Source organism: Nilaparvata lugens, chromosome 1 (genome assembly GCF_014356525.2).
Source record: "Nilaparvata lugens isolate BPH chromosome 1, ASM1435652v1, whole genome shotgun sequence".
NCBI lineage: Eukaryota > Metazoa > Arthropoda > Insecta > Hemiptera > Delphacidae > Nilaparvata > Nilaparvata lugens.
Genome location: NC_052504.1, coordinates 59,867,357 through 60,011,535, shown reverse-complemented (window position 1 = coordinate 60,011,535; position 144,179 = coordinate 59,867,357). Strand labels below are relative to the sequence as shown.

Genomic DNA, 144,179 nt, shown 5'->3' with positions numbered 1-144,179 from the left:
AATAAATGAAATTATTTTTTCAATTGTCAAACGTACTCAGAAGAACGTATATTGGACTTTCAGGAGTTTCAAAGTCAAGGATAGCGGCTGAATGGTGTGCCACCATATGCTATCAATAGCTGGGATCAACAAAAACAAAATACAGAACGATTGAAAAATTCAGCAACTGCAAGCAACATGATTATGAATAGTGAAAATTACAACCTCGCCTCGAATAATCCAAGCAGTGTTTCATTACAGCCTTTCTAGAGGCAATCAGCTGCTTACGTTTGAAATAATTCAGTCAACTATCTCGTGAACTGCCAGCTTTTAGCATATAATTTGGTACACAATGCATACCATGCAGTCGCTCTCCTAACTTTAAAATTCATTGGAGACCAAAATACGATCTTCCGACTACTTTTGACAATATTGAAAAAATAATTTCAATTATTTCTGAGAAACTTTCTCGCTTTCACCACCTACTTATCTTTTGAAACAAAAAAGTTTCCTGCATTTCGAGAATTTCATGTTTTCTGCTTGAAATGTCTAAACATTGACGAACATAATCATTAATTAAAAGATAACTTACTATTGGACGGATAAAAATTATCCGGACACCAATAGAAAGGAGACATTCTCCCCGTTAATTTGATATAAAATTATTACGCATTACGACGCCCCATGATTCTGAGAGAAGTGATATTCAAAAGAAAAACAAATTTTCTCGATGTATCCAATTTTATCATAAAAGTTAAATTTCCTTTTAATCCTTCAAACCTGGATCTTTTCTAGCACTACTAGGATATCGGGGATGATATTCTACATCCAATTCTGACGTTGAATTGGAAATTTGAGAAAGTTGCAATTTTACACGAATTGGCAACCATGGATGGCAACCTTCGGATGGAGGGCAAAGTCACAACTTATTTCACACAAACTATAATTCAGCTTTCAATTATTTATTTTGACTGTATATGAGAATAATAAATACATTTATAAATTAAATTTTTATTTTTTATAATAGTTTTATCTAGTACGCATTAATATGCTGCATCGACAAAAACATTCAAATGCAGTTGTGAAGAAATAATTATTCTAGGTCACAGCTACTAATAACTACATTTGCTGAGCTTTTTTATTAAGAAATCTAAAGCTATTTCTCGGAACTTGAACAATGACCGTTTTGCCAAAATACACTTCACCATTAAATAATGTCTATCAGGGAAATGCGGAATTTATTTCAGATTTAAAAAAATTGACTGTGCAGCACAAAGCACCGCTCTATAAATTAACTCTTGAAACATCACAAGTTTCACATAAACTTCATTATTGTTTGCAATAATAAAACTGCAATATGTGAATCATAAAACTGACAACTGTCGTCTTGTTTCAAACCAGTGTTGACTAAATGAGGGTAGACTAGATACCACCTATAGTGAGATTCTCGTTATAAAGTCAACGTTGAAATTAACATTGGTTTGCTATCATTGTCTGTCATTAGACAAAGCAGATAGCTCTATCCTTAGCTCCAAATTGTTTTTAGACTATGTAGAAAAAAATTATAATGCGTACCAAAACATTTAATAACGATAATTGAGATATTATTATCATCATCATCACATATTCCGGAATGACTAGAATCATGCTACCTGTCTACTGAAGAACGCGGTGGAAATATGAAAATTGGCAACTCTGTCGTCAATAATTTTCACTGACTTTATAGGATAAATCTCACTAAAGCCTGATATATTATATATTATATCTATTTTAGCCGTCAACTGTTATATCATTTTCGGACTAGTATAACGCATAAAGTCTCTAGTTTTGCAGTAGTCTGTGGAAATGAGAGTAGACCTACTTACCAGCATTATTGTAAGGCGGCTGTGGTTGCTGTTGGTCGGGAAGGCCTGGATTGGGCTGTGAGGGATGCATAACAGGAGCCGATGACATCTGATTCCTGTATGACATTCCCATTGCATTACCGCTAACAGAAGGATCCGGAATATATTTACTTCTTCCTGTCAATAAACAAATAGAATAGAAAACATGTTTATTGAATAAATAAGCTACCTTAAGCGAACTTTTAAGAGGCTGCTTGACAAGGTACCAAATAGAAAACATAAATTCATATATATATATATTTTTTTATATATTAGTGAACGTTATTTTTACAAACGTAATTTATTCAACTGTTAATATAATATTGATATTAACTAATTAATTGCAGGCTCAGCTCTCAAAAACTCAAAAGTGTTATCATATATAGTCAACCTGAACTTACGTACAAAAAAGTAGAACGAAATGGCTTACAACAAAACAATACATTAGTCATGAATTTCATGATGCTACATCTGGAGTGTTATAATTATTCAACCAAATTTTTAAATTTCTTTTCAGTAAGCGCATATCAACAAACTGAGCACAATGAACTGGTAAATCACTGCAAGTTTTGGTACGATCCATATTATATCAATCTATATTATAGATAAAGGTGTTCTGGCTAAATTATTCCAAGTGAATGGTACAACATACATCTCATTCCTTAAATCATACTGATTAACTTTCATACCTAATTATCTAGAATTAAAGTAAACAGAAATATTTCTTTTAGATCCACAACCTTGCATCTATTCAAAAGGTTTTTCAAATGGAATATCTCCTTGAGAATTGCTGACCAAACGCAAATCTTCCTCTCCCAAGAAGATATTCTCCCAAGATAAACATTGCTAGCAAATCCCCAACCATGCAATCCTTATCACATAAAGGACTCTCCCACGAGTAATTCATTACGAATATTTGCTTAACAACTTACTTAAACTTGAAACGATTCAAAAGTCCTTTTGATATTGACTGAATATATCTGAAATACCTGTGGTAAAAGTGCAATAGTCATCTACAAGAATCATCTATGTATTATTGAATTGAGAGAGAATTATGGAAACCGTAATTGAAACAGAAATTTCAATTACAGACAACTAAATGAACTCAGACTCACCAAGACTGGGCGCCGGACTTGGACTGTTTCTGACGGTGGGCGGCGGTCCAGTGGGAGGCATCGGGGGCGGCGCGGCTTGCTGCAGCTGGGGAGTGAAGAGAGAGGGCTGCTGCGGCGAGTAGGGATCAGTGGAGGCGGCGGCTGGAATGAGTGGAGGCGGCGCCATCTGGTCGTAAGCGGCCGGGTTGTAGAGTGACGGCGGCTGAACGACGGGGGCAGCAGGGGCCGTATTGCGTTGTTGCATATTGAACAAGGGTGGCTGCTGCGAACTGACAGCCGCTGGCTGAGGCTTGGCCTGATTGAGCAGCGGCGTGTTCGGCTGTCCCGACCACGAGCTCGTCGACTGGTTGCTGTAGCGCCGTATTCTTGATGTCTGCTGTTGCAAACCGTAGCCGGGAAGCTGGTTTTGCTACAAGAAATACGTGAATAAATAATCATTTTATTTGCTCACGGACAAGCCATACAAATACAAAACAAAATAATATGTATTGACACTGAGGTTGCGTACATAAAGAGAACAATTTACTAATATGAAATTTAACTAGAAAATGTTTGTTTTTCGATTTTTCAGTGCATTAAAATAGAGAAATTCTGTTTTGTTTTGATTATACTCTGAATGCTTAAGAAGATAACATATTACATTATGTGATCATTTTAATTTAAATTATGTAATAATCATATTTTATCTTGATTTTGTATTTTATACCGTATATGATGGAAAATAAAATTTATTTATATCAACGCAAAGCAAGAGTTGCTCTTTCACAAGTTGTATATCTTGGAATAAATTTTAATGGAATTTTTGAAGGTAAAAAAACTTGTACATTGTGAAGTGATAGCAACATAACTAGGAAACGTAGAAACTGGAGTTAATCCAGTTCGCGTTGCATTGCTATCACAGCTGTTATCTATTATCTATATGTATTTCTCTCCAGAATATAGATAAAAAACACAGTACAGAAATATGTTAGATTCACTTTCCATGTTTTCATAAATTGATTAAACATTTCTAATAAATTGTTGAAGTGAATAGAACTCAAAAATCTGATACATTAGTACATGATTGTCACAAAATTGATGTCTAATTAAAAGCACATTCAACTTTGATATACAACATTTCCATGGCAAGTTTCCATACATGTTAAATTAGATAAAAACCCTTACGAAAATTCAGTTCAAAATTGAAAATCCGAGAATCGTAGAAATGATTTTTACCTGTTGATAAGGATAACTTGACGATTGATTCTGAGCATAAATGGTCTTCTGTCCAAGAGCACACGCTAATCTGTCGTACAGCTCAGCTGGCTTTTCCTGAAACGAAATAAATAATTTGTAACAGATTTTCAGATTAACAGGTCACAAGCTTCATATTTCATTACTGAAATTACAAGTATTTCATAGCTGATCGTTGTTATAACAGATTTTCATAAAAAAAACTTTCTTGTATGAAAGACTAGGCCGATCATTTTTTTTTTATTTTACAAATTATATTGCAATATTACAACATGAAAATTGTGATGTTACATAAGGTCCAATTCACAGTGAAGTGTCGTGTGCTAGGCTAGCATGACACTGACTTTTTGCCACTTCCACGCCACTCCTTTATAAACATACTAGCTTACCCAGCGAACTTCGTACCGCCAAAAAGTCAATATATCTCATGTCACACTTGACTTTATTTGGTGAATCATGAAATTTATCTGACAATCAATATTTTCATTTACATCTCAATACGAACTTCCTATGTGCTTAGTCATGCAGCATTTATTATTTTGAAAACATATTCTTCTCAATAAATTGGTAGTAATATCTATCAGTAAAGTGTTGAATTAAAAAAATAGATAGGTTAAATCAGTGTTTCAAAGAGGAATTTAATGTTTTCATAGTTGTTGATTGTCAATAGATGGGCCAGGAAAAGGTGCGTACAGACTTTCGCTCTGCTCCGCAACCGAACGTCACTCCAGCCACTACCTCCGTAAACAAAGCCGTAGTGCGTTCGTGTGACGTCAGCACAGGTAGGGCTCCTAGACCAATAGGAACTCTAGCTGATATAGATCAGCTGAAATCAACGAATTTTTATTGGTGTAGGAGCCCTACCTGTGCTGACGTCACACGAATGCATTACGGCTTTGTTTACGGAGGTAGTGCTCCAGCAGAGCGATTGATGATCGACCGGGGAGCATGATGATATGATTTTATAATTTTTTCGATTAAATGTAGAAAATTAGATAATTTCATGTCTTACTTTGATGTGAAATCGTTCAATAATATTTTTAATTCCATTTTTAAAACATTAGACCTGATCCCTTGCTTCCTGAAGACCTTCATCATCCTTGTCTTTCTATACATTTCATCATGAGAAGTTTATACATCACCTGAGCCTGTTTATAATCCTTACTATAATTTCAAAAAAGCCAATTTCCTTCAGCTGTACCAAACACTTTTAAATTCAGATTGGGACAGATTATATGAATTTCAAGACGTTGATAATGCTGTTGATTATTTCTATGAGATAATATACAGAGCTTTCTCTATGCATGTTCCCAAGTGAAAGAATTATTAAATCCAAGTACCCTATCTGGTTTACTGGGGATATCATTCAAATGATCAAACAGAAAAAGAAATGTGCACGAAAAATGGCATACTCTAGGTACTATCGTTATAAATTTATTAATCTGAGATCAATTATAAAGTTAAAAATTGCTGAATGTTACAAAGATTACATAGCAGAATAATTTGAATTCGAACATAAAACATTTTTGGAATTATATTTATAGTAAACGAGAATTTAGAGTGATGAATGATTGTTTTGAATTAAATGGTTGTAAATACACTGGCTCAGATGTATCTCAGGCATTTGCAGATTACTTTCATCGATCTATGCTAGTATAAAAAGGGACAGTGATTTCTCCGGGAATGACCTACCTCACCTTGATACCAACAGACCCACTTATAACATTGATACGCTGTTTATCCCTTCTATTTCAGATGATTGGGTCAGCTCTGCGGTTGATAAGCTAAAAGCAACTCGCTCAGCTGGTCGTGATGGTGTCCCTGCCTATATTATTAAGGGTTGTAAGGATATTCTATTAAAACCTTTAAAATATTTTCAATCTCTCTTTGAAAACCAATAAATATCCTACTAAATGGAAAAATGACCGTATAATGCCCATTCATAAATCTGGTAAACCTAATTTAATATCTAATTTTCGACCTATTTCTATATTGTATGCACCTGACAAAGTATTTGAATCTATTTTATATAATATAGTATTCAATCATGTAAAACACGTCACATCACCTTTCCAACATGGTTTCATGCCCCGAAGGTCTACTGTAAGTAATCTGTTAACATTTACTCAATTTGTCTCTTCTAAATTAGATAGTCAGGATCGGGTAGACGTTATTTATCTCGATTTCAGTGAAGCTTTCGATTCAGTTAATTTTGAAGTTTTATTGGAAAAGTTAGTTACATATGGGTTTTCAACTGATATGGTCAAATTTTTCCGCAGCTACCTATTTGATAGATTTTCACACATACATTTCAATAGCTACAAATCTGCTGACTATGCAAACACATCAGGGGTCCCTCAGGGATCGAATCTTTTGTTTTACTCTTAATAAACGATCTTCCCGATTGCATTATTGGATCAAGATCCTAGAGTTTGCAGATGATGTAAAATTGTATAAATTAATAAGGAGTGTTGAAGATTGTGCTCAGTTACAACAGGATCTTGATAGAGTCCATCTATGGTGTCGTAGAAATAAACTCAAATTGAATATCTCAAAAACCAAGTTTATGGTTTACACGAGACAGAGGATTATGATCGTTACGCTTACTCATTAGCAGGCATCAATCTAGAGTATGTCAATAGCATTCGAGATCTTGGAGTGTTGATCGACTCGACTCTTGATTTCAAAGAACAATTTAATCACGTTCTTAGCAGTGCTAATAGGCTACTTGGTTTTATATTTCGTAATTCAAAACCTTTTACTAGTTGTGATGTAAGTATAAAACTGTTTAATGCAATGGTCCAGAGTAAACTTGAGTATGCATGTATGGTGTGGGGTCCTGCTAATGTAACTGATAGCTACGAAATTGAGAAGATTAAAAATAGATTTCTAAGACACCTTTTCATCAAGAAATTCCGTATCTTCTGTCCATTCAATTTTCCAACTAGTGAATTGAGATCCTTATTTAATAACCGGTCATTGTAGGTGCGGAGATCATTAAATGCCCTATTGTTGTTATAAAATATTTTAAATCATCACGTCCATTTACCATATTTTATCAGCCTAATTAATTTCAGTGTACCATATGCAAGACCTAGAAGGAATATATTGTTGAAATTCCCTTTGCTAAACCAACCATCATTACAACTGTGCCGGGCACTCTCTTTAATTCAGGCCTTTTCCCAAGTTATAATAGTAAATTTAATACGCAATAGACTAGAACCATTATTGTAAGTGAGTTAGCGAAATAAATTATTTTCTCTCTCTATTATGAACGGCCATGACTTCGAGTTTCCCATGATAGATATTTAAAAATTGTGGCTCCGAGTCGTCGAGGAATGTAGATTATGGAATTATCTCTAAAACTTAGCCTTCTTGTCGCGACATAAAGTGCGATAAGTTGGAAAACAGCAAGCATTGAAATTATAACAAACTACCGATTTTGCAGTTACTATTTGGTCCAAAGGCTCTAGAAGCCACGCGACGATTGGTCAAATTGATTCCATTCGCCCAATAGGAGACCTGTTTCTAAATACAGTAGTGGGGATTCCCCAGTCGAGAGACCAGATTACGTTCCGGAGGACACTTTGCTAGGAGCACTACGAGAGTAAAGATGTAGTCACTATGTTTCCCCCTTTTTGGGCAGGTTTATAAGTTTATTTCAGTAGTAAATGTAGGAGCTAGTTTTATTTTTTATTAATGTTTAAATTTACTAGTAGTGCCATGTCCTGAAAGGTTTAATTGTATTTCTTCATCATGTACGAATAATTGTTTCTTCAAATAACCGCTAAGGTACGTAAAATAAGGTTAAAATATAATTTAGGGAATTTAATTGATTGAAACTTCCATAAGAGTATTGAATTAATTAAGCCTGTTATTATTCAAGTTAATAATATTGATTGAGAATAATCCTTTTGATTTTATTAGTGATGGCAGATACTTATAATTTTTTTTTTACAGAAGTATAGAAAGTTTTCAGTTACGTTACATTTGAGTTATTGTTTCTGGAGATATATTATCGTAGAGTATTGCTGAAAGTCAGGAAGATAGCCTTTAAATTGGAATGAAACTTTTAAGATTATGTTCATATTGAGTTTATGACATTTTTTAATTTATATTTTTCAGACTCTGTTTTCTTATGTCATTAAGGCTTTTGAATGATTTAGTAAATTTTTTATGATAGAAATCTTAATAGATGAAGAAGAAAGTTTTTCTTCTCCAGGAAATTAATATTAATGAATGTTCAAATTTTAATACAATTTAAATTATTTTCTATGTGTCTACTAATTTTATTTAATTAAAGGTAAAAACTATCCACAAGATGAATCTTATAAGGCAAACATTATCTTTCCTTAAAGTGAAATTTTCAATATTTTTTTCTTTTATTGTGTTATAAAGTGTCTTGTTTTATTAGGTGATAAATTCATAATTTCAGTTGATACTAGTTTTTGGACTTGTATTTGTAGGTAAATCAAATCATAAACTCTGGAATGTTCATTTTTAATTAAGGTTCTGAGCAGTTTTGGGCGAATGCCCGTTATTTACACTTGGATTGCGTCCTATAGTTCATAAATAATAAATAAAATAAATGTTGGCTGGCGCACAAGTTTCCAACAATACTAGCCGAGCTACTATATGAAAAATTATATTTGATTTCGCAAACCAAACGAAAAATATCATATAAGTTAGCATCATTTCAATTTGAATTATTTGTGAAGAAAGATCCATTAATTCTGATAAAAAGAATCAGTAGTTTAAAGATAAAAATCTATATAAAATGAGGATTCAAATAGAATGAGAGAATTTAATTAATTGTAATCAATAGATAACTCCTGTTTTAGCTTTTGATGAATTGTAGGAAGAGTTAGAAATTAATGCTGTAATACATTTATTTACAGCGGTTCATGTGTGTCCCCAAACCAACTTCTTGTACTACCACCCCTTTGGTTCCGCAACTTTATGTAACACCGCTTCAAGACACCCGTTCAGACGACAGGTCTAGGAACGTAAGAGGACGTCGCCGTCAAGCCAGATTCAACCGGTAAAAGCTCACCGCCAAAAACAAGGTACTGTAACCCCGACGATAAAGCAACGTACAGACACCAACGAAAGTGCAGTGTAGTGAAACAAAGGTTCATTCGAGAATGTCAATCAAAAGTGGGGATTCAAAATTATTATGAAATGGGTTATATGGGTTACTATCGACGAAACTTGGGTTCAACGGGCTTTTCTTTCTTGAGTAATTTTATGTTGAAGTTAATTATTTGTTATTTGATGACTGATATTGTTTGGTTTTGTGACGTATTGCTATCTAAACGGGGATAGTAATGCGCCCCCGAATCAGATGAAGAATGTCAACAAAGTAACATGAAATTGTTGTTTCTGTTGTTCGATTTTAGTTGCCAATGTTTATTGAAGCTGTTTGTATTTTTCAATTATTTCAAATTGTAGTGTTTTTCTATAGTATAAACCTATTAAATCAGGCATGGCAAGATTAATTGAAGTTTTCTTGACTCTAGCCCGTTCACCTGCATGAATTAGGTATAGACTCAGGTATTTTCTAGATGTGTCGGCCTATTTCTAAATTCTAAATTTTATTCAAAATTATCTTATCTATTATCTTTTAAAAAGTGCAGGCACACAACTGCGCCACTCTGCTGTCTAGAGATATTTAAATCTCTGGAATTCTAATTTTCTAAAAAATTAAATTTTTCATAACTTACTCTAATAATACTAGATCAATTTTTCTGAGTCTATACTTAATAATTCATTCTGTGAACGTGTTAACTGTCAATATTTCAGGTTTGGAGTTGAATGAATAATTTATAGTTGCTACTCCAATTTTTCTGAAGTTTAAATAATTGTAGATGAAACAGGAAAGTTATTCAGTTATGTTAAATCCATTAAAATGAAAATCTTTTGAAGTGCTTAAAGATAAAGTTAGGTATCATTGATGCTTAAGTTGAAAGTATTCTAAAACTTAATATTGAAATTGATCATTGAGAAATTAAAGGTTTAACGGTAGAATAAAGATTAGTAGAAGAAACTAGCATAGGTGAAAAACAACTGATTCTAAGTGCGGAATGAATTTTTTGCATTCTGTAATTCCGTGAATGATGATAGAAATTATTGTAATGTCAACGTACGTATTCTGGTCTCACGTCTGGTAGTTGAATATCATTATAGTAGTAGTGAAAGTGAATATTGAGATTTTAAAGGTCAACCCAAGTAAATTAGGAAAATTCGGAAATTATTATGGGAGAATGTTTGAGGAAAATAGAATTTTTTTTGATAAGTTTAAGTAAATCGAAGGTAATCAGTGAATAAATAGGAAACTGTTTTATTAGTTATTGTTGATATGTAGTTTTGAAAAGTTGATGAGTAGTTTTGGCCTTGAGATGTTTAAACTAAATATTAATATATTGTAGATTAAAGTTGAAACGATAATCAAATCCTTGGGAATTTGTATAAAAATAAGTTGATTGAGATGAGGTTGTTAAGTCCCTTTATCAGTAATGTTTATTCCCGAAAAGGTGAATCAGTTTATTATTGGAGATATTTTTTTTTAGGTGTGATTTTTGCGGTAGGCATGCGTAGCGATAGTGTAAAGATCCGTTGTGTTAGTGACGTTTCCTGTCGGCTGTGGGGATTTTTTTTTGTTTGTTTAGTTGAGACTCAAGATTTAGAGGAGGACAAGGGGATGTCCTGCCTGTGTGTGTTGTTGTTGAATTTAGGTAATCGGCGCGAGTGTAGGCCCGTGTCCAGAGAGAACGGAGCACTGCCCGAAAGTTGTCCATGTAACAAATCAAGGAATTTAGCTGCGACTAACCTTGCAAATTTGTACGGTGGAATTGTATAATTTTAGCGAAAGGCACCGAAGATGGTGTGAGCTAAGATTTTTTGTATCTAGTAAACGGTCTGGTTCATTCGAGAGTTATGGGGCTCGTCAGTAGAATAACGTAAACCGAAATCTAGAATATTTAGTGAGTCTTCGTAGTGATTGTAAGGAAAACAATCAGCGTAATGCAGTTTAGGGAAGCCCAGTCAAAAGGTTCGTTAATGTTTGGTAGGAAAGTCAGCCGCAAAAACACAAGTAAAAATTGGTAAAAAAAGGGGTATTATTGAGTTTAAAGTTGCTTAGAAATTTGGTATGGTAACGAAAATTGAAGGTTTTAGACAATGAATATTTAAAGTGATTAGTTAAGGTATACAAATAAAATAACAGAGAAACTTTTTCGAGTACCTAGGTAATGTTAAAATGGTTATCAGTGAAAGTAGAAATAAATATTGGAACACTAATGAACGGGTTAAATTAAAATAAAATTAACAGTGAAATTCTTCTAGTTGAATTTGAAATGAAAAGGGAAAAATCTCTTGAGTTAAGCATGAGTTTAAATTATTCTGTAGTTGAGAGTTGAAAGGTTGATTAAAAATTTAAATGGGGATATAAGGTAGAAATATGTAGGAAAATTCGTGTCAAAAAGGAAATAGAATTTTTGTTGGGAAAATTAAATTGAGGTAATTAACAGTAGTAGGACCCTTTAGAGATAAGTAGTCAAAAAGAATTAATAAATAAAAAAAATAGGAAAATCTTTAATGAAATGATAAATTTTTTAATGATGAATAGTAAAATTGCAATCAAGTTTTCCATGTGAATAAGTTGAGATATTTTGAGATCTAGTAGAGTAATTGAAACTAGTTGGATATGAAATTTATTGTTGAGAAATAATTATGTGAGGCTCCAGTAAGGTTGAAAATGTCAGTGAACTTGAGAATCAGTAATAGTGTATTAGTAGCCTATTAATGTGTTAATGTGTTGGTAAATTCAATAATGTTGGTAATCAGAAGGCAAGCAGTAGCAGTCCAACAATGCTAAGTTAGAGCTGAACTTTCATATTATTAAATCATGCGATGAAAAGTATGCTTCCAGTGTTTAGAGAAAATGTCACGTACTCTAGTGAGAAGCGAAATACAGAATTATTATTGTCGATTAAAGCCTGGCACTTGATCATAGTTCTGTTTTGACTAGCGTTCTGTCGTGAAGGTTTCCTACTGGAATATTATAATGCAAAATCACGCTTGAGTCATGTTGAAAAATATCCGAAACAGATCAGAAAAAAAAATAGGAAACAGATCAGTCTATTGAAGACAAGATTTTTTGTCGTGAGTTATAATTGGATAAGTTTTTGTGAGTATGGCGCCACTCTGTAGCCTTGTCCCTATACACTCAACGAGATGATTCCTAATGAATGAGAAGGAGAAAGGAGAAAAAGAGTTATGATAAAGATATTTACCGTATTTGTTAGAAGGATTCATTACGGGTTCATGAAGGGTTTATTAGTCAAAGATTTTGTTACGTGACAATATAATGTATATAGAAGAAATTCCGGAATGTAAATAACTTGCGCAAATAGATTAGTCATTAAATTATGTTATTAACTTCGTAATATTAAATATATTTAGGTAGGTGAATTAGGTTTAATTTTATTTCATGCACGGCTGCATACTCGCGGTAAATGAAATGGTTGTACAGTTTTCCCACGGTAGTAGATAATTGATTGTTTGGCAAATCGGGTGATGATCAATTTTTGAAGTTATCAACAGTCATAATATCCTATGTAGCAATGTATGTATGTGATGTCTCTAATAATCATAAGTTATTTAGCATAAGACGATTTATCATAATATTCTATACTATACCCATTTTCAATAGCTTAATACTCATCCATTCATAGTTAAGAATTATACATTCACATAGTTAGGAGTTAGTACATATAGATAGAATATATTCTCATTCATAAAATAATAAGAATAATGTCTAAGGCCTCATATTTTATATTCTATTCGCTTTATATTTCATATTATTTGTTGATATCCCTATTCTTTATTAGTTTACCTTCCGTGATTAATATAATTATAATCTTATCATAGGTTTATTCTGTTCAACTGATTCCGTTTTAGTTCACTTTAATACAATTCAGTGATAGAGATTTCCTGCTGGAATACAATAATGGATAGAAAATTTTCATAGCTACGGAATGCACATCAAGCGTGTGTCATTGCTCTCCGATGACTCGCTAGCGTTGCAGTTTCAACCATTATTATCTTTGAATCGTAGTCGATGTAGAATAGTATTGCCTAATGAATTGCTTTATATTGTTGAAAATATGTTGCACTCTCAACTCTATAGTAATGATAGTTGGATTTCAATACATTCAGCAGAGTGAAAAGGTTTCATCCTTTACTATTATAATCAACGTACTCCATATTTTACAACAGCAGAGTAACATAGGACCAATTAAAATTATGATGTCTTTTAAACGTTTTCCCTTGTTAGAATTTGCCAAGAAAATAACCAGGGACTCAATAAAGTGATTGAAGTATTCAAGATTATTATACTCGGTCCGTCTTTAGTACCTACTTAAAAAGTGGACACGCCCATATTGTTTTGTCCTGACTCTTGCCACAGTTTTAAAGACTCTTGCCACAAATCTCTATTAGTTATACATTTTGCTGAATTTCGGAATGATTAAAGAGATTTCTTTTGAAGAGGGCCCGCTTCAAATTGGATCCTACTATCAATCCAGAAATTCGACTCTCCAAATCATACAGAATGCCTCTATGGTAACATATCCTGATTAGATTTCTTTTTGCGTGTTTCACACCGTGAGGAGGGGGAGTGTGCCGGGCACTCTCTTTAATTCAGGCCTTTTCCCAAGTTATAATAGTAAATTTAATACGCAATAGACTAGAGCCATTATTGTAAGTGAGTTAGCGAAATAAATTATTTTCTCTCTCTATTATGAACGGCCATGACTTCGAGTTTCCCATGATAGATATTTAAAAATTGTGGCTCCGAGTCGTCGAGGAATGTAGATTATGGAATTATCTCTAAAACTTAGCCTTCTTGTTGCGACATAAAGTGCGATAAGTTGGAAAACAGCAAGCATTGAAATTATAACAAACTACCGATTTTGCAGTTACTATTTGGTCCAAAGGCTCTAGAAGCCACGCGACGATTGGTCAAATTGATTCCATTCGCCCAATAGGAGACCTGTTTATAAATACAGTAGTGGGGATTCCCCAGTCGAGAGACCAGATTACGTTCCGGAGGACACTTTGCTAGGAGCACTACGAGAGTAAAGATGTAGTCACTATGTTTCCCCCTTTTTGGGCAGGTTTATAAGTTTATTTCAGTAGTAAATGTAGGAGCTAGTTTTATTTTTTATTAATGTTTAAATTTACTAGTAGTGCCATGTCCTGAAAGGTTTAATTGTATTTCTTCATCATGTACGAATAATTGTTTCTTCAAATAACCGCTAAGGTACGTAAAATAAGGTTAAAATATAATTTAGGGAATTTAATTGATTGAAACTTCCATAAGAGTATTGAATTAATTAAGCCTGTTATTATTCAAGTTAATAATATTGATTGAGAATAATCCTTTTGATTTTATTAGTGATGGCAGATACTTATAATTTTTTTTTACAGAAGTATAGAAAGTTTTCAGTTACGTTACATTTGAGTTATTGTTTCTGGAGATATATTATCGTAGAGTATTGCTGAAAGTCAGGAAGATAGCCTTTAAATTGGAATGAAACTTTTAAGATTATGTTCATATTGAGTTTATGACATTTTTTAATTTATATTTTTCAGACTCTGTTTTCTTATGTCATTAAGGCTTTTGAATGATTTAGTAAATTTTTTATGATAGAAATCTTAATAGATGAAGAAGAAAGTTTTTCTTCTCCAGGAAATTAATATTAATGAATGTTCAAATTTTAATACAATTTAAATTATTTTCTATGTGTCTACTAATTTTATTTAATTAAAGGTAAAAACTATCCACAAGATGAATCTTATAAGGCAAACATTATCTTTCCTTAAAGTGAAATTTTCAATATTTTTTTCTTTTATTGTGTTATAAAGTGTCTTGTTTTATTAGGTGATAAATTCATAATTTCAGTTGATACTAGTTTTTGGACTTGTATTTGTAGGTAAATCAAATCATAAACTCTGGAATGTTCATTTTTAATTAAGGTTCTGAGCAGTTTTGGGCGAATGCCCGTTATTTACACTTGGATTGCGTCCTATAGTTCATAAATAATAAATAAAATAAATGTTGGCTGGCGCACAAGTTTCCAACAATACTAGCCGAGCTACTATATGAAAAATTATATTTGATTTCGCAAACCAAACGAAAAATATCATATAAGTTAGCATCATTTCAATTTGAATTATTTGTGAAGAAAGATCCATTAATTCTGATAAAAAGAATCAGTAGTTTAAAGATAAAAATCTATATAAAATGAGGATTCAAATAGAATGAGAGAATTTAATTAATTGTAATCAATAGATAACTCCTGTTTTAGCTTTTGATGAATTGTAGGAAGAGTTAGAAATTAATGCTGTAATACATTTATTTACAGCGGTTCATGTGTGTCCCCAAACCAACTTCTTGTACTACCACCCCTTTGGTTCCGCAACTTTATGTAACACCGCTTCAAGACACCCGTTCAGACGACAGGTCTAGGAACGTAAGAGGACGTCGCCGTCAAGCCAGATTCAACCGGTAAAAGCTCACCGCCAAAAACAAGGTACTGTAACCCCGACGATAAAGCAACGTACAGACACCAACGAAAGTGCAGTGTAGTGAAACAAAGGTTCATTCGAGAATGTCAATCAAAAGTGGGGATTCAAAATTATTATGAAATGGGTTATATGGGTTACTATCGACGAAACTTGGGTTCAACGGGCTTTTCTTTCTTGAGTAATTTTATGTTGAAGTTAATTATTTGTTATTTGATGACTGATATTGTTTGGTTTTGTGACGTATTGCTATCTAAACGGGGATAGTAATGCGCCCCCGAATCAGATGAAGAATGTCAACAAAGTAACATGAAATTGTTGTTTCTGTTGTTCGATTTTAGTTGCCAATGTTTATTGAAGCTGTTTGTATTTTTCAATTATTTCAAATTGTAGTGTTTTTCTATAGTATAAACCTATTAAATCAGGCATGGCAAGATTAATTGAAGTTTTCTTGACTCTAGCCCGTTCACCTGCATGAATTAGGTATAGACTCAGGTATTTTCTAGATGTGTCGGCCTATTTCTAAATTCTAAATTTTATTCAAAATTATCTTATCTATTATCTTTTAAAAAGTGCAGGCACACAACTCATTTCTTTATAAAACCTTACGACTGTTTAATAGCTTGAATGAATACATTGATCCTTTTTCGAACTCATTCAATGAATATAAGAAACATTGTGAACTGAATCTATCATAAGACGCTCGTTTTTGAGATGAATTGTTTTGTAAACTCTGGCTGGAACTCTCCTAGTTTAAGACTTTTCTTTTTCTGTTAACTTAGCTTTTTTTAATTAGTTGTTATTTTTTCCTGTAATCTTTAAATCGTTTTTTTTTAATTGTATTTTCCTCTAGAATCTTTGGAAAGGATTGTTTTACCTTCTCTCTTTTCACATTTTTCTTTATAATAATGAAATTAATTTGATTATTCTGAGTAAATGCTTTTTGCTTTCTTTTCACATTTTTCTTTATATGAATGTAATTAATTTGATTATTTCAACTGTGTAAATGCTTTTTGCTTTATTTTCTTTATTTACTATATTTCAAAATGTATATAAGTTAAATTGTTGTTTCATTTAATTGTGTAAATAAGGCTCTTTATGGATCTCTGTGAGCCTTTGTATGTAAAGAAAATGAATAAATAAATAAATCTTCCATTTTAGGATGAATATAAGCTAAGCTAAATTCATAAAAATTGTAAATTATCCTGTCATTCTTCAATAATTATTAATGAATGCAATATGAAAAACTCTCTTTCATGAGGAAAATAATTTTTTTCCAACATTTTCCAGTTTCTCAATGATAGGGGAGTGATAATTTTATGTGTATAGGTATTCTAAGGAACCATTATCTACAGCTGGTACCAATCAACTACACTTCAACTCCAAACTACCGTTTTGATACCAGTATACACTTTATCACAGGGTGTTCATTACAGCTGGTAACCTTAGATGCTAAATCATATTATCACAATATGATCTTGAATCATGATAATCTTTCCGTTCTTCGGTAGCCGCTCGGTCGAAAATTTCGAAAACATGGGTCTGTAAAATGAATTAATAATTATTAGCCCCCCCTATTAAAATTTCTGGTCAGAAACCATCCTCAATATTCACACAACATATCCCCAAAGTTTCATGCCGTTCTGACAAGTAGTTTTCGAGTCTATAGGGAACAAACAAACTAAGACACAAACAGACATTCATTTTTATATAAATAGAAGATGGACAAATCCAAACTGGAGTGGCATTTCGCCACGCCTCTTCTGTTTGCATTGAACCACATGTTTATAAGGAAGTTCTAAATGTCAGCTCCACGCTTGGCGTCCGTGCCACGTCACTTCAGTGTTACAAGGCTTTGCAACGGTAGATTTCAATAGATTCAGTATAAGAGTTGAGAAGATCGAATATTTTGTTTCTATCTTTTAACATCTACTAATGATTGAAAAAGAGTTGTATTTACCAAATGAGAACCGTGGACATAATTGAGAGCAGTGGAGAGGTCGCCCTGTGAAGCCAACAATTCGGCATAATGAGTGAGGAGACCGGCAGCTCCAGTGTCGTCGCTACTGACGCCACGCTGCATCACCACTATCATTTCAACCAGCTCCTTCACACAATAATACATTCATTCAATAACAAAAACACATACATAAGAGCATCACCGTATACAATAATTCCGATATTTTTCTAGAGATCGAATAGTTTCTGAATATTAGAGAAGACGAATAAGTTTCCAGAGAAATACTTGAAAGAGACTATAGGCCGCATTCAGAGACCACTACTTCCATAAGTAAGATTGAGCTAAATCGGTATTCAAATACAAATTAAAACTGTACTTACTAAAGTGGAAATGGAAGTAATCTTGAAACCTTATTTGAAAATATCCCGCTAATTTTCAAATAGCTTTTATTTACAATATTTATAATCATTTCAGGAAAAATTGAATGAATTTTTATGAAAGATGAAATGAGAACAATAATAAAAGTCAGCTCAAACAATGTACTCATTTTAGAATTATTGTAGTTATTAAAACGTCTACCAAGAGTGTTGTAGGTATGTCACGCAACCTAACCTCGACAACATTTTGATTGCTTTTATATGATCGCCAATTTTTTCATTTTTTCATTTTTCTATTTTATTATTTTTTGAATTTCATCTTTGGGAGTTGGAAGTTAGATGTGGAAGTAATTATCGACGTAATTGGTAAAGCGATTTAATTTCAAGCGATAAAAGTTAGTAACCTGTTGTTTAGTAATTATTATCATTTGTTATCATAACGTAATCGTTGAATAAATTGTTTAGTTTGCCTCTTTTAACGTTGTCATCAATCACACTCAACAATATATTTGTTCTATAAAGTAAACATTCAAAATTTATCAAAAATAATTCAATATGACATTAGAAATTTATGTTGATTATGAGAGTGTAATGCTCTACAATAGTCATCTACAAACTATTTCAAGTGATGCATTTTGAAATCAGCGCGTGAGATTGCCATTCCTAATGACGTATGTTCAAGTCAAGTCAAATTTCAAGTGAGTTCTTCAAATACCAAAATTTTCGGCAACATAGCAATGTATAAGAAATGATTTTACCTGCAGTTTATCAGTGGGGAGATGGACATTTTTCCTAGTTCTTAGTTTAATCAGTCGTGATAGATTGTTTGCAGCGATGTAGCATATTTCTGCACTCACAAGTTTCTCCTCACCACCCTCATTTTCAAGCCGATTGCCAAGAGTTTCTATAAAAAAAATACAAATTTGAAAGATTGTTTTAGACAAAAATTATGATTGTTCACTTATTCGAGAGTCCCAAAATATATCTAAAATAATACCATCAATATAATTTATTTCATGATAAGAGTGTTTGATTTTCCAAACAAGAAAATAGTAGTTTATCATACTGAAAAAGTCAGTGGATTTCAGAGATTCTTTTAAAATAAATATTTGTATTGAGCAAGAAATATGTATGATGACATGTATAAAGGTAAAGAATGTATATTACCGCATAGACCGGGTAGTTGTTCGTTTTTGCTGTGAGTCAGCACCGCTGCTAATGCTTCTTTCCAGCTGTCCAGATTACAGTTTGTAACCACTTGCGTCCAATCTTCAGTCACTACAGCACCAATAAGCTCACAAAGTTGTCCTTTGCTTTGCTGTAATTAAATATGAAAAAATCGTATTCACCTCTCCAGACAAAGTAGATATACTATGTAATAGAATAATCTAAGCAGTTTATTACTTATTACTCCTAAAGAAACTTTATGCCATCACTTACCAAATAACATAGGCTACTTAATAAATGAGAAAATCAGTTTTCCTTACTTCGAATACAAGAAAATATTTTCACTTCACAATCTCCTCCAAATCAATTTATAACGAATATAACGGAAGAGGAATGAAATCGTTTAAATGGATCAATCAACCTGAAATAACATGAAAGTGAAGACTTTTGCTATAAAAATTAACTATACAATGATAAAATGTCTAACAAGAATTTATTGTTTCACTCATCAAATGAGTACAATTGCAAAGAATGTTCGTACTTTCCACAATCATATAACAATGTAATATTTTTCAACTGATGATTGATAATACTGGAGAATTAGAAGAAATGTAATACGTTGTTGGTTATCAATCTTGTTTTCACTAATATTATCACCATTGTATTTTGATAATTTTAAAGTGAAAAAACACTCACATTCTTTTGGTGTGGCGACTACCGTTTCGTGCTGGTATTGCACATTCTCAAGAGTTTCTGTTTGGCTCAAGTTATCAAAATACAAAAGAAATGTAATAACTAAACCGTAACCGGTTTGAATTATGTTTTTGCAATCTATATAACAAGCAATATGTAATATCTCGGGTAGATTTAGTATGATTAACTGCTTTTACCAAAGGGTAGACGTGGTTAAAGAAAGCTAAATTTTTTTACTCTATGAAAGTTTGTTATAATTAAACATTTTCTCTACCATTATTTACAACAATTTCGACTCTACTCTGGCTGCCTAGCCTAATACAAAAAACATTGAAAGAGATTTGGAATGGTACAATAAACCAAAAAAAAACCTATCGTTTTGCAAATAAAGTTCGATCGCCCCTTGTCATTTGAGTAGGATTAATTTTGGGACTCACCCATAATGAAGACGTTGAAGAAATCCATTAAATGATGATTTGGGTGATCCACACTCCCGAAAAGAATTGGTGTCTGAGCGCGCTCCGTTCGCTTCAACGGTTAAAAGAAGAGTGCCCAGAAAGAATGCAATTTTTGTCTCAGGTCCGACTCTTCCTAGGCCTACACGTGGAAAACTAGACTACGGCAGGGGGGAAGAAGAGCCGGAAACTGTTGATGGGACGAGTGGATGGGAACTATCTTTCCCAGGCTGGGATGCTAGCTAGGCAGTTCCCAATCCTGAGAAAGATCCTCACCCCGTCCATCGGTTGAAAAAAATGCAAGCTTTCTGTAGCCTATGCTAGGCAGCCAGCAAATAAAATACTACGTTCTAATTTTAATAACACTACTTCCAATTGCTTCCATTACAAATAAATTGGCTATTCAAACCATACCCGTTTTGAATTATGTTTGTGCAATCTATGACGAGCAATAATTTGGTTTGAAATTTGAATAATATAATAATAATGACTGATCTGCAGTTGGTTTCTGGATCCGAGATAAAATGTAGACATGCGTGTGTGAAAGTAGATCTACGAGCAGCAAGACCTATTCACAGCTGCATAACATATTTGACAGACCATTGCCGCATCTAGAGAGTAGCAAATTAATATTGTACTGAATAATAAGAGTGCATGATTCAGTGTAAATGAACGTATTGCGAACTAATGAGTTTTATAATAGAGCTGCCTAACCATATATGTGATTGAATACGATTTCATGAAGAGATAGTGGATCTACTCAACTCGAGTTGATGTGTTATTGTTTATCTCAATTGTTCAGTTTATTATGTTTTTAACCTACAATCGTTGACCAATCCTCTGTCCATAATGTTGGATGTTCCAGGATATGATTAAAACTAACCAACTGAATAAATCACAGTGCGTGATTCATATGTTTACCTGGAAATAGCGAGCTTGCGTTTTCAAAAGCAAGTCTGTTCCAGCAGTCATGGCAAGCACGAGAGCATCTGCCATTCTATTCTCTTGCAAACACAAGTCGACTGCCACGTCTATGCTACCGACCAGCAGCGCTTTGCAGATTGAGCCATCGACATCTGTAATAAATCAACGATTTAATAGCAAATTAAATTAACTAACGGCTAAAGAAGCTAGAAAATTACAACTTTATATGTATAAGTCGATTAAAGCATGAATAATCAACTCAATAAAATAACTAACTAAAGAGACTTATTCTCTCAATTTCAAATATCAGATAAAAGAAACTGAGAATTGAGATTAAAAAAACTGTGATTCATCTAATAAGAGAAAGGACAGTTGTACGAAAAAAACAGTGAAAAGGAAACGCTCACTCCATCACCAGGTACTGTTTTTATACCAGGGAAGTCATCGTGGCTGCCAAATTTTGCATTTTGGTTGCTGGTTGGATACCAAGCCCGACGACCACTACGTCTAGAGGTAACCAATACGTGGATGTCTTAAAAGAATGCCCGGTGACGGACTGAGTGACTGCCTGCCCGGCTGACTGTGTGACCTGGTTGCCTGGCTGGCTGCTTAGTCTAATATGGGCCCAAGGTATTTTTTGAAAAACTATCGAATTTTCCCTTTCCATTGGTATAACGATTATTCATTTAGATTAAGTACTTTGTTAATTATGAATTTATTGAATCCGATAAATCTTTTACAGTAATCCTGTATTATAATAATATGATTGTTTGCGGACATTAAGAACATTGAAATTGAAACGTTTCTGTGTGATTGAAACTTCTTTTCCATCAAATCGAGGAATTAGTTGAAAGTGAATACCGTCAATTTCAATTAGCCGGTACTCATTTCAAAAATTCCTAAATTAATTATTGCACATTTTTCTTTGTTTTTCATCATGATAATATTTATATTGTATCAATGCAATGATTAATAAGGTACGATTTGATTTGATAGCCTTTGGTGTCTAGAAGATGCATGATTGTGGATTATTAATGGAATATAATAATATAAGATTATCGCCTAAGAATATGTATAAGGAGAATCTCACCATCACTAGTTGGAAGAGTAAACGACTTTTTCACAGCAAAACTATTTCCCAAATTACCGTCCAGATTGAGAACGGAGTTTGAAAGGAAATTCTCTGAGTTGGGATCCTGTGGGAACAATAGATGAGTTATAGCACTGAATGAGTTACAATTACGTTTTTTCGGTAATTTTATGTATTAAGAGGAACTATCTGTGGAAATGATATAGTTAATGATAGAATAATAATAGTATGGTACTTTATTTTGAACCAACAATTAGTGGAATTATCGAGTGTTCCTGTAGATTATTTTTTGACAATACTAAATGAAATAAGAATGAAATCTAAAATGTAATATTTCATCAACGTATTCATATGGTGAAATGAATACAAAGACAAGAATTGAAAGAGAAGGCAAATGGAGATTTAAAGTTCATAGAGTTCAACAGAGACTTGGCGATTAATAAGTACATAAATGTAGTCATGTTGATTAAATTCAAAAAGGAATATTATTAATAATTTTAACTTTTAGTTTTTAATTTTTATTACAATTACTAAAATTAATTTATAATTAAAAATAAATATATAATGCTGCGCGCACCGATGATGTTCAAGACTCTAATGTTGAATATGCTATACTGTTGTGTTATACTGAAATATATACTGTTAAATATGAAGATATGTACAGTCTTATTGTTCGGATACAGGTAAAAACATTTTACAGAAATATAATTTATTCAGAAACATAATAATGTGATTTATCATCTTTCATGATGTTATGGATTTAAGAGATAGGATCGCCTAATCTATGTTGCAAAGCATAGGATAATACAATTTCTCTACCAAATTACTGAAAAAGTGGTGAAGGAACGAGATCAATAACTTGATAAAATTGTTGATGTTTTTATTTCGGATTTACCGAAATCAGAGCATTGTATTTGTTGAAGTTTTTGAACTATTATAAAGAATCCATAAAAGCACTGTTATGAATTTATTATGTTTTGTGGTTTAATCTCTTGCTCATACTGAAAGCTTCACCAACATGAAGTTCACAATAATCAAGTTTTGTGACCTTAGCACGACAATGAAGGAATACGCAGTCAACAGGTTTGAAATAAGACATGGATTAAGGACGCACACCGCTTAAAAACTCATATAAAATAGAATCGATAAGACATTACAATGACTACGCCGATAGCAAATATAATCATCAGAGAAATAGTACCTTAAACATAAACAGCAATGAAATTACATAGAGATTATGACTTGAAGCAGAATGAACCAAATCTGTTATCTACAATAATGCTAAGTTGACAGGTATTTCAAGTACATCTCACACATGTAATATTATTAAGATATTGTAACTTACGTAATAATAATTATAATCATGCTGTGGAGGAATAAAGTGTGGATTGGAGAGCCCAATCTGTGAAATTTAAAAGTTATTGAAATTATTCATAAAAATATTCTTCTAGTTGAAATTACCGTATATAAAATGAAGTAGTAATGAGAGATTACATAGTAATATGAAGAAATTAACTATTGCTAGTGATGAAGAATTTAACAAAAACATTTCCAAAATATTGTTACATGGAAATTATAAAAAATATTGATGTTTGATGATAAATGAATAAATTAAAGTAATCAATTAATTGATGAATGAATAAATAGTAGCATTGAAGCAATGAGCTTAATTTTCTCTGATTATTGGTTAAAAAATCCTTCAACTTTGTTAATACAGAAAACCATGCAAAAATGTATCCCATGTTAGAATGAGTTAAGAAAAAGGAAAGATATTTATAAAAATGAACATTTGACTAACCTGATTCAAACTACCAATACCATCAGTGATCCTATCCATATCGCCTTGCAGTCCACAGCTTACTGGCTCTCCATCAAATTTATTAAACTGAAAAAATAATTCGTAAGAAATTGATAAATAAACAATAAATCAGAGAACTTTGAATGGTTTGAACATTTAATTGTACATAAATTTACTGTTCCAAGTATCAAAATATCACAATAATCTCAATCCATTCTCTCACTCAATAAATATTCTAATTTCAAATTGGATTTCTTTGTAGCCCATATCAATTGTTTTATTTCATGAGAGAAGGTTAAGCTCTTAAAGGTTGAACTATGAAGGGGGAACGAAGGAGAAGCGCATGCTAATGTTCTGTCAAGCTGTCACAAGGGAAAATCAATGGGGTGCAAAGGAGGAGCGCACTGAAATGAGGCGCTCCTCCTTCGCACCTCTACGTTTCGAGTTTGACATGGGCTTGACAAGGTTCAAAATTCAGGCTGAGTATAATTATGAAGCTTGAAACGTAAGTCTCCACATTTACTTGTAATTTATAATAACTATGTATCTTAAGATGTGATGAAATGTTTTCAAAATTCCCAATTCTATTAAAACTTGGAAATGATTGTGTACGTCTACAGTATGAGCAGAATATCCTCGCAAAAATATCCTTTTCTATTAGGCGCCAGCTAATAGAAAATAATTTATTACAATTATTATTATAGGTGGTAGGCTAGTAACCGCAGCGCAATTCCAGAATAGAATCTATTGATGTAAGTCAATGACAAAAATAGACAATGAGGTAACCAAAGATATGGCTCAGAATAACTGGGTAAAACCAGATAAGGGGTGGGTTGAAGTAACTAGGAATTCACACGAAATCCCAAGGTAGAGACATCTTTGATTGTTGGATGAAACAATTTAGTCTAATGTCATTAGCTCATTTAAGTTGTACAAGTGGGAGCAAGTATGGCAAACGTATGATTCTTCTTAGGTCTAAGAGGATCGGAACAGTGTTTTTTTGAAGGATTCACTTATACAAAAAAGTGCCGGCCCAAGGCAGACAATTCGATGGGTACGCCACCATTCCAAACTATTGAAGTGTGGTACTCCAGTAACTAACAGTTGAGATGAATCAAAGTTCACTGCAATTCATATCAATAAATTCTGCTCACTAATCACTTCAACTCACCTAAAGAACACTAACAAGAATCGACAATACTGATATTTTTGACAAAAATGTTATGACCAACCTTCAGCCAGGTAGAATGCGCTCTACCTTCGTACTTTCATAATTTATTTTGTGAACGTGTTCACAACAACTCACAAATCATTATATTGTGTTCTTGATGTAAGACGTCTGTCTATACACGATCAGATTCAATCTTTACTATCTTCTTTCATAAAACTTAAAAGTGAAAAACACTAACATTCTTTGATGTGGCGACGTCCGTTTCGTGCTGGTATTGCACATTTTCAAGCCAAACAGAAACTGAAGTATTAAAGTTATGAGGGTGAAATTTGGTCAGAGTGGGGGTGGAGGGGAGTTTTGGCGGTTAATGGAGGAGCATTTAAATGAGTTTGTCAAACAGGTGTGGGAGGAAAAGTTGATTTGGTCATTTAGAAAATTGATTGGCTGTTGTTTGGTGTACTTGTATATTTTAAACTGTTCAATCTTTAGCTTACACTTTAAAAAAATTTAAGCTGGGTTGCAAAAACCAGGATCAACGATATCTAATGACACCATAGAATAACTAAACAGAAAGTTTGAGACCATGTTATGAAGTGATGCCAGAATTTTGAGCCACCGCTAGCGATGAACTTATTAAAGCAACATTGATTATGATTGAACTCTAAATTTAAATAATACATTAGATAACTGATAGTAATAATAGAAGTCAACAAGCCAATATACGACCTGGAACATCAAGGAGCGTGAGGTCGCTGAAGAAATAAAACTTACAAATTTATTTTTAAAATGATCAAGAATAAAAGAGGAGTATATTAACACAACTATTGGTGACTTCGTAGAACTTCTTGGACTCACGCTTGAAATATGTATAGGCTGTAACGAATCAAATTCTGATGGGTAAATAAAAATCCCTACTTGAAAGAAATTTATAGGTCTAAGTGGAATAATAGGCTAATATCGCCAAATGCGATAACGTTTTTAAAGATTAGATAATATCAGGTATCATGGCTAAATTTATAACGGCCGAATAGAAATGGAAATAATTTGCTACTTATATAATATTATATAAAGTATTGAAAATTTGAGGTTAGGCGAAAAATATCTATTGATCGGCGACATAATGATCGATTGAGTCGCATAACGTAAAATCTAGCCAGACACCTTGGCAGAAATTTAATGTAACTAAATGGTATGCAACTAGAGGAACCAAAAATGCACATGGCTAATTGTTGTAAAGTGAGAAACAACCTATAATCATTATAAAATTATATTGCATGTAAAAAATGTACTAAAAACCCAGATAAAAATAATTTAATGTATTAAGGAAGTAGGAGGTTCGTAGGCGCATGTATACTATAACAAATTTGCATGAACCAATCAAATGGTAACAATTGATGGGCGGTAATAGTGAGCCGATTCAAATATATTTGTATATATTTCTATAAATGATAAGAGTTTATGAATTATTGTTGTTCAGTTTATGTATTGGATATGGCCCGAATACCGATAAAATGTCAGATGGGTGACATAAGTAATAATTTGATAGATTGGCACGAACTATTTGAGCCTTGAATGGCGTAGTAACGAATTATTTAAATTTTATGCAAATTTGCAAGTCGGAAATGAAAATTGTGAAAAAGAAAGTAGAACCTGCCCACTTGCCTGCCAACCACTACCATGGAATGTCACCAAAATTTGTAGAGCACAATATCTTTTACTGTACCTTTTTAATGACTTAGTTAAATCAAATTATTAATTTTTCATAAGATTTTGTGATGCTTAGTAAAGCAAAAGTCATTTAAATATTTTTTAATCCCTTGGAAGAGACGACTTCGGCCACCAAATATCCAGGACTACCAGGAATTCGGATCGCCATCAGCAACTTATAGAAAATCCAGCACGTGAGTGAAAAATAGTTGAAATAATAATAGGGCGCCCTCAGTGCTTCGAATGAAATAAGAAATAAAAGCTAGCTCGTCGAAAAGGTTTTAAAAATTAAGAAATTAATAAAAATACTTGCGCAAGTCTTAAAAATGGTATAAGAAATATTTTATTGAATAGGAAAGAGTCAATTTATATATCAAAGGATACACCAATTGAAAGAATATTAAGTTCTAAGCTAATAATACAAATGTTCACATGATCATTGATTTTATAATGTAATTTGTAATAATATAATGTAGCTCTGGTTCATTAGATAAATCGATCTAACTATTTCCATCAGGTGCCGAATCTTGCACCCTGATATATATATATATATATATATATATATATATTTATTAGAAACTGTAGAAATTAATATATATTTAATTATTGATTTGTCAATTTATCATGCTCTGATTTGGGAAGTTAATATATATAAGTAGGATCGTCCAAATCGACAAGCAACAGCAAGTTGATGTCAAAGCTACATGCAGATAAATGCATATGATCAATGAAGTGAAAGCACATGGTAAAGTTTCGTGCTATAGAACTAAAAAATAGTACTGATCTGTGATATTTTATTTGATTTCGTTTCTTGTTTCATTATATATTTTGTTGCTCTATATATTTTTTCTTTGATCTAATTTTGAGATTATTTGTTTAATATATGTATCAAATTTTTCATGGTGTACCATTCATTTTATTCCTCAATACCATAGGATATAAATTATATTTATATATATATATTTTTTTATAAATTATCAGTATTATATTATTGCGAAAGCTCCTGTCTGAGCCTATTAAGATTTTAGTGAGATTATTTATCAAGCTAACTCTCATGCTCTACCGATTGACGCCAAGCAAGAGGCTAAGCGTTATTCCATCAAAAATAACGTGACAAGGCCTATGTTGGAATGGCGAGGCTCTAGTGCCACAAAGCATGAAGTGAAAGAGCTACGTGGACGATTGGCTTGTAGAAGTGGAATATGGCAAGGCGTGCACAATCCCATGAGAAATCTATTAGTATTACCTTTTTTGTTAGGGCTACTCTTAAATATCAAGAAATAAAAATCTAAGTACACTTTTTTTAAATAGTTTAATTACATGTTTCGATATTTATGTCATTGATTTAAACAAGAAGCCAGTAATAGTATTTATTGAATGTTATTTATTTATTTTATTCATTTACTTCATGATGTCATAAATGTCGGAACATGTCGTAATTAAAAAAAATTAAAATAGGGTACTTTTATTTTTTATTTCTTTATATCTATATTATTATATCTTTATTTCTATTTCTTTATATTTTTTTGTTTCTAGATATCTATCAGTATCTATATTGTTTTCTCTAGGACGATACCTACTTAGTACCTTTACCGGATCAAGATTGATTTGGCTTGGTTCAACCCAACGTATTTCTTCAATCAATTATGAACAAGTTCGATGAACTAACAAAAATGATGAGTTTGATAATCTTTAGAGATGTTTGTTGTTACCTTTTGAGGAGGCTGGAATCCCAGAAGCCGTTTCATGGCTGCTTTGGGACATGGCTCCAAAGTGGCTGATATGTAAGGCCAGATCGGATCATCTCGTTTGGAACAAATCGAGCCATAGTCGCCTGTAGTGAGAGCCGACTGCAGCTCGGATGACCGCTCCACCATCCAAGGCTCACTGATCACTTGGCTGATCACTACACTATGTGCATCACTACTGAAAGTCACCAGCTTTCCACCAAACTGTGAACATTAACCACAAATCAGCAGCAATAAATAGTTATTGTAAAATTACTTCATGAAAATGAAACTAGAGGTTTATAAACTTAATTTATTTACCAAGAAGAAAAAAACAAGAAAAACAAATATAACCATAATTACTTATTACCATTATTATTTATTTCGAAATTGAGTGGTAGAAAGGACTTAGAATTCCTAACTGTAACTCCTAAGAATTTTTATATTTTTAGAACGTTTCATTTTCATAACAACTAGATATGAAAAATGTGGAGATATGTTTGATTATGCATCAATTGTGGTTATGGAACTTTTGCGATAACCTACTAAAGCATCATTATTGATGTTTTTTTTTTTAATGAAGAATCGCTGAACAAATATAAAAACGTGAAAATTGAAGAAACTAAAAAAAAATAATAAGTCATAGATTCACTTATAACATTCAACTTTATTCAATGAAAACGACATGGTATTGTCAAAACCACAAATTTATCATAACAATTTGAGATGCTATTTTCTGGCTGTTATAAAAATATCAATCTCTAGTAAACTCCTATGTTTATTAGATCAGATACTCCTAAGGGCCGGTTTCCGAGCTCGGGATTTAGCTAAGTTCTAAATTTTAACTTGCTTTAAACTGTGGAATCAGAAGATTGGCTTTCCAAGTCAGAGCGTCGAGAGTTGTTAACGTAGTCGAGGACTCAAATAGACCCTGGAGTTAAGATATCAAGTTAGACACTGGAGTTTATTATTTCGCTTACTGTGTGAAGGGCTTATAAGTCCAGGACTTGAATTTTATCCTCGCCTCTTTCCGAGTCAAGGATTTATCAAAAATCGATAAGTCCAGAACTAAAAACAGCGTGATTTTTGAACCCTCGACTGAGGTAGATTTTAAAATCAAGGTCTGGACTTAAACTGAGCAAACACATCTCAGTTATTGTTTTATATAGAGTAGATGGATGACCAAATAAATGTCTTGGAATACGTAAATTATTTGGATTAGTACATTTAAATTCATAATTTATAGTTTGCAATATCTTTAAAATAAAGATCTATCAGAATTATGCGTAAAAAAACACCCCATTTTACGACTAAGACATAACCTAACAATTTTAAAGAAAAATAATACAAGGATTGCCTTGGAATTTTATCTTCCAATGTGAATGCTATTAATCAATGTCATATTCAACATATTAATAATAATAATATAGCAATAATAAATTACCATTCCAGTTTTTCTCAAAACGAATACGGTACGTTTTCCAACTCAATAGCCTACTTAAATGTTTATTCCAAAATCACTAGCAAGGATCAATGATCAATAATAGCATAACGTGGAATGAAATGTTTATTCATTCATGTTTCAAAAGGTTAGATTTTGCTTTGAATAGGCCTACAAATAAATCGAGACGTATTTTCACAAAATAGTTTTATTTGATGAGCATGCTCATTTGAATAAGCCCGCTTCAATCAGCTGTCTCCCATTGGTAAATTAATAATATAATATTGTGAATTTCCCTCATGTTTACAGCGTTAAAGTCCTGGACTCCAATAAGTCATGAACTTTATAGACCCCGGAGTTTAGGAGATAAACCCGTGACTCAGAAGGTCGATTTAGACCCGAATGCTTATTTTAGTCCTGGACTCTGGAAATCCAGAACTTATAGATCCCGAGCTCGGAAACCGGCCCTAAGTTTACTCATCAGTAAAGGCTAGTGATTGATAATGATGTAGCAACCGGAACTAGTATCTCAAATTGTTAGTTTTGTAGTTAACGAATTAATAGTTTTGACAATATTAAGTAGTTTTCATTGAATGTGGATATTTATCACATCATCTTCACAGCATTACAGAAAATTCAACTGTAGCTGTCACCTGCAAAATCGAGCTAAATACAAGTTTGCAACGCTGATTTTAGTTCACCAAAAGTTGGAAATTGCATATCAGTCTCACCCCAAATGATACGCCACTGGTTTTCTTCAACCATTTGGGTGCTTTGCGCAATTCAGCAGCGGACTGCATTTGATTATGCATTTGGGTGTGAACTGGCGGGCTTTCGGCATACTCCATTCCAGGAAAAGAATCTGCTATCTGCAAAATGTTAGAGTTATTAAAATATATTTTAATAATATATTAAACAATCAATCGTACATAACTGATTATGACTATCTAAATTGAACAGGTAAAAAAATTATATATAGAAATAAAAATTATAAGTACAAAATTATAAAATAGGTTTTAAAACCATTCGGAAATGTTATTGGTTGAAAAATATACCTTTTTTGAAGTTTGGACATGCTGTTGTCCTCCAGTTAACGAGTAGATACTAGCGTGACCATCAAAGCTGCAGCTGGCTATCAGAGAGGGATTCCTAGGACACCAGGCCACTTCGAAATTCCATTGATAAGTCGTCATCATCTCACAAACTACTTCCCCTCCCTGAAAAAAATTATATTAAAAAAAGATTTTACTGGACTTGAAAGAATACTTTCTGTTGCTCATTTACTGCTACTAATGAAAATTTAAAACGCATAATTATGTTATATATGATTTTGAAAGATCCTCAGGCTGAAGTTAGACTGAACGAGTATAGAACTAGAACACGAATTTTGGAGCATAAAAACATAGAAACCGACATATGAGAAGCATGATAAAATTCTCTCCAAAAGTGTATGAATCCACTCTAAGCTCTCATGGATTCACTGTTCTTAACCAGATAATAGATATTAGGTAATATCTGTTCAGAACAAGCATTCGTTTGGTGTAGCGATTTTTTAAATAAAACCCTCTATTTAGAATCTACAAATGTACAAACCCGATTAAAGACACAATTCTGGTCTAATAAATTGTTCTAACGCTGAAATAAAAGAAAACAACATTATAAAAGTACACTCATGAAATAATTGGCTGACACATTTGATTTTTGCAATGACTGAAATCGATTGGAGAATGAAACGATTAGTTCAACGTTCTCGACTGAAAACCCCATTTCAGCATTAAAAAATTGACAAGTTGGAATTATAAGCTGATCCAAAAGAACATCAAATGGAGCTCCAGAATAATTAATAAATACAATATAAAACTTGTAGTACTCTTTTATTGAAACATTTTAGTGACTAGTTTCGACCTACTTTAGCAATTTTTCAAGTTGAAAAAATTAACTTAAAATTAAATTAGTTTTTATTAATTTGAAAAAGTAGCCCATATAAGTGAAGTGGTTTCATCTCCAAAATAGAACAAAATCTTGAATCCTGTCATTTTTTAAAATTATTATGCATAGTTTATTTTATTTTAAATAAATTTTTGTTGAGAATTAATGAACTTGATTGGCACATTACAAAATCAATAAAATATGCCTAGGTAAGATGCCTATAAGAATTATGAAAACATCATACGTTACTGAGTCACGTTTGAAAATGTTAAATCGTGTAATATTTCATTTTCTAAAGGTTAATGTTTCATATTTTTTTGTTACAATCATGATTGACTCAATTTATAAAATAGCCTATAATTATAATAAATACATAGGTTACTATATGAGTCATGAATATACCAACGTACTGGGTCATTAGTATTCGGATTCCAACAGTATATCGTACTGTCTTTGCCAGAGCTCATCAGAAGGTCGGGATCCTTCGGACACCAGGCTAATGAAAGTACTCCCCTGAAAAGAGCGTTCTATTACTTCACAAACTCTACAAATTAGACAGTCTACTGATTTGTCATCAATAGAAGAAATTACAAAGAAATTGCTATTTTTCTGAGGACATTAATTTTCATTATTTCTATAATTGGAAATAGTGGAAATAATTGGAATCAATTACTGGCCCATATGAACAAAACCAGAGCGAATGCTCATGAGCAAGAGCCTGGAACATAAGGTTTTGCTCATGAGCATTAGGTAGAAGCATAAGTATTTGCTCATTTTTATATGAATTAGCTTTACCTTATACTCTTACCTTATGCTCCTGAACTCTGGAGCGAATGCTCACGTATTTTAAAGATTTTTCATCAGCTGAATGGCCTTTGAGCTCTTACTTTTTTTCTATATCTCAAGTAAGTGCTAAATGTGCAAGTAGGAGACACCGCTTGTGTTTGCGTCGTCTGCTCTGTTTTCTATTTATGAATTAAGTTTTAGGTTAGTTGAGTTTAGAGTTTTGGAAAAATAGCGTGAAGGAATGTCATCTCTACAATAATCTTCAGCATAATCTTATAATATAAATAGCCTTCTTATAATCGTCTACACTCTCATCTTCTTAAATGCCTATTTCCTATTTTGTGATGGCTATCTTTATATCAGATAGCTATCTTTTGTAGGAATAATAGTGATGTATATCATGGATGAATCTAAAAAGAGTTTTATAGTTCTCAACTATTGGTTGTGATCGTATCTGGTATAGTTTCCTCTTCCTAATTCATACTAAAATTACGAATTAGTTGAGCCATTTTATTATGAGCAAAAGGTGAAAAGCTGCTGTAGACTAGACTCACCTTTTTTGAAGCTTTTGCTTCAAAAGTTAAGCAAATGCTCTACTTTATTCACACAATTTTGAGTATAAGCTTTTACTTTTGAGCAAATTCTCAAACTATTTTTTTGATAAGCATGATCAAAATGTTTTGCTCACGTTTATTCATAGAAAATGAATCAAATGCTCCATATTTTAAAAGTATAAGCAAATGCTCAACTTTCTTCATATGACCCATTGTATTGAGTAGATGAAACGATGCAACAAATTGTATAATCGTTTCCAAATAGCATAATAGAGACATACGTTTTTGACCACTATATTTGGTCAAAAAATAAAAGAAAACTAGAGAACTAAAAATAGAAGACACATTTACACAGCCTAAAATTCCAGGATTTAGGATTAGACTATATCAAGTTGGAGCAGACAAAATTAGGATCTTAGGAATGTTCTTCAATTCATTACTACATACATTAAGACTATGGATAATTGTTACTAGTACAAAACAGATGAGCCGTCTATTTTAAAACCAGATAACTTACTTTTTTTCGAAAATTGTAATGAGTCATTATGAATTCTACAATATCTACATAGGTTGAATAAGTTTAATCACTGAACTGAAATTATGTATCTTGAGGGCAAAACTGTGACTGTGAAGAAATAAATTGCCAACAAGTTGAATGCACTTTACAACTTAAAACAACATATAATTAATAGCGCTTTAATATAATTGTTTTACGATCCCTGAGGAATTTTAATTTTGTGATATATCTGATTTTGCTCAAAGTCAGATACACAAACCTGGTTGTAAATAGAACAAGAAAAGAAGACAAAATAGACGACTCAGATAAATTTGTTCGTTTATATCTGGACATTGTTTTGATATGAGCTTAGCAGATAGTTGTAACATTGAGATGATTTAGCCTACTTAGTATGCCTCTCCATGGTCTTGATTGGTGTGCTGGCAAATCGCAGATCCCACAGCTGAACGACTGGGTTGGAGTCATCCTCCGATGCCAGGCACAGTTGCGTCGCGATGTCTGGGTGCCATTCCAGAACTTTCCAGCGTACCTAAACCAAAATCATGATATTTAAAATACAGTATATACATTACATCTATTTCTACCTTCAAGACTGATATTTAATGTTGCTTAACTGAATAGACACATTTATACACAATTTTACCTAACAGCTTAAAGAAACTCACAGCGTAAGTAGCAATAAAAAAGTACTTACTTCTTACTCAATTCTTTTAGGGCCGGGTTTTGAGCTCGAGATTTAGCTAAGTTTTAGACTTTGAACAGCTGGAGTCAGAAAATAGGCTTTCCGAAACGGGGCGTAGTCATAGTCAAAATCACGTTTAAATTACATTTCGAAAAACTGGAAAATTGAACACAAAATAAAATAAAGAGAGAATAGTGTAAAGTTTCAGCTATTTTGAATTTCTATATATATAAAAGAGAAATGGCACTGACTGACTGACTGACTGACTGACTCACTCGCAGAACTAAAAATCTACCGGACCAAAAACGTTCAAATTTGGTAGGTATGATCAGTTGGCCTTTAGAGGCACACTAAGAAATTTGGAAAAATTTCCAAAGATACGCCCAAAATCTGCGTTTTTTAGCGTTTTTTCAGCCTTATCGAGAACAAATGAACAGAAAATGTTAAAATTTAGTACAGAAGCTCAGCTAGGGTGTAATAATGTTGTGTTAGAAGGAATTTGAAATAACGCCAAAGATACGCCCAAAATCAGCGTTTTTCCAACGTTTTCTCAGTACTTTGACTTTCTGATGGAATGAAGCATGCTCAAATGAAAAATGCAGGCGAGCGAAGCGAGTCCGCTGATCTCATTTTTGGACGATCCGGTCGGGAGTCCAGGGGGGCGGAGTCCCCTGGCTAGACAGATATGGCGAGCGAAGCGAACCTGACGGCTAGTTCAGGAATATTTCATTTCGTCAAGGAAAAACGTTTCCAATTATAGAAATGAAAAAATAAAGATTCATTTTGCTGCAACTATTTACTGCGACTATGCCCAGTTTTGGAAAGCCAAATTTCTGACTCCAGCTGTTCAAAGTCTAGAACTTACGTAAATCCCGAGCTCGGAAACTGACCCATAGATGAATAGAAAGAGCGATCGAGATGAACTTTGTTACAATTACAGAATTGTGATGAAATACGTTATTGGAATGCAAGCTGTTTTGTAAATAGAACGAGAAAAGTAGACAAACAAAATAGAACATCTAAATGATAAGGGTAATTGTGATTATTGTTAGTTGAATACGTTAAATTTGAGAGAAAGTCTGTTTTTTGAAGAAAATAATAAACAATGTTTAAAGTCTACATCGGTAAATGTACATCTACATTGGTAGATGTAGGCTAAAACTAGGTACATTCTCTGGTTGCCTGTAAAGTCGGTATACGGGCGAAAGTTTTACGTGACAACGACTTTGAGTGGTAAAATAATTTTAATGTGAATATTCATTCGTATAGTAGGAAGTACTGAACGTGGCGCAGTCACAGGAGATTGCTTGCGGCGCCTGCGCAGGTTGACTGCTCCGTTTCACTCTCTCTCCAGGTGAATTCCTTCGGGCTGCTGGGTTGCTGCTGCGTTGCTCACCACTGCTCCTATTCGTGCTCTTTCCAGACGACCGTGAACCGAAACAAACGCTCTCACTCGCTCTCATTGTGAGCGCGTAACGCAGTTTCTTGAAGTGTCACCCGGCAAACCAATTTATAAGACGTTGTCACGTCTTATAACCTTTGTAAAAATAACAAAGAGAGAACAAAAACTTTTTTATGATTTTTTCCTATGAAACTGACTCCAACATTACAACACGTGAACTATTTTCCATTAAAAATGTTGGGTTTTATTAAAATGAACTGTAACTTACTCTTGAATTGCTGTCGCTCAACTTCATAATCGGTTCATTTTTGCGAAGATCCCAGACCACGCACCGGGTGGCAAATGCTGAAGCGAGTATATGTTGCACTGCAAATAGTCAAAATATTGAACATTATTAAAAATGCACAGTACACATAATGGTGACAACACAGTACGTTCCACCAAAGTTTTGTAAAATAAATCGAAATTCAAAACTGTATTACTGAGAAGAATATAGGTTATTATTACTATTTGAAAAAAATTATTGATATAAGAAGGCTAAGAACCACTTGGAGAATATTTGTATGATCCTGGATGGTGATCATCGTGAGGTTAACAAACAAAAATTCCAAGGCAATTGCATGAGTGCTTTCCGAAGTAAAGTGAAGATTTTGATTTGCTTAAAAAATACCTGAATATAATAATTATCATGTCATGTAGTATTCTCTGTGGCCTAATGATAGGCCTACCTGTTTTGTGCTCTCAATAACTCTTATTATCTGTCCCAGCCTAAACATAGGCCTACATTGAATATTAGAAGGTTAAAAATAAATTAGTTAATTTTTTAAAATTTTTATTCTAAAATTATCATGAATCATTAACATCAATTGGAAGTATTGTGGATATAGTCCATATGAATAATCATTGTCCATTGATTAAATAAAATTGATATACTGTATTCAACGAAATTCAAAATATCCTCCATTATTCTCTCTGCACCTTCTACTACGTTGCAAGATACTCCCACTTGCCCGTCTGACTTCGTTGGGCCTCGTTCTGACGTCATCGAATGCTAATTGGATTCTTTGTATCAACTCCTCTCTACTATTCACAGGTTCACAATAGACTTTGTTCTTTATTACTCCCCAAAAGTAATAATCCATAGGTGTGAGGTCGGGTGATCGCGGTGGCCAACTCACTGGTCCACCTCTGCCAATCCACCGCCCAGGGAAATTATTATCCAACCACCCCCGTACATTTCTTCCGAAATGGGACGGTCAGCCATCCAGTTGCAGCCACATAATCCGCCTCAAATCAAGAGGCACGTCTTCGAGCAGCTCGTGAAGCTCATTCATAAGAAAGTTATGGAAAATTTCTGAATTTAACCTTCTTGGAAAAAAATGAGGTCCAATGACATACTCGCCAACAATACCAGCCCAAACATTCACTGAGAATTGTTTCTGGAAACGATGAGGTCGTGGTGTAAGTGGATTTTCAACTGACCACGTATGCATATTATGGAAATTCACAGCACCACTTCTTGTGAATGAGCTTTCATCCGACCATAAAATTTCCGGAATACGTTCAGCAAGGATCCAGTCACAAAATCTTATTCTCGCTTCAAAATCAGCATTACTCAAGTCCTGTACTGAAGTGTCATGAAACGGCCTTAGATTATTTTTTTCAGTACTCTTTGTATTGTAGTCTTCGAAGCATCTAGTATTCCAGCCGCCCGCCGAATGCTGGAACGTGGATTTTCCTCAAAATATTGTACAACACGATCATTTGAAGCTTCAATCATTGGAGCAGGTTTTTCGCGTCTATCAGCTACCCCAACACCCCTTCCATTCCTAGATCTTTGCATCAATCTTGAAAAGGTGATGTAAGAAGGATGTTGTCGATGAGGGAAGCGTCTTCTGTAAAGTCTCTCCGCCTCTTTTGAGTCGTATGCACATTCTGCATATACCAATAGCATGTCTGTATACTCAATTGTGGAGAATTTCATGTTGATAACGATAATAAACACGGACACTTGATAACTTATTGAACTTGAGTAAAAAAAGACTTATCATACTAATAAACTAAAAAAAAACTCAAACAAACTACACTCGAAAACAATACTTTAACTAAAATATAAACTTGGAAACAGAAAACAACAAAACTGAAATAGTGAATTGGAAAAATCAAACACTCATGAAAAAACTAGACTTAATAACTCAGGAACACAAACGAACGAACTGGGAAAACTTGACTATTGACTGGAAAGACATCATTATTGACCGACTGGAAGCACGTTACTTTTCATACAATGATTGCGAGAATTGTCTCTATTGTTGGGTGAGCATTAGAAAAACTTTTTATTCTATCAGAGCAGCTGATTAATGAACAGATTGATTTTTTCTTCTCACTCAATTGAATCTCAATGGTATGAATTTAAAACAACGAAAAGATGACTTTAGGGTGCTCTTCTTGAAAATTTTAATTTTTTTACACTCTAGTTTTGAAATTTTCCTGGAAAATTTATACTCATTCGATAGTTTATAAAATGGCAAAGTTTTTTCATTATTGGAAAAATATTGTTACCGTGGAAAAAAATCAAGAAAAATGTGTCTGAAGTTTTCAAAAAAACTTCAAAAATCACTCTTTTTCAACTTTGACCACTAAAAAATACTACTCAATAATCGACTTTGGCATGTTTTATACTTCAAATCAATGTGAAATTTTGTCCTCTTTTCAACGATGTCCTTAAAATTCACTTAAGACCAATGGTTCTTGAGATATTGACGATTTAATGACTGGAAGTACGCCTACTTGAAAAATATCGAAAAATCGATATATCTCGAAAACGAAGGTCATTAGGAGAAAATTTTACTGAACATTTTTTGTTGCAAATTGCATGTAGAATCTATTGTAGCCGGGGTTTACACCTTATCTGTGACACCCTGTATATGAATGCCTTAGGTGGGCCGTCCACTAGAATCTTTTTCGTCCGAACTAGCATCGGCCGAAAACTACCGAACGCGACCTAACGACCCAGCCGATAACGTACACAGCCGTCTCCGGCCGATCAATTTTTCGATCCGAATTGAATGAGATTTTCCGGCTCTATCCGGCAGAGGTAACTAGTCGAGCTGAGACAACAAAGTGTTCCTAACCTAAAATTGTTTCACAGTTTCGCTTGTTTTTGTTTTTTGAAGTTGTTCTGTTTTATAAAGTTGTAACTATGGACAATGAAAAGTTGATAAGTTTGGTTCAAGAGCATGTTTCATTGTTGAATACGGTTCCAGTGGACGATTACCCTAAGACTTAGTTTTATATATAATTGATATTTACAATACAGTATTTTTAGCTTAAAAATATATTTATATTCGTAGAAAGATTTTTACTCAATAAAACCTTCAAAGTTTCAATGAGAAGCCGTGGAGAAGGATACATTATAAGAAAGTCTTAGTCTCATCTAATACCAACAGCATATTTACACATGCCGTCGGAAATATTGTTGTAATGTCAAAGGTATAAATTAATCACTGCTAAACTTTAAATAAACTGCTATACGAGTTCAATAATAAACAATGATGAGAAGTATCACCTTGTTTGTTCCATGCAAGCCACAGAACGTCATCATTGGGTTGTGATTTAGCACCAGGTGTCATAGGTGTGTTAGTATTATTCAAGTCCCAAATAAATATTTCACTTTCGGATGCTCCGGAAGCTAGCAAATTCGTCTGAAACAAATCAAAATTCACATTTGAAAACCTGGATATAAATATTAGCGGTTGGATTTGTAGCATAAATAAGCTATAACCTTAAACCAGTAGAAGGTTATAGCTTAATTACTCTAAGATTCATACATGAGTAATTATGGAATAATTTATTATATTAATCAATAACAAATAAAGCTGAAACGCTTGACAACTCAGTATATTAGGAAGGGTTATAGTTTGTGTAAAATAAGTTGAGACTTGACCCTCCATCCCAAGAAATTACATGGTCGCCAAATCTTGTAAAATTGCAACTTTCTCAAATTTCCAATTCAACGTCAGAATTGGATGTAGAATATCATCCCCGATATCCTAGTAGTGCTAGAAAAGTTTCAGGATTGAAGGATCAAAAGGAAACTCAACTTTTGATATAATTGGAAAAATTTTTTTCTTCAGAATATCACTTCTCAGAATCATGGGGCGTCGTAATGCGTAATAATTTCATATCAAATTAACGGGGGAATGTCTCCTTTCTATTGGTGTCTGGATAATTTTTATCCGACCTATAGTTACTTTTTAATTAATGATTATGTTCGTCAATGTCGAGACATTACGAGCAGAAAACATGATATTTTCGACATGCTAGAAACTTTTTTGTTTCAAAAGATAGAAGTAGGTGGTGAAAGCGAGAAAGTTTCTCAGAAATAATTGAAATTATTTTTCCAATGGTCAAACGTACTCGGAACAACGTATTTTGGCCTCTCAGGAGTTTCAAAGTCAAGGATAGCGGCTGAATAGTGTGCCACCATAGGCTATCAATAGCTGGGATCAACAAAAACAAAATACAGAACGATTGAAAAATTCATAAACTGCAAGCCACATGATTATAAATAGTGAAAATGACAACCTCGCTTCGAATAAACCAAGCAGTGTTTCATTACAGCCTTTCTAGAGGCAATCAGCTGCTTACGTTTCAAATAATATTCAGTCAAATATCTCGTAAATGTCCAGCTTTTAGCATACAATTTGGTACACAATGCATACCATGCAGCCGCTCTCTGAACTTTAAAATTCATTGGAGACCAAAATACGATCTTCCGACTACGACTTGACAATTGAAAAAATAGTTTCAAGTATTTCTGAGAAACTTTCTCGCTTTCACCACCCACTTATCTTTTGAAAAAAAAAAACGTTTCCAGCATGTCGAGAATTTCATGTTTTCTGCTTGAAATGTCTCAACATTGACGAACATAATCATTAATTAAAAGATAACTATTGGACGGATAAAAATTATCCGGACACCAATAGAAAGGAGACATTCTCTCCGTTAATATGATATAAAATTATTTTGCATTACGACGCCCCATGATTCTGAGAGAAGTGATATTCAAAAGAAAAACAAATTTTTGCGATGTTTCCAATTTTATCATAAAAGTTAAATTTCCTTTTAATCCTTCAAATCTGGATCTTTTCTAGCACTACTAGGATATCGGGGATGATATTCTACATCCAATTCTGACGTTGAATTGGAAATTTGAGAAAGTAGCAATTTTACACGAATTGGCAACCATGTAATTTCTTCGGATGGAGGGCCAAGTCTCAACTTATTTTACACAAAGTATGGGATGAATTATGCTATAGTGAGATGCACGTTATAATGGTATTTGATTAGTATTTGTGTTACTATATTTGTCTGTTATTCGACAAAGCAAATAGCGTTATCGGCAGCCAGATCGTTTTTCAACAATGTAGAATATTTGTGCAACTAGTGCGCAAGTGACAGTTTGCTGCACCGAAAGAAACGTCGCCGAGCCGTAGGCGAGGGCGGAATGGCTTCTTGAGTGCAGCAGAGGAACTGTGCTCACGTATTTCACATTAAATTTGTCCTACAGTTACTATTGAATATGAGAAGTGGTTGATTATGGGTAAAATGATTGCTGAAATCCATCAAATGTTTGTCTGTATAATCTTGTTATTAATAACAACTTTTATTTATTTTATTTAAACTTGATAACCCTATTGAAAATTAATAATCGATAATTTATTCAAATTAAAAATGAAATTGATTTGAAAATTTGAATAATTTTGAGTAAATCTTAATTTCTAAATAATTTTTCAACCAATCAATTTATGAATGAAAAAAATATCATTTTAAATAATGAATAATCAAAAATATTCATAATGTATAATTTAATGAGTTCTCATTTTTATTTATTTGAAAATCAGAAAAAATATAGATAGAACAAATTCGCATTCAAAATACACGCCAACAATGTCAACAGCTGATTGGGATGGCTGCAAGATAATGCGCTAAGTATTAAGAGTACGCAAAGTAATACTTTGCGCACTAGAGCGGAAAAGTGATTCTTTGCGTTCTGTAATCAGTGCAGGAATGGTCACTTTTCAAGGTAACTGTAGGAAAATATAATTAATTAACAAAATATTTTATCTCAATTGTGAAAATTTATCATTTAATCATTGAGAAATATTTCTTATTGACGAATAAAATATAATTTCTAATATTTGAAACAAGATGAACAGTTCATACTACATCAGATATACCGGTATCAGCTATCCTCCATAGAAAGCAGTGGCAAGGCAACGCTGTTCTCCTATCTTACTCCACTGTCATTATAACGTGGACCTCAGTATGATAAATAATGTTTTCATCTTCCAACAATTATTACGGACCTGTGTTCCGCAAGGGTCATTTTAACTTGAAAAGGTTTATGAAAACTTGACAAACTGAAACCTTGACGTAATAAAATTTTGAAGAATTGACAGTTGGCCTATAACCAACCATCCTCAGTCAATTAAGAATCTACATGCAGAATTCAAGTTAATCAGTCCAGTAGTTCAGTCGTGTTGATGCGTCAAGCATTATTCTCCTTTCCCGTACGTGTATAAGCCAGTTCTTTACTTTATTATAGTATAGACTAGCAGGTAACCCAAGGGACCATTTTGAAACTTGACAAACTGAAAACTTGACTGAGTGGAATATTGTAGAGTTTGAAGTTGGCATAGAACCATCCTCAGTTAATTAAGAAACTGTATGCAAAATTTAAAGTTGAATTCAGTCCAGTAGTTTAGACGTGATGATGCGTCAAACATAATTTTCATATCCCGTATGTGTATAAGCCAGTTCTTTCCTTTATTATAGTAAAGATAAATTCTTGATACTAACACATCATAACTTGATACTAACATAATAACAAAAGTGATATAACTCAAATCTTGTTCAGAAACCTTCCTCAACTTGATGTCAACCTGACAAAATTGGACTGACTATTGATTTAGTTACCAATTTTAACCATCTGTTTCGAAGAGGTAGTTTCTCTAGATCAATGTACCTAGAATACGTATTCTAGGTACCTTGCTCTAGGTTATAGTTCTATATTAACATAGTTATGAATTCATGTCCCATGAATTGAATTTTAACATTAATTCTGAAAAATCTGGGAGCAAAATTAAAATTCGGGCTTCAAGGTGCACGAGATTGATATTTTTAGAATCTATGTGCACAATTTGAATATCTAAATCATTCCCGTTATGCAATCCCGGTATGCAATCCACAAGTTGACATGTTTTGATGGGAACAAACACAACCCTACTCTCTCTTATTATATAGATTAGGCTTAGCACCTATTAAATCTTCTTTTTTCAACAAGTTTACGATATAAAAATAACAATGTTAACTTAGGCAATTACTCAACAGAATTGATAATTGAAAATAGTGTAGTAGAGAGGGTTTTTTCTGAATTGAACTACAAAATCATCCTTATTCACACATTTATTGAAATCAAATCACTTTTTATTCTCCGAAATGAACTTTATAATCAATTTTAATCGTATTAATATAACAAGAATACCCCTAGAAGACTATCAAGAAATAAACATAAACATAAAAATATAAATCTTATTACACTTTTTTAAAATGTTTACTTGTAAACATGTTTCAACATTGTCATTTTCAAGCGAGTATGAAAATGACATCATGTTGAAGCATGATGTGAATAAAAATTAAAAACGGGTACTTGGATTTCTATTTTTACTTCTTGGTAATTAAGAGCAGCCCAAACAGAAAAATTAATTTGTAGGCGGATCAACCCTATAAGACTTTACGCCTGTGTGTAGGAGTATTAGAATGATGATGACACACGTAAAGATAAAGGTTTAAATAAGAGATTAAAACCTAGTAGGCCTACCTAATAGAAATTATCAACTGTTAACGGTTACATCAAGTTCAGGATGCACTTGAGCCCACACGGCCGAGTATCTGGAGTGCTGCTGGAAAAACGAAAACAAGGTATTCAGGGTGTTAAGACACATAACACCGCATCGTTGTTCCGTTCTCGCCGCAGCACGGGGATGGATTGCCAAGCTTCATACGTCAAAGTGAAGGTTTGTATGTTGAAAGAATCATCGAGGCCTACCTGATATGAATTGAAATCGAGCCCTCTGACGGGGCCTGTGTGCGTGTCTCGCACGGCCAGCAGGGATTCCTCGCCAGCGAGCAGTTTGGCCGCATTGTAGATCTGCAGTCGGCCTCCATCGCAGCCTCCCACGATCACACCCCCTGCCCCGCCATCACCTCGCCAGTTCCAGCCACCCCACACTATCCGATGGAACCTGCATCAACAACCAAAACTCATCAATATAAAAATGTGCAACACTACTCATGAGTTGCAGCAAGCGAGAACAAATATAATTTGGGATTAATTTATTCCCTCATAGAATTACAAGTTTGTACAAAATAATTCAGTTACAATAAGATAATAAACATGAAGATTGATTACATTAGACTACTAGTTTTGTCTAAATTGAAAAGTGAAATCCATCAAGAAGAATGCAGCTTAAATGGACTCTTTGCTTTTTCTTACAAAAAGTTATTTTATTGACAGTGACAGCATTTCAAGCAGTTACTTGTAACATTTCAACAGTTTGAGTTGAATAAGCTCAGTGATATCTAAATGAGACATTGTGTTGGAGAGTTCATAATCGATGTTCTATTTCTTATTGTTCCTATCTCGTTCTAATCTACTTGTTCATTTGTTTATGTTTCTAAATTTGCGTTTGTTTGTAGTTTAAATTATTTAGAATGTTATTTCAAAGCTTCACAAAAAATTGAATTTACAGTACAAGCCTAAACAATGACCATTGTCTATGCCTTCCAGGTTAAATCGAGTTAAACTGAGTACCTAGCTTGACTTGCTGTAGTGGCTTTCAATTCCAAATCGAGGCCAGGCTCTGATAGGTTCAGTCCATATAATTCCAATGATGCGGAAGTACTGAAAGAGGCATCAAGTTGTTGAGCGGCGGTGCCTGTAGCTAGAAGTACAGGATGTTGTTCTTTAGGTGACCATGCTAAAGTTACTGTTCGATCCAACTCCTTGACTTTCATCTTGATCTAAAACCAATAGTTAAGTTATACGATCAATATTTTTTGCACGAATATACTAGCACCACTGCATATTAAAGATTTGATCATATATTTTATGAGAGATGTGTCGAAATATATATGATCTAATGAATGACTATGTAATGGGAATTATAGGTTAGGTGCTACTTCAGTCAAGAAATCTTGAGACATCTCCATCGACATAAAAAATAGGAATTTCATTAATAAAACATACTTATTACAAAATAAAAATAACTAATGTTATGGTAACTTAGATACAAGTTGAGATATTTCATATAGGTAATCTGTTGTGTTTGTGTCGTATAATAACGAGGACCCGGCAAAACTACGATATTACTTTCAAGCAATATAAAAAGTGCAATATCCAATTTTTAGTGCTGGGTGCAATTTTTAGAGTGAAAACTCCATTTTTAACGATCAAAAATGAATTTTCAATATAAAAATGTGTTTTTCTTCATTCTTTAATTTTGTATGTGACATACCTAACCTATAATTTTTAGAATGATAGGTACCGTAATATAATAGGCCTATACTACCCAGCAATACATTACATTCCATCTACTTAATTTATTCATAAATAATTTATTTGAGTTAAAGTTCTTATAATTAAGTGTCTTTGATATGTACTTTACGCATGATCTATAAAAACCTTATTGAAAATTGTGGAACGTACGTTATGATTGAAGTGAATTTGTAACTAAAAGCTAAGTAACAAATCTTATCACAAATATTTAATCAAATAGACACAAGAGTTTTCAATGATTTTCAATTTAAAGCGATATTAAAATACATAAATATTATTTACCAGTTATTCTTTTAACTCGATTAAACTCTATTTTAATTGTTCCAACAGCAACATCACCGAAACACCTAACCGAACTACAAAATACAACGTGGCGTCAGCAGCTGAACTGCTTTGAGTCAGCTGTTTTTGACACCCGGTCACTAATCACAAACGTCAACAAAAAATATACCTTACAATAATTGTTATTAACAACTGCAATCAGAATATAATTTCAATTTCATATCCAGTAAGACTTGAAAGATTCATACATTTACTTGATTATCTCCGAAGTATCGAGAGATGGATATGAATAATATAATATACTGAAGTCAGTGTTGCCATAATAGTTCTTACTGTCTATTGGCACAGAATAAGTACTATTGGTGAATGGCTTTTGGCGGCAATATTATTAGGAATTTGAATTATTGACAGACAAAAAATATATTTAAAAAAAAAATGTACTCAACAAAGTAATAATCTTATATACTCATTTTCAATAAAAAACAACAACAAAGAATAAAAACAACCTCATGAATACACTAAGCCTTAATATTTAGAAAATGGGCTGCATGAGAAAAAATACCTGTGCGCAAACCAGAGTTGCATAATTATTATAAGTTTAGAATTTTTTTCTTAGAATCTATTTATTTATTCAAGTAAGTTACAATATATTCTGGTTCATACACGAATTTACAATAAATTACAGTATAGCAGCTAATTATGCAACAAATTTCACATATTATGAAAACTTAATTACAATGAAGATTGAATGCAATATTAGAATATTAATAATATAGTATTGTAATGTAACTACATAAATCGGCGTTGTTTCAACAATGAATAAATTATAATTCCAATGAATAAAAAATATACACCACACTATGAATTATATGTGTTGGGGTATAAGTAATTAGTTGCTTATTGCGTGTTATAATTAAGTTACTATTTACAAACTTCATTCACTGATATCGGATTAAAGTTTTTTATAATAAAATTAGTGAAAATTCATAATACAAACAAAATTATGGAATTAGTAGATAAATATTAATGTTCTATTAAGGATAATAATAAGAGAGTTGATTTTAAGAAAAAATGAAAAACAGTAAAGAAAAGAATGAAGAATAAATAGTTTCTATATTCACAGTCCAACTAAATTTTCACAATTTTCCACTCCAATATCAACCAACCAGGAAAATAAACTTTTCTTGAACCTGTGTCTATTGAATAAATTCTTCCCTAATGTAACTTGGTATTGAATTGTAAATTTTTGGTCCCAAATATATGTAGTTTCTTTGTCCAAATGTAGTGTTCATCCTTGGTACTATAAAATTCGTGTTTCTCTGCCTTGTTCGATGGTTATGATCTGCCAGTCTTATGTGTTCGTTGTTTCTCATCATTCGCGTGATGGTAGCCTGTCTTACACTCAGTACATTACTGTCCTTGAAAAGAATGTTCGTGGGGAATTGATTCTCCTTGAAGCCTATTATTTTTAGTATTCGTTTTTGAAGTTTATAGAGAGGTTCAACATGTATAAAATTCGTAGCTCCCCAGATAGTTATGACGTATCTTATTAAAATTGATTGCACTAAAGAAAAATAAACAGTTTTTAATGTCTCATAGTTGAGGATTTTACGGAGTTGATAGAATTTGTAGAGAAGCTTCCTGATCCGGGTAATTGATAGATTAATGTGCTTGTCCCATTTGAATTTGTTGTCCACTATTGTTCCTAAATATTTTATTTTATTGACTTTTTGAATTGAAGGGCAATCACAAGGGTTGTTGGTGCTTCCACAGTGATGCAGGATTATTGAAGAATCCGGTGGTCTCGTCCGTTCTGTCAGAGAAAAGGCTAAAAATTTCGTTTTTGTCGCATTTACAGTAAGCAAATTCTCTCTCAACCATTTATCGACTTTCATCAATTCTTCCTGTGCCAGATTAAAAATTTCTCCCAGGTGTTTCCTTCAAATAGTACACACGTATCATCAGCAAAAGCTATTACTCTTCCTCTTATCTTAATTGAACATAGCTCATTTGCATATGCCAAATACAGAATTGGTCCAAGAACTGTTCCTTGGGGAATCCCAAACTTCATCGTTTCCTCTGAACTGGGATGTTCTTCAACCTTGACTTTCTGATCTCAGAGGTATGATCTAAACCATTCTAGAGGAACTCCTCTAATTCCCATGGCTTCTAATTTCTTCAGCAGCAAACTGTGATTAACAGTGTCAAAAGCTTTTGCTAGGTCCAGGATCACTGCTGCACATTTTTTGTTATTTTCTAGCTTATCTGTGACAAAATTTGACAATTCTAATACCGCATCTTCTGTACTCCTCCCCTCACAAAAGCCAAATTGATTCCTAGATAGTAAGTTGTTTTTTCCATGTAATTCACAAGACGTTTCTTTACCAGTTTTTCCAAAATCTTGGACATATTGCTTATAAGTGAAATAGGCCTGTAATTGGTGGCATTTGTTTTGTCGCCTTCTTTATGTAATGGTCTAACACATGTCTCTTTCATAGCTTTTGGAAAAATTCCTTCCGACAGACTTAAATTAAATATGTGAATTAATGGTTTTACAATTACATTTTTTATCGACTTCAATGTTCTATTATTGATTCCATCAAGTCCTGGAGCACTGTCATTTCGCAAACTACTAATAGCTTTAAGAAGCTCATCTCCAGTTACTGGGTGAAAGTAGATGGAGTGTAGATTTATTGTAACAGGTTTATATTGGGATATGATTTGGTCAAGTGGTTTTCTCAAGGAATCTATTATTGTCTCCGCCATTTCTTCACCTACATTTGTGAAAAAGTTATTCATGTGGTTGAGCACAGTTTCTGGATTTTCCTTTAGATTGAAAATTGCTTGATAGAGAGAAAGGAAACACTAATTTTGATGCATTCAGAATCTTATTTTATATAATTATTACATACAGTAAATTATTGGATGGATCAAAAAAAGGTTAATCAGTGTAATGGTGCATACAGATTTCAAGAACAGTAGATAAGTGCAAGTGAGAAACAAAAATCTTGAAAGAGCAATAGGAATACTCAAACTAAACGCAACCTGCAAGTGCACGCTTTGAACGGAGGTTGCGTTCAGTGTGAGCAGCTACATGCAAGTAACAATGTGTTTCAATGAGACTTTTCAGATTTTGTTTTTCGCCTCATGCAGGATTCAAGATTAAACAAGCACTTTCTCATATACGCATATAATGACTGTAATCACACCCTTATTATCATGAAATGAATATTCTAATTCTAAAATTTCAAAGTAGCACTACACATACAGAAGTTTTGTGGAATTTCTCAATACCTTGATCATTCATCAACTTAACATTTTACTTCATTCATGAATAAAGATTTATACAAATTTTGAGAAAAAGTTTTTCTTTACAGTTAAAGAATAAAAACTAATACGCCCATCATCATAGGTATTTAATTTTTTTTCAAGTCTCACTGTTGTAAGCTCATTATAAACTTAATAAGAATTTCTTGATTTTTTTGGGGATAGTATTGAGATTATTCAATACCGTACCTATATGTATTGAGAAAAAATACTTTAAGTAATTGAGAAACAATCCCTATGCGCTTATTATTCTATGGTAACCTTGTTTGCTGGAGCTTAATTACTTAAATAACTACATATAAGAATAAGTGATAGATCATTCGTTCAATCAAGTCAGTTTAGCCAACTTATTCAGAAGTAGCCTTATAAAGTTACCTAGGCGGCCTTTACGAATACAAATTGAGTGAAATATTTATCCTGGCGGCTTTCAAATAAGTAAACTCATTGATTATTTCAGACGCCTTCCTATATATTAGCACACTAGTTACACCATTTATTATATCCTTTACCAGTGAAATAGAACTCACAGACAACCTAGGTACCGTATTTAAAAACAGTCTATTACTAATGAACAGTTAGCTTATACTTTGATATTGATGGTATTTATTCATACTCTGTATTCGATATTCCTTTGAAGTTATACAATTATTCAGGCTTCCATTCAATTTCTACATTCTAATGATTTTCAGTAAGTAGAATTATTATTCTAATGTTTCTCTTTAAAGGGTGGAAAACTTGAAGTAGGTATGAGTTTTTCATACCAATAAAAATAACTTCCTTTTTCATTCTACACACTTGGACCTATACATTTGTTTATTATTTTTATCATGTAATATGTTCATTTCTAAATGATTTTTTTTTTCAAGAACTCGAATGATCTATTCCTGCTTTTGTAGTTAATTTAACTTTATGTTAAATTGTTATTGTTGTGCAAAATCTCAAGGTGATGCCAATGTAATTAGCTATGATTATGCTTTTCTGAAAAAATAAAGAGCATTGTTTTATCTATAATTTGAGTAATGGATTACAGTAGCTGAATGAAGAGAACGGTTTATCCAAAATTAAGTCAAGTGAGATGTCCGAAGTATGATCATGTTCACATTACATCAATCTTCACTTCAAAGTGCATAATAATCGGTTATCAGGCGTGCCTGGTAATCTATAGCAGGTGATAAAGCGTTCTAGTTCTACCTGGTCTCAGGTTATATACATCAGAATTTCACCCACAGGGATTTTGAATTAGGCCTCTACATTTAAATTGTGGCAATCGGTAGATATTGTTGATCAAAAACTAAAATTAATCAAAATTAATTTTTTCTTAAAATTTCACTCATTTTTTGAAAAAATCAGCACTCATTGAAGATAGAGAGCTCCGAATGCTTTCAGTTTATTTGAAATTTTCCAAAAGTTGACTCTAAACGTTTCTGAAAGTTATCTTAAAAAGGTAAAAGTGAGGTTTTCTGTCCGATGTTTGGATTTTGCGGTACCGTAGTTAGCATATATAGCTGAAAATTGGAAAATAATGAACTGAAAATACGAGGTATTTGGGCCACTCTGTAGCACAAGGAAATTTTGTATTAAAAAAAAAAAACATTGGGTCTAGGCTTTTCTTATATATCCAAACAGTATTATATTAGAAAATCTGAATCAAAATATATTTTTCAAGCACCAATTCGTAAGCCTATATTATACCGTACTTAGTAACTTGATTATATAGCAGGCCTGTCACTCCTAATGACAAATATTGATACTTTGGACTGGATACAAGTTAATTATTCGATTTTTTTAATATTGACTTCATTCGATTTCATCAATCGTTTTATGAAATCCTATATTCTCTATCTAATTCTTGGAATTCTTGGAATTATAAATAGTTTTTGTATTTATGTTTCTTGTCTCACATCATTTTTCTGTATTATTAAGTCTCAGCAATGTTTTCAGCAGTAACTATGTTATGGGGGAAATGGCAAATTTCACAAAACACATATTTATTGGAAATATAAATTATATAATCATTAACTATTTTGGTGAAGGCTACTCGTATTTATGTGGAAATTAAAAAAAATGAAGTCCCTTTTTAAAACTTTATTTTATTACTCACGACATGATCCGACACGTAAATGCCATTTTCAAGTGAGTATGAATCCTACTTTAGTATTGGAAAATTAATTATTGAGTGTGCTTTATAAACCATATATTTCTTCATTCACAAAATAATAGTAAATTTTTACTGGACTATATTCATTTTATAATTTATAAATTAATCAGTGCTATCATCGGTACAATTACTGGGCTTTAAGTAAATGTAATCATCAGTATCTTACTTCAAGTGATGAGCAGGAAATATTTCTCTGCTCATACTGTATACTAAAATAACTGGGAAATTGTTTTTACGAATATTGACTAATTTATAGTTTAATGGTGGCCCTATTTGGGTACTGTACCAGAAAGACGAGTCTTACTGTAAAAATTTATTGAATCTCATTGGAAATTAGCGCTGAAATATCAAAAAACTGAGTTGAATTTTGTAACTATAGTAGGCACGTCTTTCACTGCGATTCCTATTTTCGACAAAATATGTAGCAAAAGACTTGTAATTTGAGACACCACTTGAAGGTTTCATTTTTTTGCTTAGTGTTGAGTCCACATAATTTTCAGGCTTATGCATGGGTAATTGGAAGGATGATGGTGAGAGATGATTGGACCTACATCTTCAGGTGGATTCTGAATCACCGGGATGCGTCTTTCAAACCCATGAATGGTAGCCTATTTAGCGCTGAGTCAACTTTTCAAAAGTGGTCACCTGTGAAATTACAACACATCAGGCATGAACACTGCTGTTGGCTCCCGCTAAACTAATAATAATGTGAGATTCACGTCATATAAGGTCAGCACCTGATTAACATTGGTTTGCTATTATTTTTTGTCATTTGACAAATCAGATAGCTCCATCATTTGTCTTTTCTAGCTCCGCACCGGTGTCATTTTTTTGCAGGCTATTCACACATTTAATGGGTTAAGAGAATATTTTATCTTAATATGAAAATTCACTTTTTTGGTGAATATAATATACGAGAATCAACTATTAATATTACATCGGGTATAAAGGATGACCACGAGAAGCATTTAAATTTTAGAAATTAAAAAACAATATTAATTTTCCAAGATACTATTCATTCAACTTGAGTAAGATAGTTGTGAGTATATGCCATTTACTTTATGCAAAAGAGAATTATGTCAGGGAGGTGACGTCCTTCTTCCCTGAGGCAATTTTCTATTCTGTCCAGGAATCTCTCTGATTTCAAAATTTTTGGAGATGTGCACTGCCCTCCTCGATCTTTACCTTTACAAGTGTGATTTTTATTTGTGGGGAAATTTGAAAGAGCAAGTTTATCAACATAATCCTCATACTTTAGACGAATTGAAAGCGGCGATACGTACTGGTGTGTTGATACACTGGAACGAGTGCAGGAGAGCTTCCTGGTCAGAATAGACAATTGCCTCAGGGAAGAAAGACGTCACCTTCCTCACATAATTCTCTTTTGCATAAAGTAAATGACATATACTCACAACTATCTTACTCAACTATTCAACTCAAGTTGAATGAATAGTATTTGGAAAAATTAACATTGTTTTTATATTTTTTAAATGTAAATGTTTCTCGTGGTCACTCTGTATTTGGGATGATTTCAATCACTCTATTTACTAAAGAAGGGGGTGGGAAAAATTGGCAACCATGCCGTCCAATTATTTCCACTAACATATTTATATAAAATAGAGTGAAACTTACTATACAGATTTGATTATTCATCGATGCCATTATTGTTCTGACAAACTATTCATTTTTATATTATCAGCTCAATAATGTCATATGGCTTTGATCAGTGCTTCTCAACCTTTTTCCACGTGAAGGTGAAGGAAGGTGATGAGCCAAAACTCTTTGCACACAAAAGACAAAGATATATACTATGGCGACCACTTGTAGTGACATGGTACTAGCTACCAGTAGTGACATCTCGCAAGGAATAATTTACATTGAAAATATATTAATATATTTTGAAATTGACTGACAAGTCAGTTGATCATATTTTTTGATCAATAAGTTAACAGACTTTGATATTGGAATTGAATGAAGACATCATGTTTTTATCAGTAGGCCTAGTGGTAGCCTATTGGAGAGGAAACTTGGACGTGTCCAAATAAAAACTGTTCTGATAATTTTTATTACATTTCTTCGCATCTTACTTCCAACAATATTATCCAATACAGTGATATATGGCTTAATAATTTTTATTGATATGAGAAAATAAAAATAAAAAGATAAAATTATAGTAACAATAATCTTATACTAATAAAATATCTTGTTCGGCGGCGCATGAAAAAAATTTCCCTAGTGCAAAGCACGGGTTACCTGCTGGTCCACTATAATTTCAACGTGTATGGAGGCAGAATCAGAGCCTCTGCAACCACCGGGCCATCACCGAGCAGCCATTTGCTCACCCTTCTCTTGTAGACGGCAACGGCTACATCCCCCAGTTGCAAGAATTTGAACCGAGAAATTCCGGTATAGACAGTGGTAGTAGGATGATATTGAATTTTCATGGTAGTGGGGGGGGGGATTTAGATTTTATTATGCAACCTGTCTCTGGCGGGATAAGTCAAGTTCAATTACTGTAAAGAATATTTTTCTCTAATAAAGAATAGAATATTTTTAAGGCTGTGCAAAGGCTAAAAATAAGCTTTCTACTGGTGATATTTTTCACAGTTTTTCGTTTCGTATACTATCAAGCTATCAAAATTAAAAAGTTTTTTCAGGAAAAAACTACCCAAATGCATAGTTCAGTCTCTGCCTAAGGTACTGTATACTAGCCACTCATTCTATGAATGAATAAATTCATAAATAAATACCCAAACTGGTTGTTGGAAATAGCTAGCTTTATTGCTATTGATGTTGTTTGTAAATAATCAACTTGACAGTGTATGACCTGCAAGTTGAGCACAGAATCAACGAGAAGGCAGCCCGTAAGCAATAACCTGTCTATTCCCCGATTTCGTCCCACCCTGAACCTGACCAGAACACCTAATAAAGGCTTCGAAGGGCAAGTAGTCAAGATTGGAATAAATTTGGTAAGTTTTTGCTCTTTTTTTATTGTTCATTAATGCAGAGTTTAACTGTACAAATAACCTGGCTCAAATTGAAGATTAAATTTTGCCCCTTGTTTGTATTTGATTATTTAAATAGTAAATTACAGTCCTCTGGTAGCTCTAGCCTGAGCTTTGTTCAGAACATTTTATGGTCCTCCAGGCTGGATGAATTTAAATTTGTAATTTGTTGATTAATTCACACACATTGGATTTAAGCAGTTTTGTATTTCGTCCAATAAAATCAGAATCAAAGGCAGGTTGTATTGCGATTTTGGATGGGTTTTGCAGTTCAATCAATGCATTGAAGAGATTGCAACTCACTGATTTGTCAGACTCGATATTCCTCTATCATGGCTTGAGATTGCTGGATCCAAGTTCTCGTAGAAATTTTGAATCGGCCGTCCGTGACAAGGCTATGCCAACTTATACCAATTATGTCAAATTCATTGAAAAGCAAATTAAGACTCTTCCTTCTGATGAGAAACAGACTGAATCGTTTAATATGGAGCACTAAAAGGATAATAAATCAAAGGTGTTTGTGGTTCAATCTAATGATTCATCTAACAATGCATCTAGTAAAAATCCCAATTGTCTGAAGTGCTCAAAACTGGGTCATCGGTTAGTAGATTGTGCAAGTTTCTTGAAAATGACTCCTTGGGATCGTTATTGTTTAATTAAAGGAAAGTTTTGTTGTTTTCGTTGTCTTGATGTGGATCATTTGAGTAGAAATTGTCGTAGTAAAACTCAGTGTGCTCAATGTCGAGAATCTCATCATTCTTTATTGCACTTTTCCAGATCAAGTTCCAATGAAGGTGTTGCATCCTCGTCGAACTCCAAGGCAGGTGGCACATCACCTATTAGTTGTTGTTCTACATCCAACGATGTAGAAAATTCGACCGGTGTGTTGTCGACCGTCACTGCACATGCTCGAGATTGTAATGATCAGCTTTGTGATGTTCATTTCTTGGTTGACACCGGGAGTCAGTGTCATTTTGTTACAGCCAAATTGTGTCGGCGTTTGAGACTACCATTCCAGCCCATGAAAACTGTTGTTCGTGGATTCGGTGGTGGTACTAGTGAAGTTCGAGGTCGTACTTGTGTGTCGATTCAGTCAAAGTTGGATCCTACCATCAAGTTTTCGATGGATGCCACAGTGGTAGATAAAATCATCAACAAGTTGCCTTCTTGTGAAATCGACAGATCCAAACTTCATCATCTTGAAAATCTCACACTGGCTGATGAGAAATTCTACCTTCCCAGTAGAATAGATGGCATCATTGGTGCGGAGTTAGTTCCTCACTTGCTATGTGGGAGTCCTAGTACAGGTGAATCGCACGAATTGATGATTGTTAATAGTGTCTTTGTTCACATTCTGATGGGGAGAGTGCCGATTCTCACTTCAACAACGAATGTGTCGAATTGTTTTACAGCCATCTGTAGTCAATTCGTTAGTAGTCCATCGTTGGATAGTTTTGTGGAACGTTTTTGGGAGTTGGAATCGTGCCCTGCACTAAGCTGTCAACTGAAACCGGAAGAGTTGGAGTGTGAGGTAAATTTTCGGAAGTCTGTACATCGTGTGAATTCTGGTCGTTTTGTTGTTGCCTTGTCATTTGCGGAGCCGCCCAGCAGCTTGGGAGATTCGTATGCTGTCGCCGAACGCAGACTGCTGACTTTGGAGAGACGACTAGAGCTTGACAGCAATACTCGTATTTCATATCATGAAATATTGATTGATTACCTACGTCAGGGTCACATGTCGTTTGTAGCAGATCAGACAGACCGAGGTGGTTACTACATACCACATCACACCATCGTGAAAGCAAGCAGCACTACCACGCCCATCCGAATTGTATTTGATGCTGGTTCCAGAACATCATCTGGTTTGTCATTGAACCAGGTTCTTCATGCTGGTCCCAAATTGCAGACTAACATTTTTGTTTTGTTAGTTAATTTTCGTTTGTTCCCAATCGCACTAACTGTCGACATTAAACAAATGTATCGACAGATATTAGTGGAGGATTCCTGCCGTCGTTATCAGTGTGTATTGTGGAGATTTTCGCCAGAGGATCCAATCGAAATTTATCAGCTCAATTGTGTTGTTTTTGGTGTTTCAAGCTCTCCATATTTGGCGCTTTGCACCGTCCACCAGCTTGTAGAGGAGTATGGAAATCGTTTTCCAGCAGCCAAGGCGAGAATACCAAGATACATGTTCATGGACGACTTAGTCACATCTGTCGCCACAGAGTCAGAGGCCGCAGAGCTGTATCGTCAGTCCAAGCAGCTGTTTGAGGGAGGAGGTTTCTCGCTCACAAACTGGACTTCAAATTCATCATCAATGTTGGAGAAATTCTCGGAGGAAGAGAAATCGTTTTCATACAAGGATTTCAAAGCAGACAACTCCTTGGCTATCGTGGGATTGAATTGGCAACCTAGTACTGATCTGTTTCAGTTTTCAGTCAAGAAAGGTGAGGTCGTTGCTACTAAGCATTCTATTCTGTCAGTGATGGCTCGTATCTATGATCCACTTGGTCTCTTGTCACCGTTTACATTATTTCTAAAGTGTCTTGTCCAGAAACTGTGGAAATTAGGAGTGGATTGGGACAAGAAGCCGCCTGAGTCTATATGCACTCTTTGGGAGAATTGTCAAAAAGAGTTGCCTCTATTGTTGAAATTTGCTGTTCCACGTCACGTTGGTTTGTTTCAGGATTCTCACATCAGTTTGATTGGTTTTTGTGATGCATCATTGTCTGGTTATGGTGCAGTTATCTATGTGGAGTCGCAGAATGAGAGCGAGGAGCCAAGAGTTGTATTATTGTGTTCAAAGTCCAAGGTAGCACCATCTAAAGTTGTTTCAATACCTCGTTTGGAGTTGTGTGCGGCACTCTTGTTGGCAGAACTCATGAATTCAGTAGTCACTATTATTAGTGAATGTTGTCATGTGTCTCGTATTGTCACACTCTCTGATTCTACAGTCACCTTGTGTTGGATTAATGCTCCATCCGCGAAATGGCAAACTTTTGTTGGTAATTGCGTCACAAAAATACAGGATTCTTGTATACAGAGGTGGATGCATGTTGCTGGAATTGAAAATCCCGCTGACTGTTTGTCTAGAGGTTTATCACCAGTTGAGCTTGTGAACTTTCCGTTGTGGCTCTCAGGTCCATCATGGATAGCAGAGGACGAATGCAATTGGCCCGTTCGAACTCAAATGGAAGAGATAGTGGATCCACCAGAGGCGAAAAAACCGTCAGTGTTGACAGTCACAAAATCTCCTGATTGTAACAGCAATGCAATATATTCATTGATTGGTCATTGTTCGGATTATGGTCGTCTTTTGAGAATTGTAATTCTTGTTCTCAAATTCTTACGAATCTTACCCCAATCAGAAGAATCAGATTTCGATGTTGCTGAGAGGTATCTATGTAAAGTGGTACAGAAGATACATTTTTCATCTGAATTTGTGCAATTAGAGAAGGGAGAAGATTGTTGTATGCGCCTACGTCGCCTGTCTCCATTCATTGATGGAGGTGTGATTCTCGTCGGCAGTCGTTTGTCTCATGCTGGACTTGAATTTGAGACTTGTCATCAGATGATCTTATCAAAATCTGACACTTTCGTATTGATGTTAATTGATTATCATCACAAGAAGAAATGTCATGCTGGACCTTCGTTATTGTTGTCCTTGATCAGACAGAAATTCTGGATACTGTCTGCTCACTCTATTATTTGTATTTGTGTCTTTAAGTGTAATCATTGTTTCCGTGTTCGCCTAGTAATAATGCAATTATTCCGAAAATGGGTGACCTGCCTGCTTGTCGAGTGTCAAAATGCAAACCATTTGAAAATTGTGGTGTGGATTACGCTGGTCCTCTGCATATTACGATGACGAGACGTCGTAACCCTTGTGTTTTGAAAGCCTACATTTGTCTGTTTGTGTGTATGGCAACAAAGGCGGTACATATTGAGTTGGTATCGGATCTATCAACACCCATGTTTTTAGCTGCGTTTCATCGTTTTTTGTCATGTCGTGGACCCTGTCATGTGATGTATTCCGATTGTGGTACTAATTTTGTAGCTGCCAAGGAACAGTTGCGAAAAATATCTCAACTTTTGAACTCGTCCGAGTTTCAAACCACATTGACTAGTCAACTCACCGAACACAAAATTGATTGGAAATTCATTCCCCCTGGTTCGCCGCATTTTGGAGATCTGTGGGAGGCAAATGTCAAATCTGTAAAGTTGCATCTGTTCTGAGTAATTGGCAATCAACTTCTCACCTATGAGGAACTGAACACTGTATTGGTGCAGATTGAAGGTGTCCTTAATTCCCGCCTGCTGTGTGTACTGAGTGAGGATCCGTGTGAACCGCTGGCTTTAACACCAGCACACTTTTTGACTCTAACACCATTGAAATTGTTTCCCATGCAGGACGTGGACAGTGTCCCTGTGAATCGTCTCACCAGGTATGAATTGATCGGTCATCTTATTCAATAGTTCTGGAACTGATGGAGAAGAGAGTACCTGCATGAACTTCAAAGTTGCAAAAAATGGTTGAAATCACCCACTTCTATCGGTGTGGGAACGGTTGTGGTAGTTGACCGACCAAACACACCTCCATTGCAGTGGCCACTGGGTGTCATTGAACAAGTGTTTCCGGGAAGTGACGGCGAGGTTCGAGTGGCGAGTGTTCGCCTAAAAACTGGTATTTATAAAAGACCAGTAACAAAATTATATCCACTCCTAACTTGATTCAACTCAATGGTTGTTGTGATTGTTACATTTTTTCTTTTGTGTTGTTTTTTGGGTTGGTGTTTTGTTTTTTTTGGCATGTCTGGATTTTTCCTTCCCGTGGTTTTTTTCAGTTTTGTAACTTGGCTGGAAAATAGTTTTTCAGAGGCGGTGGTATGTTCTGGCCAGAGAATTCGAATTGTAGCGCCAGAATGCCAGACTGTGGTTCAGCGAATAGCAGGCTTGTGTTTGCGCCGGCGCAAACCATCCTGCTTGCTTGGCATTCTGGATGTTTTTTGTGAGTCGTCCTAGTTTTGTCTTTCTTGTCTCGTCAGCCCGTTTTGCAAGACCAAATTTGTGTTTGTCATGTAATTTCGATCAGAAATTTCTTGTAAATTGTTTGAGTGTTGTGTGTGTGAATTATGAATATAACAGCATGAATAGTATTGAATTGAATTAATTTAAATCAGATTTGAATTTTATAAAGAATCCAGTTTGAGCTTTGTTCGAAACACAGTGTATGACCTGCAAGTTGAGCACAGAATCAACGAGAAGGCAGCCCATAAGCAATAACCTGTCTATTCCCCGATTTCGTCCCACCCTGAACCTGACCAGAACACCTAATAAAGGCTTCGAAGGGCAAGTAGTCAAGATTGGAATAAATTTTGTGAGTTTTTGTTCTTTTTTTATTGTTCATTAATGCAGAGTTTAACTGTACAAATAACCTGGCTCAAATTGAAGATTAAATTTTGCCCCTTGTTTGTATTTGATTATTTAAATAGTGAATTACAGTCCTCTGGTAGCTCTAGCCTGAGCTTTGTTCAGAACATCTATTTTAGTTGGAGTAATTATAAGAGATATTGGTCGAGAAGGAAAATGTTTTTTTTATACTAGGAGATTTGATGCCAGATTCAAAAAATGGAATTTTCTTGGTAATGTTTTCTTAGTTTTGACATTGAGAATTTCACTGAGGTCCATAATATGATGGAGTGGGATGAACAACTCAAGCACATTCACCTTTAGCAGTTCAGTAGAAATAGAATTGCAATCTTTTTTCGTGAGGAGAAGGAAATCTGCTCACAGATTCGACACACAGTGATTCGCGCTGTGTGGGGATGGAGGACACAGTGAAGCTGTACCGCTGACCCACTAAAACCTAAACCCTGCTTCATCAACAGAAGAGGAGCACGAGCTTTAGCTTTCGCATTCAATGTTCCTCTTCTGGAAATGGATCTTCAGCAACAGAGCATTCCTCTTTGCCATTTGATGTATAGGGAGGGAGCCTGCCATGTTTATCTCCATGCTTACTATAAGCGGACACGTGACATGCTCCCTGCACACCACTACTCAGGGGAGTAGTTACACTGTGTTCCTACTCTTTATCATTATAGTGAGGTCCACGTTATAATGGCTGTGGAGAAAAGTAGGAGAACAGTGTAGCCGATTCTCGGGCTTGCCACTGCCTTCCACAATAGAGAAACGGAACTATATCATTAAACAGAACTACTATAAGATTTACTTTCATCTCCGCTTCCACAGAAGATAACTGATATCGGTTTACTTACACACTCCTTGGCGCTACAGCTGATTCAGAGTCATAACCTCCTTCAAAAAACCTCTCCATTCATCTCCATCGGCAGCCTTACGTCTCCATCCCCTGACACCCAGCTTCCAATCCAGGGGTGCCCACAAGGGAGGGGCATGGCGCAATTTGCGCCATCAACATTTTTGGGGGGGCATGATTTTTTAATATTTTATGTCAGCATTTTGAATCATGGCTAAAAAATCAAGGTACCTATTAAATAGAGATATCCTAATGTAGTTGATTTTAATACTTTTTCCCACCTTTGCAATGTTATATTTTGCCAAGTGTAACTCAATATAAAGCATAAAAAATACAATTGATAATATTCTGTATGCAGGAATTTTAGTAATTTTAGCCTATGAGTTTGAAGGTAAATCTTTGACGAAAATAAATTATAACTTCATCATCCACTATTATTCTGATTTCCTTTGCTTAATTTTAATTTTTAATGGTCTTGTGTTTCAGTTTCCTTGCTGTTGCAACCTAATTTTCTTAAAAGCACAATGATAAGTTAAATTATTGTAATGTACATTTTAATCTAATAATTATTTTAATTTTGAATGCGTTTCATGATGATATTAATTTCTCTGAAATGGGAATGCAATTATAAACAACATCGCAAACTCTATGAATTTGACAGAAGAAAAAACTTCTCTTGTCAAAAATTTGTCAAATATCTTATCAAATGAAGCCAATTTCAATCTTCCAAATTTACACCCTATTTACCACACAGTAATCAAGTAATTATTGTAATGCTTCATTACTTTTTCTGTTTTGTATAGTCCAGTCAAATGGTCGTTTTTCAGGAGACAGCCCGAAAGAATTTTTCGCGACGGTTCTATATGTATTTTGGGGCACTGAATTCTAATCTGAAATTCGCTGACACGCCAGAGGGCGGCTTAACCCCAAAACTCCCAAAAACCCCAAAATTTCGTACTTTTTCAAGTTTTTCATTTAATCTTGAGAACCTTTAACTTTTCGAGAAAAAGCATTCTCTAAAATATTAGAGATAATAAAATTTCCAATAAATTGAGTGGTCGCGCAGGACTGTACGTTTTTTGATTCCGGAGCTTAAAGTTTTCAAAAAAGGGGTATTTTTAAGGGGTTTTAAAAATTATGCAAACCTACCACTTCTACCCTATTAATACAACTACGATCTTTTTTCAGTAATGATAGAAAGTCACACATCACATGAATTAACAATATTAATTCTGAACATGATTCCTTAGGTACCTATTTTTGAATTTAGTGGTGGTGGGAGGGAAATACACCCAAAAATGGAAAATCATTTCCTTTAGCCAAAATTCAAATTCTCATTATAATACCTTTTCATGGCATTCCTAACAAAAAAGAAACATTTCGGCTGTAATCACCTTACGAGGGTTATGTTCTATGAGAATCACTCGTTAGATTTCAGTATTTCCTAGTAGGAGGCACACATAAGGATACGTCCAGGATCAAAACTTTAATCACTTATAACTTTTGACTGAATGATCTCCTCGTACTACAGCTCGTTCATATCAGCTCGTCAAGGCGGTTGAAAATCATGTATCATATCACTAAAATTTGTTAAAAAAATGAAAAATTCCTCCTTTAGTGTACCTATTTTAGCCCATATTTCAATTCATAGAAAAATTACCGATTTCTATATTCAAAACTGTGTGTCTCGGTAACTCAAAATGATACTAGGTCTTGATTTGAAGAAAAGAATCTCCTCTTTTATGTGAGGTGAATGAATTTTGTAAAAATATAATCGTGGAGTAAGATACGTTTGTTTCAAAAAGTCAAGAAATTTGCTATATTTTTCTTATTTTCACAGTTTCGACAGTTTTTCGATATAAACAGTAATGCAAGATCAATTTATGGCAACTCAGCTTATAGAGCATGAAATTTTCTCTCATTTAAGACCAATCGCAAGTTTCTATCATGTATTTTACTCATTTTAGAGACTCTTTAATCAGTAAAATCGCAAGAAAAATGAGAAAATAAAGATCATCATTCAATTTTCTGTAACTTTTGAACGGTATTGAAAACAGAAGTATAATTCATGGGAGTGAAAAGAAGAGAAAATTCATCACAACCTCGACTAATTTTTGGATTTTTTATCTGAAGTGTTCCACAAGATACGCAACGTTACATATGCGAGAATGTGAAAATGGGGGAAATATCACAAATTTCTCGGACATTCAAAGTTGCGTAACTTGTGGAACACTTCAGATAAAAAATCCAAAAAGTAGTCCTGCGCGACCACTCAATTCATTGGAAATTTTATCATCTTTAATATTATATAGAGAATGCTTTTACCTGAATAATTCTGGAGATTAAATGGAAAACTTAAAAAAATTCCAAGATTTTGGGGGTGAAGTCGCCCTCTGGCGTGTCAGCAAATTTCAGATTAGAATTCAGCGCCCCAAAATACACATAGAACCATCGAAAAAAATTATTTCGGGACTGTTTCCTGAAAAACGACCATTTGACTGGACTATAAGTTGTTATCCTATTATATTAAGCGAGCAATCTCTGTATTATCTGTTTATATTTTTTTTCATATCTGGTTATATGGTTATTTATGTTCAACGGATCTCGGAAACTGCTCTAACGATTTTTACGAAATTCGGAATATAGTAGGTTTATGATATCAAAATTCGATTGCACTAGGTCTCATCCCTGAGAAACTCACTGAAGGACATGAAAAGGATCATTCATCCTTGGAAAAACAGATGATGATTTCGTCGTCTGTCGATAACAGAAGATGCGTGTGACAGTGTGGGAGATCAGCTGTGTAATCAATTAGCTTATCGTATCTCGCGAGAAATCTAGAAATGTTAATTGACTCGATCAAAATACAGTAATCTGATTTGTTGACATGAGATGGTATCAAAGTTAATCATTATTTTACAGTTCTAAGTGATTAGTGAGTGTTATTTTGTCATTCAATTTGGTATGAGTAGGGGTAAAGTGAGAATACTGCCCCAAAGCTGCCCCAAAGCTGCCCCAAAGCTGCCCCCAAATCTGCCCCAAATCTGATTCTTGGTTCTAACCTTGCCCAACCCAATGTAATCCGATCTAACCTAACCTAGCCATACCCCTAATCTCACAATAAACCTCAAATGAAGATTTCCCACTTTTTTGGAAAAAAAAAATAGATCCAGTTTTTTTTATTTCTTGAATAACTAAGAAACCGTTAATTTTACAAAAAATCTACAAGAGTAACTTTTTCCAGTAAATCTAATAACGAATCCATTGACACCCCATTTGTCAAGATTGAACAAAAAATAAGGATCTCATGGGAAAACTAGATCCAGTTTTTTTTATTTCTTGAATAACTAAGAAACCGTTAATTTTACAAAAAATCTACAAGAGTAACTTTTTCCAGTAAATCTAATAACAAATCCATTGACACCCCATTTGTCAAGATTGAACAGAAAATAAGGATCTCATGGAAAAACTAGATCCAGTTTCTTGAATAACTAAGAAACCGTTAATTTTACAAAAAATCTACAAGAGTAACTTTTTCCAGTAAATCTAATAACAAATCCATTGACACCCCATTTGTCAAGATTGAACAAAAAATAAGGATCTCATAGATCCAGTTTTTTTTATTTCTTGAATAACTAAGAAACCGTTAATTTTACAAAAAAATCTACAAGAGTGACTTTTTCCAGTAAATCTAATAACGAATCCATTGACACCCCATTTGTCAAGATTGAACAAAAAATAAGGATCTCATGGAAAAACTAGATCCAATTTCTTGAATAACTAAGAAACCGTTAATTTTACAAAAAATCCACAAGAGTAACTTTTTCCAGTAAATCTAATAACGAATCCATTGACACCCCATTTGTCAAGATTGAACAAAAAATAAGGATCTCATGGGAAAACTAAATCCAATAACTAAGAAACCAAGAATAACTTTTTCCATTTATCAAGATTGAACAGAAAATAAGGAAAAATTAGATCCAATTTCTTGAATAACTAAGAATAATTTTTTTCAGTAAGTCCATTATTTGTCAAGGGATCCTAACTCTGAAACTGAGCAACAAGCATTTTTATGTTGAGACCCTCTCTTAAGCAAACCTCAGCACTAACCCCCCCCCCACAAGGGGGGGTTGGGGGGTCTTGACCCTCTGCCTTTAACCTGAACTACTTGAAAACTCACCTCAGGTTGTATTAAAAATATATAATAAAAATGTATAAGAAAGAAGTCAAGTCGGATATATTACTTGTTGATCAGAGTGTACATCTTGATGAGAGTATAACCAAATATGAGTATATCACTCACACACCATATATTCAACAGACATTTAATTACAATGATGAAATTCGAATTAGTTTAAAACAAGAAGATATTTATACACTTCCAAGTAGAAGTTTTCTCATTATTGAAGGCGAAATCAAAGTGAAAGATAAGAATGATGTTGAAACCAAGGACTTTTCACTTATCAATAATGGAGTTGCATACCTATTTGATGAAATCAGATATGAATTGGGAGGGATTGAAGTTGATCGCACACGTAATGTAGGATTGACAACAACCATGAAAAACTATCTACGTCAATCAAAACTCAATGAAAAAATTATGGAGAATGCAGGATGGAAGTTGACTGGATGGAAAAGTTTAGATAAATTCTGCTTTTGCATTCCTCTGGATATGTGGTTAGGTGTAATGGAAGACTATAGAAAAGTTCTATTAAATGTTCGTCAGGAAATTGTTCTATTAAGATCATCATCAGACTTAAATTGTATTGAATCAGAGACAGCAAAATCGGTGAAAATTGATATTACAAAACTACAATGGAAAGTACCCTATATACATGCTTCTGACACTGTTTGTCTTGATCTGCTGAGTTTAACACATAGTGATATACCAATTACCATTCCATTCAGATCATGGGAATTGCATGAATTTCCACAATTACCTGAAACTACCAATCTTCAATGGACAGTTAAGACAACTTCAAACATATTGAAACCTAGATTCATTATTCTTGGATTTCAAAAGAATAGGAAAAATGTTATAACTGCTAACAGGTCACATTTCGATTTCTGTAATCTGAACAATGTTAATCTCTATTTGAATGCTCAATCATTCCCCTATGAAAATATTGTTGGTAATAAACATTTATTGTATCACATGTTCTCTGAATTCCAAAATGAATACTATCCTTATAACAGCAGTACATCAATTGAGTATAAAACATTTGATGAATATGCACCATTGGTTGTTATAGATTGTAGTAAGCAAAATGAACTATTGAAATCTGGTGCAATAGACATAAAGTTGACATTGGAAACAACAAATAATTTCTCAGAAAAAACCAGTGCCTACTGTTTAATCCTCTATGATAATGAGTTTGAATATACACCACTGAGTGGAACAGTAAAAAGAGTATTATAAATCTTCTATAAAATAACAAAGAACTAGACAATATTTGAATCAAAAGTATTATCTACAAATGTATCAATATTTTACCTTCAGTATCATCCCATTGATTTGTAGAATTGTTCTTGTCTTGATCTCAACCATTTTCTTCAAATTTAATTTTAGAGCATTTTATATTATTATTCAATTTATCAGCTTCTTTCAAAGCAAAATACTGACTGTGATGATATAGTGCTATCTATATGAGCTTAGATTTTTCATTAAAGTTGAATAATGTTCTTGGTCTGGGTAACCAAACCTACATTTTTTTCTGGGTGTACTCACCTACATCTACAATTTCTTTCTGGGTGTACTCACCTAAACCTAAGATTTTTCACCTATATTTATTACATTTTTTTCATACCATTCTTTAAAAGAGATTCCAGAAGAAAGTGAGAATTGTTGGATTAAGTTTGGATCAGTCATATACTTCCATTCTTTTTCATTATTGAGATTGATGTTTGGTATGAAAGTTGCAGCTAATGGTATACATTGTAAAAAATGGAAAAAATTCTGAATCAAATTTTTGATATCAACATTAATATCACTATTATTATCTTTATCATACAAATATCGACCAAATTTATCAACACTCATGATCTATTTTTATAAATAAATGTTTAATACAACCTGAGGTGAGTTTTCAAGTAGTTCAAGCTTAGCTGGTTAAAGGCAGAGGGTCAAGCCCCCCCCCAACCCCCCTTGTGGGGGGGGGGTTAGTGCTGAGGTTTGCTTGAGAAAGGGTCTCAACATAAAAATGCTTGTTGCTCAGTTTCAGAGTTAGGATCCCCCTTGACAAATAATGGATTTACTGAAAAAAATTATTCTTAGTTATTCAAGAAATTGGATCCACTTTTTCCTTATTTCCTGTTCAATCTTGACGAATGGATTCGTTATTAGATTTACTGGAAAAAGTTATTCTTGTAATTTTTTTTGTAAAATTAATGGTTTCTTAGTTATTAAAGAAATTGAAAAAAGCTGGATCTAGTTTTCCCATGAGATCCTTATTTTTTGTTCAATCTTGACAAATGGGGTGTCAATGGATTCGTTATTAGATTTACTGGAAAAAGTTACTCTTGTAGATTTTTGTAAAATTAACGGTTTCTTAGTTATTCAAGAAATAAAAAAAAGCTGGATCTAGTTTTTTTTTTCCAAAAAAGTGGGAAATCTTCATTTGAGGTTTATTGTGAGATTAGGGGTATGGCTAGGTTAGGTTAGATCAGATTACATTGGATTGGGCAAGGTTAGAACCAAGAATCAGATTTGGGGCAGATTTGGGGGCAGCTTTGGGGCAGCTTTGGGGCAGCTTTGGGGCAGTATTCTCACTTTACCCCTACTGGTATGTATACAATCTAAATTAGATTGTGTTTTAAGTTTTATGTTTTCAAATATTTGGACTGAAAATTTCTCTTGAATTCAAGTATATGAAACATAACCTACTTTTTGGAATATTAAATATTCCAACTATAAATTGTATAGTGTATAAATCAAAATTCGGGGGAGAAAAGTTTTGGGCTGTGCCTGTTAGTACTTCTCCAATCATTTTAAAGAATTCAGTTCTGTTTATCAATGAATAAATAACGAGCAAAGCTCGTTGCCCCGATATCTGGTATTAATGGATAGAATTTTACAAAATGTACTTGTTCAGATGATATCTTTATTCCAAAAACCAAACCATTTAAAGATACATTTTGTTCGACTTGTGTTATTACTCAACTTTTTATAAGTATTAAATAACCTTAACATTTAAAATCGATGCCTCCCTTACTTATATTTCAATATCCTATTAAAATATTTGTCATGTAATTTTTCCTGATGTAATGTAGTACTTTCTAGTCCTCCCGAACAAGAACGGGTGCACTGCTAATATCAAAAAGATACTTTATTTATATTTTAAAAGAGATAAGAAACGATGGTATATATTTTTACAATATTATGAAAACAGAAAGAAATCCTCACAAGACCAAAGGTAAATAATGTCCTTTGGAAGATTAGAATGTAAGATGTGAATTTTATTGTAATACACTGACTAATGTTAAAAACTAAAGGGTTGGGAATTGGGGTACTTTGGGGGGGGGGCATTACACTTGGATTGGGGGGGCATGCGCCATTGCCATTGGGGGGGCTGGGCACCCCTGTTCCAATCCTCCCTGTCCTCCACATCCTCCAGCCAATGATACCGGTGTATCGATGTAATATTGACTGTTCATTTTTGTTTGAAATAATTATATTTTATTCGTCTAAAATATTTTTCAATGATCTAATAATAACTTTTCATAAGAAAGAGTAATATTATGTTAATTTGTTGGAAACAAATTTGATTAATTTTAGATCATTTTGTTGAGAATGGATTTGGCAACGTAGTTAAGCTAGAGAATGATAGCGCTATTTGATTTGGCGAATGATAGACAAGGATAGCAATACCAAGGCTGTGTAAAGGCTAAAAAAAACTTTCTACTGGTAATATTTTTCGATTTGTATACTATTGAGTTATCAAAATGAAATTCTTAGGTCAAATTCTTCATGGTACCTATTGTTGATTGACTACAACAAAATTTTCTTAAAAATATGAATTTTACTCATGAAAGTTACTCAATTTACTATAAATTACCAAAAATAAAACAACTAAATGTTATTTTTGGTAATTTTCAGTAGATAGAATAATTTTCTTAAATATTGATATTTCTAACAAATTTTTGTTTTATTCAATCAACAATACCATGAAGAATTTGTCCTTAGAACTTCATGAATTTATTTCTTACCGAATCTGAAATGATCTGTCCCAAGAATTCAAACTTTATGTGCTCATATCTCACAAATTAATAATCGAGAAAGAATTGCCTGAGAAAACGTTTTCATTTTGATAGCTTGATAGGCCTATACAAATCGAAAAACTGAACTTAACTTAAACTAAACTGAACAAAAAATATAACCAGTAGAAAGTTTTTTTAACCTTTGCACAGCCTCAATCAAATAAATTACTGCTATTATTAACATGGATCTCAATATATAGGTACCTAGGCTAGTCAAACCTATGAGAAATGGCCTGCAATGCAACAATATCCACTTGAGCATTCTCGCTGATGCCTATGCTGTCTCCTGCACTCCTCAATAGCCTTATGTGAGTAGTATTACATGGTTGTGGTCATCTTGTCCTCAGTACTCCATGAAGATTGGCTGTACCATTTTTCTCACAATTGAGTTAGGAGTTTGTGGTCCAATCTCTCTCTTCAGCTCTTTGGATCTCTAAATGCTCTTTGCTCTCTTTGGGGTCTCTCCAGTTGCAACATGGTCACTTCTTATATAGCCTACTATTGGCAACTACTGACTATTATACTCTCATACTGGCTACTACATAGCCTACAACAGATCTTGGAATTATTGGTAGTTTATAATAATCTCTAGGTTTATTATAAACATATAATTTATCAACATATAAATAATGTAACTAATAATAAGCTTTATAATCTTATAAACTTGAACATTAAAAAAATGTTTAGATTTTAAAATTTTGTAAGTTTGTATATTATAAAATGAAATAAACAAATATTCTTTTTTTTAAACTCAAAGGTTTCAAAAATAGAATGCAAAAGAGAAATAAATACTTGGATTTACAAAAAATCGTGTAGAGTGCATCAGATAAATTCATTTATTTGAAAATACTAGTCAAGGCGGTTCAAAATCTTGTTTCAAAAGTTTTCAAAAATTCATTATCAACTATTAAGTGGTTTTAACCCATAGCCTACTATAGTTAGAGTAAGCCATGACAGAACACAATTCTCTCAAATGATCGTGTTTATATTTACAGCTGGCTACACGTCAGCTTATGAATTTCAGGAATGCAATATTTTGATTTTTCACAGGATCACTCGCTCACTTTTTACTATAAACAGACGACGAAAGTCTCAGCTGTTTCAGCCAAGGATTAATTATCCTTTTAATGTCGTTCAGTGAGTTTTCCCAAGGATGAGACCTAGTGCAATCGAATTTTTATATCATAAACCTACTATGTTCCAAATTTCGTGAAAAATCGTTAGAGCCTTTTAGAGATCCGTTGAACATAAATAACCAGATATAAATATAAATAAATAACCAGATATAAATATAAATGAATAACCAGATATAAAAATACAGAAATTGCTCGCTTAATATAATAGGATAATAGTTTAACACATTCAGAAATCAGACGACAGTAGCACTACATAACTGATGCAGACTGCAGCCGCTCGACTGTCGCACGGATATTGTGTGCTCTCCTACCACCATCACCGTGTCGCGGCAATACGGTAGCCTACCAATTATTACTATAAGTAATAGTAGGTATTGGCTTAGCTCGGCTGTACGCCGCAAAGTAGACCCACGCTAATCCAGGAAAAGCAACCTACGCCGTGGGACGTTTGGTGAACAATTGCTATGGAATTATTCATAATCAATCAGCTGACAAGTGGATTACTATCAACGCAAAATGAACCCACGGTAGCGTGGAACATTGCTACCTCGACGAAAGCAGAGTATAGCCGAAAAAAACCTGACAAAAGACGACAGAGTAATATAGTTAGTAGGTATAAAATAATTTATCCTATTATATGGAGTGAGCAATTTCTGTATATATTTTTATATCTGGTAGGCTATCTGGCTATTTATATGGTTATTTATGTTCAACGGATCTCGAAAACAGCTCTAACCATTTTCACGAAATTTGGAACTTAGTACGTTTATGATATAAGAAATCGATTGCACTAGGTCTCATCCCTGGGAAAACTCGCTGAAGGACATAAAGAGGATAACAATTATTCATCATTGGAGAAACAGATGATAATTTCTTCGTCTGTCGAAACTGAAGATGCGTGTGTGGGATAGAAACAGAATTATTTCCAGCTGTGTTGTGAATCAGCGAGAAATGTTATCTAGAAATTTTAATCGTCTTGATCAAAATAATCTGATTTGTTGACATGACATGATAATCATTCTAAACTAGAGTACCGTGTATCATAATTGTCAAAGTTAATCATTATTTGACAATTTTAATTGATTAGTAAGTGTTATTTTGTTATTCAATTTGGTTTGTAAATAATCTAAATTAGAACTTTTTGTTTTTAAATGTTTGGACTGAAAATTGAACCTGAATAATCCAAGTGTATGGAACGTAACGTACTTTCTGGACTATGTATAGTGTATAAATCAAAATTCGGGAAAGAAACAGTTTTGGGCTGTGCCTGTTAGTCCTTCCCCAATCATTTTAAAGAATATTGTGAGTTTAATGATCCTTAATTATTAATGCAACTTTTATGTCGATGTAGAATTTATACCTAAAAACACTTAACTCAAATGGGCTACTTTTTAAAAATTTAATAAAAGCAATATAAAAATCTTGTAGTACCCTTTATTTCTCAAAAACTTTAAGATAGTTCAACTATTGATCTATCTTAAAGTTTTTTAAAAAAAGGGTACTACAAGATTTTTTTATTGTTTTTATTAATTAGATTTATACTTATACTAAATAGAGAAAAAATTACGTTGTCTAGTTGTTGTTATATGAATTTCTTGATTTCTTTTCTAAATGACTGACATTACATTATTTTTCTTGTTGTTACTGGAAGTGAATTGTCTCAACTCATATTGACTGGCCCTCCAACCGAAGTAATTGCGAAAAAAATTGTGTTGACAAAAAATTAAGGAAATAAAGAAATAGCATCGCCAAAAATGTTTCTCTTATAAATATTACTTCCCTTAGAATTAAGGGATGTCGTAATGAGTGAGAATGTTATTTACCATAGAATGCTATTACCATAGGTAAGGAAAGTATTGCTTTCCAAAAACAATTAAGGTACCCTAGTTTCAGGTTTTCTAAAGTTTCATTACTTTCCTTGCCCTATTACCATAGGTAAAGAAAGTATTGCTTTCCGAAAAAAATTAAGGTACCCAAATTTCTATACGTTTCAAGGTCCCCTGAGTCCAAAAAAGTGGTTTTTGGGTATTGGTCTGTATGTGTGTGTGTGTGTGTGTGTGTGTGTATGTGTATGAGCGTCTGTTTACACGATATCACATCTCCCAATTAACGGAATGACTTGAAATTTGGAACTTAAGGTCCTTACACTATAAGGATCCGACACGAACATTTTCTATCAAATGCAATTCAAGATGGCGGCTAAAATGGCGAAAATGTTGTCAAAAACAGGGTTTTTCGCGATTTCCTCGAAAACGGCTCCAACGATTTTGATCAAATTCATACTTAGAAAAGTCATTGATAAGCTCTATCAACTGACACAAGTCTCATATCTGTAAACATTTCAGGGCACTGCACCATCTATGCAAAGTTTGGTTTTAGATTCCCAATTATCAGGCTTCAGATTCAATTTAAACAAAATGTCGAGTGGAAAAGATTGAGCATAAAAATCTCTACAATTAATGTTCAGTATCATTTTCACCTAAAATTGAAAATAAGCTCGAAATTCCAGAAAATAAGATTAGTCAATTGCAAACTGTTGGCAACTGTTGATTCTATAAAATCATTCACTATGAAGAGATAGCAGATCTCGTGTATATCTAGCGTTATTGTCCTGTCACCAGCTGGCTCAGATCTTAGAAAAGTAGACTTGAGATGCGCGGGAACACTAGCGTCAGTTGATAAATTTACATAACGGCAAGGAAAGTTTTGTGAGTGCACCACACCAGATTTTATCAAAATAACGTGGAAAATGTCTTCTTACTATTGGCGTCTGAATAATTTTTATCCGACCCATAATTATTTTTTAATTAATGATTATGTTCATCAATGTCGAAACATTTCGAGCAGAAAACATGTAGGCTTGCGCAGTACAACGAACGAGTGACCCACGTTCCACGAAAACTGTGAACAAATCACAAACCGATCCACGCTTAGAAATCAATTTCGTGAAAAATTCTCGGCTGGGTGCAGTTTGCGGCGCGCCATTGCTAGCAATTCTTTCACAAAACTTTCCATAAAAAAATCTCTTATATCAAAATCTCTCTATACAGATGTCTAGAGAAGCCTAGCACTGGTTTACAAAACGTGAGTTGCTTTTCGTGGATTAGCGTGGGTCTACTTTGCGGTGGGCCTGATGAACAATTTTTTCCCAATATAATATTGGGTTAAAATGTCTCAAAAAATTGAAAGCTGGTGGGCAAACAAGAATAACACCAAGTCCAATAATCAACGATCATGAATATTACACTCAGCGTCTTCCACTTCGGGAGCTCGAAGGCTAATAAAAATAGTAATTTTTCTATTTTATTTTTCTTTATTTAAATTTTTCTCATATTACATATATATGACAGTTTCTACAAATTGAAGGAATCATTATACAATAACACTTTATCGTAACACATGTCGTAAGAATCTATTTAGATTTCACATTATAATTACGTGACTATATAGTATTACATAATAATATTTTATATATTATTTATATAAATAATAATATTTTACATATTTAATGCACAGTTCAACCCTGAGATCTCAGTAACCACTGGACCAATCTTTAAGTTTAATTCGTCAAATTAAAGCGGATGATGACTCAGCTCACAGAGATGCATTAAAATTTATGTTTTTTCCAAGATCCAATTATTATAAAAATTGCTCCGCTTACCATAATAAATGAAGCAAGGAAAAACGATAGAATAATATATTGGAGCATCTAGGGTTATTAAACTAGGTTACGCGCGCTTTGAAAAATTAAGACGAAGAAGATGACAAGAGGATTAAGGAGGGAAAGAAGAAGAAAAAGATGATGAAGGAGGAGGATAAGAGAAAGAAAAAGAAGTGAAAGAATAAAGAAAAGAAGAAGGAGAAAAAAGAAGAAAAAGAAGAAGAGGAAGAAAATGATGAAGAAGGGGAAAAAGTAGATGAAGAAGAAGAAGAAGTAGGAGGAGGAAGAGAGGGAGGAGGAGGAGGAGGAGAGGAGAGGGAGGAGGAGGAGAAGAAGAAGAAGGAGACAAAAGGAAAGAGAGGAAGAAAATGATGATGAAGAAGAAAAAGTGGAAGAAGAAGAAGAAGAAGAAAAAGAAGAAGAAGAAGAAGAAGGAGGAGGAGACGGAGATGAAGAAGAAGAAGGAGGAGGAGGAGGAGGAGGAGTAGGAGGAGAAGAAGAAGAGCAAGAAGGAGGAGGAGGAGAAGAAGAAGAAGAAGAAGAAGAAGAGGAAGGAGAAGAAGGAGAAGTAGGAGGAGGAGGAGGAGGAGGAGAGGGAGGAGGAGGAGGAGTTGGAGGAGAGGGAGGAGGAGGAGTGGGAGGAGGAGAAGAAGAAGAAGAAGAAGGAGAAGAAGAAGAAGAAGAAGAAGAAGAAGAAGAAGAAGAAGAAGAAGAAGAAGAAGACGAAGAAGAAGAAGAAGAAGAAGAAGGGGATGAAGAAGAAGGAGAAGAAGAAGAAGAGGAAGAAGAAGAAAAGGTAGTGTAAGAGTAAAGAGAAGATGAAGAGGAGGAAGAAGAAAAAAAGAAGAAGTATAAGTAAAAGGAGAAGGAAAGGGGAAGAAGGAGCAGTCGGAGAAGTGTAAGAAGAAAAAGAAGAAGAGTAAGATGACCCAGAAGTTGGAAAAGAAGAAGAGAAAGAGAGAAAAGATAAAGAAGTAGAAGAATAAGGATAAAAAGAAGAAGAAGATGAAGAGGAACAAAAAGTAAAAAATAGTTTAATGAAGTCGCATATTCGTGCGACCCGGTATACCTAGTAATAATAAAAAAATAATATTTTATTAATAACAGTAATAATAATGAGATAGGTAGACTAGTTCTGACCAGGGCAACTAGGGCCTACTTCCTTCAGTAACTAATCCGAATCAACACATGTTGAGAGATTAAGATAATAATGTATAAATAAATACAATATCAAGAATCAAGAATATTATAGATACACAAACACGTTTAAAGTTGCACACCATCAATGAATTTTCTCTTTCTCTAGGGAATATTCCATAATTAACGTATTTGCCAAGACCTTAATTCAATTCAGTTCAACTCTATTCGTTTATTTTCCACATGGCATACAATACATATACATAATTATATTTGATATTTAACAAAATAAGAATTACATTTTTACAAAAACAGTATAAAAAAATAATTCAGTTACTTTTAGGCCTCACCTTCTTTATAATATGTAACTCGTACGACTCTTGATTATTATAGGTATGCTTTGTAACTCTTTCGATTAAAAAATAAGCTAGTTCAGACAGCTCTTCGAATTTGAAGATTCTACTCAGACCTTTTTTGTCCAAGTCTCCATACTCATCTAATGCATGAGAATCGAACAAATAATAATAAGAAGAAGGGGGGGGGCCTTGCCAAATGGACAGAGCCATTGAAACTCCCATAAAGACGATACTTTTTCCAGGATAAAGTTTTTTAAGTTCTTCCAAATTTGTATGCAATTTATTAACTTTTTCATGAAACTCATTGACATTGCTAGGGAAATCTCCTCGCAATGTTTTAAAGAATATACTATAAAAATCAGATTCGAGTTGAAGAGTACTACCTGTTACTTCATTCATACTATGGTATTTGTAGTATATGTAATTATGTTCCAGTTTTTCCCTGGTTTTTGAGTAATGGGCGTCTCCAGCGTTAATTATTTTATCTATAACTTCAGTGGTCGGAATATCATTGGGATTAATCTGGACATATGCGGACATTGCCACGGCAATGGACAGACATTGAGTATTCCTATTATCTCCAAATCTTTCGTTATTTTGTGAGTAGCTCCCAGAGCATTGAAGAGTTGCTCTTCTTCTCTCCGTGTTAGAAGGCATGTGCAATGACGGCTTCACTTAATTCGATTCACACAGCTACTTGGATTATCTCTGAAAAAAATGAATTATCTTCAACACGATAGGTACTTTTCAAACTCTATACTATACTGGCAAAATAATACTCACTGAGAAATGAGACAGTATTATTATTGCATGCAATTGATAATCCAGCTGACAGCTCATTTGCGATTTATAATGATACTAGCAGGTAACCCGTGGTTCGCAAGGGTCTTTCTTAAAACTTGACGTAATGAAATCTAGAAGAATTCAAAATAGGCCTATAAGAATCCTCGGTTGATTAAGAATTTATATGCTGCATTTAAAATAAATTAGTATGACCACCTTTCAATTAGAAAAAAAAGTTGGATTCAAAATGGCGGAAAAAATTTGTGTGTGATGGAAAACCTGTTTTTATCATTCTAAAAGGATCCCCAATCCCACCTATCTTTAAATTTCCTCTTAAGAGAAATCTTCTGCTGCTTCCATACAAACTGGAAGCATGACAAATAATTGAAAACTTGACAAACTGAAAACTTGATGTAATCAAATCTTGAAGAATTTAAAATTGGTCTATAACCACACTCGGTTAAGCAAGAATCCATATGCAAAATTTCGAGTTAATCAGTCCAGTTGTTCTGACGTGATAATACGTCAAACATAATTTCCCTATATTTTACACCTGTATAGGCTACGTTTATAATCCAGTTCTTTCCTTTATTATAGTATAGAAGATGATACATGGATGGATGATCATTGTTATTTTACTAAAAGATACAATAAGTTGAATAGTTTCCCTTTCAGAGGGAGTTTTGACAACCCACAAAACTCATTTTTCATTTGAAGATAAATCGAAAAGGTGCATATGACCTTTTTTTTTGCTCAGCTTGCCAAAATAGGAGAGGCTACTGAGAAATGCACATCATCTTCTAGATAATATTTAGAATGATTTAATCAACCTAGAAGTAGCTGAAATAGCAGTTAATTTTCATGGCATCCTTTCCGTTATCAGCAATAAGTAATCAAGTGATGCCATAATCGATTTAGTTCCTGAATGAGTTCCTGACTATTAAATAAATTCGATGCTGCTATCAAAGTGAATAATGACTTGAAGTTAGGTCTCAATAATATGTATGAAGAAAATCTGTTGCTGATAAAGTCATTGGAAACAGAAAAAACTAACCGTAAAATGGATTTTGAAAATCCATTACAATGTGAGGAAATAGCAGAAGACGAGATAAAAATCTTGAGAATGGAGACACAGAAATTAAAACGAAGTAAAAACTCCCAAAATATAGATTCAGACAAAAGTATATCGAAGCAGTTGGATTGTTTCATGGAAAAACATACTCAAACCGAATTTGACGACTCTTCAACTATTAACACTCTTTATCGATTATGCACAAAAAATCCATTGAATTTTTCAAGATGAATAATGACAGGCTTCAAAAGGAAATAGTTGAACTTCAAGAAGACATCTCAAACCACCGTGAACAGCTTTGCAGTGCTGAGGAGATTAACCGATCTCTTCAACAGAGCGCTCGGGAAATGTCAAATCAAATATCTCTTTTCAAAGATAGAGAGTCAGCAACTTCACCACAGTCAAATAGGCCTACATCTGCAAATCCTGGAGCTTCTAAAAAACGGCCAATGAAGATCAGACTGTATGCAGACAGCCAAGGAAGGGATAACTACAAGAGCTTCAATGACAATAGCCATACGTTCTCCAGTAGGGTTGATTAAACCTGGAGCTCGCTTCAAGGATGTAGCAGAAGAGAGCAGTCAACTGGACGACAACGATGTACTTGTGTTCTTAGCCGGTACCAATGATATCGCCTGTAATGAAAGGAAGCAATTCAACTCTTCTCTTCGTGATAAACTACGAGATCTACAGAACCGTCGTGCGCGTAATGTGATAGTTTTCTCGGTGCCTCACAGATATGACTTACCAGACTGGTCCGCTATAAATAAAGAAATAAAGTATTGTAATAGAGAGACCTATAATATTTATGTAAACATTTTAGAAATGTCTCCTTTGTAAATATCACGAACGTAGGAAGAAGATTTCGTACTTGCAATGGTCTACATCTTAATTCCTTGGGAAAAAATATGTTTGCAATAAAATCTTAGAATTTGTTCAAAAAATAGCTTGTGAGAACGAAAATTCATCTCTAATTAACAATTCAACTATAATTTCACAAACTGTAAGCCCACAAGAGAGACTGCCTGTCTTGATAATATATTTACGGATTTAAATAGAAATGTGATTTGTTATGATGTGACACCCTTTGCATTTTCTGATCATGATTCGGTTTGGTTGAAGATTGATGTGTCATGCTCGGAGTTATCAAATCAAAATAATAAAGGGCCTAAGGTGGTATTCACGAGACCGATAACGCAGAATAAATTTCAGAATTTCGAAAATGCACTCAATAACTTCAATTGGGAAAGGCTGCTCAGCCGGCTGCTGAGCCGTTTGGGTAATGTAAAAATTTCTAGGTTTTTTTTGTCAGCAAACTTTCATGGGAGCCTCACATTAAATATATTACTTCCAAACTATCCAGAGTGGTATACTTGCTGAGAAATTTGATAGGCTGTGTCCCCACGTCTTATGTCAGATCAGCATACTTTGCTTTTTTCCAGAGTATAATCGCGTATGGGCTTTTACTCTGGGGGAATAGTCCACATGTTCAAGATATATTGATGATTCAAAAAAAAATTATAAGAATAATCACAAATTCTGAAACATTGGCTCATTGAAAACCGTTATTCGCTCAAATAGGAATACTGACAGTAATAAACCTGTATATTTTTACTAATCTCCTATATACGAAAAATAACTTGCCTAATAATCAGCTAAGGAGAACAACACTAGGAGTAACGGAAATACCTTCCTGTAGGCTGACTAAATCTCAGGATAGCTATGAAGTTGTTGGAATGAAAATGTTTAATAAATTACCACATGAGTGGATAGAAGCTCCATTCCAATAATTGAGAAATAGGCTACATTGCTGGTTAATTAAAAATCCTTTTTATAGTGTGAAAGAGTTTTTCGAATTTCAACAAATTATTCTTTAAGATGAACTATTTTATACTATTATTATTCTAGTTTTCATATTTCTTCTATGCAATATTTTACGTGTATGTTATTTTGACTGGTGTTTCTCACATTAACCCTCCATGTTATAATATAGATTGACTATGTTTGCAAAACAATAATTTCTGACGATGTCCATAACTATTGTACTGTTGAGCGGCAATAAAATTATATTTATTATTTATTTATTAATACCCCTCATTCCAATATCAAAATTTTCGACTGACTGTACAGTGAGTCAGTCATTCTATCAGGGCTCGAATAATTTTGAAATTTTAATTAAATAAAAATGGAAGAATATAATTTCTTCATGTAAATAACAACACCTTCATTCAAAGACATATTAACTGCATGCGTTTTCATATTGCCGATACAGCATTGATGGAACTGTAGACGTTTTTTTAGCACTTTGTCTCAAAAATTGTTCTAGCTGAAAAATTAATAATCCATGCCACGCGTAAGCCTAAAAACGAAGAAACATCAGAAAAACGAAGTTTCAAAACTATGTTTTCAGGTAGAAAGCAATATAGAAACAGATGTTCCTTTTTTAATTTCGACCATATGATTTGGTGATTTTTCAATGAAATCGAATGTTCCATAATTACCGCAATATGTTCCATAATCACATTCTAATTGAAATTCAAACATTAATTCTGAAAAATCTAGAAGGAAAATTAAAATTTGGGCTTCCAGGTGCACGAGATTGATATTTTTAGAATCTATGAGCAAAATTTGGAGATTTAAATCATTCCCGTTTTTCCGGTATGCAATCCACAAGTTGACATGTTTTGATGCGAACAAACGAACACATGAACAAAAAAAATCTGGTGTGGCGCACTCAAAACCGTTATTCGCTCAAATAGGAATACTGACAGTAATAAACCTGTATATTTTTACTAATCTCCTATATACGAAAAATAACTTGCCTAATAATCAGCTAAGGAGAACAACACTAGGAGTAACGGAAATACCTTCCTGTAGGCTGACTAAATCTCAGGATAGCTATGAAGTTGTTGGAATGAAAATGTTTAATAAATTACCACATGAGTGGATAGAAGCTCCATTCCAATAATTGAGAAATAGGCTACATTGCTGGTTAATTAAAAATCCTTTTTATAGTGTGAAAGAGTTTTTCGAATTTCAACAAATTATTCTTTAAGATGAACTATTTTATACTATTATTATTCTAGTTTTCATATTTCTTCTATGCAATATTTTACGTGTATGTTATTTTGACTGGTGTTTCTCACATTAACCCTCCATGTTATAATATAGATTGACTATGTTTGCAAAACAATAATTTCTGACGATGTCCATAACTATTGTACTGTTGAGCGGCAATAAAATTATATTTATTATTTATTTATTAATACCCCTCATTCCAATATCAAAATTTTCGACTGACTGTACAGTGAGTCAGTCATTCTATCAGGGCTCGAATAATTTTGAAATTTTAATTAAATAAAAATGGAAGAATATAATTTCTTCATGTAAATAACAACACCTTCATTCAAAGACATATTAACTGCATGCGTTTTCATATTGCCGATACAGCATTGATGGAACTGTAGACGTTTTTTTAGCACTTTGTCTCAAAAATTGTTCTAGCTGAAAAATTAATAATCCATGCCACGCGTAAGCCTAAAAACGAAGAAACATCAGAAAAACGAAGTTTCAAAACTATGTTTTCAGGTAGAAAGCAATATAGAAACAGATGTTCCTTTTTTAATTTCGACCATATGATTTGGTGATTTTTCAATGAAATCGAATGTTCCATAATTACCGCAATATGTTCCATAATCACATTCTAATTGAAATTCAAACATTAATTCTGAAAAATCTAGAAGGAAAATTAAAATTTGGGCTTCCAGGTGCACGAGATTGATATTTTTAGAATCTATGAGCAAAATTTGGAGATTTAAATCATTCCCGTTTTTCCGGTATGCAATCCACAAGTTGACATGTTTTGATGCGAACAAACGAACACATGAACAAAAAAAATCTGGTGTGGCGCACTCACACAACTTTCCTTGCCGTGATGAAAATTTATCACCTGACGCTAGTGTTCCCGCGCATCTCAAGTCTACTATTCAAAGATTCGAGCCAGCTGGTGAAAAGGCAATAACGCTGGAAACTCACGAGGTCTGATATCTCTTCATAGTGAATCATTTAATAGAAACAGCAGTTTGCAATTGGATAATCACATTCTCTCGAATTACGTGCTTATTTTTGATTTTAAGTGAAAATGTTACTGAACATTAATTGTAGAGATTCTCATGCTCAATCTATTCCACTTGAAATTTTTTGTTTAAATTGTATCTGAAACCTGATAATTGAGAATCGAAAGTCAAACTTTGCGTAGATGAGGCGGAGCTCCTGAAATTTTTACAGATATGGGACTTGTGGCAGTTGATAAAGCTTATTGACGAATATTTCAGGTATAACTTGTCACAGAGTAAAATTGTGACGGGAAAATATTGCTAAATAATTAATAATATTATTGAAAGACGCTCGGCTATCAGCAAAGCTAGCTGACCATGGAGATAAGGAGGGTAATGATGGCGCACCATCTTCCGCGCATCGAGACGATTCTTACCGCCTCTGGCGGCGAGACTCCATCCCCTCTACTTTGGGAGAGTATTTAAACGCCGGACGAGCCCCAGACCACAGCATTCCGCTCCCAACCTTCCTCTCTTGTACAGTGGCCCGTTGGCTGCCGTACGTCCCTGACCTCCTGTCCTTGTACAGTGGCCCATTGGCTGCCGTACGTCCCTAATCCTTCCATTCTCCCAGGGCACAGCGGCCCCTTGGCTGCCGTCCCTAAACTTCCATCCTCCCAGGACACAGCGGCCCGTTGGCTGCCGTCCCTATCCTTCCATCTCCCCAGGGCACAGCGGCCCGTTGGCTGCCGTCCCTAACCTTCCATTTTCCCAGGGCACAGCGGCCCGTTGGCTGCTGTCCCTAACCTTCCATCCTCCCAGGGCACAGCGGCCCGTTGGCTGCCGTCCCTATCCTTCCATCTCCCCAGGGCACAGCGGCCCGTTGGCTGCCGTCCCTAACCTTCCATTCTCCCAGGGCACAGCGGCCCGTTGGCTGCCGTCGCTATCCTCCCATCCTCCCAGGGCACAGCGGCCCGTTGGCTGCCGTCCCTATTCCCCATCCTCTCCGGGCACACCGGCCCGTTGGCTGCCGTCCCTCCTGTCTATCCTTCCTCTTCCTACTATACTGGAGTGGAACCGAGGCTGTAAGGCCAATACAAAATTACCTCAAAGTGGTGTCATCAGAGAAGAGAGTGACCTTCACGCTTTCAGAAGCACCAGGAGGTGCTGTTCACGCCAGCTGAGGCACAAAGAAGAAAGAAGAGGAACTTCGACTTGCCTCCTTTCCCCGCCCACATTACGACTGAGCTAAGTCGTCCAGGAGCAACACCTGGGTATCAATCACCCACCTCTGAGCCTACTCAGGGTGTACGTGATAGATTGGCGCCCGCACTTGGGGCACGAGGCAACGAAGTAAGAATCATGAGTGAACAGGGCGAGGCTGATTTAGATGCTCAACACCAGGAGCTGACAGAGGATCAGTCGGTTGAGGACGAAAACCCCGAGGTGATAGCTGACCCCAAAGTCTCCTGGATCTATAGATTGAAAAAGGATGAAGCATTTAATCTTCTTCAAGATTGGGGCATAGTGTCATCTGGAAGACTTGCTGAGTTGAGAAGGTTGTTAGTAGAACAACATAAGAAGATGGCTGTACGTTATCCCAGCCCAAGACCTGGAACAGTGAGCAGAAGCAGTAAGGAATCTGGACACTCAGCAACAGGAACTCATGCTGAAGTTGGAACCAACATTCACACAAACCCCCTTATGGACCCAGGGGCGGTATGTGACAAAGTAAGAAGCTGGAGACTGTCATTCAACGGCCAATCAGATGCTCCTAGCTTCTTAGAAAGGCTAGACGAGCTGCAACAAGCCTATGGGCTTACTGGCAACCAACTACTAGTTGCCCTTCCTGAATTACTAGTTGATAAAGCTACTCTATGGATGCGTAATCGTCGTGACCAGTGGAAATCATGGGACAATTTTCTAACAGATTTCAGATCACGCTACTACCCACTTACCTATGAGGAGGACCTCGAGAATCTGATTCAGGCAAGGAAGCAAAGGGAAGGTGAATCGTTTGACGAATTTCTCGAAGATGTACTGACACTCATGAGGCGACGAGGAGGGTTCACAGACGAAAATGAATTACAGAGAGTGTATAAGAATCTCCTCCCATGGTACAAGTTTTATATTCGGCAATCTGATGTTCATAGTATTGATGAATTGGAAAAATTCGCGAGGAAGTATGAACAAATCAAGGCAGAGGAAAAACAGAATAGACAGAATTCGAGAGTTCACATGAATGAGGACACAAAAAAGATTACAAGGCTCAAGGTTGAGACAGTGATAGCCCCTACTAGTAACAGACCATCTCTTAGTGAGTCTGAACCCATGTGTTGGCAATACAAGAAACCGGGGCACTAGAGATCATGCTGTCCCGAAATCCCACCATGTAAAAGGTGCGGAAAGAGAGCAATGAAATGTGTCTGTGATATGCAAAAGGAGAATAAAACTCTGAACAAGACAGCAGTGATGCGAATGGCACAGAGGATTCCTGTAATTGAAGAGTCATCAAGGGACAACAGAATATTTATTACCGTGACAATCGGCGGTAAGAAGTGTCAGGCATTGCTGGATACCGGCGCCGAAGCTAATTATATGAGTAATGAGGTGTATGAAGTCCTCCAAGGAATAGGGATGATACGGAAGGAACCAGCACATCACCACGCGATATTAGCTGATGGACGGTCTACCCTCTTGAATGGGAAGGTGACGACTAATATAACTATAGTTCAAATCACAGTTCCACTAGTGGCATCTATAATGGAAGGACTTGGACAAGAGTTGCTATTAGGCATGGAATTTATGTGTGAAAACAGAGTGAATATTCACACATTCACATGAGAGGTAGAGTGGGATCCTCCCCAATTGAATCCTTCAAGTCAGCGAATTATGTCACAATTGCTCTTATTGAGGACTAAGACAACATGAGTCCCAACAATAGCAGCTGTAGACTCCAAATCTCTAGACAACAAGAGTCACAACAGAAGGATGTTCAAGCAGGTTGGTTTGAACAGAGTTGAACCCAATGCCTTGATTGATAGAAAGGCAGAGGTGTCATATTATATTCCGAGACAAGCATGCTGGGATGACATAGTTGATCACTGTGATGGAATGAACGACTCTGAACGACAGGCTGCGATTTATGCTTCAACTGTCAGAGCAAAGACTTTGAACTCTGAGAAAGTTGTGGAAGTTAGGATGGAACGAATGCCATCTCATGGCAAGTCAGATGTTAGCCTCACGGTCAACACAAAGAGGATAACTCAAGGAAGGAAATCATTCTCTGAAGACAATACAACACTCCCGCCAAGCCCAACAAAGCGGAAGGTGGTAAGGAAAGATTCAATGCCACCATTGACTGACATGGAGGTGGGAAAGTCAACAAACCCATTGACAGTCAAAGAGATAGTCCCACAGTCACAGGATCCCAGACCAGGCCCCTCTCGAAATAAGGATCCAGTGCTGTGTCACCGCAACACAACACCAGGAAAGTGCAGACGAGCAGGTCGACTACGTATGAAAGTCCAGTTACCAGATGGACAGTGTAAATATGTACCTGTGTACCAGGTAGAGATGACGCTCATAGTGAGTGGCATACACCTCTAAAGGTGATGCCTGGGAGGTGTACACCTCTTAAGGTGATACCTAGATGGCTCACGACTTTTAAGGTTGTGCCTTAGAGGTCTCTATTCCCCCCCCCCCCCAAGTAGGAGTGGGGTGTCACAAAGTAAGATTGTGACGTGAAAATATTGCTTAATAATTGATAATATTATTGAAAGACGCTCGGCTATCAGCAAAGCTAGCTGACCGTGGAGATAAGGAGGGTACCGATGGCGCACCATCTTCCACGCATCGAGACGATTCTTACTGCCTCTGGTGGCGAAACTCCATCCCCTCTACTTTGGGAGAGTATTTAAACGCCGGACGAGCCCCAGACCACAGCATTCCGCTCCCAACCTTCCTCTCCTGTACAGCGGCCCGTTGGCTGCCATACATCCCTGACCTCCTGTCCTTGTACAGCGGCCCGTTGGCTGCTGTACATCCCTAATCCTTCCATTCTCCCAGGGCACAGCGACCCGTTGGCTGCCGTCCCTATCTTTCCATCTCCCCAGGGCACAGCGGCCCGTTTGCTGCTGTCCCTAACCTTCCATCCTCCCAGGGCACAGCAGCCCGTTGGCTGCCATCCCTATCCTTCCATCTCCCCAGGGCACAGCGGCCCGTTGGCTGTCGTCCCTAACCTTCCATTCTCCCAGGGCACAGCGGCCCGTTGGCTGCCATCGCTATCCTCCCATTCTCCCAGGGCACAGCAGCCCGTTGGCTGCCGTCCCCATCCTCCCATCCTTTTCCGGGCACAGCGGCCCGTTGGCTGCCATCCCTCCTGTCTATCCTTCCTCTTCCTACTATACTGGAGCGGAACCGAGGCTGTAAGGCCAATACAAAATCACCTCGAATTGGTGTCATCAGAGAAGAGAGCGACCTTCACGACATCAGAAGCACCAGGAGGTGCTCTTCACGCCAGCTGAAGCACAAAGAAGAAAGAAGAGGAACTTCGACTTGCCTCCTTTCCCCGCCCACATTACGACTGAGCTAAGTCATCCAGGAGCAACACCTGGGTATCAATCACCCACCTCTGAACCTACTCAGGGTGTATGTGATAAACTTCAATCAAAATCGTTGAAGCTGTTTTCGAGAAAATCGCGAAAAACCCTGTTTTTGACAACATTTTTGCCATTTTAGCCGCCATCTTGAATCGCATTTGATCAAAATTGATTGTTTCAGATCCTTATAGAGTAAGGACTTTAGGCTCCAAATTTCAAGTCATTCCATTAATTGGGAGATAAGATATAGAGTACACAGACGCACATACACTAATACACACACACACACACAAACACACATACACACACACATACAGACCAATACCCAAAAACCACTTTTTTGGACTCAGGGGACCTTGAAACATATAGCCTAGAAATTTAGAAATTGGGGTATCTTAATTTTTTTCGGAAAGCAATACTTTCCTTACCTATGGTAATAGGGCAAGGAAAGATACAACCCTACTCTCTCTTATTACGGTATATAGGAAGATTCTTCCTAAAAAATAATAATATGAAAGAGTGAGTCAATTTTTTGGCCGAAGAATTTAATCTATAATAATGGTTCAATTAATGTGTGTGTGTGTGTGTGTGTGTGTGTGTGTGTGTGTGTGTGTGTGTGTGTGTGTGTGTGTGTGTATCCTTACAATATAAGGATCCAACACGAACAATTTTGATCGAATGCAATTAAAGATGGCGGCTAAAATGGCGAAAATGTTGTAAAAAACAGGGTTTTTCGTTATTTTCTCGATAACGGCTCCAACGATTTTGATCAAATTCATACCTAAAATTATCATTATTTTATAAGCTCTATCAACTGTCACAAGTCCCATATCTGTAAAAATTTCAGGAGCTCCTCCCCATCTATTGAAAGTTTGATTTTCGATTCCCAATTATTAGGCTACAGATACAATTTAAACAAAAAATTTGGAATAGATTGAGCATGAAAATTTCCACAATTAATGTCTTGTATCATTTTCATCTTGAATTGTAAATAAGCTAGAAATTCAAGAAAATGTGATTATTCAATGGAAAACTGTTGGTAACTGTTGATGGGCAATGTACCTAGATAGTCCAGTCAAATGGTCGTTTTTCAGGAAACAGCCCGGAAAGAATTTTTCTCGACGGTTCTATATGTATTTTGGGGCGCTGAATTCGAATCTGAAATTCGCTGACACGCCAGAGGGCGGCTTCACTCCCAAAACCCCAAAATTTCGGACTTTTTTCAATTTTCCCATTTTTATACGTTAATCATTCCCACAGTCTCGTATATTCAAAGTTGCATATCTTGTGAAACACTTCATTTAAAAAATCGAAAAAGTAGTCAAGGTTGTAGAGAATTTTCTCCTCTTTCCGCTCCCATAAATCGTTCTCCTGATTTCAGTACCTTACAAAGGTCCCAGCTAATTGCAAAAATAATAATTTTCATTTTCTCATTTTTCTGAAACTTTACTGTTATTCAAGAGTCTCTAAAACGAGTAAGATACATGATAGAAACTTGAGATTGGTCTCAAATGGAAGAGAATTACATGCTCTATAAGCTACGTTGCCTTAAACCCATCTTGCATGACTGTTTATTATCGAAAACTGTGAAAATGAGGAAAATATTACAAATTTCTTGATTTTTTGAATCAAACGTATCTTTCCTCACGATTATATTTATACAAAATCCATTTACCTCACATGAAAGAGGAGATTGTGTTCTTCAAATCAAGACCAAATACCATTTTTCATCATTTCGGGTTACCGAGATACACAGTTTTGAATATAGAAATTGGCCATTTTTCCATATATTTGTATATAGTGCCTTTTCATTTATTACTCACCATAATTTTTTTGCGACTCTCTTATCAACCATCCAGTAACTTCTCAAATCTTAAGTTCCCTATATAACTAATATTACCTAATAACTTTATCTTTGTTTCGGTAATTACTGCAATGTCCACATTTTATTTTTCAAGATTATAATCCAATTCATCTGGTTTAATTCTCTAAAATTCCACGTACCGGTAGCTAGTTTTTAAATATCCACATTCAATATGTTCAAGTCTAAAATACATTATCTATACTATAATAGAGAAAACAACTGGCTTAAACACGTACTGGATAGGAGATTCACGAATGACGAATCATCACGTTCGAACTACTGGAGTACTGGACTGATTAGCTTGGAATTTTGCATATAGGCCTATGTTCTAATTCACCGAGGATGGTTATAGGCCTATTTTCAGCTCTTCAAGTTTCTAGTGTGTCAAGTTTTCAATTCGTGATGTCTCCAGTTTTGTTGAACTTTGCTTCAGAGTGGTCATGGATGAAATAGTGTAGGCCTAATGAACGGTTTTATTTTCTATCTTCTTAATCTTCTTCATCTATATATGTAGACTATTATACATTAGGAAAGGAATAAGCTTATGAATGTACAGGACACGATATAGATGTTTAACGTCCGAAATACTAGATTTATTAACTTGCATAAAGTTAAATCTTTATTTTGCATAAAGATTCTTATTTACCAAAGATGGCCTATTTAAAATTCTTCAGTGGGTCCAGTTTGTTGAATTTCCAATCAGACCCTTGCGGAGCACGGGTTACCTGCTAGTCTCGAATAGAGTAGTAAAGAAAGAAATATACAACAAAATCAGAGATACAAAACCCTTATCTCAAAAGATGTTGTTCGAAGCCTTTCACTGTGATGACACAACAATGTCAACAATTGTGTGTAAACACAATCATGTCATCATGCATATTCTGTCGTTAGTGGCCAGCCTTAGCTAAACTGGCGTAGAAAACTTCAACTCTTATCACTCGTACCACTAATTCTCGGAAAAAGCTGAGAGAGCGCATAGCCTACAACTGCAGAAAAACGTCAATAAATCGAAAAAACGTTCAATAAATCGCTGGCACAAACAATCTTAATATAATGACATCCTACCTCATAAGATCTCCGTTGGTGGGACTGCCACAGATCACAGAAGTCGACCCTCAAAATTGTGAGATTTTTGACTGCTGCACGCTAACGAGCTCCCAAGATTTTAATAAAGCTGAAAATAATAACAAACAGCTAGTTACTATTTAAAAAAGCACTACAAATAATTAGTGCACATTCAAGTTGAAGATCCAAAATAATAGTAAGAGCTTAGGCACACATATAGCGATCATCGAACAAAGCCGCCTTAAGATCTAATTCCAACGACTCTGCCATTCTGGCCGCGTTTTGTAGCCGTCTCAGGTTCAGGACCAAGCCACATGACGCCTTCAGACGAGTCATCAGGGCAAGAAGCTCTCCAATTGGCTGATTGGGTTGTCATACCCAATTGGGAATCAGCTGGAAATACACACACACACACACACACACACACACACACATATATATATACATATGCATATATATATATATATATATATATATATATATTATATATATATATATATATATATAATATATATATATATATATATATATATACTTGTCATGAACGTGACGAGATAGTTAGTTTCCGTCATGACTACTACTTCTAGCAACTAACTAGAAATTGACAAAGATAACAATATTAATAATATATAAATTAATAAGTTTTCAAGTATTATAATATACACATTCACACTATCAACACTGATCTGCTTTTGACACTTCAACTCCACAACACTACACAACTCGAAGGGTTTGCTCCGCTTCAATCTGCGCAGCATATGTGTGTTGTCAAGTAGCTGAGCGACTTCTTGATTTTCACGCCGTTGGATCCTGTCTGCATGCTTGCGTGCGAAGCGCCCAATCTCTGTTGCAACGAACTCCACCTCCAGGTCTCTGTGGATGTCGGCGTTTCGGCTGAATTTTGGAGCATTGACGATGTTCCTAAAAACTTTGTTCTGGATTTGTTGAATTACATCAACGTTGCTCTTGCTGGCACAGCCCCAGATTTGGATATTCCATACATCCACATGGGTTTCAGGATTTGCTTGTAGATGAGGATATTGAGGTTAAAAGAGCAGAATTTCAACCTATCAACAAGTAGACTTTTCTAGATCTTCTCTCTTTTTTTTACTTTTGCTTTCCAACGCAACCTTACATCTAGAGTCAAGCCTAGGTATTTGGCCTCGTTAGCAAATGGGACGTGTTTCCCATTGATAGCTAGAGGAATTCGTTCACATTTTCTGTTTGTGAAGTTGACTTGGACAGACTTGGTCTCATTTACTTTTTTTTCCACAGTTTAGCCCAACTGGAGATTTAATCAGCTGCATCTTGAAGTTTCCTCATAATGACAACAGATTCCTGACTGTTGTCACGCAGAGTTGGTACAGTCGTGTCATCAGCAAATGTTGCCACATTATCATTTTCCAACTCAGGAGATTGCTAGTAAGCAGTAGAATAGGCCAAAGAACACTATAATGAGGTGAATCCTGCACAAATTTCTTTTAGCTCTTTAGGTGTCTTCCTGCTTGACTCTGTAATATCTTCCCACTATATAGCATATGATTTCAATATTTCAGTGTATTTAATTGGAATCATAGTTTTTAATTTTGCTAATAGACCTCCATGCCACACCTTATCAAATGCATGAGCAACATTCAGGATACTGTGGTACAAATGTTCATCTCTTCAAGAGCCATTTCAATTAAATTGGTGATTCTGTGGACTTGCTCTATGGTAGTGTGTTTCTCTCTGAATCCGAATTGATGTTTTGGTATTAACTTCTTAATCTCTATAATTGGCTTTAATCTTTTCAAAAGCAGGGTTTTGAATAGTTTTGAGATTACGGGTAAGAGAGAGAATGGCCTGCGAGATGTAACATCATGAGGTGCTTTACCAGGCTTTAAAATCATTATGAGTTCTGCAACTTTCCAGTAATGTGGAACATATCTCAGCCTAAAAGATGTATTAATGAGGAATGTAAGCATCAAGAGAGCCTTCCTAGGATGCTGTCTCAATACCTCTCCAGTTATGAGATCACTTGCTCTTGCTGATTCTTGAACAGTATGTGGCAGATGTTCATCATCATAGCTGTCATCAGTTTTAAAGATGTTCTCCAGATGATTTGCAAACCTAGCTGATTTTTGTTTGCTGTCTCCAGCCCACGTACCATCCACATTTTTAATTGGTGCATTTTGGCTTGAAGTTTTTTTAATGCACTTTGTAGCTTTCCATAGGGAGTAGTCAGTACTTTTTTCATTAGTCAGCTCAGTGAGATACTAGAAAATGTTTCATTTTTTAAATTTGTCATTTCTCTTCTGAACTGCTGAGCACAGTCTTGTATCTTGGATCCCTGGTGTTTTGTCATTTCCTTCTAGCTCTTCTCTTCTGTAATAAAAGATTTTTATTTCAGAAGGATAGTTGTTGCCTTGAGTCCTCCTTTTTTATTTCTGGTGTACATGCCCAGGCTGCTTGCTGGATGGAAGTCACACATTTATCAATATCCGCTTCATGCTGATCTCTACTTCTAAGTTGTACATTGAGATCTATGCTTTCTTCCAGTGAGAGTCTGAATTGTTCTCAGTTTGTGTATCTATTGCAGAGAAATGGAGATGGTACTCGTTCTATTTCACTCTCTATTAATGTGAACATAAAAATTGGTGAATGATCTGATGTCAAGTCACAGATGTCTTCAATTTTGATGTAGTTTGTGGAGAAATCCTTGATGATGAAAAAGTCTACCAATCTGATATTCTTCCAAGTCTGTTGGGTTCCCACTTGATATTGTTCACATTTGAATTGCTGGATTGCACTTAACAGTTCTCGACCCTTTGTAGTGGCTATCCTGGAGCCTCAATGGATATTTTCAGCATTGAAGTCTCCTCCTACAATGAACCTTCTTCCAAGATGTTTGAAGAATGCTACGTAGTCTTGATGTTCTTGTGGATGTCTTGGAGGGCTATATATTGCTTCTAATGACACTTTGCATCCTCTGAGCTCCAGTGATATAACAGACCTTGAATTTCATTTGTTTGGGATTCCTTTTCTCTAGTATGTTGCATTGTTTCTCACACAATTACTGCACTGCCTCCCCTTGCTGAATTATTTGGATGTATGGTATGATTTTGAGATTTGAGGATTGGTTAATCATGCGTGTTTCTGAAATAAGGTAGAGGTCTATGTTTTCGTTATGGAGTACTAATTTTAGTTCTTGCTTCTTCTGGAGGATGCCATTGGCATTCCATGCCATGATTTTCAGTGTGTGTTCATTGCTTCCTTCTGCTTCCAGCCGGGTTGGTGCTGCTTTCCAGTTTCTGTAACCTTTTTTCAAAGGAGGATAATAGTGCTTCTTGCTTTTCCAGCTTGGTTAGTATCAGCTGTAAAGTTTGTAACGCTCCGTCCTCTTGATCGTTTTCCTTCATCTTCTTATCGAGTCCTTTTTTGTAGTATTAGCATATGATAAGGGTTTATCTAATGCTAAAGTCATGATAATTATTTCTGCAAGTACAGTACTTTAAATATACATTGGTTCTTGCATTTTATATTGTAGTTCTGATTTTCAATATATTGTTTGGGTACATAAATTTCTTGTGCTAGATACAGAGTGGCCCCAAAACCTTGTATTTTCGGTTAATTTTCCAGTTTTAAGTTATTTCCGCCAAATCCTGTAATCGATCAGAAAAATTTGCTCCCGTCTTTTATTTAGATTATGAAATTACTAATAAAATGAGATTATTCGGAACTCTCTATCCTCAATGAGTACTAAGTTACAATTTTTAAAAAATAAGTGAAATTGGAAGAAAAAAATTTTCGATGAATTTTAGTTTTTGATCTACAATATCTTCCGATTGTCACCATTTAAATGTATGATTCACGATTCCTCTGAGCGTAGTTTTGTGCTCTACAGGCTTCATCTTATATAGATTTCCAGGTAAACATGACTACAATGATCCTTGTATTTTGGAAAACACCACAACGTCAACCAGTTAGTATAATTTTGCATTTCAATCATGCTCCATTGTTCCACATTTAACCGTAGTAAATTCCAAGCTGGATCATAATAATGAATGAATTATAAAAGTTCATCTTTGTTTACTCTCGCACAAGGTCAATAAAATAGTACAGATCTATGAATACAGTTTTCACTTTCTCCTGTTCTCTCACTCTCTCTATTATCTATATCCCATCTCATTGATCACTCTCGTTTCATAATACATTTAAAATAATTTTCACTGCCTCAGTTTTACAGTTATTCATTTCTGCTGATGTAAATCTATTGTTCACTCAAGTAATCTCAAGTAGTAGTCCAAGGCATTCCATCACAATTTTCTCTCTCTAATCTCTTAATCAACTCTCTCACGTCAACGTCTTAAACCTCACTAGAAAATTCAACTACTGTTTCTCTCTCACACTTTACATTCATCCCAAATATTCTTTCTATCTCATTCTCCTATCGTAGGTCAGTACACTATTCAGGACTACAATTTTCGAGGCCAGCATAGAAATAGTTACTACCTCGAAGAAAAAAAAACAACAACACAAAGAACAACTACACTACACGGATTCCCTAATCCATAACCCTCACTGTATTATCCACTGAAATTCATGTTATCAGTGCAAATCCCTCCGGATTCCTACATGGATATCACCCATCCATGTCTTCATAATACCTCACTGTATTTTATCGCTGAAATTCACATTATCAGCTCGAATCTCTTACCAATACTCTCATTATAAGCTTGAGTTTAGAATCCCGCTGCGGACAAGGAAAATGGTTCATGTCTGAGGTCCATCTTTCCCTTTTTGTTGAGCTGTTGAACTAAATCTCATCTGCACTAAGCTGATCTGACTTCTCAATAAAATATGATCTACTCAATCCAACCATAATTACTGAGTCATCAAAGCAGTTAGTAGAGATTTTCATCAAATTCATCTCTTCATTATTCACAATCATCAATACACTTATTTCTCATCACAACTCTTATCACAACTTATCAAAACTCCCAACAATTCTGATCTTGATCTTCTCATTTCCATAAAACTCTTGGATTTCTCTTTTCTAAATCATTTATCTGAATTTTATCTCATAGAATATGACAAGTTTTATAAAATACGCTTAGCCATATACTGGGATAGAGATGGGATTTAAAACAATGCACTTTCATTGCATTGTTACTGCTAAGTGCACTCGTAATTTGATATCTGCTAAGCTTATACAACTTTCCTCACAGTTTTCTTTTCAATTTTCAATAACATATTCTCCACTTCTAAGATAAAAAATATGAAATTTCTCAAACTGATATTTCATATCTTTTAAATTCTTCTAATTCCTATTACCAAAGCATTTGTTAATATATAAAACGGATCATACTCGGAATATAACACATTTTTTAACATAAAATCTTGTCCCACGACTCAATTGATCAACAAAGATAAAAATATCAAACGCATGTTAAAACATGTAGAATTCCAACAGCAAAAAACCAAATGATTCGATATACATTCTTGCAGTCTATCCCACCGCTCAGCCACCAGTCTTGTAACCGAACCAGAATGGGGGTAGAATTAAGAGATCCCTAAATTCCAAAGGGCGAGTCATGGGACTTTATTAAACAACAAACTTCAGCATTCTATTAAACTTGTAAAATTCTATTGAATAAATTGAACTGATTTAAATTTGAACAATAACAAAAATAATCTATATCGGTTCATTGCACATTCTAAAAATTCAAGATGACTGCATGTAAGATTTTGCTAACTGCTTATTTGGATTGTAACTGTTCACGAAGGTAGAATTTCGAAAAACGTGGACTTTACTCATTTCTCAATTACAAATTTATGATACTAGGGACTCGGTCATTGAAGGGTTTTTAGCATGAGCTAGAAAATATAATGGCACTAACAATCGATCAATTTATAAATTCATTAGTATTTAGAAATTTTCACTACACTGATTACTCCTGGATAACTTACTAATTTAAACAAACATTGACATATTCACTTCAAATAATTAATAGACTACTTCAACTTAACTCACGGCAAAAATAATACATATTAAAAAACTTAAACAGCAAACAAATTCAAAACACACGTTAATTTTGAGCCCTCGAGGCCCGAGGCTACATCTGGATTTTTAATGTGAATTCGGCCGCGGCTTGATTGGAACTGATCTATTCCACGCGAATTATGTTCCCCTTCCACCAACGAGACAACGGTCCACGTGGAGACGAGCATAATTCCGTGGGAAAGGAAAATAATGCAAGTTTGAAATATTCCCAAATACATGTGTATTTTCCATCGCTAACAGAAATACAGTTCTATGAGAATACCTCAACCCTGCATAGAATTGGAGTCTTCCCGGACGCAAGTTGGCAAAATCTTAATGTGAGAATAGTTATTCGTGCAACTAGTGCGCAAAGTGACAGTTTGCTGTGCCGAAAGAAACGTTTTCGCCCGAGCCGTAGGCGAGGGCGGAATGACTTCTTGAGTGCAGCAGAGGAACTTTGCTCACCTATTTCACATTAAACTTTTCCTACAGTTACCATTGAATATGAGATGTGGTTGATTATAATTATGATTATGGCTAAAATGATGGCTGAAATCCATCAAAAATGTTTGTGTGTGTGATGCTGTTATTAATAAAAGCTGAATTTCCCACCATCGATAGAACCCTCCCAGAGGGTCATTCTCCCAAAAGTCCCAAGAAATCCCCTTGGAGCTTTCCGCCCTAGCCCCTAAAACATGAAAAATGCAGGTAAACACGGGAAATCAATTATCTCTGTAACCATTGATCGGAAATAGTTCTATTCTATGCCATTCGATTCATTACATTATGGACTAAAATATTAGTCGTATTCATTTCCTCAATAAATCAAACAGTTTCCTTGATAAAATAATATATATGTAAAAATTTAGGGGTTTTTCGATTTGATTTTTGTTTTCTCCGATTAACATCGAAGCAAATAATCTGAAGATAATTAGACAAATAATTAATGTAGCCACATTCATTGCGAATCCATTGATGTATATTGTTATGTATTTGCGATTCGATTTGACGCTGTGGAAGGGGAAACAGTCGACGCGGTACGGCGTGGCTGACTCTCTTCACCATAGTAAACAGTAAAATACAGTAGTAGGCCTACTGCTTTCTAAGTTGCATCTTATTCACACTATGGCGCTCGAAACAATCAATTTTGTCTATTGTTTTGACATGCGATGAAACTAATTTTTCACATTTTAATTCTCTAAATTCTCTAAAATCATTTTGTTGTTATATATGTGCTAAATCATGCATTCTATGACAGACAAAGATATTGTTTGCAACCGATAAAATATTCATACTATTACATAATATAATACATATTTAAAATATGTGTGTATGATCATAATTCTATGCTAAAATTTATCATAAGTTATGAATGTCAAAAACTGAGATAAATCATAGATTACAATAGTGTTAACAGTGGCAATTTCCTGAAAAATCATAGCGTGCAGTGTTTGCTGTTTTCTACAGTTAATATTCTCCAAGCCAGGTTGATAATATACCTTCAGTTGAGCCAAATATATATGACGGCTGAGGCATAAAAAATTTATACATTGGGCTTGTTGAGTTGAAACTTTCTATGATTCTCTCTGTAAAGTAGCTTATCTTCCGTTCTTACTAGTTGAATCTACATTATTTAGACAGTCCAATATGAAAATTCAGTAGATTCTAAAGATGAAAGCCATGCAAACATACAAATTAAGGAAGAGTAAGCATGCATAAAAGGTAGGAAAATCATGAAAGTGTTTCACATTTAACCACAAAGTACCCTACCGTATAAGATTAATTGAAAGATGATTCATCATCTTCTATTATTTTTGTTAACATATCGATTTTTCACCTCCACTCGCATCTTGTCATTCATTACACAAGGTTGGCAGAAGCTTTTCTTTATGTCGATTAATGTTGATTGAAATTGATTTTGATTAGGGCACCAAAAGAATAGATCATTTTCTATTTGAAGCATTCAAATTAAATCTATTGAACATGATTTCTTATGACTTAGCATTCACAGATTTAGTTGGGTGAAGCTATTTGAAAAATGTACCTGATTATCAATTTCATGGTTTTTATACCATTCTAGTTCATTGTGATCATTGAAGGGTTGAAGTGATGAGTTAGTTCAAGTGAATTCTAGTACACAAGTATATTGTGCTTATAATGGGCTCTTCTTTATTTTCTATCGATGTTTTGCTCCAGTAGAGAAAATTTAAAATGTTGGTTTTACATTTTATAAGCTTTATAAATAATATAAATTAACGGTAATATAAATTTGATAAGTCCAGTATTAAATTAATCGATGTTGATTTTCATTGTATCGCTTTGTATCAATGTTACTTGCACTGTTTGCAATTCATCACTATTCTCTCAAGAATTAGTTTTTATGAATTTCATGATCTGAAAATTGAAATTCAAATGCTATTTGGATGACGTTCACATTCCACTGTTTTTTTTACAATAATTGTTACGTTGAAGAGTGAGGCAATTCAATCCATTTGGAAGTAAAAGGAAATCACAGTGCGATTTGAACAGTGGATAGTAACTTTGAAATTCAGTTGCTCAATTCATTTCGGCTTGATACTATCATTTGTAATTATAGTTGATCAGAAATATGCATTGTATATAATGTTTATATTTCAGTTTGACTAATCTTCTATCACAGTCTCGCTTTCATTCATAAACATGATAATCCTAAATACGTTGATTACCTTAAAGATGTAGCTTATCTTACGTCGAACAATGTACAATACAAACAATTTTCATTAAATTACTATTATGATGATCATTGGAATTTCTGCCTGTGATTGAGAAAAAGTCATTTTATGAGCCTTGAAATTCGTACCTAGAAAAAGTTGCATTATTACTAGAATTTTTTCTTATTTTTACTATTTATTATAGGTACTGTACATTGATTTTTGTGATTATAGAGATCAACTACTTTATTCTGAATCAGGATAAGGATAAATAGGGAAATTGTGAGATGGGGATAACATCCATAGTTACATAGCATCAATTTGAAAGCTCTGATTTGAACGGAACTGCGATTCTGGCTTGGTATTGCCTCTTCATGTTCAGTGAGAATAGAAAGCTTCAGAGTAATTCGTTCTCACTATATGTGATAATATTGGTAATATTTAGTAACATTTGTTAATATTTGAACCGAATGTGCAACAAATTAATCTACTTTCAGCTTGAAAATTTTCAACTTATCAGGAGTACAGTGTTATCATATAGTATCTCAGGTAGGCCCACCCTTTTATTTTTTTTGTTCACGTGATCTGATGATATTCATTCCATTATCAAGTGTTTAAATTATAAAGAGTGATGAAACAAGATAAAACACAAGAAAAGCTATGAAAAGAAATTTGAATCTCCATTTTTCACAAAATAAGGATAAGATGAAGGAGTCGGACACATAATATATCATGAAACTTCGTTGAAAAACATCAATATCTGAAACTAGAGTTATCAAATTGTGTTACCTCTGACTCGTATGGAGAAGGCACACTTCAAATTAATATAATAAATTCTGTGAGCAAACAACGAAATCCTGATTTTTATCATGAGCATGGTTAAATCAAGAAAATTGTAATATTTTTTGGAGTATTGAAAAGTGAAAATCTATATTCAGCGCATGTCAAAACAATAGACAAAATGAATTGTTTCGAGCGCCATAGTGTAAATGAGATGCAATGTAGACAGCAGTATTATTCTGTTTACTATGGTGAAGGGAGTCAGCCGCGTCGGCTGTTTCCCCTTCCACAGCGTCAACTTGAATCGCAAATACATAACAATATACATCAATGGATTCGCAATGAATGTGGCTACAATAATTATTCGTCACATTGTTCTTTAAAATTACTTGCTTCGAAGTTAATCGGAGAAAACAAAAAAATCAAATCGAAAAACCCCTAAATTTTTACATTATATTATTTTATCAAGGAAACTGTTCGATTTATTGAGGAAATGAATCCGACTAATATTGTAGTCCTTAATTCAACGAATCGAATGACATATGATAGATTTTTTTCCGATTAATGGTTACAGAGATAATTGATTTCCAGGTTGCTGTTTACTATGGCTAAGAGAGTCAGCCGCGCCGTTCCGCGTCGACTGTTTCCCCTTCCACGGCGGCAAATCGAATCGCAAATACATAACAATATACATCAATGGATTTGCAATGACAGTGGCTACATTAATTATTCGGCTCATTTTTCTTTAAAACTACTTGCTTTGAAGTTAATCAAAGAAAACAAAAAAATCAAATCGCAAACCCCCTAAATTTTTACATATATATTATTTTATCAAGAAAACTGTTAATTTTATTGAAAAAATGAATATAACTAATATTGTAGTCCATAATGTAACGAATCGAATGGCATATAATAGAACTGTTTCCGATCAATGAGTACAGAGATAATTGATTTTCCGTGATTACCTGCATTTTTCAACTTTGAGGGGGGCTAGGGGGGAAAGCTCCAAGGGGATTTCTTGGGACTTTTGGGAGAATGACCCTCTGGGAGGGTTCTATCGATGGTAAAAGATTCAGCTTTTATTAATTTTCGGATCGAAAAAACCTTTATTGACTGGGTACGAAGTCAATGACAACAAGCATTGTTGACGTTGACATTCAGATTGGCCAAATTTCAAGTATGCTAAAACAGCTGATCAAAAAACTTAATTATTTGTGTTTATTATTCAAGAATCAAATCAAATCATTTATAATAATATCATCCTATTGTCATTTGGAAGAATAAAAAGTATAAACTCAACCTCTTATAACATAATCTTTTATAACTCAACATAATTGAACATAATCTTTTAGGTTATTTAGACAAATCAGAATAAAAAATAAAAATACTTGGACAATTTCCTAATATTCAGATTACCTCAGATTTGCTAGAGCTATGACCTTCCTGTTTTGATTTCGAAAGTGCCTAATGAACAATTATTCTCATATTTATATTGTTTATTTTTCTGTGTGGCGAAAAATAACGTTCTCACTATGGGCAAAAATGTTTTTCAGGCTCTCAATCTTTTCTAGTCCTCGGCCTAAGGCCTCGGACTTCAAAACCGATTTTGAGCCGGAAAAGTCTCATTTTCGGCCCTAGGTGCGAATTATACTTTTCCCGCACTAGAGCGGAGAAGTGATTCTTTGCGTTCTGTAATCAGTGCAGGAATGGCCACTTTTCAAGGTAACTGTAGGAAAAATTATTTTTTAACAGAAAAAAAATTTCTCATGATAAAAATTTAAACACGAAATTCAGCTACAAGATCACTGAAGTCTCATTGTTGAAGTCCTAATTCTACACTTTTCGAGTGAACCCATACTAAGTTCATCTCTATGAAAACACAAACCCATAATTAATTAATTTATTTCAATATCATCACCATCACAGTAGTTAGATTTAGTTGTTATTACGATTAATTATTAAATTCCAACTGTAAGTTTTATTCATGATTATTTGTTTGCAGAAGATGTAACGTTATTGTATGATTCGATTTTTTACCTTGTTATCATGGATGATGAAATCAATTTTATTTGATTTGATTTGAATCACAACAATATTCTACAAATGGCGGTGATGAAAAGAATTGGCTACTTTGCCGTTCCATCCTTTCCAGTTTCCACTGACTTTTAAACAAGAATCTCACTATAGGAATGTATTCTACATACCAGGCAACAATCATCGCACAATCAAACATTGAAAATACAGTGAAAATAATGAACTAACCTGCAGAAATCAGAAAAGTGAACTGGTGATTGATTATTAAGATGTGAAGTAATCCATGTCTACAGATTGCAGACAACGCGTCTCAAAGCAGTAAGATTCCTCTGCACGGTCAGCCTGTTTCCAACACTTCGATAAACTGCAAATAACACACCTGTCTTAACATACAAATAATGAATACACTCAAAAAATGCAGAAGTAGTTAAAATAAATGGTTGTGACGATTCAATACAAAAAAGAAGTACACACAGTTGAAACAGTTACACAGGGAATACAAATTAAACCACTGCTTTAGTAGAATCAAATTAATTCGCAAGTAATTAACAATTACATAAAACGTAAGAAGCAAATAAAGGATTTACTCCAAATTTGTAGCTAAGTACAAGGATGTCCACGAGATAGATATTTTTCTATAAACCCAACGTTCAGTAATTATTTTTTCAATGCTGAATTGTTGTTGAGTGATATGCCCTGAAAATGCAAAAAGTTGAATGAAAAACTCTCTTTTCGAAGATTTTACACTTTAAATAGAGAATATCTCGAAGATTAACCGAGGTATCCCAAAACACTACTGCACAAAACTTGTAGGAAATCTATCTAGCCTCGCCCTCCGTGGGTTGGGGGAGCTTTGAGTCGATCATCGTACTCAAGAATGTGTTGAAAACCAGAATTCACCCACAGTATCCATGCTTGTCTTAGGAGGCGACTAGAATGGAACTCAACTTCAGAAGTTGTCTTGCCTTCAAACCTACGGATCTGCCCCATCAGGGCAGTTTCGGAGGGGCAAAAAGAAAAACCCAAGAGACCAGAGATGGGTGGAACTCCAGGCACAAATGTAGGTCAAGAGGCTAAGTCGAGGGTGGCCAGGTGCCCTAGAGGCAATTTGGCGACCCCTCCTTCAGCGGAGGGACCTATAAAGAAGCCAGGTGTGAAACTCACGTAGGTCACGATTTTGTGGGTGGAGAGACCAAAACTCACCCCTGCTTAGAGAAGGGCGGCCATTCAGGCGAAACTTCTTGGGATAGGTGAGGCTTCTGACCCTGCAGAGTTTCAGTGGGGCAAAAAGAAAAACCCAAGAGATCAGAGATGGGTGAAAATCCAGGCACAAATGTGGGTCAAGAGGCTGAGTCGAGGGTGGCCAGGCGCCCTAGAGGCAGTTTGGCATCCCCTCTCTCAGCGGAAGGACCTACATAAAGACCAGAAGTGGAACTCACGTATGTCACGAGTTTTGGGTGGAGTGACCAAACCTAACCACTGCTCAAAGAAGGACGGCCATTTAGACAAAACGTCTCGGGAGAGGTGAGGCTTTGCAAAGAGGTGGGGCAAAAAGAAAAACCCAAGAGACCAAAGATGGGTGAAAATCCAGGCACAAATGTGGGTCAAGAGGCTGTGTCGAGGGTGGCCGGGTGCCGGGCGCCCTAGAGGCAGTTTGGCGTCTTCTCTCTCAGCGGAAGTACCTACAAAAAGACCAGGAGTGGAACTCACCTAGGTCACGAGTTTTGGGTGGAGTGACCAAACCTCACCACTGTTCAAAGAAAGACGACCATTTAGGCTACACTTCTTGGGAGAGGTGAGGCTTCTGACCCTGCGAAGTTTCGGAGGGGCAAAAAGAGAAATTCCAAGAGACCAGAGTTGGGTGAAACTCCATGCACAAATGTGGGTCAAGAAGCTGAGTCAAGGGTGGCCGAGCGCCCTAGAGGCAACTTGCCACCCCTTCCTCAGCGGTAGGACCTTCAAAGTGGGCCAGGAGTGGAGCTCACGTAGGTCACGAGGACTAATCAGTCTGAAGAGACTGTCAAGCATATCACGCTGGATTGCAACAAGCAACCGGGTGATGAATGGGATGTTAGTATAGGGAAAACTCCTGGTTCTTGTAAAGAACACAGGTATTGGTTTGCCTAACATACTACTTGGGAACACAATAAGCTTCGGTTGACGTGTGGGGCTCTTTGAACCTTTGGATCCTTCAATCCGTCCCTTCAACAAAGAACAACAATCTAGCTTCAATTTTGATCATTTAGTCATATCGCTGAAAGGCAATGTTGCCAAGATACATGAGTGTAGCCATAAATGAGAAAACGCAACTTCTAATCCACCCTCATCCCTCAAGCACAAGGGCTAATGATAAAAAAAGCTGCGGAACAAAGCTGCGAATGCGAAGTCAAATATTGTGTTCCAAACATTCCCTTCAAATTTCCATGTCAATTATTGATCTATTGTTGTCAAACTGAAGATTTTACACTCAAACTATAACTACTTCAAAAATCGTAGAGAGATGCGTAAAATGATTAAATGATACATTAAATTGAAGAAAATATAAAATGCTCTATGAGCTCATGATTAGCAAGGATTCGTCTAATATATCATTGAAAAGTTATAAGGCCAAAACGATGAAAAAATCGGAGCCAGAAGGGGTTTACTTCAAAATATGACACCGTCGAGAGCTCATATCTAGAAAACTATTAGATTTATTTAAAAAGGCATATTTAAAGATTGAAAAGATATTCAATAGGCATAGCCGAAGACGTCAGCCAGAGCTGATAGATAAATTCCCATTCACTTCCTAATCTAATCTTATTGCAGTAATCCCAACTAGTAATAATTCTCCTTAACAGATTATAATAGAATCTGCGATAAACAAAAGTGACAAACGAAATCATAAATAAACTAGCCTTCTAAATTCTCTATTTTGATATGGTATTCCACTATCGCTGCTAATCTGTCTTTCCAACTAAAATAATAGGCACAACTATAATCATCATAATTTGATTCATTTAACAAACTGAACGGACGCATCATGATAAGATTCTAAACAAAGTTTGTCGGATCATCTGCCAGCTAGCAACAAAAGAAACAGAATGATCATTATTGGAGCTTCCAAATAATATTAATAATAGAATTCCTCTACGAGAAAATTCCTATATCTCAATAATGCTTCTTTTACATAACCAGCTAGGTATTTCCAGTTTTTTCCATTTAAATAATCAAGCATCGTCTCTTCAATCATCATCGGGCTCCCAAACCATTTGACTCGGAATTCAGATATGACTTTACATTTCCCAATAAAATGATAAGTGTCTTCATTTTCCCTTTCATTGCACAGAGAGCACACATAGCTATTCTCCCCCCTGTCTACCCTGCAATTTAGTGGCAGAAGTTATCATCTTGCTTTGAAAATTGCACCCATGAAGCTTCTCTTATTCATATCATTGATATAATTTCGCTTAACTTGATCACCTATTTTCAAACAGCAGTACAAGCGGTGAAATTGAGAGATCGCGGCCCTCGTCCACCACTCTATCTGAATCTTACGCCGCAATTTATTTACATCTTCATTGCATTTCACACCCCACAAATTCTGTCTAAAAATCGGATCCATCCACTCTTCCTCACATTGATGGAATAAATTGTTCCACTCTTTTGTGCCATTATGATAGAAGTCTTTCTAGGAAATCTCGAATCAGATATAGCAATTAATTGTTTTCATTATACAGAGTGTTTACGAACTCACTACCAATACTCTAGGGCATTGTTCCTGGGTAACAAACATATCTAAGTATCATATTTAAATTGTCCGGAAGTCTTCAGTTACTCACACAGCGGCCATTTTGCTTTTTTCACTTATTTTTTCCTAAATAATGGTTGAACATACGAAATTGAAACTGTGCACAATCATTTACAACAACTAGTCAAAGCTACAAAAAATTATAATTTTTCAAATTCATATAACAAAATGGCGGCCATTTATAATTTCGTTTCTCAAATAACTCAGAAACGGATGGTAAAACAAAAGCTTTACAAGATTGAATTTTTTTAGTGAATTTGATTACCTAACGATTGGCTCCTGATTTTCTAGGATTGGACCAATATTAACTGAGATAACTTATTGTAACTTTAGTGGTTGGTGACTCACCTTTAGAGGGTTATGTAACGTTATTTTATTGTTTGAAATGACCTAAAATCGCTCACTATTAACATGCAATGCAAATAAAGATTATGCATCGTTGAGGCGACTTTATTAGCATGCCTTGGTTTGCACTACAACAAACTTTCAGTGGTCACTAAGGCTGCCAAATCTCAGTTAATATTGGTTCAATCCTAGAAAGTCAGGTACCAATCGATAGGTAATCAAATTAACCGACAGTTATTCTTGTAATTTTTTGTAAAATCAACGGTTTCTGAGTTATTTGAGAAACAAAATTTTAAATGGCCACCATTTTGTTTTATGAATTTGAAAAATTATCATAACTTTTTTGTAGCTTTGTCTAGTTGTTGTAAATGATTGTGCACAGTTCAATTTCGTATGTTCAACCATTATTTAAAAAAAAAAAAATAATAAGTGAAAAAAGCAAAATGACCACAAACCTGGCCTGCATACGTTATTGTGGCTCAACTTACTGCCTCAAAAACTTTCCATTTTGTTCTAATTGGCACTTTATCGGTACTAATAAACTTTCGCTACATACTATTCAATATCGGGGACCGAGCTTCGCTCTGGAGTACAAAAGCATGAAAAATTTATCAACTTATCAAATTTAAGAACAAATTATAATAACATTCATTGTTCTAGTAACATTCAAATGTTCTATCTAATCACAGTAAATTGAGATTAATTCCCAGAGGAATGCAAAAATTTCCCTCACAAAGGCCCAGTTGCCCAAAAGCCGGTTGAATTTTAATCCTGATTAACTTCACGTGAACCAAATAGAAGAAGATCATTTCAAAAAGATGGATCTACTGGAATTAATCAGGATTGAAAATAACCCGGCATTTTTGCAACCGGCACTAAGTACCTGATTGAATTATTACAAAAGTTCAACAGCTGAGTCATAATTTTGACACAGTCCCACACACATAAACTCGCTCACTCACTTCCATCATCAACAGACGACGAAATAATATTATTATCAGCTGTTTTTCCAAGGATGAATAATAATTATCCTTTTAATGTCCTTCAGCGGGGTTTCCCAGGGATGAGACCTAGTGCAATCGAATCTTTTTAATATACACCAACTATCTTCTGAATTTCGTGAGAATCTTTGGAGCCGTTTTCAAGATCCGGTGAAATACAAACATATAAACATCTAAACAAAAGTTGCTCGTTTAATAGTATAGGATTCCATATCTAGCTGTGGTAGTCTTACAAGAAAAATGTGGTGTAGCGCACTCACACATCTTTCCTTGCCGTTATGAAAATTGATCACCTGACGCTAGTGTTCACGCGCATCTCAAGTCTACTATTCAAAGATCTGAGCCAGCTGGTGACAGGACAATAACGCTGGAGACACACGAGATCTGCTATCTCTTCATAGTGAATGATTTAATATAAACAACAGTTGCCAAAGTTTACAATTGAATAATCACAGTTTCTCGAATTTCGAGCTTATTTTCAATTTTAGGTAAAAATGTTACTGAACATTGTAGAGATTTTCATGCTCAATCTTTTACACTTGAAATTTTTTGTTCAAATTGTATCTGAAGCCTGATAATTGGGAATCACAATTCAAACTTTGCATAGATGGGACGGAGCTTCTGAAATTTTCACAGATATGGGACTTGTGGAAGTTGATAGAGCTTCTCAATGACTATAATTATTATGTATAAATTTGATCAAAATCGTTGGAGACGTTTTCGAGAAAATCGCGAAAACCCCTGTTTTTGACAACACTTTCGCCATTTTAGCCGCCATCTTGAATTGCATTTGATCGAAATTGTTCGTGTCGGATCCTTATATTGTAAGGACCTTAAGTTCAAAATTTCAAGTTATCACGTTAATTGGGAGATGAGATATCGTGTACACAGACACACATACACTCATACACTTACACATACATACCAATACCCAAAATCCACTTTTTTTACTCAGGGGACCATGAAACGTATAGAAATTTAGAAATTGGGAAACCTTATTTTTTTCGGAAAGCAATACTTTCCTTACCTATGGTAATAGGGCAAGGTAAGTAAAAATGGGTGGTTAAAGATAAGGAAGAAGTAAAATTAAGCCGCAGATACTTATATTCATTCACTACATCAATATATCCCCCGCCGTAATTCCTCCTCTCATCGCCACGCAATTTTCCTCCCTTCCTGAAAACATCAATTTTTGACTTTTCCCTGTTCAAGATGAAGTTCCATCGATCACAGTATACTCTCAACCTGTTGATCATTCCCTGCAGTCCGTTAATGTTATCAGAGAAAATAATCAAGTCGTCCGCATACAAGAGACAGTTGATTCTGGAATTTTTCCATCCTTCCATTAACCCTCCTTCTATGAATTCACATATCTCGTGTGTAAAGATGGAGAACATAATAGGTGAGACCAAGCATCCCTGTTTTAAGCCGCAGACAAACTTCACATACTCTGTAATACCCTTCTCACATCATATGGCCGAAGAAGAGTCTCTCTGGATTATCTGAAATTTGGCAGCACTGTATACTCTCATCATACGAAAAAAATTATTTGACACTCCTAATTCAATCAGCTTGAAAAAAGAGCTTTTCTATAATCAAAATCATAAGCGGCCTTGAAATTTCTGACAAAAACAGTAAACTTTCTTACGCTGCACGCTAGTAAAATATTTTATCAGATTGTATAACACGTAAATGCTATCTATAGACGAGTAGACAACTCTAAAACCTGCCTGATTCTCTGCAATAATTCTTCGGCTCCCTACCCATCCTACCAATCTCTTAAATAGGATGCCTACAAACACTTTGTAGATAGAATTAGTAAACGATATGGCTCTATAATTATTTGAATCGTTATTGTCTCGGAAAGAATCCGGCGCCTCACAGTGATCATAAACTTTGTTGATGAAGGAACACAACGCTTTTTCAATGGGGCTCTCCATTTCAAGAATTTTCAATGAGCAACTAATTGTGCAGTGCACACAGTTGTTAAGTGGACTTTTGATATGTTTACCCCCTTACTATCATTATAAAAAGAGCTGCGGGTTCAAAAATTGTCTTCCAAACCTCCAAACGTTTCCTTCTATAATCTTTTATTGACTGGACTATATAAGCTATAATCAACATCCTATCGATAGTCAATAAACTTGGCAGAAATGGAAGAAATAATAGTAATAAAATATATTATCATAAATAAGTTAGGTACTTATAGCTTATGTTATACGCTAGGCCTGCAATATTATTAGTTTACTCTGAATAAAACAAGTTGAGACTTGGGAAAAGTAGGTACCGTATCTTGAGAGTTGACTATTTGTCGAATTATTGAGACCTCTTCTTGCAAGGCTGGAGGATATGATATGACTGAATTTAATATCAGTCAATAATTGAATTCATTGAGATAACCTCTAACTGACTGTGATGTCGAATTTAATATAAATACGCCAGCTACTAGTCATATGAATTCGGATAAAAAGATAGAAATTTGGCAACTCTTTAATATCTCTCTCTCTCTTGCCGTCTCAACTTGTCTCATTCAGAGTACAAGTAGGCTATAGGCTTAAAAAAGCAGCCACTTTGCAAGCCGGCAGCATAACCAGTATCAGTAACAGGGTTATCAAAATCAAGGTCAAACCAAAGCGGGGTCAAAGCACTAGTAGAACATCCGAACCAATAAAATCTGGTGATAAATAATTCAACTAGATTTGAATCGTCTATTTTTACTTTCCTTGCCATAGGTAAGGAAAGTATTGCTTGAACAATAAAGGTACCACAATTCCTAAATATTTCTATACGTTTCATGGTCCCCTGAGTCCAAAAAAGTGGTTTTTGGGTATTGGTCTATATATATATATATAAATTATATACATATATATTAAAATTTGGAACTTAAGGTCCTTACAATATAAGGATCGGACACGAACAATTTCGATCAAATGCAATTCAAGATGGCGGCTAAAATGGCGAAAATGTTGTCAAAAACAGGGGTTTTCGCGAATTTCTCGAAAACGTCTCCAACGATTTTGATCAAATTTATACCTACAATAGCCATTGAGAAGCTCTATCCCAAACGTGTAGGCTAACTAAAGCATGGATGAAGTCTAGGATGGTTAGTTATCAACTTTTAAAATGTCATTTCAGGTATTTCAATTTGTGTTTCTCATACGGTAATGTCTGTAAATTATTTCATTGTTCCAAAAATACATTTAAAATCAATTATATGACTTATGTACCAAAGTGTTTTGATAGAATGAAGAAAAAAGTGGTGGCTGAGTTACTTTTGCACAGTCACTGTCAAAAGTTGAAATAAAATATTCTGGCAAACTGACAACATTGCAAAGCAAGAGAGAGATAGCACTATCTGTTTTGTTGTATGATAGAAAAGGACAGAAACAGTAGTCAATGGTACACTGCCATTATAACGTGGACCTCACTATAGTACTCTGTCACCTCCTCCCCTTGCTCCACTGTTGTCATTCCACATCCACATAAAAAAAAACAAAAACAATTCTAGTAGATCAGCTTGCTCTGCTCTGCTGTCTCTTCAATTTTATTAAGCGCGCGCACACACACACACACACACACACACACACACACACCATACAGTGAATCTAGTACAGTAACTTCTCAGAGAGGAGAAAGGAGAATATATTTTCTGTGTGATACTGCAGTAGGCTACTCCATAATTTCCCTCTCAGTATTATTTCATGCTTCTGATATCAACATAAAAGTTGTTGTTCCTTTTCCAATATAGTTCATAAGTTGGGTATTATATTATATCTATGAATGTATAAATAAAACAGGTCAATTATATTACACATTAAAGCACGGCCCCAGGGACTCTGCCGCCCTGGGCGAGATCGGCAACCGCCGCCCCCCCCCCTCGCAAGTATCCTGTCTAATTGTTAATCCCGGGTTCCACCCCTTCCTTGAGCGATCGCCCATCTATTGTCTCCGCTGTGATGCGATCGCGCCATTCGCACCACAGAGTCTAAGGAAACTCTAAATAATAATTATTTACATGGAGTCCCAAGTGTAAATTGCACATTTTAAAATTATTTTGGTTTCATAGACTGTTTTATGTTTCCAGTTACAGATATATATATTTTATAAGCCGAATTAAAAGTTTACCCGAAGGTTATCAGATGATGGTGGCGATCCGAATTTCCTGTCATCCTGGATTTTCTGGTGGCTGAAGTCATCTTCTCCAAGGGAATAAATAAATATCTAAATGACTTATGCTTTAATACAGCATCACTAAATCTTATACAAAATTAATTAATGAATTTAAATCTTATATCTTTCAAACATACAATTTAACAAAAAGGGGACTTGTGCTCTACAAAATTTGGTGGCATTCCAAGGCGGCATCTGGCAAGCAAGTGGGCTCTGATCCACCCCTATTTTCTAGAAACATACTTCCAACTTCCAAATTTGCATACATTTAAATATTCAGTTACTACACCATTAAAAAGATCAAATAGTCCATGCCAATCTGCTAGGTTATTATCTATATCTTAAATATTACATTTTATACTTACTCAGATTACATCCGATACATGAACTGAGTAGTGATAATTTATAAATTCTTATCATTTATATAAATATCTATGATTATATTTGAATCAGCTCATTACTGCCGCCCATCAACTACTGCAATTTGATTGGTTCATCCAAAATTCACAAATGTATCCATGCACCTACTTAATATACATACTTCCTTGATATTTTTATTTATTTTATGTGCTTTGTACATGCTCATTACATATAATAAATTTTTATGAACTTTTTAAGTTGTTTTTCCATTTACAATAAGTTGCCATGTGATTACCAAATCCTCTAGTTGAATGCTATTTATTTACAACAAAGTTTTGCCAAAGGTGTCTGGCTAGATTTCAAATTACATGGCTTGATCAATTATTAGGTTGCCGACCAGTAAGTATTATAGCCTAACCTCAAAATTCCAATATTTTATATAATATAATAAATAGCAAATAAAAATTATTTTCCATTTGGCTGTTCTAATAGTAGCCATGATACCCGTTATTATCTAATCTTTCACTTGTTGCTATTGCACCCAGCGATAATAGAGCAGCTGTTTGCTCAAGACCTATAAAATCTGTTCATTTAGTGATTTTGCTTGCTTATCAAATTTAATTCATTACATAACGCCCCTGAATTTGAATTCAAAATATTTTGAGAATCAACAATGTTCTTAATACAAATTCTTCCTTTAACACATTAACCTAACCTAAAAATATCTGCTGAAATCACTTTCAAAACTCCATAACAACTCGCAGACTTTTTCTGCATACGCCCCCCTAAATCTTCATCAAGACAATAACAAATTCCTCCTTATCAACATGAAAATATCATAAATATAACATCTTAAATCCATTTCTCCCTTCTCTGACCATAATACAACATTTTCAAATCTGCCGCTCAGCAGTGATACCAACTTACTTTCCACATAACAAACATTAATTATAATAATAATAATAATAAACTTTCTGTCCATAAAGTGACCATGCAGGGCATGCTCACAAGAGACAAGTCAGGAGAAAACATAAAAGCCAAAAAAGGCAAAAAAACCAGCAGCGGACATCACAGCGCCAAAAAAGTCAAAAATATCTACTCACCAGTGCACTGTCACATTCAAAGAATTTGTTAAGTGAGTAGAAAGGATTCTCCTGCAGGAAGTGCTCCAACCTTTGCTTTAGGGCAGCCACAGGTAGACTCCTCACTGAAATGGGCAGCTTATTTATAATCTTTCCCGGCAGGTAGACCACACTGGATTGCATCCTCCCCAACCTGCAGTATGGGAGATCCAGCCTTAATCTGTTATGAGTGCCGTACTCATGGGAGTCTCCCCTGACAGGCTGGACCTCCAGGTCACCAAATGCATTCACAGCAGATCTGAAAATATACAGGCCATAAACAGTTAGAAGTCTCTCTTGTATAAACAGTGGGCGGCAATGGGCAAGGTGTTCAGCATTGCATAAGATTCTAAGTGCCCTCTTCTGCAAAAGCAGGACCCTCCTCACATGGGTGGAACTGCCCCAAAGTGTGATACCATAAGCCATCACACTCTGGAAGAAAGCAAAATAGCACATGCGTAGATAGGCCGCAGGAACGCACCTCTTCAGACCCTTCAGTAGGAACAGGATCCTGCTCAGCCTGCAACAGACACCTTGAATATGCTACTCCCAGGAAAGTCTCCTATCCAACATAAAACCCAGGAGCTTTACTGGAGGACAATCGTGCTGCTTACCATTCTTAGGCTGAAAACAATTGTCTGTGTCTTTTCTGCATTTAGGAGAAACCTGTTTGCAGAGAACCAGTCAGCCGCCATCTCCATGGACGCCCGCATTAGTGTGCTCACATCATCCAGACTCCTGCCAACATCCAGGAGGGAGGTGTCATCCGCATAACACACCACCATTCTGTCCCTAGAAAGAGCTACATCATTGATAATGAGCAAGAAAAGCAGAGGACCCAGAATTGAGCCCTGCAGCACTCCACAATCCACACACCTCACCCGTGACAGGGCCCCATTCGCCAAAACGGCCTGCCTGCGGCCCTCCAGGTAGGAACGGAGAAGCTGCAAGGGACCACCAGTAATACCATACATGGAAAGCTTTGTTAGTAAAATCTCATGGTTGAGGGTATCAAAAGCCTTGCTGAGATCACAGAGGGTCAACTCAGCAAGGTCACCGCTCTCAAAGCTTTCAAAAATTTTTCTAACAATTAAATCTACAGCCCCATCAGCCTGACCTGAAACCAAACTGGGTGGCGGCAAACAGACCGTTCAGCTCACAGAACTCATACAATTGACTAGCCATAACAATTTCCAGAATCTTACTTAGTATAGGCAATATTGAGATGGGCCTATAATTATTGGGGTCCATTTTGCAACCCTTTTTGAGAATTGGCACAACTTTTGCCAGTTTCAGCTCCTCAGGAAAAATATTCTGAGCCAGACACTCGTTTATACACTGAGTCAAGGGAACTAGAATAAGCTTAATTATACCTTTTAAAAACTTACTGGACATAAAGTAAATGTCTTTGCTAGTAGAACTCTTGATCCCAGATGCAATCCGCAGGATGTCCTTGCCTGTCACGCTGCGCCAGATCAGTGTAGCTGGTGGCGGCTGCCTGGACTCCAGAAGAAGCTGCACAGGTGATGCTGATGTTGTCTGCAATGCAATTCTGTCTCCAATCTGCTGGATGGAGTCAATCCAGTGGTCATTGAGAGTATCCGTAGTCAGTGGAACACTTCTTGGAGCTGCAGAAGCTGTCTCAGTGTGAATGACCCTCCATGCCGCCAAACATCTATTTGCTGCTCCACTTATAAGGCTTGCATTATAGGAAAGCTTTGCCCTAACAGCCTCCCTACGATATTGATCTCTCAATTTCAAATATGATGCTTTGGAGAGTGTGGAGCCATCAACACGAAATCTATCATAGGACATAAGAACCAAGTCCCTGAGGTTTAGCAGGTCCTGGCTTAACCAGGGTGATGCACATTTCTTCTTCTTTGGCTGCGTCCTAAGTGGAAAGCACTCATTAAACTCATACAGTAGAAGATAGAAAAAAGTAGAGAAATTTGAGCCTGCATTCTGGTGTTGGAGGAGTAGAGACCAGTCAACACAACTAATCCTTGAACAGAACCTCTCAAAATTATTGCTTGAAATATGCCATGTCATTGTTGGGCCAGAGGCTGATAGATTGGCTGGTAAGTCACACAGACTGGAGGGGGTGGATACCTTGCAACTGATTGCCTCATGATCACTGAGAGCATAATGTCTTACTTCAGAAAAAACACCTTCACCTTGTTTTAAACTTGATGCTACATTGTCCAAACATGCCTCCAACCTTGTAGGGCAATGAACTGTGAGATATAAGTTGAGTGACCTCAGCAAGTTTTCAAATTCAAGTGTCTTGTTGTCTTTCACCAGTGTATTAATATTGAAGTCCCCTCCAAGTATATAGTCAAAGCTTGGGTTTAGGGTTTCCAGAAAAGCAAATAACCCAAGCAAAGCATCATGAAAGCCGCCAAGGTTACCAGATGGTGGTCTGTACACCACAATAATATAAAGTCTTTCATGCAATAACACAATACATGCAAATTCATACATTCCCTCCATGCAGAAGCGCTCCACATTTATGTAATCAGCATTAATACCCTCATCAATAAAAATTGCTACACCTCCATTTTTGAGCACAGCTCGAGAGAAATCTGCCACAAGATGGAATCCATGTATTCTTATCATATTTAAGTCTCCTTTTCTCAGCCAGTGCTCTGAGAGACATAAGATATTGTAACCATCCGTCTGAGATATAGCTTCTATTTCACAAATTTTATTGCTGAGACACTGAATGTTGCAAAAAAGCATTTCAAGAGGCCTACTCCGGTTCGTAGTCATGCTTTCACATTCTACAGTGCTGACCGTTTCGGCTTGCCTAGAAAAGGCCTTTGAGCTTTGTTTTTATCACTAGTTTTGTTATTACGTCTGTCGGGAACAAAGCTTTTTACCAACACACCCTCAGACCAGAAATCAGAATTTGAAACACATGCGAAAAATCGTTCAGCTATTGTGACCTTGAAAGAGGAATAAGTTTCATACCTTGATTTTAGCTTCACACACTCAAACTCTGAGCTCTCAAATCCTGATGCTGATAAATATGTGGTCAGATCCTCTTCCTTCACCTCTGGATGCAGTCGCGATATAAATAGTGACTTCCTTTTATTTACCGTTCTGAGCACATTCCTTTTAACAGGTTGCGTTGGCTGCTTATTGACCCTTGCCACTCCACTAGTTGCAATCGCAGCAACTTGACTAAAAAGTAGCTGTGATGAAGTCTTTTCAGTGGAAACTGGTACACAAGTAAACTTAGTAGGAGTCAAATCTTTCTCAGCAGTTGGTTTGTCACTTGGTAAAATTTTTGATGAATTGTCACAAGTTATTATGTCAGACTTTTCTTTATTACAAGAAACTGAGCTATTGAGTTCACATTGAACACCGTCACAATTATTGTTAGCTACTGAAAGTTTATGCTTGACCTGCAGTGGCTTGTCGATTTGAGTCACATCTTGTAGCCCTGTTGGTATGGGCTTCTGTGTCACAGTTTGGAAATTTTCTACAATTTCCACTCTTTTACATAAATGGAGATAGTTCTCACTTATCTTGTTGAGCTCATCAAGAATTACATTAAGACGTAGAGGTTCACCATTGTCTGCTATAGAAATAGAATCACTCGTACAGTTCAAGTTCGAGATTGCATTTTTAACCTTCAAATTACACGTATCGCAGTACCACTTAATCTTGCTGCCAAGATCCTGTATCTTTTGGTAATCGATTGAAGATATCTTTACACATTTTATATGGTACCAATTGGCACAAAGACCATCACAAATAATAGCATTATCATTATTTTTCACTACTTTTGAGCACACACCACAATTCGATTCGTTAACTTCATCTGCTGCCATCTCGATCCTCTCTGATTCTGATTCTTATACCATGAATCTCTTTTAAAAATACTTTCGAGTAACAATTTTGGGCTCACACATCATTTTAAATTTTTAGATCTCTCATTTTAATAATATTCTCTAGATACAGGTACAATTTTTCTTTTGCTATACTTGGTTTTGGGCTTCATATGGTAACTGGTTTCATTTGAGGTTTTTTGGTAACAACGTGTTAATAACAATGATAATAGTATACAACATCTAAATAGATATATAACATTAACTGATACAATAAATAACATAAAAGTTTTGGGAACAATTTCTTTTTACAATCATATGTTTGATGGGGCTACATGCTTGATTTGGATGGCATTTGCGATCTACTTTCCCTAGATTCTGTTTTCTATGTCACAATTTGCTATCGATTCTCATTCTTGGGTTCAAAGTTAACCTAATTTCTGTAATTTTCATACTTTAAGGTAAATATCTTATTTTATTCTACATATCTCATCTTGTGGCCTTTTTTAAACAATGCTTAGTGAGAAAACACATAATTGAAAATTGTTCTTTGGTTTGTTACAGGCCTCTATCAGTTGGAGTGAATTAAAAATCAAATTTGGTGACATGAGGTGATACTTCAATGTTAAGTTTATTGAGACAGGTCAGTATTTGGTTGATAATATTGTTTTTATTTGTCTTCTTATCAAATTTGCTTCAAATTTGATGATGTTGCATGTAGAATTTCGTGGCTTTCCAGTATCTTCTTGTGTTTCTGTCTGTAGATATTGATGTAGGCTGTTGGGTTATCTGCTATCCGTGGGTGAGGCTGTCCTATTGATAATTTATCCTTCATAAATTTAAAACCCTGGTATCTGGTGTACTTTTTCAAACACTTCATTGATCTGGTTCCTCTTTCTTCCTTATTATCTCTGTTTATTCAATTTTCATTGAGCCTCGGTATTTCCACTTTAGCGGCATCATTCACAGTTTTAACTACACCAACAAACAATTTTATAATATAAAGCTTCCAATTATCTTGATTTCTCTTGATCTTATTAAACACTTTCCATCCTTCATTAATCTCCCATGGTAATCCACTTCATTATTATCCAGGCATGAATCCATAGTTGATTTTCTAGCAGTTCCAGTTTTATTCCATTTATTTGGTCCATTTTTTTGGTTCCAATGCTGAGCATAACCTTTAAAGCGTATGTGCTGTGGATGCGTGCCATTGGTCCCCCATCCTCCATCCTGGTGTTGGTCGTCCAGTGTCCTCCTCGGCTGCTTGAAACGGGCGTGTGGATGGTGTCAGCGCACCCTGGTTCTCCCTCGCCATTTTCTTCTCCAGGCCTTGCAGTGCATGTTCCTTTTGTCCAGTAGTCCGTCCTCCCAATCCTCCATCTTGGGGTCCTTGGTCTGCCTCTGTGGGATCGGATATTCACACGTAGGTGTAGCATGTGGGTGTGGTACATCAGATATATGCTCTATACTTAATATCTCTTCAACTGTATCCTGGTGTCTTCGGTGTCTTGTTGTATTTCCTGGTGACGGTCACATCTTCATTTGGTGGAGGTATAGGTATGCTGTTGATGTGGGGAGTTCTAATTAAATCTGTATTAATGTGGTGGACTGCCTTTGGAGTTGTAGAAGTTGCCAGTGATGTATTTTCAGGTGGAAATAGAAGGCACAATATAGGTTGCTGTCTATGGGGTTCTTTGGGTCCATGGTCGGTTTCAATACTTGGTGGCGGGGTATTGTAGTGGTGAGTTTCAGTGTTTGATGGTGGGTTGCTATGGTAGTTGGTCTGCTCTTTTTGTTGGTTAAATCCTATTGCATGTTTTACAGTATAATTGATGCTTTCTTGTTGTGGTGGTGGGTTACAGCTTCTATTGTAATTATTATGGGTATATCCGGTATTAGCATTCAAACAGTCATGGCCATCTTAAGAATTCTTTTGATTTTCCGGTTGTGAATAATGGTTTGCGGAGTGGTTCTGAGAATTTCCATTTTTTTTATTATTACTCTGGTTATGTTCGCTGTGACGCTAAAAACGAGGTGTCATTCAGATACGATCATATGGCAGTGATTCATAGGCTTGGCTGGCATACCGATTAGCATTTGAGTTATGTTGGTTTTGAATGTATGACAGATCTGACCAGTGGTTTGACATTGCCATCACAGTTTGTATACCATATAAATGATTTATCAGATGTTTGCAACCGGTTATTGACTGTGTAGCCAATGCTGTTCTTACTCAGAAAGGTAGTTTTTTCAGGATTATGTTTGCTAAAGCAGAATCATTAATCGGCTCCTCTAGCTGAGCATTTTTAATTTGGAGTGTGGTAACAAAATTGATATATGTGTCGTCTGTCCTTGGATTAAATTCACAAGATATAATATTGGCTAGTGTATCCATTTGTCTATTTTTATTCCCATATTGTTCCAGGAAAGCTGCACTGAATTTGTCTAATGTCCTGAATTCATGATTATGGATCTGGAAAAACATCAGAGGTTAATCCAAACAAACTGGTTAATCCGAGTTGCCACATATTCCAAGAGGTGGGTGTTAGAGATTGTACCAATTTTATTTGATCTATAAATTGTTTGGGTTGAAGATAGCAGTCTGTATTATCAAAACGGCCTAATCCATTGAAACCGTGCAATAAATCAAATGTTGCTATGGGGATAGGCTCTACATTCTCATGTGGAAATTGATGTACCTGACTCTCGAGTTGTACTTGCTTCTCTTGGGCCTGTTTCCAATGATCAGTAGCTTCCGTTCCATCATCTACTACTTCAGCATTTAATTTAGATAAGAATAATTGCTGTTCTCCAACAACTGTCTCCAATGAATTAAATAGTACTTTGTTTTGATTGATATCAGTATTTAGATGAGTTATTTGTGTAGATTTACTATTCTGTTGTTGATTTATGAAATTGAGTTGACTATTGTTCCTATTTACTGTTAAGGTTATGTCCTGTGTTTTAATTACTACTTGCTCTTGAATCTCCTTTTGACAATCAGCTTTGATGTTTGTTGCTATTTCCTGAATTTGCAAGGTGTTTTGTACTGTTAATTATCTATTCTTTCATTTAATGCACAAGTAACTGTATCTATTTTTGCTGCTAAGCCTGTTGTACTTTTTTCCTGATTTTCAGTTTTCAAATTTATCATTACCTTTAATTCCTCCCTATAATATCCTACCTTTCTGTCAATAGCGTGCAACTTACTGTCTACCGCTTGTATGACCCCTTTCATATCCCTACTCATCCTTACTGATGTATCCTCCAATGATTCCTGCACTTCCTTCATTTCCGCCTTTATATCCTTCTTTACTCTGGCCATTGTATCTCCTAAACTGTTAGAAAATGACTTGAGCATCCCCTCTAATATAATCCTCCTTCTTGCTTCTTGAGAGATTTCCAATGATCTATCACTATTCCAAGGATTCATGGTGATGACTGGAGATATCTGGGCAGTGGACTCCTTCGCGCCCCCCTCAGTGTCGACTACCGCTACTTCCGCCGTTGGCAGTGTGTCTGCTACATCACTTTGCGCAGACAAAGAGAGACTCAATTTAAAAGGATAATGTGTCAAAAATTTAAGAAAGTGAAAGTTTGGCTAACAAGGCCTTTATAGTGGTCCACAAAATAGAATTTACAAAAATAGCTTTGTGCTGTGTGTTTCCAGCTAAGGACTCTGCCAAGTATTTATTAATTTAAATTTTATGATTTATCATTATTGTCCATGTGTTAAATTGTCAATTTCTGACTAGCTTATTGATTGTAGCTCATAATATTCTCCAACTGGTGTTGGAGTGTTGGATAAACCATGTTTGTGTCACGTTATTTCTTTCAATAACGAGTTGCCCTGCTTGGCTGCAGTCGGAAGAGCATGAATAACAAAATATACAACTCTTATTGTGGCTACTAGAATAATAATAATAATACCAATTCCTTACTGGCTCGCCCAGGAGCTCCTGCAGTTCTCTGCTCTTGCCAGTTACTGACGTCGGCTGCTCCAGCAGTCCACAATTTCTGTGACTGAATTGTCGAATTCTGCAAATACAGATGCGAGAATTTGCGCTGCTGCAACTTAATGCTATGATTTTGAGATTCTTCAAATCGGATGTAATGATACCGGATAATTTATATAAATCTCTTGAACGTACTATTTCCAAAGATTTGATAATCAATGCTTGTCACGTTATTCTTTATATTTAAATAACGATTAGCCTCCTGCTTGGCATCAGTCGGTAGAGCATGAAATATTTGATATAATTATAAAAAATTAGGTCGTGGTTTTTTAATAGGACATAGTCTCATAAAAATCTTTATAGGCCCAGATATGATCTTCCCCTATAACTCTTGTAATTCATTAAAAAATAAATATATATAAATATGATACTTATACTATAGTGTTGAGGAATTAAAATAAATTGCACACCATAAACAATTTGATACATATATTAACAAATAATGCAAAAAATAGATCAAGGCAAAAAATATAAAGAGCGATAAAAAATATATAATATAAAAATAAAACAATAATTGAAATCAGTAAAATATCACAGGCTAAACATTTACTCTAGATTTATAGCACGAAACATTATCATGTGCCTTTATTTTAAATCATATGCATCCTTGTGCATGTAGCTGCGATATGAGCTTGCTAATACTTGTCGACTTGGACAATTCAACTAAAAATAGGTTCCTTGAGATCAACTTGATAAATTGGCAACTAATAATCCAAATATATATATTAAATTCTCTAGTATCTAGTAGATTTCCTTGTAATGAATATATATTTTATCTCAGGGTGCAAGATTCGGCACCTGATGGAATAAGTAGAGCAATTCATCTAGTGAATTAGAGCTACACAAATTATCGCAAATTATTGCAAAAATTAAAGATCATATGCATATGTTTTAATAGCCTAGATTTTATACTTCTTTGATTCATTAGAATTTTCTGAAATGTACTGATACATTTATTCCTTTAATAAGATACCTTTCATACTATATTCACTTGCGCAAGTATTTTTTATTAAATTCTTAATTCATAAGAAAACCCTTTCGACGAGCTAGCTTTGATTATTAGATAAATTCGAAGCACTAAGGGCGCCCATCACTAATTCAATATTTCTCACTCACATGTCGAAATCTTCTTATAAGCCGCCGATGTCGATCCAACTCCTGGTGGTCCTGGAATATGGTAGCCGGAATCGTCTCTTCCAAGGGGTTACAAAAATTATTTGAAATTGACAATGACTTCTGCTTTATAAGAGCATCACAAAGTCTTTTAAGAAATTTAATAATTCAATCTAACTTTAGCTTTTACAAGTTATAGCAAGGTATTATGCTCTAAAATATTTAGGGTCTTCTCATGGTGGCATTTGGCTGGCGAGTCTTCGGTTCTCCTTCTTCAATTTTACAATTCTTATTTCCGACTTTCAAATTTACATAAAATTTGAATATCCTAGTCCTCCGCCATTTAAGGTTCAAATAGACCGTACTAAAATATCAAATTATTACTTAGGTTGTATGTTTAATAATTTCTTTGACTTCGGGCCATATCCATAACATAGACTATACAATAATTTAACATAAATCCCAAACATTTATAGAAATATATATAAATATTTTTGAATTGGCATACTATTGCCGCCTATTAACTGCCATTATGCGATTGGTGCATCTCTGCCAAGGGGTCTGGTCAGATTCTACGTTGCATGACTCGGTCGATCGTTAGATCGCCGATCACTGAATGTATATACCTAACCTCAATCTTCAAAAGTTTTATAATAATATTATTTATTAGCAAAAAATTCTTTCAATTCCTTTTTAGGTTATTGTACCGTTTAGCCAGAACAAGCTGATGCTATCTAATCTTTATTGTTATCTCATTGGCGATATTAGCCAGTTATTTTATTCAGACCTATTAGTACTTCAGCTAGGGATTTTTACATCTACCCAAATTTAAAATACTTTACACGCGCCCCTGGATTTGAATTAAAAATATTTGAGAATCACAATGTTTTTAATGAAAATCCACCATTCAATACATTGATATATTCCATACTTTATCTATAAATTATACTCTCAGACTTTTATCACAGTTTGCAGATCTATCTGCTGCACCTCCTTTAGACCTCTATCACATACAATAACAAATTCTCCTTCTCAACACACAAAAAATATCATAAATATAATCCCCTAGACACATTCCTCCTTACAACGCTTAGAACATAGTATTTTTAAATTCGCCGCTCGCAGGGCCGCCAACCTAACTACACACATTTCTTGATTCTCATAATTGATTCTTTTCAGACAATAATTTCGATGTACAAAACTTCTGGGCTTATATTTTATAGTAATTCCTAGGTCTTAATATAAATAATTTTCTATACATCAGGTACAATACTTTTCTTTTTCTTTTGCTAATGGCTCTTTGGTTTTGGGTAACTAGCATTCACTTTAGGTTTTTTCGGTAACAAACATGGCATAACTAATGGTAATAAATATAAAACATATAAATAAATATACTAACATTGATAAATATAATAAATAACAGTAATAAATAACATTTTGGGTTACAATACTTCTTTTTATAATCATATGTTGAGCGCTACATTCGATTCAGGTGGCTTTGGCCAGCTGACTGCTTGTTATACATTTATACTGCTTACGTCATAACTGGTTGTCGAAACTCGCAATTAACCTAACTGCTACATTTTTTCTCTTTAAAGGTAATTTACAAATTTTAAATATTCTATCCCCGCTTGTGTCCTTTTTTATTTGATGTAACTAATTTAATTACATAATTAAAAATTATTCTTTTGCTTGTTGCAGGCTTTGGACAGTTGGGAGAAATAAAAACATTGGATTACTGCCATGCGGTCCAACTCAATATTAAATTTATCATGATAGGTCAGTAATTCTTTGATAGTGGTGTTTTCCTTGATTACTTATCGTATTTATTTCAAATTCTGTGATATGGTTTAATATTGGCTACATTTTCCCACCAAACAATGTGCATATTCTCATTCTCTTGCAACTGGACTGTGATGTGATGCGATATGGCTACGATAGTGAATGGCCCTGAATAAATTAAAAAGAATTTACGAGTTACTTTCTCCAAAGCATTTGATAACCTGTGGCTCTTCACTGAAACTTCATCTCCAATATTATATGAAAATATTTTATATGCTCGGTCGTGAAATCTCTTTCTACTACTTGCCTTCTGCTCTAGCTATAACCTTACTAGATGATGGATATTAGGATTTGTTAATTTGTTCACTTCTGAGCTTGGAAAATCAATTAACTTTTCGATAAATGTAGTGTTTCTTTTACCGAATATAATTTCGTAAGGCATACGACCGGTGCTTTCATTTAGACTATTATTATAACACTCTTCTAAAAATGGTATATAAATCTAACCCATTGTTGGTGTTTTTCATTACAGTAAGTCCGCATAAAACGAGAGATCTCTGCCATACGTCGCTCTACTGGATTAGCGCTGGGGTTGTAAAGAGATATCCTCGACCATTTAATATTAGCCAGGTGAAGTATTTCTTTCCACTGCTTGCTACAAAAATAGGTTGCGTTGTCGGATAGGATTCGTTTAGGCTTTCCTACTTCACTTGTCCATCTTTCCGTTATGCATTGGGCCAAAACTTCTCCGGTCAATTTCCCTATGGGAAATAGCATTGTAAATGGGTAGAATTATTGAGAGGAGGTGAATTAATTTAATTTTTTTATTTTCTCATGATACTCCAATCTAAAATCATTGAACTTTGGACTCGATGGCGTGATCGGACTGAATTTTCTAATGTTCATTTTTTTTCTAGACGTAAGGGTATTTCAATTTTCTATAGTGTGAGAAATAGATTATTGCGTTTTAGAATATAAGAATTGTGCACAGTACAGCGTATTCTTCTGCCTCGTGGCATACAAAGTGAATTCAGTGACTGAATATATGAATAATGACGTCAATGTCAATTTAATACAAGGTCGAAAAGTTGAACGTAGAGACGAGTCTACTCCGAAACGAGGAAACCAGAAAGACACCTGCTACGAGTGCAGAGGGTTCGGTCATTATGGGAGAGAGTGCGCCACAAGGAGGAAGAGAACGAATCCGAGTGAGCCGAACCGAACATCAAGAGGTGGACGTCGAGACGGAGGACAAGCAAGGCCGAAATTTTGTTTTTCGTGCGGGGCGCCCGATCACCTCTCATTCAACTGCCCGACTCGTGGACAGGGAGCAAAAAATGATAATATCCGAAATCACCCAAATGGGAACGGCCAGGTATCAGAGGTCCAGATGCCGGCCAGACCCAAAATGGACCAGTAGATTGGATACCTTGTATTGCAGCAGGCAAGACGAACAACATCTACGTCAGACTACGTATAGAGGGAGAGACGAGAACCCTGCTAGTGGACATCGGAGCCGAGATATCCATCCTGAAGTATCCTATAGAAGGCGTGGATTTATCGAAAAAACACTCAAGATCACGGGGAGTGACCGGCGCTACACTGGGGGTATTCGGCATACAATATTTAAATTGTCGGATAGCACACTTGAATTTTGTTCACCCTTTCTCTATAGCCGAAATCGCAATACAAGCTGACGGCATTTTAGGAGCTGATTTCCTAGACAGAGTTGAAGCAGTGATAGACGTGAAAAGAAAACGAATAACGTGTTGTGGAGTCGCACCAGAAGAAGATGAGTATAATGAAATAGGCGATAAGCGACAAGGATCGCCAGTCAGCACAGTGCATATCGTGGAACGAAGTGGAACGGATAGAGAAGAAAGAGAGACCGATAGACAATGATAACAGTGACCAGGGAGTGGAGCGTACAAACAACGGAGCACAAGGAGATAGAATTGATAGCGAGAAACGAAATACCGCACAAAGCAGAGAGGCCGACAAGAAGAAGAAGGAGGAGAACAGGAATAGAACGAGACGAGTGGAGATGAAGGAGGAGGAGGGTCAGCCTTGCGCGCGCATCCAGATTAACCAACAGCCGACATCAAATGTTCCGCAACCTATGAAAATTTCCCACCCGCAGGGAAATTCCCAGTCACCACGGCAATGCGAACGAGACGAAATTCCCTCTGTAGCCTGCATAGGGAAAGCTTCAAACTGTGACGTCACCGCGCGCGGTACAGTTTCAAAAAACCGTGCTTATGACGAATTCACTTATGAATTGAGGAATTTCAAATTCTTGGTGATACCACCACAGTCGGAGTTGTTGATCAAATTGTCAATTGATGGGGATTTACACGGTAATCCGATATTAATTGAACCTCACCATCAGATACCGGGTTTGTATGTTAGCAGAGCTCTAGCCATACCTAAGAAAGGATGTGTAACCACTTCCATAGTTAACGTGACAGAGAACGCAATAAAATTACAGAAGAAGACAGTAATTGGAACCGGTGAATTATTGGATCAAGAAAATATTGGACCATTTATAGCAACCATATCACAGGATGAAAGTGATAGCCAAGAGATTTGTCAGAAGATAAAAGAAAAAATAGCTCACCTTCCAGGAAGAGAGAGAGCAATCCTGGAGCCTGTTCTAATGAAATATTGGGCAGTGTTTGGTGAACCAGATACGGAGGGTTGTAATGTTCCTGTAGAACATAAGATTCCAACCACAGACGACAGACCCATCAGGAAAAGACCGTACAGAGTCCCCTTTCATTTAAGACCAGTAGTAGAGGAACACCTTTCGGATATGCTTAACAAGGGAGTAATCGTACCATCTATGAGTCCGTATAGTGCGCCAGTTGTTTTAGTCAAGAAAAAATCCACTGACGGAACAATAAAATACCGTTTTTGTACTGATTTTCGCGCCCTTAATGAAGTTACGAAAACAGATGCCTATCCGTTGCCTCTAATCAACGAAACTTTAGAACATCTGGGAAACTGCTGTTATTTCTCTACACTCGATTTGACTGCTGGATACCACCAGATTAAAATTGCTAAGGAAGATCAAGAAAAGACGGCGTTCACAACGGTAGGCGGGCATTTTGAATACCAACGTATGGCGTTCGGGCTATGTGGAGCACCAGCAACGTTTCAGAGACTAATGGACAATATTCTTGCCTCCGTAAAAGGTACTGGATGTTTCGTATATTTAGATGACGTAGTGATAGCCAGTAGTTCAATTCAAGAGCATGCCAAACGGATAGACCAAGTACTTGGAATTTTGGAGAATGTAAACTTGAAAGCCAATTTAGAAAAATGTCATTTTGGAAAGGAGGAAGTACAATATTTGGGACATGTAGTATCAGCAGAAGGAGTGAAACCTGACCCGTCGAAAATAGAAGCAGTAGCAAAATTCCCAACTCCAAAAACCGTGAAAGAAGTAAGAGGATTTCTAGGTCTAGCTGGCTACTACAGGAGATTTGTACCAGACTTTGCGGAAATAGCACGACCAATGACTCAATTAACAAAGAAGGAAGTGAAATTCGATTGGGGAGTTATACAAGAACAGGCATTCAACAGCTTGAAACAGACCCTATGTTCAGACCGAGTGCTAGCCTTTCCTGATTTTACAAAACCATTCACAGTAGCAACCGATGCATCAGGGGTGGCTGTTGGTGCAATACTATCACAAGACTTTGATGGAGAGGAACGACCTATCGCCTATGCAAGTAGACAATTAAATACAGCCGAAAGGAACTATTCGACAACTGAAAGAGAGCTCTTAGCCATAATATGGGCAGTAACCACCCAGTTCAGATGTTATCTCCTGGGAAGAAAGTTTACTCTTATCACTGACCATGCAGCCCTAAAATGGATGCTGAGTTTGAGAGATCCTTCTTCACGGTTGACACGATGGGCCTTAAGATTATCCGAATACGAGTACAGTGTGGTGCATCGACCTGGGAAGAAACATGTAAATTGTGATGCTCTTAGTCGAGCTGTAATGATGATTGAAAACTGTGAATTATCAGAGGAAGAAATAGTTAAAGAACAAAAAGGGGATGATTGGTGTAATAAGATTCTACAAACCGGAGAGGGTCAATGCAAAAACGGAATAATCTGGTGGACTAAAAATATAGAAGAGAACAGACAGTGGAAATTAGCTATACCCCAATCTATGTGAATGAATATAATCGAGCTCAACCACAGCGTGCCATGGGCGGGCCATCCAGGACGAGAACGAACAAGCCGCTTGATAAAACAACGTTACTATTGGCCACGTATAGACGAAGATGTAAAAAATTTCGTAATGAGATGTCATGAGTGTGCTCGAAGGAAAACACCCATCATGTTAAAAGCACCCTTACAAACTGCAGAGGAATCTGGATATCCGTTTGAACTGATAAGTGTCGATGTAGTCGGTCCATTGCCTGTAACACAAGCTGGCAATAGATACTACGTTAGTTTCATTGATCATTTCACCCGCTACGCAGAGGCTGTGCCAGTTCGCGACCAGACAGCAGAGACGATCGCATGTGTGTTTGTTACCCACATTATCACCCGACACGGCGTACCAGGACGACTTCTTAGCGATCAAGGCCACAACTTTCTTTCCCAACTGTTCACCGAGGTGTGTAAACTATTAGGAGTTAAGAAGTTGAGGACGACAGCATACCATCCCGAAGGAAATGGTAGATTGGAGCGCCTGCATAGGACACTGAATGAATCAATTGCACACTATGTGCAGAGTGATGGAGCTGACTGGGATAAATGGCTACCGTATGTATTAGCCGCCTATAGATCTATCCCTCATGCATCGACTGGATACTCCCCTTATTATCTGCTACACGGAAGAGAGATGATATTTCCAGGGACCTGTGTAATCAAATCAAATCAAATCTTTATTTGTCCCAAAAACATAATTACAATGACAAAAATGGTTATAAATGAAAAAAGTAAAATACAATATAAAATGAAAAAGAAAAATACCATTAATAGGATTATACATAACTATATTAAAAACGGGAAGTCCCTGCAAGGTTCGAGGAACCTGAGCGCAGAGGCCGAGTGTTCAATGCTTAACAGTATATGAAAATAATAATGGGATATTATTAAGAAATAGGGAAAAGAAAAAGTGAGTAAGGAAGGGAAGAGAAAGAGCAGAGTGAAGGTATAGGGGAGAGTAAAGAATAGTTGAAGATTACATAAAAAACATGAGAAGTCTTTATACTAAGCTATGAGGAAATTACATTGCCAAAATTACATTGTTCGAGATTATCCATGTATGAATTTCAATTAGCAGTTTTCTATTCAATTTACTAGTGATAAAATGGTTAGGAATAACATTGATGAGCTTTGATACCTGATATAAAAATTGTTTTCTACAAATTGATAAAATAGTATCTGTAATTTGAAAGGTAATAGATGAGGGACGGAGGTTATATGGTGAAACACGCAGGTTGAAAAGATTCATATGTTTATTTATGTAGATGATTAAATTTTTTATGTAAAGCTGCCTTACAGTTAAAACATCTAGCTCACTAAACAGGTACTCACTTGGATAGAGTCTGGGTTTTCCCAATATAGCTCTTATAATGTGTTTTTGAATTACAAAAAGTTTCTCCAAGTGGTTTGAGTATGTTCCACCCCAAATTTTTATTCCATATTGCAGAAATGATTGAATGTAGGCAAAATATATGAGTCTTGAGATTTTTTTATTACTAACTTGGCTGATATTACGGAATTTACTTATCCAATGTCTGAGTTTGTTACATGTACTATTGATGTGAACATCCCAACGCAAATGTTGATCAATCATTACACCCAAATATTTAACACGATGTTCTCTATTAAGCTTTGAGCATGTACAATTTATCCAATCAGACTCTTTGCAATTTACATTATGGATTTTAATGGAATCCAAACCTTGCGGCTGGCCTATAGAATTTGGAGAGAAAGACATGAAATTACTTTTTTTATGTTCAATGTTAATATATGCTCATCAAACCAGGATTTTACTATTTTAAGTCCGGATTCTGCTGCTTTTTTAGTATCCTCCCAATTTGTTTCACTGAATAACAATGAAGTGTCATCAGCAAAAGCAATTGAGACACCATTTTTTAATTCTAACTTGAGAAGATCATTAATGTAGATTAGGAAGAGAATCGGCGACAAGACTGTTCCTTGTGGAAGACCGTAATCAGTGAGTTGTTCAAGGCTGGTTTTATTATTAATTTTGAGCAATTGGAATCTATTTTTTAAATAGCTCTTAAATAATTCAAGGGCTATTCCTCGAATACCCAACTTTTCCATTTTTATCAGAAGTTTTGAGTGAGGAATAGTGTCAAAAGCTTTAGCAAGGTCTAAAAATATGGCTATTGTTTTATTTTTGTTATTGAAATTTTCTGTAATTTTCTGTGTTAGAAGAGATATTGCATCTACTGTACTTTTTTTAGACTGAAAGCCAAATTGATTTTTGTGAATTATATTATGCTTTAGGAGATAGCTAACTAAACGGTATTTTATTAACTTCTCAATAATTTTGGAAAAAGTACTCAACAAGCTGATTGGACGATAATTTGATGGATTAGAAGCATCACCTGATTTATGTAGGGGTATGATATTGGCTAATTTTAAACTATCAGGGAAAAACCCCTCCGCAAAACATTGATTTATTATCACCTTCAATGGTTTTATAATATGTGGTGAAATAGTTTTTAAAATCCTATTGCTAATATTATCAATTCCTGGAGCTGAGTTATTGTTTAGAGAGTTTATTGTAGCAGTAATTTCATTTTCATTGGTAGGTGTCAAGAAGAAAGAGTTGTAATGCTCCACACATGAGTCCTTGAAATGATTACATGTTGTTGCAATGGGATTATTTAACTTCAATTTCTCAGCATAAAGTTTTCCTACGCGAGCAAAATGTTGATTTAGTGTATCAGCTTCTATTTTGGGAATTTTTTTAGTATGTCTTCTACCTAACAATTCATTTAAAGTTTCCCAGATTTTCTTAGAGTTGTTATATTCTGATTAATTTTATTCTTATAATACTCACATTTATTCTGTTTTATTAATTTATTAAGAAGATTTCTGTAATTTTTATACTCATTTCTTAAACGGTCATTGAAAGGCTGCTTTGAAAGTGTTTTAAACAATTTGTCCCGTTTTTTAATGGAATGTACAAGTCCACGCGTAATCCAAGGTTTAAGGGGTTGTAATTTATGCGGAATCTTTACTGTAACTGTTGCAAGTTTAATGTGATTTGATATTTTGTCAGTTAAAATATGCATTGCTTCATTCACATGTAAATTGTCATCTAATAAGTTATCCCAGTTTTCAGTTTCAATGGATAATATTAATTTATTGAAATCTATTTTATTGAAAGAATTATTTTTACTTACAATTTTGTCAGTTGAAAGATCAATGTGGATGCTGACACAAAAGTGATCAGTGATGCTTGTTTTTATTACTGAACTTAATACATTGTCAGGATTGAAAGAGGAATTCTTTAAAAATATGTGATCGATAATCGATTCAGTGCCGTTTTGAACTCTAGTAGGCTTGTTTATGTATGATTTAAAACCATTCAAAGATAAAATTCCGAAATATTCATTAGTCGCAAGCGTAGACTTATTCAGATGTATATTCAAGTCACCGGCAAAAATTATATTGGGCTTATTTTTGATAAAATACAAACAATCATTCAAACAATTGAGAAAATTATCTACATTGGTTGAAGGAGACCTATAAACAGCGATAAGCGTTATCTTATCCTTCGCACCTGGCACTTGTACATCCAAAAGAATTGAGTTAGATTCTTTTATTTCGTAATCCAACTCATCTACTATAAAATTACATTTGAAAAAGACACAAATTCCATCACATTTATTTGTTTTACATGGCTTGTTAACCACTGAATAACCATTCAAATTAAAATTAAAATCATCCTCTTCAACTATCCAAGTCTCACTGAGGATAATAATATGAAACTCTAATGAACAATTACTGATAATGTATGACAGCTCATCAAAATTCTTTCGCAAACTTCTCATGTTTACGTGAATAATGTTCAGGTAAGATTGATTATCACTACTACCAAACAACTCAATCTGAGATTGAAAAATATCCTCTATTATAATAGTATTGTGAGTCTCAAGAGAAATATGCTCTTCAGGGTCATTTATAAGAACCATACAATAAAAGGAAAAATTAATAGGAAAACGAAAAATAAGCTATTTAAAATCTTGTAATAAAGGAGAAATTTAAAAAGGAATTAAGAAGGAATAGAATTAACTCTGAGAAAAGAATAGGAGAAAGAATAGGAGAATCCCAAGGGAAGTCCAGGAGACGGCCGTGGGCGACCATCTAATCAAACTGCGGAATAAATTGTCACAAGCTCACAGAACAACCCACGGAAAATCCGTGCAATCTGCTGAAAAAAGATCTAAGATAATCAATAAAGGGAGAAAGCTGAGAGAATTTGCAGTTGGAGAATCAGTCTATCTATACGACCCTGCTGTCAAACCGGGAGAGGCGACCAAATTCCACCAACCCTGGAATGGACCATTTATCATTGTTAAAAAGTTATCGATAGTGAACTATGCATTACAACTACCAGATGGGAGACAAGTCGTAGTGCACGTAAATAGGCTGAAATCTAGTAACAAGGAGAAACAAAGTACCAATGACTCAAAAGCAGAGAAGGAAGTCGAGAACGATATAATGGACAATGACGAATACATGAACGAAACAGATGGAGAAGAAGAACCTTATCAACGGCCAGATAGCGACGAAGATGAATATGTTGAGGAATCACGAAATCGCGTCGACAACAATGACGAGATGGGATCAGAAGAAGGAAACGTGGAAGTGATGGAGCCCTCTTCACGGATAACGTTTTTGATGACGATTCACGGGACCTCACTTTTGAACCAACAGAGCGTGTAAATCTGGAGCAGAGATCACCATATCCTCTGCCATCGAGAGCACGCACAATCACCTAGAGTATAAGGAATAAGGAGAATATGACCCGAGCATGTCATAAAACTGCATTCAAGATTAGGGTAGGCGAACAATATTTGGAAAATGAGAAAATTATGACCCGAGCATGTCAGAAAACTGCGTTCGAAAATTAGTGTAGGAAAACTGTATTTAAGGATTCAATGAACGTATCGTATTTGATGTAATGATTGAATGGAGTATAATTGCGTGATAATTGGAGTAGAACGAAATAGGAAAGGAATTTCGAGTAAGAAGCTATTGTATCGAGATAAAAAAAAAAAAGAAAAAAGACCATGAATAATATTAAATTTCATAATATTATTATCGAGAATGAATGAGTGTGATAGATCAATACACTATTCACGAGTGAAATGAAATAAAGGAAAGAAGACGGACAGCCGCCTATTGTTATAAGATGTCAAGGCATACACAAATGGCTTGCTAATCGCTTCAAAATGAGATGAAGGTAGATCCGACAAACAAACTATTAAGGAATTAGTTTACAAAAAAAAAAAAAAAAAAAACGATTTACAATTAGTATGAAGATGAACGAATAATGATAAGACGATGACGTTATTATGATGTTGATGAATACTAGACGATTATAGATTAGAACTGCTACGTTATTTTGTTGAATTATATGTGATAAGGTGCGATAAATGATGAGCGATAAAATTGAGTTGCTGACTCATATGCTGCTTACGGAAATTAATGCTATTATCGATTGCTGACGACTACTGTGTATAATTTTTATGTAATGACGAATTATTGTAATGTATCTTTAATTGCGATTCAATAATTATGATTCCGATGAGAATATGATTTCGATGAATTATTGATTTATGTTGTACTTGAAGAGTAATTTGATAACGAGTGTTTATGGTTATTTGATGTTTTGATTGATAACGATTAATTTGATTGAGTCCAAGACTATGAAATATTAACTGTTGTATTATGTTATGATGATATTGATGATTTCGTGATTATTGTAGTTCAATGTGTTAGGAAGAATTGTTTTAGATTATGTGACTATGATGTATAAAAATTAATTTTGATACAGAGATGCAGTAATTGATTGTAATTTTATAATTGAGATTAGATTGATGAGGATTGATGTTTAGTTATTGTTAAATTGTTACCTTGTAAGTCGTGTTGAGAATAATTGCAACTGTATAATATTGAATTGTCATTGAATTTTGTGGAATAGTTTATGAATATTTTCAATGGAAATATTACGAAATTTATTGTATATGATTCGTGAACGTATAATTGCTGTTGCGGTAAGGGATGAGCAGTTGGTTAGTGAAAACCATAAGGGGTAAGGGCTATCGTTGAATTGAGTAGGCGGTAGTACTCAAACCGAGCCCTGGTTGAACTTCCCTGGAATAGGCCCACGTTCTAGAAGAGAACAAGAAACGTTCCAATTTATTTAAGTAAGGATTTAGTAGTGAAAGAATTTTAGTAGTAAAAATTTTGTTGTGATAAAATGTACTTCAATACAAATGTGAATAAAACCAATAAACGACGAATGACGATGATAGAGACTATAGAATAATATTATTATGATTGATAGAAAGGTTTGCAAGCAGGCCTATAATCTAGGAAAATGATTTGTTCAAGATTACGGGTTGAATTATTGTGATGGAAGGTAATTTATTGTATCAAATTACATGATGGAAGAAAAGTGACAAACACGCCTAAGCTAATACCCATTGTTTACCACAACTCAATAGAAACGGCAACCATGTTCACGTGGGTAAACGAACGACAGCCGTGAGAAAAATATTAGAGAAAAATTTATTAATTTCTGCGATTGGAATCTTACCCAATCTAGCGGCGACAGTTGTAACTATAACAATGGAGTCCAATGTTTACATTGTAGGTCAACGGTTCTACCTTGTGACAGCCTTGTTGAATCAGCGTTCCTAGGCCAACAATGAACATTGAGTCACCGTTGTTCAGAGAAATTGTTAACTTCAATTGGCACTTGACATTAAAACCGGTTTTTTATTGGAATTGATCGGAATTGAATGAATGGGTAACCAAATTGTCAGCCCATAAAAATTAATGGAGGTGTGGTGGAATTATGGTGGAATAAGGGTGGAATAAAGGCAACTCTGACAGAATAGAACATCGAATATAATTGGTTACAGGTGTGATGTCTAACTCTCCACACGAAGCTAACAAGGAGGGAGTATGGTTTGAAAGTATGGGAGAGGCGCTTATTACCGGAGAGAAGTGGACCATTGTCATCGAAATCAATCTCACTGAAACTCAACAAGAGGTAGCCGAACTTCAGGGACGAACAGAGGATACAGCATACCTGCTAGCACAAGCGGCCGAGAAACTCCCTGCTCTAGGAGTTCAACATAAAGTACTTCAACGAATAATAACAATGGAAAGTGAATTGAAAGATATTGTACAAACGTTAACCGATCTGTACTATGGACGGAGCCGTAGAGGATTAATAAACTTGGGGGGGAAGATCCTTCATATTTTATTTGGAGTAGCCGAGAGTGAGGACTTAGAGAAGGTACAACACAGCGAAGAGTTGACGAAATTGAAAACTGCCAGTTTAATACACATTGAAGGAGAACACTTGACCGTTACTAGAGAACTCAGTCGGAAAACGGAGCGTAATCATCAAGAGTTAGGAAGGGTTTCACAAGAAATCTATGGTAATCTAACTGTTCTCATGAATCAATTTTTGACAACTAATAAGAAAACTATTGAAGTAGAGAACTTACTACATGTATATATGGATACTTCTACTGCGTTAGAAGAATTAGAACTTGCTACTTTTAAGGCCCTAATAGATTTAAGAAAAATTTTACAATGTCTAAATGATGCTGCTAGCGGCAAATTGAGTATGAATTTATTATCACCTTTAGAATTAAGAAATATATTGTTAAAGGTTCGGTCAAGTTTACCTAGTGGCTTAGAATTAGTTTTTGGAACAGACATTTCTCAAGTGATGGCGTTTTACCAGTTGATAAAGACTTGTGCGGTAACCAGTGGTGAAGTGATTAAACTATTGTTGACTGTACCCCTCTCTTCAATTTGACGCAGATTTGATATGTTTCAGGCACTTGTACTCCCCATCAAGGACTTCCACACTAATGTGAGTGTGCGTTACCAAATCGACTCTACAATTCTATTTGTCAGCAAGGACAGAGACCGTTATTCCACATTGAGTGAATCAATGCTTGAACAGTGTAACCGAGTGGGCTCGCTCACCCTTTGTCCAGCATTTTCACCACTCTATGCCAGACACCACCCGTCCTGTCTGAGCCTCTTGTTCCTGGGAGAGATCACGCTCGCCCGTCAGCACTGCACACGTCTTGTGCTGACTAAGGATCATCCTGACGTCTGGCTATGGCGTCGGAGCGATAACAGCTGGATATATAGCCTGTCAATGGAGAAACGATTCGTCTCTCAATGCAAGACGGGCGGGCAGACGACTGTGAACGAGTTACACCTTCATGGCACTGGAGCAATGCGAGCGATAAAGGGGTGCACACTCAGTCACCCCTCTTATCAGATTCCTGCACCAACCAGCCTTGGTGGTCGAACCGAGGTGCGACTGAGGCCAGTGGCCATCGACATCCCAGCGGCCCTGTCATTGGCTGAGGGTCGATTCTCGGCTTCCCAGATTCGCCTGCAGCTGGCGAGACGTCTGCAAGAAGGTCGTGCTTGGCCTGGAACGAGTGGAGTGGAAGAGGTCACGGTCAACCACTTGATGAACTCCCTACGAGAGTTGGAGGCGGAGGAGTCTTCTGACCAGCTGGTTCCCTGCTGGTACTACGTTATAGCAGCGGTCACTATGGTAATGGCACTGTCCGGCGGCGCGGTGGCCTGTAGGCTGCTGACCAGTCAGATCGCCCCCACCCCCAGCGGCGAGGAGGCGCCTGCACCTCTGCCCCAGGTGACCACCACCCAACAAGTCAGTTCTAGTGATAGTGCCATAAACAAAGCCAAAGTTCCCAAGGTGTCAAAGGAAGAGAGTGCGGTTAGAAGTGCGGAAGGGGATGTCCACCCTTCCCCGAAGGGGGGTGCAATGTAAATGGGTAGAATTATTGAGAGGAGGTGAATTAATTTAATTTTTTTATTTTCTCATGATACGCCAATCTAAAATCATTGAACTTTGGACTCGATGGCGTGATCGGACTGAATTTTCTAATGTTCATTTTTTTTTCTAGACGTAAGGGTATTTCAATTTTCTCTAGTGTGAGAAATAGATTATTGCGTTTTAGAATATAAGAATTGTGCACAGTACAGCATATTCTTCTGCCTCGTGGAGAAAAACTGCAATCTGGTGACAGTTTTCCACGAGGAACTATCTCTTTCTCCATCCAATTTTGAGCTCTCACTCTTTCTCTGCCTTGAGAAAAAGGTGAGTTTCCCAAGCGTTTTAGGCTAGGGTAATGTCCATGGACAGCCCTCGAGTCAGTCAGCGATGGACTCCTGAGCGAACGGTTACTCTCGAACGCGAGACGCACTGCGGTGAAATAAGTTTTAATTGTTATATTTTGTTAAATTTATTTTGTGATTCGAACGATAAAAATCAAGTTCAATTGATTCGTTATATTTTCTGTAATTATTCGCGTGCTACGAGCGATAAAATGTGTCTTTAGTGTTTAGTTGATGTCGAATTAATTCGTTGTACTCGTTGTGTTATGTTGAACAATTCGTGAGATATGAACGATAGAATCTTTCTTTGTGTTTCATTATAATATTGTTGAAATTATTCGAGCGATACGGACAATAAGGATTGGTTCCAGTTTTTCGTTATAGGCTAATTTGTTGAACTTATTCCTGAAGTATGAACGATAAAGTTCGCCTGTAGTTTTCTGATATATTTTGTGGAACTTATTCGTGTGATTATTTTCCGTGAGAACAATAAATTAATTCGCGGGAACAACGTATTCGTGTGACTCTAACCTGAATCCAGAAGCCAAGATGCGGTTTTGGATCCTAATGAAAGTGACCCTCGGAATTATTATCACGGGTGAGTGAATCTATTCTAGCCACTATAATTGATTAATATTTGACCGAACCTTCCCTTTGGAATTGTCGAGAATTACTTTTATCTTAGTCTATTTGGCGGCTGGAGTAAGAGATAGGTTGTACTGTGCTTTTATTATTTAATATTATTTAATTGACCAAGTTGATAATTACTCTAAATGTTATTTAATTGAAATGTTAGTGTTTTATTAGAATTCGATTTGGACGAGAGTGGCGGAGGGTTTTTATATTCCAACGTTAACAGCTAATTGGATACTCTCGCCTACTATTGAGGAACACTTATAATAAATTTGTCCATTTTATTCAATTGTACCATTATCGAGAAGACAGTTATAATTTTGTTAACAATTATCCTGACGACAGTTGCATATTTTATGATGTAGAGAGTATTTAAATGCGTGTACCTATGTTACTTTTTAAGCCGATGTCTAAGGCATTAATTTGGTGTAGTATTAAAATTCGAATTTAATGTGAGTTGAGAAGAATTTTATGTTTCAACGTTAACAACTAATTGGACATTCTTGCGAACTAGTGAGGGATACATAATATTGATCTAATCAATTTATTTTGTAAATTAAATCTATTTCATTTTAACAGTCGTTGTTTCTCCAGTCGCCTTGTTCTCACTTAGTTAAGGCATGTTAAATAGATAAGAGGGAGAGTCGAACAGTGCTGCTGTGGTCTGCGTCTCCTGGAGGAGTTTGTGCCTCTGTCCCATTGGGGTTGAGATTTCAACACACTTGAACTCAGAGGGCCTCTTCCAGGGTCGTATAGGCAGGACTGGGCCGACCTCCTAACTAGGTTTAAGTTTATGTCCGAACTGGTTGGGCCCGCTACCAGATCTACCCGCCAGTTCGGTTACAGCATTGTAATAATAATAATAATAATAAAAAATAATAAATTGGCCTTTATTCAATTTCACAATAATTACATTACAAAATAAATCAGTTATAACATTTTATTGTAGGCATTTTTCTCCATGGCAAAGTGCCGTCTGGAGGAGCAGATGGAATTTACATGTTCAGACTCCAAATAAATGTGAGAAAAAAGAAATGTGGAAAGTTCAAAGACAACAACTCGAACAAAAACAATCAAAAGTTGAACTCCTGGACCAGAAAGAATCTGTACTGCCATGCCTCCCTGCAGTACTGGCTCACCGCCTGCCAGTCCTGTCCATTCAGGTGTGCCCGCAGCTCTCCTTCAGACAGGATACTCTTCCGCAGGTGTCTCGTCCGGATCTCAGCGAGAACAGGGCATCTGGTGATGAAGTGGGGCACATCCTCGTCTTCCTTCAGATTGCAGAGGGAACACGTCTTGACACCACGATCGAAGGAGCACCTGTTCAGCAGGATGAGCTCAGTCCTTGCCTTCAGGAACCATTTGACCAGCGTGAAGTCGTCCTGCTGATGAACATAGTTGGTGAAACGTTCAAGCTGTGAGTAGATTGAACACCTCTGGCTCACCATCAGTAGTGGGGTTTTGAGAGAGCTGCCTATCCAATAGAAATCGAGGGGTGTGGCCTCCCCCCTCCACCCCCCCAGCCCCAGTCGGCCATTTTGGCCCCGCCCCCAGCCAATAGGAATCAAGGGGCGTGGCCACGCCCCCCTCCACCCCCCCAGCCCCAGTCAGTCATTCCCCCTCCACCCCCCCAGCACTAGTCAGCCATTTTGCTCCACCCCCCCAGCCCCAGTCAGCCATTTTGTCCCCGCCCCCAGCCAATAGGAAGCAAGGGGCGTGTTCAAAATGGCGTCGTGCCCCCACCACCCCAACCAATAGGAAGAGGCCATTGTAGCAGGTGTCCATCTCCCCTACCCAGCATGGGTGTGTTCAAAATGGCGTCCCCCTTCCCTAATGCCCCCACCACCCCAACCAATAGGAAGTGTAGCAGGTGTCCCAACGGTTCCCCAGCGGCGGCGGCGGCCATCTTTGTTGTAGCAGGTGTTAACTGTCTGCCCCAGTTAACACCTGCTTAATTTGCATATTAAAAATATCCCCACATTTAAAATCTTTAAAATCTCTCAAACTACACTACTACTAATCTATTTCCCAGTCATATTTTTTTCTTTTTTTTCCTGCATCACTTGGTCGCCTATCACTGAACATTCTTTTCAAAAACAACTCTTGCACCTGATCTGAATTCAAATTATGTTGTACAGCTTCACTCATGTCAAAGATGTACCTCTTTTTTACATATTGTGCAATCAAATAGTATGAAAAGTTGAACAACTGTTCATTTAAATATTTCTGAAAATCTTCACCTTTCATAATCATCTGCATAATGTCATCTTTTAGCTTTTGGTGAGAAGCTGAATTTTTTTCATCAAGTTTCTTTTGCACCTCAGCCAACATAATATTGAATGTTGATTCTAGATCAACTACTTTCAAATTATAATCTTGCCTGTTAATAAAGTTAAGTTTATTTTGTGCAATTAGATTGTCTTTTAATTCTTTCAATTTAGTTTCTAGCAAATCTGTATCAACATGTTTTAAACAATTGTTTTTACTTTGTTGTTCACGTAATGTCTTCAATTCGTCTGATTTCTGATCAAACAACGATCTACTAACATACTTTAGCTCAATATCATCGCTAATTGATTTAGACAATGTTTTCAATTGTGAATCGAAATACTGTTTTTGTTGTGCTATCTCCTTCAATATATCAGACATTGAATGCAATTTACTTTCAACACTTTTTTAGTAATTAAATCAGACTGTAGTTTTTGGAATATACTAGTTGATATTGCAAGTAATTTGCTGTCTAAATATTTCCTATCTACTAAATCAGATGATTCAGTTTGCAATTTAGTGAATATATTTGTTGATATTTCAAGCAATTTACTGTCCAAGTATTCTTTGTTAACTAGCGGTGACAATGGATCAGTCTGTAGTTTTTGTATTATACTAGTTGAAACTTCCTTTAATTTACTATCCAAGTATTCTCTGTTAACTAGCGGTGACAATGGATCAGACTGTAGTTTATTGAATATATTTGATGATATTTCAAGCAATTTACTGTCCAAGTATTCTCTGTTAACTAGCGGTGACAATGGATCAGACTGAAGTTTATTGAATATATTTGATGATATTTCAAGCAATTTACTGTCCAGGTATTCTCTGTTAACTAGCGGTGACAATGGATCAGACTGAAGTTTATTGAATATATTTGATGATATTTCAAGCAATTTACTGTCCAAGTATTCTCTGTTAACTAGCGGTGACAATGGATCAGACTGAAGTTTATTGGATATATTTGATGATAATTCAAGTAGTTTACTGTCTAAATATTCTCTACTTGCTGCCACTAATGATGATGATGTTGCTGCTGCTGATGATTCACAACCACTGTTTAAAACTAATGGTGCTGTTGTATTAAACACATGATGTGTCCTACCAAATCGATCTATTGTACTACTCACTGCAGTGGCGCTACTGCCCGACATCTCTATTCTTGTCAAGTGTTAAACACATACTAACGACTAAAAGCAGCAACATTGCCACCTAATATAATACCACTTTCTTTCAGTTCTTCAATAATAGAAGCTATTTCAACTGAATGCGATCTATTTCCTGCCTGCTGTGATGAAAGCAGAATATCTAATCTGTCTATCAGTTCATTTGGATTATCCCAGTAGACATACTGTCGACTAGTAGATTCATTTCTTATAAAACCCATACCACTAACAGCTGCTGCATCATCAATCCTAGATCTTTTTCTTTTCCTACTACTACTCGATGGAAATAAAGATTGAATAATTTGTGATTTATAGCCTGTATTTCTCTTTACATACCGCGTCTATCTAAATGAGCAGCGGTGAGCTGCAATATATTACGATATTTTCTTAAATCACGTTCTGTGTACAGTTTCTGGTCAGGCTGTTTTTTAAATAGAAGTTCACACAAACCAACTGTTAAACGATACTTATTATTATTGTCGATAATTAAATAACCATTGGCAATACTAATATCCTTTACACCCATATAGTATTCATTTACTTTACTATCATAACATATACCATAAGATATACAATTATTCATTTTTTCATTATGAAATTCACGTATATACTCATCAATAAAATCCACTGTTATTGTTGTTTTATTCAAAATATCACTTACATTAGATCTATTCAAACCCTCATCCACATCCATTTCCTTGGCCGTATCTTTCTCCTCCTCCTCCTCCTCCTCCTCCTCCTCCTCCTCCTCCTCCTCCTCCTCATCGTCCTCTGATTCTTCTTTAAGTCTGCTGCTGCTACTAGTGTGTGCATGTTGTACAAGTGTATCTTTCAATTGTTTTAGTGGATTGATAATTGGTTCTAATGATTTTTGTCTAATCGTATCATTTTCCCTAATCATACTAGTTAATGATCTATGTTTATTAATAATTGACCTACGCAAACCTTTTATCCTGTCAATTACTTTACTAGTATGACGATGATCGCGTTGCACTAGTCTTCGTCCTCGCCGCCCTCCTCTTTGTTTTTTTCTTTTTAATTTAATTTTACGCATATTGCTAGTAGTAGAACGATAATTAGTTCTTTCACCTACACTGGCTCAACAACAAATGATGAGAATTGACACATGTCAATTGGTGCTATACACACTTGGATCAATATACTTACCAAGACAATTACGATATTTACCAGCATCTGGTTTACACTCAGTGAAAATTGAAATAAAACTATGATTTCCGCTTTGCCATACATGTGAACATAGATTTCTGAATGCAACAAATGTCATATCAGTTCCGACAAAATCCCTAAATATTAATTTTAAATTGTGCATATCCATTTTAAAAATAATCAGCATATTTGCATTGTCTCTGATATGATGTTTTGAAATTGCGCCATAGCTTTGAATTAAGTACACACAATCTATGCTTTTGTGTCTGCCCATTGTGAAAAAATTACGTATTTGCGGCACACGTGTAACATTCAAATCATCAAAAATTATCAGTGAATGAGTGTCGATATCATTCGGTTGCGGTATACTTTCAATATTGTCAGATTTATAGTAGTTTACACACTTGAGTTTTGAAAAAACAATGTCCAATAGTTTATATTTTTCCTGATACAAAGACTTACTGAACAAGTATAGGTTTTTGAATTTTAATCCATTTTTATCGAATATTAAATTCAGCAGTACATTTGTCTTTCCACAATTTGATGCACCGCAAATTAGAATTCTAGCTGAACTTGGCAAAAACTCACCATGCTTTTTTCTATCTAGACAATTTTTGCCGCCCACTTGTTTTGTATCTACAATTAGATTATCAAAGTTAACTATTGCTATTGACTCTTTCGCTGTCGTCATAATAATAACTCTTGCTGCGCGCGCTTGCTGTTTACACATGCGTGTCTACAGTTCAACTATGCTGTTAACATCGCTACATGCGATGTGTGTGTGTGTGTGTGTGTGTGTGTGTGTGTGTGTGTGTGTATACTACAAGCGGTTTATGAATGAAGAAAACACGCACATACAATGTTCACAGTTTATTAAAAATACTAGATACATACAAATTTAGCAGCAGCAGCTAAAACAAGCGTATCTTACAAAGTTGACAAAAAGTTGAAAATACATACATTAGTTGACAGCTGCATACAAAGTTGACAGCTGCTGCAGTAAGGTAAGTGGCGACAAATCTAGTGATAATACATACATACAAAGTTGACAGTGTTAATATTATAAAAAATTATTACAAAGCGTGTGTCTTTCACATAATACAGTATAGCACCAGCGTCGCACGCATTAATTAAGATTAGCCATTGACATGCAATAATCTAAAATATAAATTAATATCTTTTCTTTCTTCTTATCATCATCAACATCAGCTACATTAAAGTCTATTGATTTAATTTGCGAGTAAAGTATGTTTAGTTGCATAGAAAATTGAGCACAAATACAAGTATCTACTACATCAATACGCTGCTTGCATCTTTTAAATTTTTATATGAACATATACCTAAATGAAACCTACTATCATCATCATCATCATCATCAACAACATTGCTGAAAAATGTTTTTTTACATAAGCCAACTAGAAAGCATTTTTCAATATCAACACGTTTTACACACATCGCTTTAAGCGTACACAAAAGATCAATTAATCTTTTAATAATACTACACGCATCGTTACCATTCAGCAAATAGAACACAGTGGCGCATCCATAGCCATTGACATTATGTTTATATCATATCTGAAACAATATGCAAATAAATTTAATGATTTTTGCGTGTTGCACGCAGATTCTTCTTCTGTTTTACAGACGGAGTAATAATATCACTCTTATCTATCCAGCTAGTTTTATCAAAGCCTAACCATTTAACAAGATATTTATTGTTTGATTTTCGTATTATTCGTTCAACTAAATATGTATTTTGTTCGGACGGTGTTAAGTTTGTTTTCATCAATTGTTCACTATAAAATCTACCTTGTATGATTTCATTGTTAAGATCGCGAATTACATAGGTTGGCGGTTGTGTGGGAAAAACACCGTGAATTATAAACAGTTCTGGCGACCAATTTAATCTAAAACTTTTATCAAAAACCTGTCGAAACTTACTTATTCGCACTACGTCGCCTATTGCAAACTTTGGTCGATAAACTGTACGCGGTGACGGCAACTGTTTTGACTTTTTCTTCAACTGTAACATGATCAAATGCTTTTCATGACGTCGTCTAACACTGGCCGGCGTCATGCCAATCGCTGAATGAATAGTGTTATTATATTGATAAACAATGTCCGGCAAAATGTTTAACCATTTTTGCGTACCGTTAGCAGTTAGTTGTTCATACAAACGTGATTTCAGTGTTCGGTTCAATCTTTCAACAAAAGCTGCCTTAATTTCAGAAAATACACTGTAATGATTAATGTTCAACCTATCGAATAGTTGTTTAACATCCTTATTGTAAAATTCGCGTCCTAAATCGCTTTGCACATTTTTTATACCCTTATTTAATACTAATATTCGCGCTAATTGTGTGCTAATAGTATGATTGTTTTTGCTAGAGTTCAGTCACACCTGCAGCACTACTGCTCCAGACAGCGATCTTTCTTCTTCTTCTTCTTTAGACGGATGTTGTTTCTGCCACCTTCTTCTTCTTCTTCGTGTTCGACACTGAGCTGAGCGACGCTTGTTGAACTGGTTTCATTAATAGCTTCTTGCTCCTCGCTCTCTCTCTCTCTCTCTTTCACTCTCACTGCTGCGATCAATCTGACGTAACAGCAGTCCCGCCGCCGCTAGCCGCGTTGCTGCTGCTATCAATATCTTCTCTTCTTCTCTCTTCTTCTATTAAATAATGACCCCACGCTTTCGTATCTATACCGTTTGATTCAATGTATCTTTTTGTGTCAAATGGTGATAATGCAACTTTGGCACACGATATTTGATAAATATCATGCGAATAACTGCGTAAATTGTGAAAAGCATTCACGTTGAACTAATCTATCTGTCAGGCATTTCATGTACATGTCATATCTTAGTTTATTGTTTATAATTGTTCTTGCTACGCCTTTAGCTGTGTGCTTGCTAAACTTTTCATAAGAACTAACCTTAATACTACTATTATTACTATTACTATTACTATTACTACTACTGTCACTAGCACTACTGCTTAGTACATATTCAAAACTGTAAAGTTTCGCACGAAGTCCACAAAAAGCCGTAATAATTCCCAGATTTTAATTCATCTTTAAATGTGCCAGGCACACCATGGTTCAATTGACTATAAGAACAATGTGTGACAGGATAAGCACTTGTGTCAAAATGTTGAAGATTTTGTTTGATAACCGCATAGATATCGTCCGATTTTATGGTATAGCAACGAGTCTGTATCGGTCATGCACAATTTAACACAGCTTGGATCGAACATTTTCAAGAAAATGTTGTAGTGGAAATTGAACATTGTAAATTTACTCAATCAAGATTGAAAAACCGCATAAATTGGACAATCTAATTTTATTTCTGTTTTACACATTTGTACAGCGACAATGTCTTTGTCAAACACAATCCATCGTTTACAGCTTGGTTTTGCAATCAAACTTTCCAATTTTTTCTGACAAGTGATTAGCTTAAAATCTATTCTTTTCCTATTATTCTCCATCAACTTTCCGAACAGACTATTTGAAAGAAATTTAAAGAGGGTACGTTCAAATGAATTTTTTGCTTCCTTCTCAGTTGTGCATTCAAATCAATAAACGGTTTAAGCCAGTACGACTGATGAAAAGCGATTACTCTATGTACAGCAGTCAATT

General features: G+C 35.3%; 2 protein-coding genes and 1 long non-coding RNA gene across 6 annotated transcripts in view; 1 reads left to right on the top strand and 2 right to left on the bottom strand.

Annotated features, from left to right (window-relative positions):
• The window catches only part of LOC111053696 (protein transport protein Sec31A), a 57,057-nt gene extending 10,818 nt beyond the window's left edge, over positions 1-46,239 (bottom strand). For 3 of the 4 annotated variants that reach the window (XM_039438345.1, XM_039438359.1, XM_039438352.1), the window contains exons 1-19: positions 46,084-46,239; positions 45,058-45,266; positions 44,293-44,488; positions 39,748-39,883; positions 36,448-36,545; positions 34,482-34,624; positions 32,649-32,751; positions 31,365-31,526; positions 31,041-31,178; positions 28,854-29,093; positions 24,264-24,350; positions 22,466-22,571; positions 21,373-21,527; positions 19,304-19,454; positions 18,895-19,040; positions 17,760-17,906; positions 4,193-4,288; positions 2,978-3,386; positions 1,845-2,000 (exon numbers count right to left, since the gene is read on the bottom strand). In XM_039438345.1, coding sequence (XP_039294279.1) covers positions 1,845-2,000; positions 2,978-3,386; positions 4,193-4,288; positions 17,760-17,906; positions 18,895-19,040; positions 19,304-19,454; positions 21,373-21,527; positions 22,466-22,571; positions 24,264-24,350; positions 28,854-29,093; positions 31,041-31,178; positions 31,365-31,526; positions 32,649-32,751; positions 34,482-34,624; positions 36,448-36,545; positions 39,748-39,883; positions 44,293-44,488; positions 45,058-45,260 — 2,872 coding nt within the window. In that variant the 5' untranslated portion in view covers positions 45,261-45,266; positions 46,084-46,239. The remainder of the gene's footprint in view (positions 1-1,844; positions 2,001-2,977; positions 3,387-4,192; positions 4,289-17,759; positions 17,907-18,894; positions 19,041-19,303; positions 19,455-21,372; positions 21,528-22,465; positions 22,572-24,263; positions 24,351-28,853; positions 29,094-31,040; positions 31,179-31,364; positions 31,527-32,648; positions 32,752-34,481; positions 34,625-36,447; positions 36,546-39,747; positions 39,884-44,292; positions 44,489-45,057; positions 45,267-46,083) is intronic. The other variant, XM_039438367.1, reaches the window with a different exon arrangement.
• A 29,595-nt stretch (positions 46,240-75,834) lies between these two features.
• LOC111053697 lies at positions 75,835-114,982 on the bottom strand. Its single transcript, XM_039434287.1, has 5 exons — positions 114,117-114,982; positions 111,129-111,405; positions 100,588-100,723; positions 88,834-88,942; positions 75,835-76,101 (listed from the first exon to the last, which is right to left on the bottom strand). Exons 1-3 carry the CDS (start codon positions 114,980-114,982, stop codon positions 100,697-100,699), a joined length of 1,170 nt encoding a protein of 389 aa, XP_039290221.1. The 3' UTR covers positions 75,835-76,101; positions 88,834-88,942; positions 100,588-100,696.
• A 354-nt stretch (positions 114,983-115,336) lies between these two features.
• Positions 115,337-118,770, top strand: LOC120353675. Its single transcript, XR_005572518.1, has 4 exons — positions 115,337-115,440; positions 115,544-115,622; positions 117,408-117,520; positions 118,409-118,770. It is a non-coding gene; the product is annotated as an uncharacterized LOC120353675 (long non-coding RNA).
• Positions 118,771-144,179: the final 25,409 nt, after the last annotated feature.

Bases quoted from the DNA above. Each gene is read 5' to 3' on its own strand.
- LOC111053697 (XM_039434287.1), bottom strand. From the start codon at position 114,982: ATGGCAGCAGATGAAGTTAACGAATCGAATTGTGGTGTGTGCTCAAAA. The intron at 111,406-114,116 runs GTATGAAACTTA...GTATATTTTCAG, and splicing joins TGTGTGAAGCTAAAATCAAG to ATCTGCTGTGAATGCATTTG. The intron at 100,724-111,128 runs GTGAGTAGATAT...TGTTATTTGCAG, and splicing joins TTGAATGTGACAGTGCACTG to TTTATCGAAGTGTTGGAAAC.